At 39.6% G+C, this 126957-nt stretch overlaps 2 protein-coding genes, 1 long non-coding RNA gene and 3 other non-coding genes across 8 annotated transcripts; 3 read left to right on the top strand and 3 right to left on the bottom strand.

Annotated features, from left to right (window-relative positions):
- Positions 1 to 15932: 15932 nt before the first annotated feature.
- Positions 15933 to 19261, bottom strand: mrpl46 (mitochondrial ribosomal protein L46). Its single transcript, XM_029256310.1, has 4 exons — positions 18996 to 19261; positions 18034 to 18229; positions 17655 to 17825; positions 15933 to 16268 (listed from the first exon to the last, which is right to left on the bottom strand). The coding sequence occupies exons 1-4, from the start codon at positions 19257 to 19259 to the stop codon at positions 16021 to 16023; spliced, it is 879 nt and encodes a 292-aa protein (XP_029112143.1). The 5' UTR covers positions 19260 to 19261; the 3' UTR covers positions 15933 to 16020.
- Positions 19262 to 62465: 43204 nt separating this feature from the next.
- On the top strand, positions 62466 to 78848 carry kif7 (kinesin family member 7). 2 transcript variants are annotated; one of them, XM_018763153.2, is made up of 20 exons: positions 62466 to 62835; positions 63719 to 64129; positions 64579 to 64779; positions 65015 to 65402; positions 65522 to 66062; positions 66391 to 66534; positions 66621 to 66818; positions 66941 to 67128; positions 67462 to 67586; positions 67699 to 67848; positions 69029 to 69231; positions 69674 to 69871; positions 70063 to 70188; positions 70605 to 70694; positions 71878 to 72054; positions 72605 to 72820; positions 72900 to 73106; positions 73187 to 73385; positions 77743 to 77904; positions 78335 to 78848. In XM_018763153.2, exons 2-20 carry the CDS (start codon positions 63802 to 63804, stop codon positions 78691 to 78693), a joined length of 4200 nt encoding a protein of 1399 aa, XP_018618669.2. In that variant the 5' UTR covers positions 62466 to 62835; positions 63719 to 63801; the 3' UTR covers positions 78694 to 78848. The 2 variants fall into 2 exon arrangements, with proteins under 2 accessions (XP_018618669.2, XP_018618670.2); XM_018763154.2 differs by lacking the exon at positions 70605 to 70694 and having other exon boundaries at positions 62467 to 62835.
- Positions 78849 to 80031: 1183 nt separating this feature from the next.
- trnar-acg (transfer RNA arginine (anticodon ACG)) lies at positions 80032 to 80104 on the bottom strand. The gene has a single exon. It is a non-coding gene; the product is annotated as a tRNA-Arg (tRNA).
- A 2064-nt stretch (positions 80105 to 82168) lies between these two features.
- trnar-acg (transfer RNA arginine (anticodon ACG)) lies at positions 82169 to 82241 on the bottom strand. Its single transcript has one exon. It is a non-coding gene; the product is annotated as a tRNA-Arg (tRNA).
- Positions 82242 to 83794: 1553 nt separating this feature from the next.
- trnar-ucg (transfer RNA arginine (anticodon UCG)) lies at positions 83795 to 83867 on the top strand. Its single transcript has one exon. It is a non-coding gene; the product is annotated as a tRNA-Arg (tRNA).
- An 11546-nt stretch (positions 83868 to 95413) lies between these two features.
- Positions 95414 to 118225, top strand: LOC108941003 (uncharacterized). Of its 2 annotated transcripts, none has more exons than XR_001966602.2 (4): positions 95414 to 95625; positions 100238 to 100315; positions 101994 to 102425; positions 116694 to 118225. It is a non-coding gene; the product is annotated as an uncharacterized LOC108941003 (long non-coding RNA). The 2 variants fall into 2 exon arrangements; XR_003798005.1 differs by having other exon boundaries at positions 101994 to 102660.
- The last annotated feature ends 8732 nt before the right edge of the window (positions 118226 to 126957 follow it).

Below are 126957 nucleotides of genomic sequence, written 5' to 3'. Positions count from 1 at the left end.
TAAGACATTTTGCATGCATAATATGTAAAGGCCAGAACCTACTAAGAAACAATTTGGCTGATGAAGATATTGTCACAGTAAATGAAAACTGCTGCTTACTTCACATTCAATATTGATAATGTAACAAAGCTAATGTGTTGGTAAGGTGTGGGCCTCTCTCATTGGCTGAATAGCAGAAGATTCCCTCACACGTTCAGTATACTGTTTACTGTAAACACAGACAACACAGAGAGAAATAATGTTGCCAGCCATCTTCACAACAGTAAGTATCCGAAAGGTTCTTTGCATCAGATTCTATCGCACAACATATTTTAAATCTGGTCATTACACAAAAAAACCAAAAAAAAGAGAGAAAAATTAGTGTACAACAACCAAGCAAAAAACTTTACTAAAACATATTTTCTTAAACGCAAACCATTACCACGGATTAAACTTAATTAAATAAAGCGGTTAAAAATATAACATTTGCAGCAACGAGGCTAATTTATTTCCTCTTAATCCCTTTCTCAAATGAAGCTCATTACTGAGGAACTCCCCTTCACAAGTTCAAGTCCATTAGTAAATATGAATAAATAATTTAAATAATGTAATTCTCATTATGCTCACTTTTACTGTGGTTTGGTAAATGTATTTAACATTTGCATAATTCCTGATATAAACTGTTTAGACAGAGGTGAAACGAGGTGAAACAAAGGAGAATAATTTAATAAGACCACTGTTACTATGAAATATATTAACCTTCAAAATAAAAAAAAAATATTTCTCAGATAAAAGGCTCTTGATATTACTGAGGCTGTCTAGCAATCTCATAAAATTAATGTCCAGTAATTATCAGACCTCAATCAATAATAGGATTGTTTGGACAAACATGACATTATTGCTGAAGATTACCCATGTCATGGTACATTGCCTGCTGTCACACATATTCAAAAGTAATTTATCACTAATTTAACACAAAAAGATAAATGGCTCCTTTTTTATACTCAGAATACTTATCTACCAAGTAATGTATAACAAATTATTTTAAGATGAACAGTGAAAACTATTGGCCTAAATAACAGACTTAATATTTGGCCATATGTACTGTAAATTTTGCCTGAAGTTTTACCACTAGAGAAGCAAAACTAAACTATTAGTTGCGTCATTATGCACAACCTAGAGTGATCTATTTAGGATGCATAATAGTACCTTTCTTTTTGATATCTGGCCACTAGTCTATATCAAAAAGATAGGTTTGAATACCAGAGGCTTTTAGGCCTAATGGAAAAACAAATTGCCCTTTCAACAGACAACCATCTTTGAAGTTCACATCCAACTGATTGCATTTGCTTTTCACTACTGAATTTAGATATGCAAAAAAAAATTCCTTTATAGTTTTCGTAATATTATATTTAATACATTTTTATCAATTAAAAGCTGGGATTAACCTTTCTGACAAAAAAAAAAAAAAAAAATGAATGATGAGAATATACTGAAAGTGTGCAAAGTATCCACCTTAAAATGGAAAGTTAAGCTCACAAAATGATAATATGAGTACAACTGGACAACAATTTTGTCTTAATATAATCTTTTAATGATATGTAATCATACAGTTCTTAAATTCATTTAACATCCTTTCATATAATGGTGCCAAATGAAACAATCAATACGTTTCTTTACAGAAGCACAAAGCTCAGATTTCCTTGGAATTAAAAAGAAAAATCAAAAAGTGGTTGAAATATATAGAGAAGGACTTTGCGGTACAAATGGTAATCTACAATGGATGTTACACAAAGTTATAGCAGGACCATTGTACAGCACAAGTACTTAACCATTCTTCAGACAGCATATTAAACTTCAATAACCTGATTAATGTCTTTCATCTGAAATAGCTTTTCCCTGCCACACATCTAAAAAAAAAAAAAAAAAAAAAAAAAAAAAAATACTCCTGCCAGCTTGTCTTTATGTTCCTACCTGTCTGACCCTATGCCTGCATAAGACCTGAACAAAACAATCTCTCTGTTATAATAAATTGTCAGTATCTTTTGATCCACATGCTGTTTCTTACTCAGTTCAATTAAGTAGCAAACAAAAGAAGGGAAAAAGCCAACTGTAAAATTATCAGCTGTGCTGGTTGAAGAGAAAGGCCCGTATTCATCCTTTGTGCCTCACTTCCTGGTGTTTAGGTTGAGATAAGAACACAAGGCTCACCGCTGAACAATGACTCCCGTGGGGCCGCAGTCAGTGAATGGCTGACCGGGGCAGGGAGAGGCCTACCGCTGGTCAGGGCTCCCGTAACGGAAAGGCTTTCTCATTGCTTTGGTCAGCCGAAGCCTCGGTGGAAGCACGGGCCTTTCTCTGGCTGTAATCGAGCGCTCGTTGCTCCAGGTCCATCTGAGACCCAGCATGGTGGTGCCCGCATGCAACTCGCACCTCGCATCTGGAGGTCAGTGTTGTTACAGAGAAAAAGAGAGATCAGACTCAACATGCTCACCAGCGGCTTCCGTCCTTCCAGCTGGGGTTTGTGTACAGAGTAGTGCACAAACTAATGGATGCTTAATGATAATTCCTCCTGAACGCTGTTTCAGTTAATGAGTCCTATAAATGCACTTGTGCATAAATGTATGCGTGATTTATTTTTCAGTCTACTAGTACTGACTTTGTCTTAATAAAGAAGCTTTCGCTCTGAGAAAATGTTATTTACATTAAACCAAAATGCATAAAAGTTTATGTCTCTCTTTATTTGAAGGGCTCAGGTCCAGAACAATTTACAAGGCCTCCAAGGCAGAAAAGAAATAGAAATATCGAACTCGGCTGCAGGTATCATGCAAACAGCATACAGGTGGCATTCTGCAACGGCGCGAGTTACTTTATTACACCTGTGCTTATTAAATTAAGCATGGCAGTCACTCTTTATTTTATAAGGCAAACTGTGAGAGAAGTAATAAAGCCAACCTGATTCTCCCCAATTAGCTACCCTAGGAGAGATGTATGTTTTGAAACAAATCCAGAAGTTTTTCTGGGTAGGAGGACTGTAAAAAGATTAACGGCAAAAAAAAAAAAAAAAAGAAAAAGTGCTCGCCCAACAAGATCCAAAATACAAAATGAATGGAAAAACAAATTAAAACATAATATAGTATGCCTATGTAAGAAGATCAGGGCAGTGTGGTTTTAATCACAGATAATCCTGGGAACGTAAATAAATTATGAGCTTACGCATTACTCTCAAACTGCTAACTCACTGAGGCGGAGGACATCTGAAGAGAGCTGTCTTCCTATAGCCTCGCCGGCCTAGTGCCAGAAAACAGAGAACTCAAATGTGAATCACTAAAACACTTCTACTAACATATTGCGCAGCTTAAGGTTAGAAATACTATTTACTTTGATGTTTAATGACCCATAAAATGCTCAGGCAACTCTGTCATGCTAAAAAAAACACTATTAATTTTAAGCGGGTAAGTGAAGGTTTAAAAAGGAGATCTATTGTACTTTTATTTATCAAGCACGGCTTGCTTTTTCTTAATGATATGTCATCTTTAATGGCTCAATTGCTCAAAATGAGAGTAGGGTCTGTGACCGCAAAATAGGTAAGGCTCTCAATCACATGCACGCTTGCTTTTTTCCCCTAGGCAAGCTATATCTTTAGCAGAGAATGCAATATGTACTAAAAGTAATGTGCCTTCCTTTTATTAAAAGAGGTATAATTTCATACAATATCTGTGCTGTCATGGACTGTGCACAGTTTGAATTGACTGGTTAACAACGGCGCCCCGGAAACACTTGAACTGGATGTCCTCTTTTTTATCATCTTTTAATGTCTGGTGATTGATTTCGCCAATAAATTCTTCAAGCATATTTGCTGCAGGATGCAAAACACGACTATTGTGTTGGATTCTTGATGGCAGTTATGTTAGCCTGTCAGGAGGATTTACGGCATCTTCGGCGAAAACCGCCTTGCTTTCAACCGATTCAGAACAAATTATGGTCGTTTATGACGCTGCTAATGTGAAGAAAAATGTGCAAAACAAGTTCATTACATGGGGGTGTGGTGGCGCAGTGGGTTGGACCGCAGTCCTGCTCTCCGGTGGGTCTGGGGTTCGAGTCCCGCTTGGGGTGCCTTGCGACGGACTGGCGTCCCGTCCTGGGTGTGTCCCCTCCCCCTCCGGCCTTACGCCCTGTGTTACCGGGTAGGCTCCGGTTCCCTGCGACCCCGTATGGGACAAGCGGTTCTGAAACGTGAAAGTTCATTACATTTCCTCATTTAGCTGATGCTTTTCTCGAAAGTGGCTTACAGTGTGAAGCTACCTGCAAATATTTACCCATTTATACAGCTGGGTAATTTTTACTGGCACAACTTTGAGAGCAAGTACCCTGCTTAAAGGTACTACAGCAGGAGGTGGGATTTGAACTTAGACGCTCTGAGTCCAAAAGAAGGCGGTATAACCATAATGCTGCCTGCTGCCTCATATCAGTAAGCGGCATTTTAATATTTCCAATTTTATGTGAAGATACAGCAAATATTTGAAGAAAAAAAAAAAAAGATGTGTAATGGGACTTCAGCTGTGAACAAAAAAAAAATTAAAAATGAATTCCTTACATGGCCACATATTGTACAGAGTCTCAGAAAGAACCTGCCTCTGCACACAGGCTCCCCTGACCCTGGTGCGATCCAACGCAGACTTCAGTGATAAAATGGTAATGAGCAGCAGCGAAAGAAACACAACACACAGCGAGCGCTGTTAGCATGTGGGAGGCAGTGTTCCTAAACGGTAATCATCCCGGCGCACTGCTGTTTCCCAAAGGCTCTCCTCTGCCCATACCACAGCACAGCTTCGAACCTCAAGATAAAAGAGTGTAATCTGTTCCATTTTATCAGTACACGCGTTACCGCATTACGGTTACTGAAGGAGACAGCGTTTGTAATGCATTACCATTTCTTGTGGGATCCGCTGCAGTGACACTTGCGCGGTCGCATTTTCGCGTGAACGTTGCTTTTCTGTCAAATTCCGAAGAAGAGCATAATCGGCAGGAATGATCCCGCACCGCGTGCTTTCGGGAACGTAAGCGATAGGCAGGGCTGCGAAAGGGCACGGGGACATTCGGGAGGAACTGCGGCAGGTTTGGAGGGCTTCAGCGACTGCCGTGCGCAATTTTCCCACTTGCACTCGGTTGACTCTGCAACCCTACTAGGGCGCCCTATGGGGGAGCGAGGCGCAGCCCGTACAAAACAGCGGTCGCCACCAACAGGTGTCCATTTCACACGCCATTTATCCCCCTTGGCGAGGGCGTTGGGGCCCTGGCAGTCATCATTAGACATAATTTTTGTGTTCGTGTGATGCTTTCCAGGCTGTTCAAGCCTTTCCAGCGAGCAGCCCAAAGGTGCAGGAGGGGTGTCCCACAGATGGCGGAAGACGGCCACTCCAATGTATCATGGGGAAGGTGACACACAGCACAAACAACTAAATCCATCAAGGCTCCCCGTCAACACCAGCTGCAGGATTCACACTGGGAAAAAAAAATAGGGAGGCAAAGACCGCTGCAGCAATTACATTTGTCTCAACTACCGCGCTAATTTAAGTGACAATGTTAAACAAGAACTAGTTCGAGAGCGAAAGACGAGCAGCATTCACCGAAGAGATTAGTGGCAATGTGCAGAATTTGTAATGTACTTTACCAGATGTGTTCGGTGCATGTGGGAGCATTTCAAAAGCATTTTCGAAGTGATGACCCTGCTTTACCTATTACGGAAGGGATTCCCCTGTGAAATTCTTTGTTCTTAAATGTGTTGTCATATCCTATTCTATTACAGCTTCGTTCTTGTCTGAAGTTTTCAAAAGAGCAGCAGCCTCTTCTCTTTCCGTGCTGTCTAAAGCAGAGGCTGGTGTGTGGCTGATATGTTTACCGATGCACGCAGCTGATGCACCTTGGATATTTATATACTCACGCAAAGGGATATTTTACACCTCCATGGGGTGTTTTCTTGACAATCCAAAAAATTGTTTGAATTCTTCAATGGGCAATCATCAGCTGGGATCAGTCACATGTGATCATTTCAAATTCAGGGCACGCATATTTTGGAGAATAATATGCTTACAGTAAACAATATAAACAATATATAACAGTAACGTTCTGTCCATTAATTAATCGATTATTCAGGTCACGGTCCCCTTCTCATGTGTTTGCTGCTCTGTACGCTATGCCATTCTCCATCTCCATCTTATTTCTCCACTTGCCTGGCCTCGTCTTGTCGTCAGCTCTTCTCTCTCAATTCCGGAACGACATGTGTGCCATGTCCCTGTGCGCCTCCTCTGCCTACGGCAGTTAGATCCCATCCCAGAAATGGAAAAGCTGGAGCAAGTGGTAATTTGCTGAATAGCCCTTGCATACAGATCGTCCCCAGTGAGACCCTTCTGCTCCGCAGGGTTCCTTTGATTCTCCCCACAATCACCCGTGAGATCAGACATTTCCAGGGAGCCCAGTTTTTCAATGCTCAAAGGAGACAGATTTTCCCTGAGGTTATGCCATCCTACACAACAATGCGGGTTGCACTTGTAAGGTAACAGCCCTCAGCATGACAGCACAATCATTGCACTGGGACATCCATAAATGGCAAAATTAATTAGAGATACCGGGGCATATGTTTTTTGCATGCATACATTATGAAAATGGTGCGTTTCATAATACATGGACAATCCTCTAGCCGTGATGCACTGTCACACGTTGCTATGATGGCTGCAACTAAAATACAGTGAGCGTGGTCACGATGGATTTAATAGCTTATCATTCTTTCATTCTGACTTTCTTCTGGTGAGCAAAGAGAAAAATCTGTTTGCTCACTACGCACTAGATGGTCATATTCTATCAAACAGCTATGAATTCAAATATGCAACCCTAACCTAACCCATCTGCCCCCCTTCCATAATGCCTGCAGCAAGAGCAAAACGTGCCTTTCTTCCTCTAGGCCTGTTTCTGAAGTAACTACTCTTACTTGGTTGTTTTGGCTGATGCTTTTACCCAAAGCAACTTATAACATTCCCCATTTAAAAAGCTGCTTGTTGTTTAACGGAGCAATTCGGGTTAACTGTCTTGCTCAGGGGTACCACCGCAGGGCCCCTACAGGTTAGAACTGATTATTCTTAATCGCTATGCAACTTGCTGCCATTAATTTAAAAGGAAGGGTGCAGCACTTACTGGCTTTCTATGCCAAGGAGGGTCAGGTTAATATTGCTTTCTCTGGACACTTCAGTTGGGAGAGTAGAGTCAAATATCATGCGAACTTACCGTTGCCACTTCCTGCACTGAAACCATCCTTTAAAATATACATGCGCAAAATTTCTGGCAGGGATGGCGAAATCTAATTTTGAACAGACTGGAACACAGAGCTGAACAGCAGCAGTCTGAAAACAAAGTTAAAGATCCAGTCCAAAAAAGAAAAATCAATAAATAACATCCTGATAAGCTCTCAATTGAATTGCTGTGTTTCAGAATTATATAACGGCAGAGGAAATGGTTTCTTTAGCTGATGCCGGACTCCCACGGATCTCTATCTCTCTCACACACACACAAACACACACACACAGGAATACCTCCCACATACTCATGGACACATGTATTAGCCAGCTTCATTTTTTTGGAGTGGAGAGAAAAGCATAGAAGTATATATAGGATTACCTCCATATCCCATTCTCTAAAATGAGTTAATTGGGAAAACATACCTGTAAAGCAAACTAAAGACTACAATCGGTGTTTCCCACACCAAAAACATGCACATGCCAGCGACATTGATTCTTCTGGTTTCAGAACTCTTTTTTTTTATCCAGTTTATAGTCACATAAATCACAACACATCATTGCACACAGCTAAAAAAAACCTACTCAAAATAAAACAATATATATGGGTAGATAGCAAAATAAAAAAAGTGTAGATGCAGAACAACATGGGGTAATATGATTAAATGCAGAAATATTTGCTTAAAGGGCTACTAGTTCACTTATGGCAATGTCTCCTGCCTATTCCATTATTGTTGGGCTCTGCAACTGAAACTTTTTTGAGAGAGATGCAAACAAATATAATACTTACTCTGTCGCTGCACTCCCCCATTTACAACTTGCACTAGCTAGGCCACAAGCCCCCGGCTCGACATTAAATAATGAATTAAGCTGTCAGGAGACCCACTGTTTTTCAGCTTAGGGGGTCATTTAAATTTAATTTGAAAAAGAATTTTAGTTAAGATAGTGTCCGCTCAGCAAAAATGCACACCCTCCCCACCTGCACTCCACCTTTCCAATGTGTGAAGGCAGCCAAATGTCTATAAATGGACAAAGTGAATTAATAAACAGCAAGAAGGGAATGTGTATAAGCAATGCCGAACATTGGTTGCAGTAGTAGCCATGGCTTTCGTGTGAATTAAAACTCAGGGATGCGATAGGAACCGGAAGGCACTCTCAGTTCAAAAGAACACATTCTTCATCTTGCTTTGGGGTGAGAAGTTGCTCTAACGCTGCCAGCCACTGTTTTATGTGTAATTAGAATGTGCCGGAAAAAAAGAAAAAGGGACTTTTTGTGTATCCCTAGAGCAACATTCCCTTTTTTAAACCATAACAGGGTTATTGTTTTGTGTCAACAATACCCAAAGCTCGCTGCAAGTATCATAAAAGGACTAATTATTTTATTGTTAATCTGTAATCAAGCCATAAAAGTCAATAACCCTGTCCTCGGGTTTTTTTTCTTAGGTAAACCTTAAATCTTAGTATTTCAGACAAAGTTTTCCTTTATCGCACTGTAAAATCAAAAGTAGAAGGAAACAGCAGGAAACCTCAGCAGGGATATAGCACAGAAGTGTTATTTTTTGTGCTGTTTGAGCCCTAACATGCAAGTAATTCAACTGGCAGAAATGTCTAAGCTCTTTTCACACAGGCTCAAAGAGGGTTTTAGGCAGAAAGCAAGTCTGGTCCAGCCTTTGGGCTCGGTTAGAACACTGACCATGTACTCGCTCTGGATTCTAAGGGAAAAGGGGTCATTGACCTGCCAATGTAGAATATCAAGTGCAGAGGACGTCCCATAGCATACTGTAACAAAGTATAAAAGATGTCGACAAATTAGAGCCTGGTACTAACCTGATGGTTCTGCAGCACTTACCGTTGTAGAATGTTCCATTTTCTTTAAATCAAGGTCTTCTGATGCAGATGTGTTCATACTTTATAAGCATAAAAAAAATCATATTGTGGGTTAAAGGGAAAATTTGGGGAAGATATGAACTAAATTAAAAATAAACACCAAAGAAAACAAAAAAAAAAAAAAAAAAATTAGAACTGATGTATCGTAGCTCTCGGTATGACTTAGATTCACCATTTTATTTCTCAAACAACACTGTGTCTTGCCTTAATATATACAGTATTTAAAAGGCATGAAATTTTAATGCTGATTTTATTCCCACAGTTGGCGGGTTGGCCAGTTGGCAGGTGTCCTTCCAGGACTGACAGTCAGTCCATGATCACAAAAGAATTATTATGTAGTCATTTGCTCTTTTAATTCCACTTTATGGGAATTATAGTTTAAAAGCTCTCTACTGCCATCATGTTGTGCCACATGGTGTTCCTCATCAGTTTTAACATCTGCACTCACTGTGCCACAGCCATACATATAATGCAAAGCTTTTTCAAAGCCATTATTAATTTTGAAATCATTTACCATAAAATGGGAGCCCATGATGATCACAGTATTTAAAATAAAACATCAAGATGTGTTTCATCAGCAGGATGGCAGAGAGGTGCAGTATGTTGTCACAGAGCAGCTGGACCTCAGCTTGAATCCTGTTCTTGTGGATGCCCTCCCACAGACATGCGGTTTAGGCAGATGTGAGTCCTGGCATTCCATTCAGGACCGGTTCCACGCATGTCGTCTGGATAGGTTCAGGTTGGCTTAGAGCATTAAAAAACGAATAGATCTTCAGCCTGGCACAAACTTAAACTTTACACTTACATTTATTTTTTTCAGCGGTTACTTTTCACCAAAGCAGCCTACAACATTAAGGCACTTAGTTATTTACACATTTATGAAGCTGCGTAATTTTTACTGGAGCAATTCAAAGTACGTACCTTGCTAAAGGGTGTTAAAGCAGGAGGGAGGACTCAAATTTTTGTTTGTGGAGTGCAAGGCAAAAGTTTTACTCACTAAGATACCTGTTGCTCCTTATAATGGATAGATGGATGTATGGACGGCTGTGCCCACCCAAGTCATGCTCAGCTTCAAGCTACTACACCTGTGGCTTCCAAGGCAAAGACAGAACAGAAATGGTTTGCTAGGGCCTTTTTCCATGTACGTCAGGGGTGCAAAGATGGGGAAAAACATGTAAACTCCCTATACACAGAGTTGATCTTAAACCCCATTCCTTAATGGGGGAAAGGTAATGTTGACCTGGTTGTGTTACCTTACCTTCTATATTTATTGATTTAGCTGTAACTTTTCTCTAAAGTGATTTACAATGGGAATTTCCTTACAATAATCCAGCTACTTATACAGCAGGATATTTTTTGCTGGAGCCATTTAGCTCCTCTAAAGTTTATACATGTAAATGCAGAGACTCGAGTGGAACTTATTTATTTATAATAAGTTTGGCGAGAAGTATGTAATGTGTTATATAAGCACATCAAAAACAGGCTGGCAGTGTGCTCGTATTTCCCACTCCCAGTGGAACCAAGCCATCGGCCCATATAAAATCCCAATTTGCTGTCTGACAGTAAGCCACTCAGAGCGTCGCCAGGAAGGCATGCACACGGACTCCCTCCCTCTGTCAGCTCAGATTTACACAGCCCCTTCACACGAGTTTTAATATCTTATCTACTCAGCACCATGCCGCACACGCTTCATCCGTCCGTCCGTCATCCCGCAGGTGGAGTCGGATCATTAACAGCCCTACATAACAGAGCAATTTATAGAAAGCTCGATTTCCGGTAGAGCCATTTATAAAGGTCATCAACAAAAATATGTCAAACTTTGCCTTCCGTTTCCACAAACGTGTCTGATTTGTTAAGGAGAGCATGAGGTTATAGAAGGTGCTTGTTTATAAAGCATTTACTGTACATACCCAGCCATCCAATTTCAAAAACCACTAGTGCCGAGCAGGGTCACGGTGAACCGGAGCCTATCCCAGAAGCACTGAGCACAAGGCTGAGTCGGGGGTACAAACCGGACAGGACACCAGTCCATCACAGTACTGTACATATATCGAACAATATTTAATACTGATCACTTTAATACAGTCTGTTAATATAATTGCAGTTTTTTTGGTATATGCACATGCTTGGTAATAAAGTGCTATATGTAACCCGAGTATTTGTGCGGTTAGTTCAAAGTTGAGCTGCCTTTGCCATCACAATAAAAGATGCAATTACCTATTAAATTAAGACTGAAAGAGTCATGTATGTTGTTTAAAAACAAATTCATAAGGGTATGGTGAAGTAAAGCTGAATTTGTAACATTGTAGTAATGTTATAATATGGGACTGAGCGACTCACTCATGAAAGGGACAAGGAACTTGGTTGTCCAACTACAGCCTGCAATACACCTCAGAATGAAAATAAGTTTGACATACCTTTTGGAAATTGCTTTGCAATTACAGTAATAAATACAATTAGTCACTCTATCTGCTTTTATAAGAAACATGCATCAATCTACCCTGCTTTTTAATTGCTCTCAACAAGCTCCTGGTGCATCACACATGAGTAGATGTGTCTAATTATGCCGCGTTTCCCAGGTAACCTGCCACCTCACATTCAGACCGTCAGCTCTTGACATCATCGCTCTATGCCACTATGATGCTCTCATGCCTCCAGACCTTTTGTGTGCACATGTGCTCAGCTCAGAAGACCTAGACTTTTGACTAGTATCAACACTGAAAATCTGATACTACTCAGAGAGAAAAGGATAAGGAATTATTAAAAGAAAGAAAAGACTTAGATAAGTGAAAACCAGCTCACTGCAAGCCTGCCTCTGAGGTACTGTATTCTCTCAGTCGTGACTAATAGTGCCATTCTGTCTCCCCCCGCAACTGAAGTCCTCCTCTTCCCCTTTGATATGAGCCTTTGCCCGACGTTCTCTGTCATACGTTGTCTCGCTCACTGTCCGCTGTTTTGCACAGAACTTAATGAGCCTTAAGGTCTGCAAGCCATGTGCTATTGCAACCAGTTCAACACAGACCGCACTTCACACACTGTGAGCACATGAATTTCAGTCTAAAAATCACAGGATTATCAAATGGAGAGAAGAACTTTCAGGGGCATGTGGTCGGTACACTATTTGCGAAATGATCATGTACCTCACAAGGCTGTGGAAACGCAGATTCTAATAAAATTCTAACTACCAAATTAGCTCAGACAGGGGTTACACGTAGAGTATTTGTGACTTTCCATGCTCTATGCCACCTCACATCTACAGCAGCCCCAGAGCCCATAACACAGTGTGGGAGATGACTCTCTGAATCTGCATGTCATTGCTCCTTGGGCTTGTCCACATGACAAATCCCAGCATGAGTACCAGTGACTTAAAGTGACTGACACACACAGAGATATGCCACTGAGGTATGGAGTCAACCGGGGAAGCTGTACATCTGCCATCGGTTCAAGAGCACACCAGGAGGCAGGATGACTGAGCTGAGTCAGCCATGTAAACCCAGGGCAGCCTTTATGGGTCAACAGAACGGGCACATAATCTGTGTTTCTGAGAGGCTGTGTCACGGCCCGGCCTGCCCGGTTGTCACCCGCAAGAGCTCAAAGGCATTCCTGTCACTTAGCCTTTAGTGCGCACTCTGCCAAGAGCCCTGTGTTGAACTTTTTGCGGCTTCTTATGCCTGGGTGCCATCATACAAATTAACAAAAAAATGTCATTAATTTTCATTATGAATGAAACATTTTAAAAATCAGCAATTAATGTATGCCAATATTGTGTTGTCTTTAGCGTAAAGAAAACATTGTTTTCTTAATATCCTTAGCCTTTCTGTGGTTTTCTGGAATTTTAAAGATAGGAAAAACAAGTCTCTGCTATTTTATATTAAACCCACATTACATGAGTTATTGTACTTGACTGAGTGACTGGAATGTTAATGTGATATTACCTTTCCTGACCGTGCCAGGAAAAAAAATTGCTCTAAGAAATTACGGCCGCCAAAGTTATTGTATCTGGAATAATAAAGCTAGAAAATGAACATTGTTAATGAATGTTTAAATTAAATCCTATAAAGTTACTGTCCTGATACATAAATTACAGAGTTTGAAGTTAGGCCATGGACAAAGAAAGAGGTGAAAAGATTATACCAATACAACAGAAGACCTACACAGACTTTCCTAATTACTGAGCTTAAAACACATCCTTCTAAATACTGAAGTGCTGTAATAAAAATTCAAATTGTTAATCATTAAGCTTCAATGAAATGGCATTCAGTGCTGAAGTATTATCACTTCAGTGTTGACAGAAATTAGAATTCACTTTACAATACACAGAATAATGCAGTTGCATGACTATTAAACAATATATGTCCCAAGAAATGGTGGTAAGAGAATTACTTAAATTGCCTGGTATTATGTATGTATTTTTAGTTTAAATATAAGCACTCATACCACAAAACATAACAGTGGACACTAAGGACACTGGCTCGATTGTGAACAATGCTCATAGTCAAGCTTCTGAGGACCAAAGCATTTAAAATATATAATAATTTAACATAACTGAACCAATAGCATTCTGAGCTGCACTATAAGTTCAATGATTTTCATTTATGCAAAGTGATGTGACTAGGAATCATGATAATCTAGTCTTATTAGCAATGTCTTAATTATTCTTTTGATATGCTAAAAATTGAAAAGACTGCTAAAATACGGCTTTAACACTGCCGCTGAACACCCACAGTGCATAGCAAACAGATTTTTTGAAGCAGGTTTTCAGAGTAACGATGGGGCCTTGTAATTCGAGGAGCAAAGAGAATCAATTTGCCTTGCATAGCACTTCATAGAAACGTTGCCTTTCCTTTTTCATAACATAAAATGATCAGATTATGATACCAAGCAATGTACATTCAGCTGAGGAAGAAAGATGTGAACTTCTCGATATTAAAAGCTGCAGCTCCCCAACGAAACACATTTCAAAATGTAAGACAGATGGCATTTAGGTAGCAATAAGTAGAAAAAGAATCGGCAATAAAGGGAAGAAAATTAGCTACAATACTGAATGACTCATGGAATCCACTTTTAATAACATAACTAACATGCAATGTATTTAAATTGAAAATTGTTATGCTGCGGGAATTAAATTCACAAAAAAGTAAATAGAAAACTGAGTTTGACACTGATTTAATAATGTTGTTCTTTCTTACATATCTACATGTGTACCTAGGATTAAACCCAAGATTTTTTCTTTTTTTTTTTTTTAAATCAGTGCTGCTGTCCTCCATAGGACAGATCAAACAAACCACCTTACGTGAAGAACAGATGTACTCTTTACTTCTGATGCAGTCAACAGCAACAACCAGTACATCTGAAATGAAGGGTGGGGGGGAAATACTTATATCTTATTAACTTCAGTGATTTTCCCACCAGAGACATTGGTGACAATGAAGCAGAAATGGTGACTCAGATTTAAGTTGCATGATCAGTGGGGAACAGGGAACACAGCCTCTGAAGCAAATCACTCCATATTAACAGCTGGTAATGCCAGGAGTAAAGGCAGCTGTAGTTTAGGGTATTTTACAAGCATGTCAGAAAATGAGGAAACAAAACAGGACCAAAATTCAGAAGATATTTTATAATTCAAGGGACTTCAGTCACTCCGCTTCCACTAACCAGTTTTGCAGCTATGGCCATTGTAGTCTTATCATTGAACCATAAGGCATGATGCAAGGTATATTCTGGATGGGATGCCAATCCATCACAGGGCAACTACACACAGTACGTGCAATTTAGATTCATCAATTCAGCTAAAACACATCTTTGCCGTATGATAGGAAACCAGCACACATACAAATTTAACCCGACAACCAAACAAGACATGGTGTTCAAGGCCTCAGCTCAACCTGCTGTGCCACCATATCCATCCACTCAGTTAAGGTTGTTTCTATGACCTTAATATGTATAACAATCACTTGCCTAATAATGAAAAAATCTACAGCAGAGCTTATTAAAGGGAGGGGCTATTACCAACCAACCACCACAGAGTTAATTTCTGGAAGCATGAACTTTCATTCAACTAAAATTGAGCTTAAGGACAATTTCTTAGGGGTCTCTCAGATTTATAGAGAAAAGTCCAAACATCACTAAAGAGTTTTAATCCTCCGATTCTTTTCATATAATACCACGTTTCTAAAGAAACATCTAAACACTTTTAAAAAAATAAAAAAAACAATGCTTTACTATTGCTCCCCAGTGGTTAAGTGTGGAAAGCACAGAACACAAACAAAAATAAATCTTATAATTCTGAGGTGAAAAACCCAAAGAAAATAAGGCGACAACACCTTAAAAAAATATGCATTGAAACTGTATTTCCAATCTACACATTACAGGGTAACACTCTTTGACCCAGGCTGGCTGAATATGAAGTGTCATATTTCTGTGTTAAACATAATGGCTGCAATACAAACCTGCAGTCCTCACTCCTGCTAATGATAAATTTTGCATCCAATCAACAAACCGGAAAACTTGATGAAAATTAGAGAGTTTAAGACAAAAATCTTACCCCAAGCGTTTTTCTATCCATTTTAACATGGATACAATAATTTTACACTGTATAGTGTTGATACATTATTTAATAATGTGCAAATGAAACACCTGGATGTGTTTTACACAAAATTAAAAAGCAGTACCATTCCATAATCTGCATGATATTCCAGAAGAACAGGTGGTCAATAAAGTTGTTTCCAAGATGCTCACAAACCAAAGGAACCAATAAAGACGAGGCAAAAAAGCGATATTTTTACAACTGTATTGTTAGAATGAAAAGTAGGGCACCAGATGTCCATTCTTGTATCTTTGAGGTCTTGGGAAAAATTCCATTCCATTATATGTCAAAAACAAAACGGTTCACCTGTTTCAGGTAGGCAGGCCTAAGGTAATCCGAGAGTTCCTCCTTTCTTAGCCACATGAAGGCCCCCTCCTGAGTTTTTGAATGGTGGTCCTTTGACAGCAGCGCTTTGAAGAAAAATACCTTGGCACCGACACAGCTCTCTGTTCGGATGTCCTTGGGAAATTTATACTTATAAACTCCACATGGAACATTACCCAGGAATGTTGCCTTAAAGTCAGCACCTGCAATTAAATTGGCTTAGACATTAATCTTACATTGAGCAACAATGAGTTATAACAGGCACAATTTCTTTCTTTTAAAAACGAATTTTATTTTATAAGAACCTGCGCCAAAATTTTTGTCTGGTAAAAGGCAAACTGATAACCCTTCTGCTTTTATAATAGGTGCAGGCAGAACACTATCACAGGTATATTCAAGACACATTCAGTATGTCAGTTCATTCTGAGTTGTGTAGACAGACTGCAGCAAATTAATGTTAGACTGATGGGAGTTCACTTGCTTTGTCATTTTCCATTATTATTCTTACTATTTACACTAATATGTACTCTTACTTACCTGTTATGAATTCTTATTCATTACGCCTTTTATAAAATCGTGCCATTACATCTTTTTTGTGGTGGAACGCTATAGAGGTAATTTCTACCAGTAGCTATCAGGCTCTACAGTGAGTCCTCACACTGCCAGGGTGTGACCTCAATGACTGAGTGGCACTGACCTTTCTCTGTATCCTAACACATCCTGCACCACCTCATTTCACTCATCTCACTACATCCACTCTATCCTCTTATACATTTATATGTTTGTCTTTTTATAATCTTTTAGTAATTGCATTTAGTTTTCTACTTAATTATGTTCACTTTACCTAAGTATATAGGTACATACATGCTGTGTTTAACCATTAAGAGGTTTGCTGCTGCAACAAAAGCAAGAATTTCCCTCTGGGATGCACTTTAATTTTTATCTTTTCATTAATGAGTATATTACAGTGAACTGCATGCTCCCAGAAATTATGGAAAGAAAGCACCTCTAACTTGGTATCCCACTAGCAGTAATTGCAGGCTTAAAAAAAAGTCTTGGACATTTCTTGTTTTCAGGCACTAGCAAAATGGAAGATTTAGGGTGCATTAAAAAACAAAAAAATAAATGTGCAGAGGCACACGAGATGTACAAGACACAAAGGCACATCAACATCAGCATGTGCATACATATTTTGCATGTTTCTGCACATCAATGATGAACACCTGGTGAAATCCTGCAGAATAGCAATAAACCATATTTAAGCTTCCTTCTGCCTCATCAAATCGCCAAAGAACCATAAATTTTAAAAGTACTTATAAGATTCTCAACACCCCAAAGAATGCTTGCTGTATGTGTGTGTGTGTGTGTGTGTGTATATATATATATATATATATATATATATATATATACACACACACACACACACACACATACACACACACACACATAGAGTTAAGACTGTCTAGCAAACTGTAAAGCTTTGTGAAAGAAAGCTTCCTGGCCAAAAGAAAGAAAAACAATACATTCTACAAGTGGAGGGAGAGAGTTAAATGTGTGACTCAGTGAGGAGGGATGCAGGAGAGGGTTACCTGGCAGGGAGGCGAGAGCCCGTTCTGCTGTCTGACGAAGGGTTTCCCCAGCCTCCCACGGCTGCTGAGGCAGAAGCCACAGGTCCTCCTCACCCACGCGCTGCTTAGCCAGCAGCATGAGGTTGTCCGACAGGCAGCGATCCACACAGCTCAAGTTCTTCTCATCCATCTCTGAAAACACACCCAACTGAGCTTTCAGTTATAGTTTACTCATTCATTCCTCTACATTCCAAGCTGGCGACTACAACAGCGTTTACCGCACAAAAACACTACGTGTACTCTAGATATTTGCCGCATCAGAGGTACATTTTGAGCAAACAGCATCATACAAAGTATCAAGAATTTGTGGAAGAAAACAGGTGCCAAGTGAAATTCTAACCTTGAAACACTAAGGAAGTCCGGACCTTCTTCAGCCTCTGTTCCCAGGAGTCCTCCAGGTCTTCAGCTGTGATAATGTCCTGATGGGCAGAATCCTCTTCGTCCGAGTCGTAGTCATCCTTCTTGCGGCTCATACGTTCGGCCTCCTCCTGCAGCCTGAGCTCATGATCAGAGTACAGGCTGTTCTCCAGGTCGAGCTACAAATAAGATGCAGCAGGCGCCACGCTAGTTAGAGATACCGCTTTGCAATACCTTACGCGTCAGGACCGCTGCGGACCTCCACCAGAGTTTCCTCTGGCTTCGCCCTACCCAGGCATAACTCACCATCTTTCGGGTACCTTAAGGTTGTGAGCTCAAATCCTACCGCAAGTATAATACCGTTAAGTAATACACCCTGAAATGATAATGATGCAGTAAGAAAACTCTGCTGTATTAATAATTTGTTAAGATTAATAATGTTTTTTTCCCCCATTTAATTTATTAAACCACTTGTTCAATGAAATTGAAGGAGCAAGAGTCAGAACCTGTAAGTTTTCTGTAACACTTCAACAGCCAGAGAGAACCATAATTTTAAAAAAGCGCGGCAAATTACTACTAACTCCGGAAAGACACTGCATTACCTAATATTTATTACACATTTTACAATATTTATAATTTTAGCAGACGCCGAAGTTCTTCTCCGCGACAAAACTTCGTTAAGTTCAAGACTCAAGTACTAGCCCGCTGCGCTGCCTTCGCTTCGGATGCAAAACTCTACTAGTTACTACTAGTTCAACTACTAGTAGTAGTAGACAGTTTATTAACTTTTAACGAGGTAGTTGAATCATCATGCGGCGGTACTACGTACCGAATTCAATTTAAAATTGCTTTTTTTTTACTAAAAAATGACTCAGATCTGTGACTATGCTACCGGAGTAGAAGGAAGCACAGCTACACATTTACATTTACATATTTAAAACTCACCTGGTGCACGAGCTCCCCGAACCGCTCCTCGAGGGGGGTCGGTTTCTGGGACAGCACAGGTAACCTCTGCAGACACACGGCGCCGAACAGCTTCCAGCGGCTCGCCGCGCTTCCGGCCGCCGCCGCCGCGGGCAACAGCGCGGTCCAACTCGGAACACCGAGGGAAACACTCCGGTAATAGCAGGCATACGTCCCCGAATCCAGAGCACGTTCGAAAAGCCGCCGCAAAGGGCGAAGGAAGATCGTGCTCGAGGCGGCTGCCATTGTGTTCCCCCACAATTCCTCGCGCGAGAGCTACGTCATAGCTTTTCCTCAGACAGACATAAGGGAGGGTAGAACGAGGGGAAAAAAAAAAAAGGGGAGGGTAGAACGGAGTTCCATTGTTTTTTTTTCTTTTAAAATATTTCTAATCTATATTTTAGCCTGAATTAATGAGTAAAACGGTTGATGGTTAATGATTGATGATGGTTCATTATAATTTCGTTTTCGTGAAGCAAATAGCAGTATAATAATATTCCACACAGCTCTCGTCTCGCCTAAAAATCAAATTTACATAAAATTCCTGAAGAACAGACTGCTTTACGCAACGGCACGGTTTATGCTCGTGTAATGTTCTTTTCTGTATATGTAGTGTTAAAAATATGGTAAAAAAAAAAATACTCTGACTACACAAACAAACAGATCATGTGAACAGGCTGTTTGTTAGCTACATTCAATGATTCTGACCAGGGCAATGATATTTTGAAATTTAGTATTTCCAATGGGGAAACGGACAAATTTGTACACTTTCATTCACATAAAGTAAGAAAAAAACAACATATGAATCAAAATTAGCATGTCTTTATACTAAAGTTATACAAAAATGACCACAAAAGATTTGGAAATGAGTAGTTTTTCGAGATTTACGATTATACTGTAAATCACTTTCACGAATCAGCCCCCAAAATATAGTTTCCCATTATGTTTTTGTGAAATGCTTCTTGGTAGCGGCGTTCAAAGTCCTGGTGGAAGCACTTCCCTTGCTCCTCTGAATATGCTCCCATGTTCTCCTTAAATTTACCAAGATGAGCATCAAGGATACAGACTTTGAGGAACATCCTGCAGCCCATTTTGCCATAGTTCTTCACCAGAGTCTCAACCAGCTCCACATAGTTTTCAGCCTTGTGATTGTCCAGGAAGCCTGGAATCGCTGCGACAAAGCTGTCCCAAGCTGCTTTCTCCTTCTTAGTGAGCTTCTTGGGGAATTCCTTGCACTCCAGGATCTTCTTTATCTGTGGTTTGACAAGGACACCGACTTTGACCTTTGCCTCAAACAGCTTACGGAAGAAGTCCGGAAGGTTGAAGGCTGCAAACTCCTTATCTAGAGCTTTGACAAATTGCTTCATAAGGCCCAATTTTATGTGCAGTGGTGGCATCAACACCTTTCGGGGGTCCACCAATGGCTCCCACTTGGGCAATTTTATCAGGTGGAAAAAAAACATCTACAATTCATTTAAAAAAATGTAAAAAAGTTATTAACAATGCTTAACAATAACACCTTCATATTCCCCGTGACCCCGTATGGGACAAGCGGTTCTGAAAATGTGTGTGTGTGTGTGTGTGTATTTTAAAAATATTAGTAATAAAACTATTTCTTGGTTGTCTTTTGATGTAATTTTTCCATTCATTTATTATCAATTCATAATCAATTATCAACTACTCATCAATTCTCTGGATTTTTCTGATAATTTACATGCTTTGGACACATTGAAGAAACAGCTACACAGCTATTTTCTGCTGGGGGTAACCAGGTACAATGGAGGAAGTGGTGCTTTTAATGTCTGTGTCATTATCCTTGTAGCCTTTTTATATCTTAATGTGCTTTTAAGAAAGCTATTCTTTTAACCTCTTCTCTGACATCTTGTGTTTTAAACTTTGCCGTTCTCATTTTCCAGAAGCGCTTCAGCGGCAGGTATTCCAAACACTTTGTTGCTAAAAGACTCATTTTCAGCAGCAGGTGTGGAGTAGAGTGTGTATTTTATCTGTTATAAATGCTCCCTTTCCCCGTGTTCTTGGGAACCTTATTACACAAGAACAGTTTTGCAAACACAGTAAGAACAGGAAACATATGGAAACCCTGAAGCAAAGACTTAGCTGTTTTTAAAGACCACCCTTTTAATGTTTTAATTTTGTTTTTATCAAGCTGTTCTAATACCAGCTTGTAGGCCTATGTAGCATGAGAAATGTATGGCAACTGCGCTGCCCAGGGCTGACTTGTTTTCTCTGAAAAATACTGGTTCAGATAATGCACTACAGACCACTGGCTTTCTTTCATAAAAAATTTTGTTGCTCGCACTTTTTATGATTTGTTTCTTTCTTTGAACTGTTTTGTGCCGGTGTATAATGTAGCCTGAATGCCATGCAGTATACACCTTTACTGGGACTGAGTTGTTCATGTAAAAAACTCCAGAAAAACTGAAATAAAGTGTAACAAGGCCAGTACTCACTGTCATAACCACATGCTTTTTATTCAATGTAAACACAAAAGTGACAACATAGCACGACCGCGTTTCGGTCATGGGCTTCCTCAGCGTGTACAAACATTGGTAAGACAGACAAAAAACAAACAGAGAGAGTCGTGTGACAACAATTAAAGAGAACAGTGAAGATGATTGAACAAACTGCTGGTAGGAATGAAGACTAGTTTTACACTGGCGTCCATTACATTGCAGGGCACTGGGTTAGTAGCTACTCAAAATGGATGCTTGAGGTAACCTTTACAATCCATGTGAACTACCTAATGGAGACTAGAACAACAAAAAAATCATAGTGAAATAGCACAAAATAAAGTGGGAATGTGTGCATAAGAAAAAAGCTATGAAACACAAAAAATTAATTGTAACCCTCAGTGGCATATACGAAACAAAACACACACTGTCTGAAACCGCTTGTCCCAAGCGGGGTTGCCGCAAACGAGAGCCTAACCCGGCAACAGAGGACGCAAGGCTGAAGGGGGAGGGGACACACCCGGGACGGGACGCCAGTCCACTGCAAAGCACCCCAAGCAGTACTCACGCCCCAGGCCCACCAGAAAGCAGTGACCTGGCCAACCCTGCCGTGCCACCACGCCCCTGCACCCCCTTTGTAACGAGAAACAATACAACAGTAAAACACATATAGACAATGGAACTGTTTATTACAAAAAACAAGAAAAAGAGACATCCTCATTCGTTCCTAATGGTGATATTGTACTCTAGATTGTAATGTACCATGCCTGCCGTTGAAGGAAGCATCTGTCTCTGTCGCCCTCTTTTCAGTGCTTTTCAAAACTTGCCACTGGATGAAAGAATACAGGAGGAACAGTGACTGGCAGCCTTAAGTCAAATCTTTTTCTAACCATTGTGGAAGTAAAACAAACGCATAACGGGCAAGGAGGTCTTTCTACTGAATAACAGGCCCGTTGTATGAAAAAAAAACCGGCGATTCTACATTCATAAGCCGTTGAAGCGGTTTTTCGCTGTGTGGGATCTCAGTATCTCAGCTTAATGTAGGCTACTTTTCATTTCTTTTTCTTTGTTGCAACTTCACAGTAATCACAAAAATCAATTTTAGAAATTAACTGACAAATGAAGTATAGACCTACACATTCAAAAACTAGAAAAAATATTCAGTACTTTCACAGCACAAATTTTCTAAAGAAATCCATAGCGCAGAATTATGGGATGTCATAATACATGAATGTGGCTATTATCAGTCTAGATCCTGTGCGTGTGCATCAAAGGTTAAAACGTCATCGGCAGAGTTTAAGATGACTGAAAATAAGAACCTCTGTGAAAACATGTAATTGCACATGGCACTGCGTTACTTGGTAGGGATGCTCAGAGAATCACATCTGTACTTTTCAGTATTTACATTTAAATTTACATTTATTCATTTAGTAGATGCTTTTCTCCAAAGCAATGTACATTTCTGAGGTTTTTTTTTTTTTTTTGGAGCAGTACCACCTAGGACAATTTGGCAGATTTATTTTTGACAACGTATGAGTTCAAGACTTTTTGTGCAGCTGTGGGTTTGGGTGAGTGCTGAGCAACCTTATGGCTTTTCAGCAGAAGCTGTTTTGTGGTAATAGCACTAATAGTTCTGTACCTTGGTGGGGGGGGGGGGTCTGTACAACATGACAGCACTTTAATACTATTTGCCTTTCTATGGCAGTGTGTATTATAGATATCTCGTACAGAGGGCAGCTGAGTTCCAGTGATATTTTGGACCAACCTCCTCTATGGTGCTTTGTGGCCCTGGACCGAGCAGGTCAGACGTGAGCAAGGAGTACAGCAGGGGGCTCGGCACACTGCCCTGTGGGGGGCCCATGTTGAGGATCAGTGTAGAAGAGGTGGTGCTGCCAACCCGTCCATGCTGAGGTCTGCCAGTTAAGAAATCCAGAACTCGGTCATAGAGGGTAGTACTAAGACCCAGGTCCTATAGCCTGCTGATCACTTTTTTTGCCGCAACAGTGTTACATGCAAATCTGTTGTCTACAAACAGCACTCTAAGATAGCACTTATTGCCCAGGTGTGCCAGAATGGTGTAAAGGGAAATCGCATCCTGTGTGGACCAGTTGTGACAATATGCAAACTGAAGCCGGTCCAGACTGTCTGGAATACTGTCTCCCAGCACCAGCTTCTCAGCCTCGCAAGTTTTTAACTGCTTCTTGTCAGTGTGCCATTCCTTGTATTGCAGGGTTTATCCACAAGATAGCAGCATCGCCACAATATTGTTTCATTAAACTTTTTTTTGTGTATTGATCTTAACTTCACCTCTTGACTTGAGCCTTTGATGTCGGAAAACAAACACATTTCTGCATCTCTGTTTTTAAAAAAAATGCTAATTGAAATGGACAGCTCAACATATTTAACCATAATTTGATTATAATATCCTGTGGAGCAAATGATACCCCCTGCTATAAGCTGCCAATATGAATCTTTTGGTAAGAGTCACTCTGATGGACTGTTTTTGACATTTATATACCTGTATGGTCAAAAAAGGTTAATACATATCTGCTCTTTCTGCTTTCTTCAGTGAGCACAACAGGAAGATATCTGTTTTTTTCAGTTGTTTATGCCCATGAGTAGACGAAGCACAATTTCAAATACTGTGAAGTAAATGTGTTTGTTTCTTAATTGCAAGGTTTCATACCCCTCACTGTGTCAGTCAGATTTTTTAATATGATCAATGTGATTATTTAAACTAAGACACATGCCTTTTTTGTTTTCCTCTTTAGCATGGCAGGAATGCAGACTTTGTTCCAGATATGCAACTGAAAAAATGTGCTTTATATTCAAAATAATATGCCTGCTAATTTGAAAAAAAAAGCAGGTTGATTGTTGAATTCAAGGACACTGTACATATAGCTCTTTTTTTTTGTTTTTGCTGTGACCTCTTTTCTTCCAGTACAAGAAAACAATTTTTTAATACTCGAAATTCACTTTTCTTTATACTTTTGTCAATAACAGTTGCTTGCCCTCTCCTCTAGCCAGTTGACCGAGTGGGTAAAAGCAGGAGAAGGGCAGTCAGGTGTTCAGCCCGTTGTGAATTTCCTTAGCAGCCCATGTGACAGTCTGGCCTGCACCTGCATACTAAATCAAATATTTGAAGAAAGCGATCAGAATCACAGTTTCTCACTACTGGGGTCATGAATCATAGCACACCAACTGAAATGGCATTTGAGCATGTCAGACTGAATTTCTGTCCTCCTACCCGACTAGATTCAGCATTTCCATTTGTCCTTTATGTCTAATTGGCACCTTCTAATTTAGTAAGTGTTTCTCATTCTACCAGCACCATTTATGTACTCACAGATACACTCAGTCCACATACATACCCAAATCTACTAGCAGTCACACTGCATCTATTGATGATTAGTCTCAAGAGATAATAAGGCATTTCCACATTGGCATCATGATTTTGGTTCACAACACTATTTATAAGCAAAATTTAGATTAAAGTGTCTGCTGTATATCCATGAATTCAAATTAATTTGTGCATTTCCTTTTTTGTACTTTACTTGATGAGAAAGCTTGTTATGGGGATGCATTCAGGAGTGCAGATCCTCAGTTATCATATTTTTAGCTTGATTTCAGAAAACTTCCTCAGGACTCCCTGCTGCTGCAAAGTCGTGTGTGACCATGGCGGAAATGAAGTCAGAGCAAATGTGTAATGAAGCATGCAATGGTGTTGGGGGGGGGGGTTAGGAGTCAATTTCTCTAGCAACATATTTTTTGAAATTTGGAATTTCTCAAGGATTTTAACCTATGAAAAATGATATCCCTTAAGTACTGGTCACATCCACCAAAACTCGTCTTGTTTCGCAATGTTAGATATACATACACAGCACCTGTAAGAGATTGGGGTTTATTTCAATCCAGAAACATTTCAAGTCATATAAAAATATCCACGAATATCAGTGAATCAATATTAGCTGTAACAAAAAGTCAGACTTCTACAGGCTGCAGGGTAATCATAAAATTTTGACAGAGTACAAGCATGTCAGGCACAGAATAAGATGGGGAACTGGAACAAGAACATCTGCGCCAAATTCAAAAGAATGCAATGCACAGAGGGAGTGAAGCCATATTGCATTTCCCTTCAAAAACATTTGTGATTGTGCTCATTTCTAAAAGAAAGAAGTAACAACAGTTGGCTATTCATTCTCAGTATGTATAATATGTATTATACATGTGAGCTTTTTGAGCTTTTAAAAGTGAAACAGCAATGTTCTGTCTGTCTAGTGCCTTTGACTGTCTGCTATGCTTAGTGTACCATTCCAGAAATAATCAATGAAGCTTGATAAGAATGTTATTCTGGTTTAAATATTCAATCTTTTACAAATTTATAATTGTAAATACGGAACAGAAAATACGGTGTTATCAGAACAAGACTTTATTTATTTTTTAGAAGACTAAGTTGTATTCAGCAATTTTTGTCACTCAACAAAATTTGTTTCATTAATTGAATATTTTTCTTTTGGCTAACACTATTTTAACCCTATGGGGGCGCAGTGGCACAGTGGGTTGGACTGGGTCCTGCTCTCTGGTGGGTCTGGGGTTCGAGTCCCGCTTGGGGTGCCTTGCAGCGGACTGGCGTCCTGTCTGGGGTGTGTCCCCTCCCCCTCTGGCCTTATGCCCTGTGTTGCTGGGTAGGCTCTGGTTCCCTGAGACCCTGTATGGGACAAGTGGTTCAGAAAGTGTGTGTGTGTGTGTGTGTGTGTGTGTGTGTGTGTGTGTGTGTGTGTGTGTGTGCATTTTAACCCTTTTTTGTTATTTGTTTTTCTCCAAAGTACATTAGTGGAACTGGCCTAGGAAATCACTGCCATCGTTTAGAAAGAAGCAATACCATCCAGGCTTGGAAAACTGATGCTGACCGAGTCATATATACAGTATTGCCGTTAATGATTTCCTGGATCTTTACATCTGCTGTCATGTGGCTGTTCTAACTGTAACCCTTTATGAAACATTCAAATAAACTTAGCTATGCCACTGCACTTAACATCATAAACAATAACAGGGCAACAAGAGAACCAGTGTTCAGTTCCCTAGTGCACTTTGTCAAAGTATAAAGTATGCTGTGAAATGCTCCTGTAAAAAAAAATACTCAAATACAAATGGGTATATAATTATGAACAACTTAGTATGCAAACCTACTCTAATTTACCTTGGACAAATGTGTCAGCCAAATAAGGGTTAATATTAACTGTGCTTTCATTCACACTGGATGAAGGCTCAGTTGTTTCTTCACTTAAGTGTTGCATTTCTTTATTTGAAACATGAATTGTTATACAAGTTCCATTGCATAAATAAGAAAATTTTGAGAGTTAATAAGGTCAACACACTTACAGAAATAGGAGATGTTTATTCAGGGAAGTACATCAGAACACTTGGATATTGTATGATTATAAATGGAGTTGGAAAATTTAGGGAAGAAGAGATTTTAAGTAACAGTGAATGGGTTTACTGGGTCATGAAGCAATACAATTGTTTTAAATGCCTTCATTGAATTTAGTATTAATGTAACAGTAAACTCATCGTAAGATCTATAGCACGAATTGACTTGGTAATATATTCACAAGTACATCTGTAAACTGCATATGTGTGGAAACAATGTTCCTTTCATATTTAATTATACCGTTGTCATCTATGCAGTAACTCAAGTGCTTTGGCAATTGAAATGCTTTTATACAAGAAAGTCATTTTGCTGGGGTTTATACATTTATACTCCATTTCAGGATGAGGCTGTCAACTTCTGCTTATTAATTGATTTGAGTTTTGTATATTGCTGAAACTAAAGGTACAAGAAAGTACATCCTCAATTTAGCCAATACAGTGAGCAAGTGTTATTGTGTATTTAAAATTCTCATGAGTAGTGTCAATGTCATCCCTCAAGAACTGTTGTAAACCTGGAAGCCAGTAGTGATTAGTGAGCATGGTTACCTTTGAAGGCTTCACGCTCAGTCTTAAAGCCTGCTTTTTTTCATTATCTGAATATTCCTTGATCAGAAGACTTCCCTGGTCCACTTTTTTCCTTTCATTCCTGGTCACTTTTCCCTGTATTTTAAGTTACTTTCACATTCAGCATACTTTGCCTGTTCCAGATTCTTAGCTGCTTTCCAATTTGCTGGGTTCCTGCATCCTATTTCCTTCACTAACCCTCCCTGTACCTCATTGACTATGGCTTTCTTTGTGGTCCAGCAGTGTCCCCAACAAACATTTGCAGCAGTAGTCCTAGCTGTATCCAGGAAGCTCTCTCTCTTTGCTCTGTAAGCTCTGTTAAAGGATATTGTATACTATTATATCCGTCAACCAGACAGTGGAAAGTTTGGGATGATTTAATGCAGGATCATCATGGTAAAAAGTACAAGACTGACACTAACCATGAAAGTTGGAGATGTTGCACTGATTTAATTTTAGTTTAATCTGCAAGTCCATATACTTCAAGTCACAATAATATAAAGAAGGATGGCTTCATTCTATAAATTGTCTTCTGACCAGAATAGCATCCTAGTTTTACATTTTATAAATTGTGTTGTTAAATTCCTCAGAAATTTTGGAGAGATCTTGTAAATCAGAAAACCCATTATACTGAAGCTTTTATAACTTTCCTTTCAATCTTCTAAATTATTTGGGAAGAATAATTGCAGGATTTACATGAGGTTATGGCACAACATTTTTCTGTCAAATTGCAGTCTCCACAATGACCCCACCTGAAACAGGCTTTTTCTGGTTCATAGGAAATTACCATCTAACAGGTGGCAGAATATCACTCCAGAAGTAATACAAAATATCGCTAGAAATGAGACTTTTCCCCATCTTGTAAATCTTGTAAAAGGTTTTGATCTGTCCATGTAAAGCTCCTAGTCAACATGTCAGATATCTAACCTCCAGATTTGGACAAAATCTTTTGTTTTTCCTCAATATTGCAAATAAGAAACATAATCAAACACTATAAATAAACGGCTCCATTTAAGATTAGTGCCCTTTCTCTGGATTACATCAGGTGCTTCATTGCCATGACAACAGCAATTAGCAGGAACTCAGTTTCCATGCAGGCAGTGGATATAACTCTGCACGCTCAGTAGTCATAGCAACCAAGGTCAATTCAGCAGCACACATCTGCCTTCAAACTAGCCATGTTACAAAGCACACAGACGTTGTGAGGGGGGGTGATATGATCCAATACTGTGTTTGAGCCCAAGCATATGGTTAGCTCCCCATTAACCTCTTTGGGGGAATGACGAGGGACTGATTTGCTACGCAGCTATTCCTTGAGAAGAAAACCATTGTGTTAAAATATTTTTTATTTAAACAAATGTCTAGTCGCTAATACTCACGTTCAGATTTCACACAATATTCACATCATACATATTGATAAGAACATACCTAAGAAAACTGGTGTAATTAAGAGCATGTTCTGTATGTGTTCCCGAATTTCCTGCAGGTGTTTGACAAGCGTTTGAATGTGTTTGGTGAGCTTGTGTAACAAGAGACAAGGTAGTCCTTAATCCCAGAGCACCTGCTGTCCTTTCACAGGTAACCCCTGTTAGCCATCCTACTGCTGGAGGCACGGTGTCACTTAGCTACAGCTGCTCTGCGTTTAGAGCTTATCTGATGGAAAAGTACCTTACGTTCATGTATATTGGTTTAACAGAGAAAAATGAGGATTTGAGATTTTAGAGATTAATTCTTGTTTTGAAGCAGTGGTGTGTGGGAAGTTAAATGTATTTTCTCTTTCACATTACATACTTGATTTGTTTGATTTGCATGTTCAGAACGCATTAACTGCTTTTTTTCTGATGACAGTTGGTGATTTGGTATCATTAAAGCCATTCATTTTAAATTTGAATGCTTCTCTAGCAACTCTTTTTGCTCTTTTTTTGAGGAAGCAAACATATTATAACCACAGTATTTGAGAAAAGCTAAAATATTATTAAATTAAATGAAAGTTATAAAACAATCAATTTTAAAGATTAATGTCAATTCAGTAGACACAATATAACTTACAGTAGTGCAGTTCTGACAAAAAGTATGCATTTCAGAATGCTGGATTATTCTGAGTAGTTGAACAAGAAACATTAAGTTATAGTAGCAAGTGGAAGCTGCGATAGCAAGAAAGCAAAATAATAGTATTAGATAGAAACTAAAGTCTGATTTTATTTTCATCCTTGAAGTTTGATATAAAGACTACAGAATTAATAAAAACATCAAAAGACTCCACTGGCAATGATTACCTCCAACTACTTCATTTAAAATCTACTGTCCCCAATGTGAAAGAGCATAGCAGCATAAAATCAAATAAGGTATAAAATCATTCTGAAAATTTCAAATGACTGATGAAAAACATGAAAAGTTGTATTTAATAGGTTCTGAAAATAATATAGGAAGGAATTAGATGGATTTATGATAACACTTAAGTGTTGTCCAAAATTGAATCATATTTATTACCTTCAAAATCCTAAACAGCACTCCATTGGCAGTTAATTAACTATGAAAGCATGAGATACTGTTTTGAGGTTCCACATCTGAGAAAGGTTGGCAACAAGCAGGGTAATCATCTTTTCAGTGGCGTACTTTAATGAAATGATATTCATGTAGACAATACATCTTCTGCAAGTATGGGTGTCAGCACTTTTAGGAGAACTTGAGGAGGAAACATTCATAGGTAGCTGCCTCCCTGCTTCATCCATATTGAATTAGCTTCCTGGATGACATAGATAATCCCACATCCAAGGGGTAGCAATCCAACATCATTTGCAAATTGAAAGCCAAGAATAGGAACGCTGCGTTGTGTGAGGCGTAATTATCTGAAGTAAATAAAGCTTTAAGAAGCCTAATGATATTTTTAAAAGCTGCTTTTTCTTCCTGAATAGTCACACACATGCTGAAACCACTTATTCTAAGCAGGGATTGCAGTGAACCAGAGCTGAACCCAGCAACACAGGTTGCAAAGCTGTGGGGGAGGAGACACACCCTGCATGGGACACCAGTCCACTGCAAGGTGTCCCAAGCAAGACTCAAACCCCAGACCCACTACACAGTGGACTCCAGTCAAACCCACTGCACCACCATACCCCTTGAGTAGCCAACTCTGACATTATCTTTGGAAGCCATCTCAAAGATACAGTGCATCATGTCATATTTTGCCATATGCCCACCGAGTTTGTACAAGTACTAGTAATGAGCAATGAACGAAACAGGAAAAGGGATCATATATATTAAAAGAATTGGTCTTGTTAAGAAAGGCCTGACAACACAATGAGTTCACAGAAATGTTTGTCTGATGTTTCGTGAAATGAGGCCTTGAAAAACAATGTCAGCATGCAGCTGTTGTGGCTGATTTAAGGGCAGTGGTAGTCACATAGGCAGGACATATTTGTAGGGCAATGTAAGCTGCAAAAAACCTTTTGTTACCAAAGGAATGCACGAAAGCAGAAACCAAGAAATTTGATTGTGTATTTGGCACTGTTCACACACACACCAATCTTGTCCTGCATTCTCACAGTCAGTTGCTTGCAAGATGCTTGGTGCAGCAGTAGGAATGGTTCAGTTAGAGGCAGCTGGTCATCATTATCTGAAAATTGGCACAGTGCGGGTCGTAGGAGCTATCCATCAAGTGTTGACTTGCCCCATGCTGTGATTTTACCATCGATTGGCTGTACCTTCCAAAACCTCATCCAGTATCTTACCTTTTATACAAAAATATATACTTCTACAGGTGTGTTTCATTTGTTCTGTTATTTCAGAGCATTACTTAAAAATGAGTATATGTTAAATAGGTATAACTGTATGCTATGATCTTTCAGACAAATTCTTGGTTTCTGCTAACTATGTATGTGAAAAAATTCTAAGAATTCATTATTTTTCAACTGTATTCTTCAGGAAGAGAAATGTTAAAATATTTTAACTTTTCTACAACAAGATTAATTTCTTTAGAACAATCCTATTGTTTTTTTATGTTACAGATAGCCAGTAGGAGACACTACTTCCACTGCTACTGTATCAGTAGCATAGTAACAGTGTCTATGCTGTACTATTGTAGCATTATGACATGATTTAGTATCTATCATTCTTTGTCTTATTTACATTTAGCTATACAACAAGCTAAAAAAGAGTCAAAAGAGACTACCTTTTAGCCGACACCTTTGTTCTGCACATAGTTTTGTATACTATGTGGTACTCTACAGGTTTCTCATTTATTCAGATGTTAGTCTTACTGCAGTAGGTTACAGAAAGTACTTTGATCATTGGGGCAAGAGTAAGATCCAAACCAAAAACCTTTGAATTAGCAAATGACAGCCCTAAGCACAATGTCACTTGTCCATCTTGGTATATGCCAGCTAATTAAGAGACACACAGTCCAGTCCGAAGAAAAATTCTTTTTAGGGTTGACTTTACACTGATATTTAGAACTCCTCAAAGTTCTTAAAGGCATTCCTGAAACTCAATACACAGACTATGAGGTGGCCCAAGCATATCTCACACTTGCTGTGGGGGAACAACAGCAAAAATTGTTTTTGCATTGCAAAGTCTATAGGTCATTACAGTAAACTACCTCAACCACTGTCATCTTGAAACATCTTTAGGATCCTTCAGCATTTGTGGAAATCTTGAGAGATTACCAGCATGCCTCAGAAATGTGATTACAGTGAACTGTTGCTTGAAGGTCAGAGTTTCTGATGCTGGTCCAAGCTGAAAGTCTGGCTGTGCCTGCAGTCAAATGCAGTACTATCGGTCTCTGGCATCAGCTGTTATACCACATGGCCAACAGAGATTGATCCAGTTTTGGTTCCCAGGACAGAGTTTTCCTTTTCCCCCCAGGAACTGTGAGCTGGTAGACATTGATTCTAAGGCGAAGGGTAGAAAGGACCTTGATGGACAGCTCTTTACTGTCCATCCTTCCCAAAGCAAATTAATAACAACCAGCTGCTATCCCTTGAGGAAGAGATATTACTAGTTGGTCTGACACTTAGGAAGAGGAGAGACAAAGCAAGAGGACTTCCCTGTTATGGATTATTGAGTCATGGGTGGGTTTGGGTATTTAGGTTTGTAATGATTTCCCTTATTGGTACTAAAATTGGTATTTTGTTTGGTTTGTGTTTGTAATTTAAGTCATTTTTCATTTAGAAAGCTTTCTGTCCTGTTGTTTCTATCCTGTTCCTATAGCAATCTCAACTCCACAACTTTCCACATAGTCTTTATACTCTTTATTTACTTATACCATTCATTGTTCTCTCTGTGCAGCTGCTTTCCCCTCGGAATATATGTCTCCTCTGCAGAAATGCTGGACAGGCAAGCAGCACTGCAGCAGGGCAGGGACCAGTATTTCTTCCACCTTGCATTGCTACTGTCCAATGAAGCCATGTGTTGGCTGTGTTCAGCTTCTGGTGCATGTAGTCCACCTTATACTGAGGAAGTTTCAGGTGCTTCTTTCATTCTCTCTTCCATTTGTTAAGTGGTTCAGGCCATCGATGATGAATCCTTTCAATATAATGGAAAAACTGATGTCATGTTATTCATTTTTTTTCTTTGGAGAACATTTTTCATGTGTTTATAGACAAGACAGGAAACTGGTTTCTACAAATCTTTTGTTTCTTGTGTTACATGGCTTTTAAAATGGGTTGTTTGAGACTTGCCAGCGTAACATTTGACACACATGTATGTATATGCTCTTGTAACCTCCTTCCTGCCTCCCTTGCAAAACAAAACTACTTCCTGTGCCTTGGTGTGCTTTACTGAAGAGAGGCTCATGAGAGGTACCAAATGGAGCTCAAGTAGGCTCTGGCCTTCAGATTGAATGCCTGAAGAGCATTCCAATCTTTTAGCCCTCATCTCACCTCCATTTCAATAATGCATCACTGACAGCTGTTAAAAGCCTAAGCGAGGAGAAATATTGGAGTTGCATTTAAAACAACCACAACAAAAAACAACAGAAAAGAAGGCTCTCTTCTCAACCCTTCAGCTTGAGACAGATATTGGCATATTCTTCTACTCAACATTTTCTAAAGAGAAAAACATTATGGTCTGCGGTCATGTCTTCCTAAGGCTGATCGCATCCTAAAATGTATGTTGTACTTATCACACTAATGTTCTTTTCGTCTTATTTTTACTACATCTTTTTTCTATGTTCGCAACCTGCTATTACAGAAAATTACAACTTATATAATCTTCATACTTGGGGCAAGAATAATTGAATATAGACCTATTATCCTGCACTCAAAGCCAAGCATGCAAGCTTCTTCATGCTTTTTATGTTTTTTAAGTTTTATTTTCTGGTTTGAAACACATATATTCACAAAACATAATAATGGTTTCATAGCAGCATTTGACTTTAAGAATTACTTAGATTTTTATTAATTTTCATTACATTATTTCATTCCTGAGCAAATTTTGGGTTTGCTATAATGGACATTTTATTTTAAAAATTAAACAGTGGGCATTTGAAGTAATTTTTTTCCTAGACTGTAGGAGGCAAGTAAAAACCTTCAGAAAGGTCAGTGAGCTTCACCATGTTTCTCTTTTCTTATTTTTGCTCCACTTTTGTCACCAGACTCTGGTATTCTCCTATGCATTCTACGGAAAGTTAATTGTTTTCTTTATCCACTACAAGTGGCAAAATCTGGTGCAGGACAGCTATGGCAGTTCCAGGAGGTCAACAGGAGGCACTTATTGTATGCAGCAGCCAGCTGAGAAAACCTGGCAGCCATAAAACACAGTCTACAGAGTCAACACCCGCAATAAAATTTTCCAGATCTCCTGTCAAATCACCACAATCACCAAACAGCATGGCTCAGACTCTGACTACTTTCGATGCCGTATGGTAAAAGCTTCTTCTCAGCATCAGTGTCTTCACTTCCTGAAGCAATTCTTTGTCTTTGTACAGTTTTAATACCTTGGCTGTGATATGCTGGGTATGCTTAGTTCTGTCTGCCATCCATGCATCTGCTCAATATTCATTTTGAAAAGTATTTTAAGAATGAAGCAAACACCATCATATTACTGAGTCAAAGAGCATGATATTAGTGTACTCTGGGTGCTGGGATGGTCCAAAAATTTTCATTTAGTAACAGATTTCACTCTACAACACTAGGGAAGTGGATCTGAAACCTCCTCTGATCTCATAAGTATAAAAAATTTTTACATTTCTTTTCCAACATGGTAAAATTTTGTGCCTGTATTATATTAATTCATTCATAATTGATTCATATTAATTGTCAAAGAAATTTTGCTTTTCTGTCCTTTGTCTTGCAATTTACTCATTTCTCTTAACCTGTCAGTCACTGTAAGATTTGTTACAGTTATCTTTCCTCTTCATTATTGCTGTGCTAATCATCCTGTATCGTCTCTTTATCCTTCAATTTCTTGTCATAAACACAAACCTACTATCCCATCTGTACATTCTTAGTTCTCAAAAACTGTCGTCCTCTTCTTTTACTCTGTCGTGAGGAGATGAACAGCAAGTAAAATATTAAACGTGTACAATCTCAAACTATTAGCACAGATTTCAGACCAAAATGTAATAATAAACAAGGTCTCTGTTCAATGTTAAAAAGGTTATTTTATTATGAAAACCCTGTAGGGTACAGAATGACTTTACTGAAATTAAAAAATTAAATTTTGGCTCCCAGAAATCATTATGATAATACATGAGGTCCCATCTGTATATTTAAAAAAATAATAATTATGCCTGGTCTTTCTCCCAATCTTAGACATTCCTCAAGTCCTCACATAACAAGCTGCCATCTGACATCTAAAATGATTTTTTATGCGCTGTTCAGAATAATGTTTATCTAACCCCCTATTGGCATGATTAATGTAATTACTTCGATAATAATAAATACCTCAAATATTATTTAGACCAAGTATGGTTTTAGCTATTGTTTGTAGACCTTAACCATAATACTGCAGAGCAAATTTCCTTATGACTTTACTGTACTGTATTCATTTATGATAAGCCTCTAGGCATTCCCAGTACTACCCAGTATCCAGCATGCAACCGGCTGCCTGTTTGCTCTTAATAGGAAATCCTGCTGCTCAATGAGCAACACTTCTTAAAGTATAGCATGATTTTTAAAGTCCGTTGCCATGGAAGCTTTCAGTGGCAAACAAACAATGAGGAAAGACAGGGAAGAGAATCAGAGGAATGGAATCAGCCTAACACTTGTTGCTGCTTTTGTTCTCTCGTACTTATGTCTGTCTCTTCTGGAAGAACTTGGAAAAATAAAGTAGGGGGACTAATATGGTGATGCCTTTCTTTTGTAAATATGGGTATTACGTTCACTATTTCTTTTAGAAAAATAAGCTGTTATCATATGCATTGAAACAGCTGTGCTACAAAATTTCGTTAAAACCAACATAGTAGACCTTAATAGGGGGCTTCATACTTCCATATTGTGGTTGCCAATGTCAAAAGGATGACCTTAGTTTGCCATCAGAGGAGGCCGTAAATTACTTCAGTTAATGCTATTATTTAATAAGGTTATACTATAAATGAAATCCTCTCTGAATACTATTGATCTTACCCCTAATTATTCTTTAAGAAGCCTTATAATTCTCTGACAGATGACACATCAGTTATTGTAAAATGTTCCTTATTGGCTGGTGATTTTGTCATTACACTCAAAAGTGTCATTGTGAAACCTTTACTTTAATAGATCAAAAGAGATCCAACTGTCTTTAACAATTCCAAACCTATTTCTAAGCAAACCTTGTGTAAATGTTGTTAACTCAATGAGTATCTTATCTCAGATTATATTCTTGAGAAATTTCAATAATATTTTCTTAGCAATCATTGTGCTGAACCAGTTATAAATAACCTTTGACCACGTGGTGATGCAAGGAATGTCTCTTTTCTTCTCATATTTGAACTGAGTCTGGCCTTTGATGCAGTAGTTCACATAATTCTAATAAACTGGCTTTAAACTTCTAAAAATTTTTCTTCTAACAGACCTCTTTGTGATAGTGCTAAAATAATATCAGATATATTTTACAAATAGACTGCTTTATGTGGCCTCTTCTGTATGATTTTTTTTATCAACAGAAGACACAAGAATTTTTCATAGTTATAGTAATAATACATAATCTTTCCCCAGATGATTTAATTTGTATTTTTGCTATAAATTGCTAAAGCTGAGAGTTACGTTGCTTGGGAGAAAAGCGTCAGCTAAATGAATAAATGTAATGTAAATGTTTGAATTTCACAAATTTTTCTACAACTGATTCAAGACAATGCATAAGCAATATTTATTGTGAAGCAGGCAAACAGAACATTTTGGTTTTAATCCTTGTTTGTTTTCATCTATAGTATACTGTAGCATGAAGCTTCTGAAAATATCATGGAACTCTAAAGGGGTTAATAGCAATATTGAAGGGGTAACTTTTTACTGCCTAAGGAATATTGTTGAAGTAATGCCTTTTCTCTGACGACATGATTCAGAAAAACCAGAGCAGGCCTTTGTTACCAGCAGATTAGTTTGTATGCTCTTTCCAATGGTCTACCAAAAATAACTGAGCAGCTAGAGGTAGTGTGTAATGTGACAACTTGTGTCTGGTCACACTAAAAGAACAATTTTTCTTGTTTTAATGCTTTAAATGATTTAGCAGCCATATGTGTTACTAAATGACTCTGTATATGAGGACTGGGTCTCCAAATAAGTACACACACATACATACATACACACACTGGCTGAAGCTGCTTGTCCTGAGTGGGGTCGTGGCGAGCCGGAGCCTAACCCAGCGACGCAGGGCGTAAGGCTGGAGGGGGAGGGGACACACCAAGGACGTGATGCCAGTGTGCTGCAGGGCACCCCAAGCAAGACTCGAACCCCAGACCTGCCAGACAGTGGGACCCGCCCAAACCTGCTGCGCCATCATGCCCCCCCTCCAAATAAGTAATGAAGGTAAATTAGAAAAATTATTTTGGAAATATTTAGTTCTAGTCATCAAACATTCTTGCTGTGGAGACAGTTTTAGAAATAATACTTTTCACTTTTGTTGGACTGTTTATCTTATGTTGATTTTATTGAATTTACATAGCTTACAATGTGTAGTACTAATTACTGTTTACTTGCAAAGTTTATTATTATATTCAGAGTATTTTTATTTTCATTTTGATGCAAGAGTCTGCTGCTTTAAATTATTTTTAGTAATTTATGTGTAAATGCAAAGATATCTAAACAAGTGAACTGAATTTGAAAAATGTTATTTTATACCATAGGGGGGTGCGGTGGCGCAATGGGTTGGACCAGGTCCTGCTCTCCAGTGGGTCTGGGGTTCGAATCCCGCTTGGGGTGCCTTGCGGCGGACTGGCGTCCCGTCCTGGGTGTGTCCCCTCCCCCTCTGGCCTTACGCCCTGTTTTACCGGGTAGGCTCCGGTTCCCCGTGACCCCGTATGGGACAAGTGGTTCTGAAAATGTGTGTGTGTATATTTTATACCAACTAAAATTTGGCAGTTGATCCAAAATTGTTCCTTACTAGAACTTAAGTTTATTTCTTGCTAATTAACAGATGAATACAACTTCCTTTGTCCTTATTTGCAGTAAGAAATTCTGTTTGTAACTCAAAAATTACAATAAATCCTCAATTTTTCTGAAGTGCTGTACAAATCCTATCAAATGTCAAGTACAATCAAAATATACTGTATAAGTATGCTTTTTGTACTCTTCAATACATTTTGTATCCTGTTCTTTCACTAATCTGATACTATATCAAATATATATGCAAAACTAAACATGTGCAGTACAGTAAAACTGGTAAGAGCACAAATTGGCCTTTTAACTTCATTAACCAAAAAGTTTTTTTTTTTTTTCATGTTATGTCAAATCTTGGTGTAAAATTTCCTTATACAATTTCATTACTCAAGGTACAAAAGGTTTGTGGTCATCATAAAGAAGGATATTATTATCTATTATAGGTCTGAGATGCAAGAGCGAGAACACTTAGAGGAGTTTGCATGGCTTGAGGTTCTTCTCTACCAATGGATGCCTAACAGGAGAGCTCACTGAAATCTGTGCCATTTTGCTATTCTTGGCTGTCCTGTATTACACTACATTTCATATAATTTTGTGGCATTTCAACTTATAATTACATATTTAAGTCTAAAGTTTATCCCATAAGGGATGAACGACTAAGCATTTGTTGTTCATTTCAGAAATTTTACATGAATCCCATTATATATTCAGAAACAGGGGCTGACTTCTGAAAATCTGCTCATTTTGGCATTTTTTTGGGCAACACACATTTACTTTTTCCTTGAATTTTAGCTTTTAAGGAGCACTCAAGGGTGTTATAGAGGAGGGAGCAGGCCAATTGTGAGAGTTTCAGAGGGCACTGGGGATCCACGTTTGAGTCCAAGTCAATGGAGATGGAAAAGTAATTTGGAAAGAAATTATTTAGCCATTTCCAAGCTAATGCACACTGTTGAAAGCAGGCACAAAGAGGTCAAGTACTGAAAAGCAGCTAAGGCTGAATTACCCTCTTACCCCTTAAGAGGAAAGGTAAGGGGGCACAGTGGGAGCATTAACACTGCACATGTTGGTGCTAAAAAGTCTAGGTAGATCCAGTGGACTACCATTTCTGCTACTTCCTAATGTAGCAGGAAGGAAAATGATGTCCATTTTTCTGTTATTACTTCTTCTGAAAATGTAGGAAACATCACAAGCGCTATCACAAGTACTTGTCCATCCACAACAGTGAGGCCCTTTCCAACCCTTTTAAGTCAACAGGTTTTTGGTACAATATTGTGCCCTGGTAACCTGTGAACAACTAATTTTTAGCCATAATGCTAGATTCAGAATGTTGTTCTTCGTCTATGGTGGATAAGTCCTGACTTGCTGAACCTTTGGAAACAATTGTGTTTGATGTTTTACACCTGTTAAAGGTCATTAGCTGATGAGTACTACATAGAGAAGGGGCACCTTCTGCCAGGTGACTAGGACTCCTAGTGGTTTGGAATATTTATGAACAGATGCTCTCTGAACACAATGAATTACTTACAGCTTGCTTGAGCAAACAAAAATCATTCAGTGGAGGTTTGTGTAATCCTGATATGGACATCTGCTAATGTGATTTGTGTGAACTCCACTGCTCTTTTCAGTAGGGTAACAAAAACCTTATCACTCACAGTAAAGCCCTGTGGCACTGATTAAAACCATGGAAGGATATAAAAAAAAAAACAAAGCTCTCCTGCCACATGCGTATGGTAATGTGGTGATTTTAGCAGCACTTTACCATGACCACTTCTCTTGTGCATGTCTTTTTTTAATTGTGGGAGAATAACTTTTCCTTATTATCCAAGTGCATAACAAATATTTTCATGTTATGCGTGTAAAAGTCAATGCATTTGTGTCGGCTGCAGTACTAATTAAAGTTATCATTTTAATCATGATAAACAGAAATGAGCATGTATGCTTCTGAATTAAACCTCTGTTCCATGAAATGGGTCATTAATAGTTATATGACATTCATCATTGAAGGTATAGGTTGAAAATATTCAGCCATAGCTGCTTATCAAATGTTCAAAATCTTGTAGAATTTTTACTTTTTAAATGAAAACAGCATAAAATCTATTTCCAAGGAAAAGAGCGGGAACAGTCATGTTCACCATCTGACAAGTAAGTTCATGGCCCTGTATTTGACAGTAAAGAGGGCTGTGCAGCATCCCCTCTGACTACTGCTGATGCCACACAATTTTTCTGTGCACATCAAAAGAAATCAGGAAGGTCCCCCTGTGTGTGCCTGCAGAGGTGAAAACACACAAAAAAATGTCCTATAGCGAGATCTTCAAGATATCATTGTTTGAAGCCTCAAACCATTAAATGACCCTAGCCAGCGCATCACATTTAAAGGGAGAATGCTGAGACATTATTGAGTTTCACAGTATGCTACGCCACACTAACAAAGGCATGTCTCTATTTAAAAAGAGCCAGCAAGTACAGTCTCGACGGGGAAGATCCACATGTAGACATACACTCTTTGTCTACTGTCATACACACACAAACAAAAAATACTGTGATTGATCAAAAAAATCAAATCTCTCCGTGTCCAGGTGGATAATAGATGCGCACAGACAATGTACTTAAAAACAGCACATTTTATCGTAAAATATATGTCTTGAAGCTTCTGAAAATATCATGGAACTCTAAAATTACAGTGTTTTTACCTCTGACAATTATAAATGGTGGATATATGTTACAGCATTTTAAGCATAATATCCCAATTGGCTTTCCTGAGAATGCTTAGCAATTTCATCTCACTTCAGTTATTGCTGAATATTGTTATGGAAGGAGATGCTGACATTTGAAAATGGCTCTTTTACAAAACAGCTTAGAAAGGTGCTGAGTTCAAAAACAAACTTGAAGATTTGAACAAGAATATGTATGTACTTCAAAAGAACATGAAATGTACTTTTCTTCAGAAAAAGATGAAGCAACAAGAGTAAACTTCAGTTCTAGTAGAAGAATGTGTACTGCAGGATAGAATAATGTAACTTACTACTAGTACTATTAATGCTCTTAATATGACCTAGACTAACCATTAATTAGATTTTTTTAAATAATGGGCTGTATAAAATTATATTATAAAGGTTCATTATGAGAAAGTATTAAATACATACGTGACTAAATATGTATGGTACATAATCTGTTACACATTCTCACTATATATTTTACATATTGTGCTCAACATGTTCTGATTATCCAATTCAAGAATGTACTATTTTATTTAAATGCAAACTTTGAAAGACTGTGGCAGAAACATTCTGAGACTGTAAGACATAGTTTTCCCCTCAGTAAGTAAATTGCTTGATTTGATAATTAATATATACTGTAGGTATACATGATAATGCAAATTCCTAAAGGAAGGTGATGTGAAATGGAGAGGAGGGATGTATATCCAAATAAAATATAAATGACTGCATAGACTGATATTTCATTAAACAAGATGCATTTCTGCCTTTTGACTCAACAGCTGGTAGCAGAGTGGTTGTAATTAGGATCTAGTAATTCAGATAAACAAAAACAGACATATTTTTAAAGAGAAATATGCCATTGTGTAAAAGAATATTGCATACAGCACTTTTTCCTTCCACCCAAGTAACATGTTGATTTTTTACATTACACTGTCAGCATTTTGGCCTGGAAAAAATGTCAATATGGATTCAGTGCGAAAGTTCCTGGCAGAAATATTTTTAACTGATAACGGGGGGAAACAGGTAGTGTAATACCTTGGCCAGTTCCTTTGAAGTATAAAGCTTCCTAGTTTAAATTCCACCATGCTGTAGTACCCTTGATCATGGGTAAATTACAGTGAAGTCAGTTATCTAACATTACAAATGACTTTGAAGAATATCATTTAAATAAAGGTGAATAATGGTAAAAGCAGAATTTTAAAAATCTTCCTGATTATGTATAAGTACAGATGTAATACAGGATAAAGAATATTTCAAATCATTCATCTACGTGCTTGCAGTTTAAAATAGTGGTTTCAAATGTAGAACAGCTGATAACATGCAAATCATAAAATTGATGTATTCTACCTTCATAAATAGTGTGGGGCTGAAGATACAAGTTTTTATACCTTTTGTAACTTCACCTTTAATGCTTTTGCAGATCACTAGAGCTAAGCTTTAAGTTCACACTGTTCTCACAAAGAGGACTGACTAACTTACACCGAAAAGCCTGAAGAAACAGCCATGCAACTACAATTGTATGTCAATAAATAACACAGTAACAAATATATACACACATACACACACACACACACAATGTCGACAACCGCTTGTCCTGGTCGCGGCTAGCCGGAGCCTAACCCAGCAACACGGGGCGCAAGGCTGAAGGGGGAGGGGACACACCCTGGACGGGCTGCCATTCCGCTGCAAGTCACCCCAAGCAGGACTCGAACCCCAAACCCATCGTGCTCCTGTACCCCCCTCAAGAAATATATTTATTAATAAATAACAAATGTATTCATATTGAATTGACATGTCAAAAACCTCAATAAAGGTATCCCTTGTTATTAGAATCTAAACCATTCCTGAAAACTCATCACATAGCAAGTTTTTGGAATCCTATATCCCACTATTTTAAATGGGAAAAATAACAATGCGTTCAAAGCCCTAACTGATTTCCCAAAATATAGCTAAAACACTGAGACACATGTGTGATAGCCAACCAAGGATTTCAGGATCATATAAAACATTTTAAACACAAATTACCGAACTATTTAATACTTGAGCTCATCGGTGGGTAGCTGTATATTTGTGTGCAGCAGACAATGAATCATGTACAGAATCCTGACTGACTGTGAAGAACGTGTACTGCAATGTAAAATAAACTGAAACAATATGTTGAAGACACAGTGGATACAACTGATTACTCAAGCAACAGTATTAATACTTAGGCAACTAATACTAATAAGCAAACAAGGCATTATTAGGACCCACTTAGGTGAAAGATGACAGCAATAAGCGCAACAGGTTTCAACACGGATCCTGTTGTTGAAGCCGAGACACGAGTGCAGGGTTCGCTACGTCCTCGCGCCCTGACTCGCGCTCAGCTTTAATGTTTCCCCGGTATCCCGTTTTCATCTTTTTTCGGATGCGTTATAGCGAGTTTTCTACTCAGATCGTGAATTTTGGGTATGCATTTTTTTCGAGTCGTATAGCGATTGGATAGTGAAAGTTCGGATAGCGAGGGCCACTTTTTTTCTACTGAACGCGGATAATTTTATGTTGAATGTGTGTGTGTCATCAGCTCAAACTTATATATGATGCATGTCTGAAGCCCTCTCTTAGTTTTATCAGTAACGTATTCAACTATGTTTTCTACTGTATGTACCCTTGGACTCTGCTGATGTATTTTCCCGAAGGGCCTCTGCTGGAAGCGGCGTTTGATGACGTCATGGGCGCCCCTGAAAGTGACACGCCGCTTATGGGACCGCTCTGGGCTTTGAATGGCAAAAACCCTCCTCAGCCAGCACTGAAAATGTGCTCACGTCTACTCTATACATCTCTTCCGAGGGCACCAAACAGCAAGAATGTGAAACTTCTTTATGTGTGTGTTTGTGCTCCTCGTAATGCGAAAGAGTAAGATATTAGGGAAACGCGTGTGTGTGTGAAATAGAGAAAGAGCGAGGGAAGGAGGAGGGACAGAGAGACAAGGAAGGAAGGAGAGAGAGAGAGCCGTGCGCATCCGTCATGTGATCGTAGCTGGTGTGTCATCCGAACACCGTGGTCTCTCCCAAACCACATAAGACCATTTGTCAGCAGAACGTCGGATAAACATCGGACGTGCGAACTAGTAAGAGCTGCGAACCACGGCTGAAACGGAGCGAGCTGCAGGGTAAGACTCACATGAAGCCTGTCATACACGCGTAGGGAGGGCAAATTGAAATGCTTTTGTCAAATCATGTTTTTTCTTTGTTGTCAGGGTTTTTTTTTTTTTTTTTTTTTTTTGCAAAGAGATGTTTTTTTTGTATGATTTTACAATGCACCGCCGTCTCTTCTAAAAGACAAAAACTGTAACCTACATAGCAATAGTGGAGATACCGCGAATGTCGGAAGTTGAGAGAGAGGTGCAACAGGTAGAATCATGTGCACTTGTGAAAATTCTGCAAATCCACTCCTAACTCCTCTGTTTTGTTTAACCTGTTTCATACTGCATGAAGGGTGTTAATCGTGCTACTTAGAATATACAATGCAGACAGATTTTACAGAATTAATTAGCGCATGTATATATTAATATATTAATGGAACATGCGTGTATTACGCGCATAGGGAGGGCAAATGCTTGTCAAAATGTTATCCAGTTTCTGCATTTTGTGAAGTACAGGCTGTTTAAAATAGATTGTGTAGCATCCCACACAACACCGTGACTGAAAATGGCACTCTATGTAGTAAAAAAATCATTACTGTTCCTTTAATGTATATAATCATTTGACTCCAGTAGTTATCTTTCAAAATAATCCCTCGGCACTTTCCTCGTCTGTCTATTTTAGCTCGCTGTCTCAGTATGAATTATTTGATGCCTGTGGAGCGTGTGCGGAGTTTATCCATTCAGTTCAGCGTGTTTTCTGTGTAAGATCGGACGTCGGGCTCATTGAACATCATTCGCCGGGCGGCGCTTTGCGCGGCGATGCGCGGAGATTAACGCATCTCGTTTTCACATAATACCCGAAGCTGCATCTCTTCACGCAAGATCATGGTTTTAGTTCTGTCTTGTCTCACGCTCTCCGAGGTCTGAATAATTAAAACGGCGGATCTTGTATAATGTTTGAATCTCTCTCTCTCTCTCTCTCTCTCTCTCTCTCTCACGCACACACACACCTCTAGTAGAGAAATATTCAGACTTAAATTCCAATGGAAACAACATGTGAAGATAAACAAAAACATACAGCTTGTGCGATAATTTGTAAAAAGAGTATATATGCCGCGTCAGATAACATAATATGACGTCTTTGTTTACTAAAGATGTTGCAGTCTCGTTTTTGCAATTAATACCGGGAGCTCCATCATCATGAACGTGCAGACAGACTAGGCTGTGAAAAATGTCATCATCTTACTTATGTATTTTTATTCCTAAAAGGAGGCCAGCCGTAGAATATACAGAATATCTCCATTGGTCAACTGAGTGATAAATTAATTTTCTTTTCTGCTGTGGACCAAAGGGAAAGGCTGCTCATGACATGTTTGATTCAGTAGGGCTGGAACCGGCAGCACAGGTTGCAACTAAACTGCGATGGCATCATCACTGCTTGGACTCAGCCCACGAAAATGCTGAAAAATAATGTAGCGCATTTTGGAAATGTTTACAGTGTATTCTAATAGCAGTGAACAGTATCTCTGTGCTGGTGCCCTTGTCAAACAGCAGGCCCTACGAGAGGAGCACACGCACAAACACACATATATACACTCAAACATCAAATTGTGTGTGTGTGTGTGTGTGAGAGAGAGAGAGAGAGAGAGAGAGAGAAAGAGGGAATGTAACTGTTTTTATAGTAATGGTTGTAAGAAAAAAGATTTGTAAAAAAACAAAAGCAGCAACACACACAGGAGGAGGAGAATTCAGCTTCTCCAGTTTTAAGACGCTTATCTTCAGATGTGGAAATAACATAGAGGATTTAGATACAGCTCAATCTAATATCGTAAGCAAACGTCTTAAGAAAACCATTAAAAGGTAGCATAACACATTGGGTGCGGAGTCACAGAGGAACGTGAGCCTTGAAAGCACCTTGATGAACCTTATAAACACACTGAAGCCCTTCGCCCATCTGCTCTGCCCATCGACGTCTGAACAGCAAGAGCTGAAGTTCCATTCAACCTTTCATTTCTATTTTTTATCAAGACAAAAATAAAAATAACAGAAATGTGTGTTATACACTCACTCAGACGGAAAGCGATTTCTGCAGGAAAAAAGTCGAAAATGATGGACTTATTTAAGTTGTGCTCTATCGCTGATCTGTATGAGCTTCTCCCTCAGTGCTGTACAGCTGAAGATGAAGTACACACACTTATGCATTCATGGAGGCAGAGTTTAACTTATTATCATAGTAATTGTTGTAAGATTAAAAAAAAAAAATTATTGTAAAAACAAAACAAATGCACCAAAATTTACGTAGGTGCTCACGTTTAATATTGAGGAGTCCGAAACTTTTTTATTTTGGCTGAGTGATGTGCGGTGTATTTATTTAGTATACTGTTGTTTACAAACCATGCACATTTTTACTTTCACATTCGTTTTCTCTTGAACATTTACTTGGGTATTTATAAATGTACCCCAGTATGTGGTAATGATATATTTTAGGTGTTTAGATTAGGATTAGTAAATTAAGGCCCCAAGAGTACAGCTTGTAACTGTCTGCTGTTGTTGAAAACACATTTTTAAAGGAAAGTGTGTTGAAACCATGATTTTGGTGGGACTGGTATTATGATTACTCCAGCTGCTGTTTGGAAACACCACATTAAATATATATTTGGAAAATATTTTTTAGCATATCCTGTACATTACAGGAAAAAATTAAGAAGAAAGGTTTTGTTTGTTTTTTTTTTTTTTTTTTTTCTTTAAATAAAGACAATATAGAAGAACTTTAGTCTTTAGGCACAGCACTGGATGTGTGTGATGTGGTAAACACCGTTCTGTGCTGAGGACAGGTAACATTAAATCATAATTTTTCTGGACTTGCCTTTGTTGTCTGTTGTACCAAGATAACACACTTTCATTCCTATTACTGTCCATCAGCATCTCCTAAATATGATAGATATCAAATTGAAAAGTTTGGGTGAATTTCACATTAAATACAATGTCTGCTGAACAAAATTCATAAAGGTATGGAGCACCTATTCAGTGATGATGTTTTTATACATATACACAGCTGTTAAAGATAGCGCAGCAATCTGTTCGAAGATGTTCTTAGCACTTAAATTCATTTATTTTGTTCTGCTGGTTTGTATTTCCAGCCATAAAGGCTTCAGGTACAGGATGTTTCATTTGTAGAAGGCCATCAAAGTTTTTAAATAAGACAAAAAGTCACCCCATTCTTTCATGTACTCAAAACTTATGTTGGTAACTTTGGTAAATTTTGTTCTAATTCAACTCAACGGCTTATCAAAAATTGTAGTAGAAAAGTATTTGCCCCGAACATCAGTTAAATATATGTGAGTCGTCAGTGCCTGGAAATAATAACAAAAAGTATGCATAAGTAAAACACAAGATTGTTGGTTTATGCATGCAAAAACATGACAACATAAGAAGTGGCTGTTAGGGAGCAAATCCTGTCAGAGACACTGTCGTCTGTAAGAGAATATAAAAACAAAAAGGATGACAATAAATAAGTACAGTATGTATATATTTATTTATGTCTCTATCACTCTCTGTTTACAGTTCTTTCTAATATTATTTTAAGAACTATATATACAGCTATAGATAACTGTATAACATATATGCATGATATATAAGATCTTTCGATCTATATATAGTATACTGTATGTATGTGTATTTATACGTATTATATATTATATATAACCATTATGACTAATGATTTCTCTTTATCTCTGTTGATGTTACTGAAATAACATTTCGGGTCATTTTTGGTCTAAAACAGACAATACTGTTTTTCCTTTTTCCTTTCAGCATTTCTCAGAACTTGTGCACCCGAAACAGCTTTAGAAAGAATTTTTCTTTACTTTTCAAAGACAAAACAGTGTGAAAAGTAAGAATAATGGTGACATTACATACATGGCAATTAGACTCTTTGTGTCCTATAAATGGATGCTTCCTGTTACCGTTCCTGTTTAGCTGATGGATCGGTTTAGGCAGACAGGGTGTTACAGAGGCAGTGAGATTACTTATTAACATGGGGAAATGTAATCAGAAATTGTTGTGCAAATGAGGAGGTACATATGAAGTCTGCTTTCTGAAAGGGGAGTCATTTTGAGCAGGTGTTCAAACAAGTAGATATGTGCACGAATTGAAGTGATGTGATTAAATACAGTTTTGTTACAGCTTTATATTGTTTGGTGCCTATGGTACATTCATCACAGTGAGAAATGCTAGATAGGAGGAGTGTTGACTTTTCTACATTTGCCCTCTGAAAAAAACACCTTGCAGAATTCACTAATGTCCCTGTGTTCACCAAAGAAGACAGCACTTGCCAACCAAATCTACACTAATTCATATTCAGAGTAACAGATTTAGTACAACATTTCTGTAATATCAATCTGTGAATTTCATTTAAAACCTCAATGTTGAAATGTTGCACAAAGATGCTCGTTTTTGTCCAGTTCGCTAAACTGATTTGAAACGACACAAGCCCTGCGCTGTAATTTCAGCTAAGATTTTGGAAATAATCAGTGTAAACTGTTTAATGTACCTAGGAATCAAAGAGGTTGCAGTTTCTATGAAAACTGTACATTTATTCAGACGCCTGGGGTCGTAACACCCAGATAGTAGCTACTTATGGCGAATGGCAAGTTTAATTGTAATTACTCTGTTTCCCTGCCGCTGGTCCTCTGGCGTCTTACTGTATAAATTTTTAACCATTCCTAAACTCCATTGACTGGAATCTTCGCGCAAAGACCATTCTGACCTGGATGGCATATCAGTTAACGTCAAATAATGACCAAGTGTGAGTAATAGATGGGCATTTGGAGATATTTGAAGTACAGTCAGCCAGCGGCAAGGCACTGATGGGGCCCCTGAACCCAGTTTGACCCTGGATATTAAGAGAATGCAATCACTATATTTCTCTTGGCTATTCAGTGAAGCAGATGGGTGGATCTTGTGCATGCAAAAAATGTATACTGAGTGTGTGTGTGTACTTCTAAAAATGGTTCCTAAAGACTTCATGTGTAAGGTTTTCCAGGAACCTGTACTGCAGTTTAAGATAATTCTGCTATGGTTTTCATCAAGGATTTCCTACCCTGTCAGTCTTTTTTTTTAAGTATTTGTCTTCCAATTGACAAATTCATGGAGAAAACCATTTATTTAGCATATAACTAATTTCTCCCTTTATACCAAAACTAAGTGTCATTTAACATGTAATTTTTCACAACAGTTTATTTTTTTTAATTTAGAATCATTATTTTGACCCAGGAAAAGAACTGTGTAAGTTCTAATAAGCAGAACAACATCCTTCACTTCCTCTCTCTGATGGTAAGTGGTGAGTGTTGAGAAGTAATTGGATTTAAACATTCTCAGTATGAAAAACGGTAAAAAAACAGTAACATAATGAGGAGCTAGATGGTACTGCAAAATATGTTACAACACATTAGAAAGCATTTTCCCATTATATGTTTATTCATTAATGTAATATAGATAACATATACATATGTAACTACAAATATGTCTTCAAAGATCATTTTTTAACATACTGAAGAATTCCTAAGACTACACCGAAGCAGTGTCTGATTTTCTGTCATTTAGACAGTACCTTAGCAGTTGTAAACCTGAATTGCAAAGAAAGAAAGGAATAAAAATGACTGCCATTTTGGCAGCACAAAGAGCTGGATGACTGAGAGACACATGTTCACTATTATTAACTAATCTCATCTATTCCTTTTATATGCAATGGTTCACACTAAAATGACTACAGCTGGCAAGAATATCTTAAACACAACAGAAGAAAATGTTTGTGTGGCTTTTTGCAGCTGCTAAACTCTCAGCAATCTGAAAGAGCAACAAATGAGGCCCATTTTAAGATTAAAATTACCGCACGTAATGGATTTTTCAACAATAAAAGCTGTAATTTTTTTTAAAAAAGACATGTCAATAATAGTGTAATGGAAATTCAGATTTTGGCACATTGATTTTGGAGTGGTCAGCGCTGCTGAATTTAAATTAAATTACAGAGGCACTTAAGCAGGCTCAGTAGCACTTGTCTGGTGTCTTGCAGTTTGTCCGTGTTTTTCAAGGTCTGTCACATCAACAGAAACAAGAACCTTAAATATCAAGCTTGATCCTCCAATATTTTTTAGTTACAGCATTTTAAGTGTACTTATCAACATACAATGTCTCATATACTGTATTTCATCATTTTTTTTTGTTTGTGTTCCATGGATGGGGATATATAATACCTTAGTAAACATATTTAGAATCACTGTTCTCCTTATTGCATTTTTACATTTTAATCTTCTCAGTTGACTTCATACAGTGGTATTGTATTCAAACGATCGTGTTCCTGGTTGCTTTGGTTCCCAAAACGGAGAAAATAGCCTGTAAAGGCTGAACAGGTGTGGTCTCCAGGTGCTTTCTCCTGGCTGCTATGGCTTTTGTTCAAGTCATCAGAGGCACAGAAAAGTACCGATGAAGCTGACAAGAAGCAAAACAGTTCAACTGGCCATCATGTAGCAAGACAAGCTGCTTTGTGCACTGAGAGCATCAGCAGTGCAGCTGGCCAGGTGGGGAAGGTGGAAAATGAATGAAAGCCAGGTGGATGAAATGTTCTGCACTCTCCACACTTACATCTGTCTCCGCACTATCTCCACACCTCCCCCTGTCCCATGTGCTCAATCCTTCAGAGGACACAACTGCAGCAAGAGGTTGCAGCATTTATAAGAAACATTACAGATGTGAGATCTTCCACGTAGCTTTCTATTTGTACACTTGGATACCTGGAGCTGCTGCTGCTGTCTAATCACAAGGAATCAGGTCAGTGGTCACTATGGTCTACCTTCTTTAAACACTCCATCTGCACACAGAGGAAAGTTACATGTTGTTACTGTAGTTTTATTTAAATGATGCATCTTTATCATCTTCCTTTTTCTAGTCACATCTTTTCCACCTTTTGTATTTTCCTTGATTTATTGTCTATTTTCATAAATGGGATGTTGCTCCACAAGGTGATTTACACAGTTACAACTAAGGAAATAGATGTTTGGAAGAAGTGCAGTGGATTAATCAGATTTCTATTGACCCAAACTGGTTTAATTTAATTTTACTTATTAATAACATAAAATGTGTAATGTCTGGGTATGCTGCCTTCCTATATTGAATTTGATGAACACCTGTCACCTAAACACCTGTCAGGGGAACCGAGATCAAATCAAAGCTAATGGGGGGGAAAAAAGGAATTGCATATGTTCTATATTTATATTGTTTTGCAGTAATGGATGGATGGAAGTACCACCAAGTCAAGTCATAGCAACCTCTTGCATGGTTTCCAAGGCAAAGGGGGAACGGAAGTGGTTTGCCGGTGCCTTGCTCTGTTAATGTCTGAGGGTGGAAACAGAGGGAGAAACATGCGAATTCACCACACTATGAGCTTTACTCAAAGCCATACTAACTCAAACCCATATCAAGCAGCTCAGGGGCTGCAAGGTGTTCTATTTTAAACAATCAGAATTATTTTAACTTTAAAATTCATATGGTTTTAGTGGAAAACAGTTAAGGGATTGATTAGTTTCTTGAAATGTGTTAAAAAAAAAAAAAAAACTGGGTAAAAAAATGTAGCCAATGAAGAGCTTGCAAGACGAGAGCGTCTTCAGCTCAAAACTGACAATATGTGTTCCTTGCCTACGGTCACAAGAAGAATTAGTTACTTACTAGTATAGTATATGGGTAAAGGGCTCAGTGGAAGTCTTACTGTGGTACAGAAATCAGTGTGGTGAAGGACAAAAGTCCTCCCACATGTCCCTATGCTTTGTGCAAAAAAGGAAATGAATTCCAGTTCCACACAGGGCTCCCAAGAGGCAACATGTTTAGGTAATTAAGTGCTGTGTCACTCAGGCCCACTTAAGGCAATTACCACAAACCATATACACTCACTTCTTCCAATTACTGAAAATGTTTCTGCTTTGGTGATGGACTGACTAATTTAAACAGTACAAAACAATACAATCGTGTCATATAGTTCTACAATATAACTGACTCAGTCAGAAGAAGATTTGGTTTCTTCTAAGACAATGAAGATTAATTCTATTAAGCCTATCACAGAGTCTGAGAATGTATTTTTTCTACTAAAATGTAACAGTAAAAACTATTGTACAATTGTACACTTCTTATTGTCTGATTAGAATTGTATTACTGCTTAGAATTAATTTCTGTTTTTCTAATGAAGTACTTCTCAGAATTTCTTTAAGTCACTTGCAGGGTATGAACAGGGTATAAAAGTAGCAAGGGACAGATCTGGAACACCTCCAGTTCAGCCTACTTTCCCCTGACATACCATCTTATTCCCCATCAGAATTTAATGGGGTATCACCCAGGGCAGATCTAACCAGCAGTACCTTGTTTCCTTCCTGGGGGAGAGCAGTAGAGCAGTCTCCACAGTCCCTAGAAGTAACACTCTTAATAAGCTCCACACCTCAGGGGAGACAAAAGTAATGAACTGAAAGGTGAACGAAGAGCCATTGAAGTTATACCTGCCATGTTCCCCACAGGACAGCCCATTTGATGAGAAAGTAGTCGAATCTAAATGAGAGGGCAGTGAACTGTCATAAAGGCATGATTTTACTGGAAAAAGGTACTGATTTAAAACTGGTTGCATTCTTATTCTCTGTGTACTCTATTAACAACAATACAAAATTGGCAGGTAACTATTCATGAGTATTTATGACATATTGCCTGTATTTCCATTTTAATGCTTGCATTCAGCTGTTTTGAAGTTCAATAAATTGTAAATTAATCAAAATTCACTATGCTCTTATCCAGCATTCCATGCATCTCTTCCATGTTCTACCGTTCAGGCTACAGTTTCAGTCAGAATTATGATATTAACTGATTTTTAACAGAAGTTCAGCAGTTTTGGAATATTCTCGGTAGTCTGTAGAAGGTTGGGGTAATTTGTCTGGCATCGCGTGACAATTCCACCACAGCAGTGAGACCGCTGTGGACTGAACAGTGACAGATACTGTATGCTGTCCTGAAGCTGTGTGCGCAGTGTGTAGCAGTCTGTGGCGGTGCACAGGAAACAATCACTTTGCCAAGGAGTACAGCAGAAGAACTTTTCTTCACTCTTTCTTCAAGGGAGGGGAATAGAAGATATTGCTGGTTGGCAAAGGTTAACGTGCGGTAGAACTGTAATGAATTAAAAACAAATCATCCATCTACTGTATTGATTATCAATAATGTCATGTCCAATGCAGGCTGAAGAAGAAATAAAAACAAAATGTATATTTTTTCATAGATATTTTAGATGATTAGGTGATATTACAGTGTAATGCTGGTGCTCTCTTTGACTGCACTCACACTATACTTTTCAAAAACATTTTAATATAATATGTCTTCGGGGGGCACGGTGGCATAGTGGGTTGGACCAGGTTCTGCTCTCCGGTGGGTCTGGGGTTCGAGTCCCGCTTGGGGTGCCTTGCGATGGACTGGTGTCCCATCCTGAGTGTGTGTCCCCCCTCCGGCCTTATGCCCTGTGTTGCCGGGTTAGGCTCCGTGACCCCATATGGGACAAGCGGTTCAGAAAGTGTGTGTGTGTGTGTGTGTGTGTGTGTGTGTATATAATATGTCATAATAGTGGTGGTTGAGAAGTTGACATTCCTGCCAGTACATACAGTACATTTTCAAATTCATTGTCACATGAATAGAAGTAAAATCATAAAAATGCCAGACAGTTCATGTGGTTCAAAAATGCCACATGTATCATTCCTCACTGTACTGTTATTTTTTTCTACAAATCTAGTGCAGCTGTGATCAGGAACACCTGTAACTTACACATAAAGTAAGTCAAGTAGGTAACGCTGCCTAACTCGCTAGGTGGAAAATATTGTTATGCAAGACAATGGTATTGCGAAGTTAGTCGGTGATGACTTTTCCGATGAATCATTAGGTTGGTGACGAAATTTCAGGGGATGAAAGGCTGAAAACCGAACCCAAGCAGTGCATGACTGGTGTGTTGCTTCAGCTGTAGCCTGATGTCTTAAAAAGTTTAGTTTAATTTAGTTTAGTCAGGAAGCGTTATTTTCCGCACATCCCACAATACTGCCAAAACAATACAGTGGTTTATCATTCATGCAGAATGAATTTACAGCTTCTTTTTTTTTTCAAAAAATGGATTACCTTGTTCTTTTATTAGTGCTTTGGTGGTGAGTAGGTACTGCAGTACTTAAACCTGTCGGTCCAGAGTCTGAATCTTCCTCCTGTTGTAGTACCCTTGATTAAGGGATACTTACCCTGAATTACTCCAGTAACGATGCGTAAATGGGTGCTTAATTGTTATAAGCTTGTTGTAGTACATTGTTGCTTTGGTCAAGTGCATCAGCTAAATGAATGTTATTAATGAAGAATTTTGTCCATGTATGAATTAAAAGTTAGCAGTTATGTAATATATATATTTTGCTTAGCTAGTCGATAGTTTTGATTGCAGTTAGAATAATATGTATTCCAGGTTGAAGAATTAATGCTGTCTGTATGTGTGTGGAAGTGCCAGCCAGTCAAATCCGCTCCTTGGCGACCGCTTGTGTGGTTTTCTAGGCACGGGAGGAATAGAAGTGGTCTAATGCTATCAGTACACTTTCACAAAAACCTGCTTTGCTCACGTGTCAGTCGCTGCAAACAAATAAAATATAACAGATAGCATCATATAGTAAACAAACATTGTCTAAATTTTTAAGAACAAAAAGTACTAAAGTAATTAACATGAATTCACATTCAAATGTATTTATTCAGATGCTTTTCTCAGATACAACATACAATTAAACCAAGATGTTACTGGATTTTAATTAGCTTTTTTGTACTCACTGCTAATAGTGTTAAGTTCTGTAACTCAAATATAGTAATATACTGATAATTTTTGTCTATACAGAGCACTAAAGTATTTATTTCAAAAATGCATTACGACAGAATGACATTTCTCTATTAGTACTTAAAGGAAAATAACAGAACGGAACTGGCACAGTTCACAGCAACAGAAAAGCATAATACTGAGAATTTTAAAAGCCCTTTACATAGATAATAACAACATAAGGTTACAGTATTTAGCAGGAATGGTAATGTAATGCTACATAAGAAGCTTCACTAGGGTTACCAGACGTTGCAGTATTCATCTGAAATTTCATACAGTTCAAATTTTAACTTTTGTAGCAAACGAAAGACACGTGAGTCAACCACATATTTGTTGCTTCCGGTGTGGTCCTTAGAAATAAAATTAATTTCCTAGCCCAATACGTAACAATAAGCAACATATGGTCCATAACTATATTAAAAACACGATTCAACTTGTGGTTTAGCATAGTTTAATGCAGAGAAAGAAAATCAAACCTTTTTTAAAAAAAAAAAAGATCTTTTGAGTAGCTGAATGAGCACAATTCCAATAAGTTTGTGTCCTCTCACATTTCCGGAATAAATGTATCAAGTGCCCAAAGTGACCTTATATTTAAAACACAGCTGAGATATCAAGGGAAATAACCTATGAAGACTTGCTGGAGTAAGGTAAATTCTTCAAAGGAACTTCAAGTATTTAGTCAAGGCTTCTCACCTGAAGTCAATACATGTCGGAATAAAAAAAATAAAAATGTCTTTTGAAAAAGTATGGTACAGGTAGCATATTACTTCTAATTTTAAATGGAGAAAAAGTATTTTATTCGAGCTTATTGTCCCCTCACGGGATGAAATCTGAAGTAATACATGAAATTAATAAGTAAATGGCAACGAAGAAACTAATTAGCCCTAGCTTCAGAGAAGAGAATGGTCCTGTCAGTCAATGTACAATACTCTCCAGGACAATGCATGACCAACTGTTGCTTCTTCTTTGTGTGCGGCAACTGAGGCAGTGCCTTATACAAAATAAATGTGTAATGTAACCTGAACTTGGCCCTATCACACAGTCTAAGCAACTTTCATTCTTGCCATTTTTATTAAGAAGTTCAGAAGGCAGTGGCGTTTTTTCAAGTAAAATCCACCTGAAATCCTGTAGTAAGTACAGATTTTCAAACCAACATCTATAACTAAAAATCGGATGTTTTTTATTGTTCAATTGCTGTTTTAATTAGAACATTGATGAGCAGATGCATGTATTATTTTAGCATTAATTTTAAGATTAAAAGCCTCTCAAGCTTTTAACTCTCCTTGTGAAAAGAATGTACACTTGAGTTGCTGTTGGAGTGCGAGTGCTTGAATCTATAGGTGCTCAGATGCTGCCTGCACACTGAGAGGTTATTAATTCCGTGGTGCATTTTATTCTCAGTTCAGAGAGGTCTGGCAATTAGGAACCCGGATCGTGCTGAGCAAGGCAGTCGCTTACTGCAGTTCACACTCCAGACTGCCTGCATCAGAGCTCCACGGGACTGCGAAGGCACTGATCAGCAGCCCACCAGACCTGTTATATTTGTTCATCACTTTCACTCATGGAAGAAATTTTTACATTTTAAATTAATCAAGTAGCAACCCAGCCAGTGTAAACTCAGCAATGGTGTGTTTCATTCCATCTTCACGTCTTAAACTGACTGAACTTGTTTTGCTTGACCGAAATATTAAATGAAATATCTAAATTTGTTAGATCACCCAATGTTGCTAGAAAGAACTAGACCTTTCGAGGATGCATTGTGATCGTGAGTCATTACAAGCGTTGCTAACATTCGTGTCATACAGTAACTTCAGGATGACCTTGAAAATACAAATGCAATGTAACAGTTCTGAAGAAGTGAAACATGCTAATTAGGTGCGTAGTTTCATTTAGAGAATTACTGAGAAGTCAAAGTGGTGCAGAAATTATTTTAATTACCCTTATCCGTTCATTATGCTTCTCGATCTGACATTCATTTCTGTTTCTGGTGAAAAGCTTTAAGTATTTTATGTTATAGTTCTTCCTACATTTAGCTTCTTCTGTTATTTTTAGCCTGTGTTATTCATCGAGTGAACTGTGACATGGGAAAGGTATTGGAAATGTTTTACAGGGGCACCACCGTCTCATTCACCCATTTTATGAAAATGAAATGCCAGATATTAAATCACCTGTTATCTTCCAGTTTTATAGGGCTGAGAGCAGCTGGGGAAATGAAGACATGTCTGAAAGACACTGGAAATAAAACTAGATGGATTTTGGTAAGAAAGATGTGCTCTGAGGTCACCTGATGGCAAGTCCGCTCGAGCAATGGGTTACGGTGTTATCAGCAACTTCTTGGATGATGACTCTTGATTTTAAAAAGAACAGTAAGGCTGTATTCCTGACTGCTTTGTTATGTATTGTTTATTAATTATTATTTTTAAAATACCCTGTACCAAATAGTACCATACTGAGGCACTGAAATTTAATGGCATATTGACATATAGTATGATTTTGATTAGTCCCCTTAATCTAAATAGATGTGTATTGTGTATATTTTTTATATTAACATTTAAACTTAAGTGTCTAATTTAAAAACATATTCTCTATTATAAGTAGCAATTTGCATGTTTGTATGCACTATTAAAACAGTCAGCTGCATGTGCAATTCTATAAGCCAGGGTAGACAGAACAAAGGACTGTAAATCTCCAGCTAAAACACAAGACACATTTACAGCTTTCTGGGTTCATAGGTTTGCTTCTCTCTAAATCAGACTTATGCATGACCGTCTTTAAAATCCCATTGCAGGTGTTTCATAAATTTTTACAGTGTATGTGTCCCATCTGCCACAACAATAAAGCTTTGTGTTTCACTCCTGTGATGAATTGTTAGAGATTAAGATTGTGTACTCTTCAAAATAGTGATTTTATTTAAAAAATACTATGTGTGAACTCTTGAATCCAAGATACACAGAAAAACTGTCTCTAGTTTCCCAGGTATTCAAGGTATACCTCCAGCCAAGGACCAGTAACAAGTCTAAAAAAATACATCTAATACTAAAGCATTTCCTGCCTGAGGTATATACTGATTGTACTGCATGAAAAAAAGTTTTTACTGACTGATTAAAAGTACTTCTAAAATATGGAGATTGGTCCTGGGCTTTGTGGAAGACTAGTGATTTTGTTGTTCTAAATACAGCTCCATGACAACAAGTCATAGTCTACCTCAATGACCAGAACCTGCTCACCAAATTATGTAGAATTTTTCTAGGATACACCTGCTATGAACCAAGAAGAGCACTTCTTTCAAGTTATCCGCATTATTTGACTTTACTGTTGATAACAAAATTGCATTGTATGGAACATGTATGGAATTTACCACTCCTTTTTCTCACCTCTGTACATGTGAACCATGTGTTTCTGTAATAAATGTAGCAGAATAACATTCATCTAGGGAAAAATTCAACATGAACCTAATCTTTTAGCATTTTATTCTGGTGTGCATTACACATAATGGGTTTCATTGTAACTGTGTGTATTTTGTACAACCTAACAAGTTTTTCACTGAGAAGAACAACTCTTCGTGTCATGTTGCTTCAGTTTGCATACTTACATTTTAGATTTTACAGAACTGTGTTTAATGCTTTATTTATGAAAACCAATATGTATCTCTATCTAATGGCACAGGAAACAGACAAACAAGAGTTCTTATTGCCTTACCTTTTCAATAAATCATCAAATAACAACCCAACTTGTCCATACATTTAATGCAGTAGTGCTTATAAGTTACTGCTTTCAGCAATCTGTTGCCTTTGTACAAAAGCTGAGGCAGATAGAATAAACACTTAAAAACCCAAAGATACAAAGAGCTGTCTGTTAAGTATTGTATTTTTGTGTGAAATCAGATGAAGAAAACACGTTCAATAATACCTTACAGTTAATCCAAATGTAACAGAGATTTTCCACCTCTCCCAGTTTTGTACAGTTTAAAAGTTAGAAATAGGTGTAGAGTTACAGACTCATGGGCTAATTAAAGTATTCTGAAATGGCTTTTCCATTACTATGAATATGCATTACAAAAAGTGAATGATAACAGTGGGTGTTCCCTCCAACTCTTACAGAATGGTGTAGGATGTTTCCATGGACACCACCATGGCAACCAGCCACTGCCTAGAGTAAGTGTAGACCAGCCTCTGTGATTTTATGTGGCCTTGAGGGTCACTGTCGACAATACTTAACAGCCCTTTTATCATGCAAAAATTCTTTGTTGATGGGGGATTAAAAATGCATTAGCAAAGTAAAAAAAAAAATAGCACGTCAGACATATGTTTATTGAACCTTTATATGGTAGCAGCTGGGCCAGAGTGGACACCCTTATAAACAGCACATATTGCTTATTTCCTCCTTTGTGTTTTATGTGCTGTGTGTGTGCTGCACTGCTATTAAGGCTGCAGGGCTAAAGGCAGTGCAATCATCTAATTACTATTCACTAGTTTGTTTCCTTTAGTTTTTTGTATTTGGCATAATATTTGGTAGATTGTGCGTGTGTTGGAATAGACATAGTTTTATTTTTTACAGAATGGATATCTAATTTAAATTGTGGAAGGCTGGGCTCCCATGTGGTAAATTTATATCCAAGGGACTGACCTACCACTGGAAGCCACTGTTTTGGGGGGCTAAACCAAAGCTGGTGTTCAGCTACCAAGTGGTGTCAGTGTTGTGCCAGTAAATAAAAGCTTGTTCTGAAGATGACTGGCAGTGGCTCCGTTTCCTTGTCCAGGTCCAAATGCACCCATAATACACTGGTGTCAGAGTAGGATGGACTGTGGCACATCAGCTGGCTCATCTGAGATCTACGAAGACCACCTGTCAGATGGGAAAGGTGCAAGCAAGGAACAACAAATGTCTGACCCTGAGCATCTCACTGCACTCTATAGAGACCATGGTCCCCTGAAGACATCCAGAGGCCATCAGTAGAAGATTCAACTGGAGCATCTCATCCCCCCACCAAGAGGTACACTATCATGTAGTCTGGCTACCATGCAGTGAATCAAGGATGTTGAAGTCTGCATAGTTGGGCTCCGCATCATACCTAATCATTGGCAGTGAATATCCACCTTGCATATGCCATAAAGCAACAATGCCCATGTTCTCCAGGAATTGCTGCAACAAGTAGATCAACTTAAGGGAGCATAAACAGCCAGTGCCTTTGCTGGGGAAAGGCCCCAGTCAGCTTTTAAAGTTCAACACTACGATGGACACGGCAGCTATGTTTTTCAAGTCAACAGGGCTGACAGTGACGCCTCATTTACGTACCGGACCACTTTACCGGAGAGAGATGCACTCTACCATCATTCTCCTTGGTCTGTTCTGCCCTGCTTTGGCAAGGTGACCTCCAGGATCAGCCTGAGGGTGCAGATACATACTGGAACAAATGGTGGCAAGAAAAGCTAGTACCCTTTTCAGCCAGCATTTTAATTCTGGTCCACTAAGCCTATCCTGAGCTACCACCTATTTCTTAATTTAACCACCTGATACAAACACAGATCCTAGATGCATTTTTGCAAAAACTGTTGGCGCAGTCACTCAACAGGTCCACTTGACTTTTCCATGATGATTTCAGGATAACCTGCTGCAGGCTAAAGAACTAAACTTTATGTTTTGTGACTATATTGTGGCAGAGGCATCCCAGTGGTTGTCTGTGCTGCTGATGAGCTGGAAGGGGGTGAACAGTTAGGACCATCCCCAACACCAGTAAAGTAGTCTGAGTGGGACATGAGCAGGGCGGCTTCCGAATCACCTTTGCGGTTGAAGGATGGTCAATTAATGCCTAAATGGGAACAGGCTTCACAATGAGTCTTTTATGATTTCTGACTTTCAGGCATGTTAAGAACTGACAACAATCACACAAATCCAAAAAACCTACACGTTGACACAGTGATTGCATAGACAGCCCAGGTGCTTGGTAGCCAAACTCTCTCTCTTCATGTTGGGACTTCTATCTAATGCCCTTCTGCTTGGATGACATTACAAATTACCACACCGTAGGTCTTGAAACACTTACCAAATCCGGGGCAGTCACTGACACCGTGCAGTTCTGATTCCATCCTAGCAGTTTTCGAACTAGGGACACGAAGAAGGATACAATGCAACCCAGTCCACCAAAATGGACTTTTCACCTCACAAGAATCCTCCACCATGATTCCAAAATGCACACATACAGAAGTACACCTGCCAAGAAACAAGTTGTAAATACACCATCTGAAGAATGCAGAGGTAGGCCCAGTACTCTGTTGGATTTAATAGGGGTGTTAACCCTACTAAACATAACACAATTCCCCCCACTTCCTGGCTGTCAAGCACCTTCTTGCCCAGTTGCCCAAACAGTAAACGAAGCGAGGTAGGTGTGCTGTTGCTGCTGTGTCCGAGTGGTGTCATTGTTGCTAATAAAGGCTTGTTCCAAACATGTCTGGCAGTGGCTCTGTTTCCTTGCTTATTCCCAAAAGTGCCCATGCTACATATTACAATAACGTATGAATAAATGACTGACATTAATATGATTGTTGCCATGTCTCAATAGCAAAATAGCTTCACTATGTAATGTCAATATCTACCGCCAAATAAACTGCATTAGTCCAAAATAATACAGCAGCAGGAGGTTTCATTTTGAATAAATGCCTTCTGAAAGTTTCCAGCTGATGAGCATGCAGTAGAACTGTGCATGGTGACTCTACTAACAGCAAATCTGTATATAATGCAAAAGTGTTGTCAACATTCATAAATTAAGATTTTTTATAAGTATCTGAGTTCATTACATTAAACATATTTAGGATTTCATAATTCCTGGGGTGAGAAATTATCTTATACAGGTACATTTTACATCTGAAATATTACAAATGTGCTAAACCACTACTAGTGTAGACATTTCATGATACAATAAGCCTCTTAGATATTCAAATGTAATTAGTAAATGTTTAACCTCAAGCCAGAAACACAGAGGCATGAATTAAACCAAGTTTCAGAAACCAAGACTAACCTAGTTTTAAGAACAACGCCACAGTATATTTTTAGGGTTTCAGTACTAAATTTAAAATTAAACGAAATTTCAGTACTATGTTATAGTATTATATTTCATATCATTTATTGACTGCATTCTGAGATTTACAGTTGACGTGAAACAAATCAACACATGAATTGTATTCTAGGTCCCAGCTAATTAGTATAGGATGATATGTTGCACAAATAAAGCTGCCTCATTTGATTTGTAGTTACTCCTTCCTGGATGAGACTTACTTTAAGTGAATTGTGTCAAAAATAAGATTTAAAGTATTTTCACTGGCTAACTCATGTCAGAAACTGAGGACTCGAAATTAAAATAAGTTTTAGAACAAAGACCTGTGTCTCTCATTAGAAACAGGACTTGACTATGGTCATTGTGGTCAGATTTCTAGGTGACCAAACATATAATATCGTTACGAGGCAAGGCTCCATTTGATTCTTTTATACCAACGAATGAAATACGAAAGAGCAGTGTTCCAGTTTGTATTGAGTATCACTTGGCTGTGTTTTCTGCTCGGCGGCTCACACACAGAGACAGACACTGAAACCGCTTGCCCCAAGCGGGGTCGCGGCGAACCGGAGCCTGGCCCGGCAACTCAGGGCGTAAGGCTGAAGGGGGAGGGGACACACCCAGGACGGGACGCCAGTCCGTCACAAGGCACCCCAAGCGGGACTTGAACCGCAGACCTGCTGGAGAGCAGAACCCAGCCCAAACCCGCAGCGCTCCCGAAACCCCTCTCGACCACTCGGCGCTTCCAAAAGCAATAGAGTGTACAGGCGCGCGCGCCCGCTACGTCCGCTTCCCGAGCGCTGCGGTTGGACGTGCCTTAACAAAGCGACGGGGATCCTCATTTTGAACAGGCATCTGGGAAGGCGACTAAGGGGCATCTTCGACACCCCCTCCGTCGGGTCCAGTTCGGCTGCAGACTATCTGACGAAGCGTAAACTTGAGGAAAAGTTGTTCTTTAGAAACATATACGAAATGTACAGTAAAGCTCGGAGGCCTTTTTTTTTTTTGTAAAGTGTAAATAAGAGTGCGGGACCGAAGTGCTGCTCCGCCGGTAAGGGCGCTAATCTCCGACACAGCGCGTTCAACAACTGTGTGTTGCGCCCCTCCGCATTGTTCCAGTCCGTCTTTAGCCTGACGCAGAGGGCTCGCGCTCCGTCTCTCGTGCGCTTCGTACTCGCTCTCCCAGCCCTGGAAGTTCGCGCTATCAGAATGCAAGAAATAGCTTCCTTACACTTACAGTAACCGCCGTGGTTTGATGGCTAGGCTGCTAAGTAAGTTTAAGGTTACAGGCTCACCGAGTCGGAGTGGGGGCCATGGAAAGTTTACTCTAACGCACGAGTTTCAAAATGGTTACTTCATGGTGCAGCTTAAGTTTATTTTTCCAGTAAACTTGCATGATTGATAATTAAAACGCTGTTACAAGTCTTCGCTTATATAACATACTTAGACAAGACACTGCTGCAGTGACACATGCAGTGACTGCAAAATTGCTATAATACTAGTGTCTGCTTCTTAGGTAACTAACTTCCGAACTTGGGTGTTATTGATATCGGAGTTTGATGCCTATTGTCGGATGATTAGCCAAAAACATTTTAAAGTAACGAGTTATTTTTTGCTCCGTTTACATAAAATCACATTTTTTTTCCCCTCCCAAGCTGTGCACATCTGTATTTACATTCGTAAGACATACTGCCACCTACTGGACACCTTTAAACATGTCAAGTTTAGAGCGGTTGTTCCTCTTGCAAATTAAGGCTATATATAATAATAGTTTTTTCCTTTAATTGACACCTTTAATCATGGAGACTTGCAATAGGTTTACGCAAGAAGCCAAATAGCAATGATTTATTCGTTTAAACACCTGTTTGGTCTCTCTGAACAAGACTGGTGTTGTGTGCGTTTGTTGTAATGACTTTTGTTTTATTCATGCGCAGTGAAGAATCCCTACAGTCCTAAAATGGCACTAAGTGAACAACCAGACCCATAGGTGTGTCGGAGGCTTCTCGCTGGCTCACCTATGTCTCCGAAAGTGCCGGTGCAGAGCAGGGCTGAGGATACCGCCGTGCAAGTGGCCGTTAGAGTTCGGCCTCTGCTGCCCAAGGAGCTTCTTCACAGCCATGAAAGCTGCATCACTGCTGACCCGGAGCAGAAGAGGGTCACGCTTGGCCATGACCACCACTTCCACTGTGACTTTGTGTTTGAAGAGAATAGCAGCCAGGAGGAAGTGTACTCTGCCTGCGTTCAGCCGCTCATTGAGGCCTTCTTCCAGGGCTTCAACGCCACCGTCTTTGCATATGGACAGACGGGCTCTGGCAAGACGTACACCGTTGGAGAGTCTAATATCTGTAAGTGTCTTCTTCCACTTGCATTTATTTATTTAGCATGCACTTTTCTCCAAAATTATGTACTGCTCAGAGTAGAACAGATTTCAGCACATAAGGGTGAAGCACAACCTTCTGCGATTTTTATGGCCTTCAGTGTCACTTTTCAGCATTGCTGTGCAAACTGGAAGTTATTTAAAGAAATTTTAAGGCTGCAGTATTGTAAGGATGCTGTATTTCCTTGATGGTTTTTGTGTCTGTCTGAGTGAAAATTGACATCTCTTGTGGGGGACTTAATAATTAATCAGCTAAGTGTCAGCTCCCAGCAAAGACGCAAGGGCAAAATCAGGAGAAGACACTCGCTCTACACTAAAGCCAACGGCACTTCCCACAGTGCAGCTGCCACTGCTCAGCAGCGTTGTAATCCAGGGTGTGTGGGAGGCAGTGATTAACACATGTGCGTTTGGCTGCAGCCTCCTTCCGAGATGATGAGCAGGGCATCATCCCGCGGGCTGTGGCAGAGGTTTTCAAGCTGCTGGATGAGAATGACCTCACTGACTTCTCAGTCAGAGTCTCCTACTTGGAGGTGTACAAGGAAGATTTCAGAGACCTGCTGGAGGTGGAGACGGCGAGTAAAGACATCCACATCCGGGAGGATGACAAGGGCAATGTTGGTAAGGCACATGTTCCTATTTTGTTTTTGCACAAATTAATGTAATTTGTCATTACAAATGCTTTTTAATGACAAATTACATTGCAAATCATTTTGCAATGCTTTGTTTCAAAGCACTATTTTCAAAATTGAGGAATTTTGATTGAGGGTTGAGGAGTTTTAATCAACATGGAGTGATGGAACATTGGAGCAAAGTCCCAGAACTTACCAACATGTTTGTATGTATCTATGTTCAGTGTTGTGTGGCGTGAAGGAGTGTGAAGTTGAGGGTCTGGATGAGGTTCTCAGCCTTTTGGAGATGGGAAACACAGCCCGACACAGAGGTGCCACACAGATGAACCCCTGCTCAAGCCGCTCGCACACCATCTTCACCATGCACATGGAACAGCGGCGTGGCAGTTCCAAGGCCTCAAGCGCTCAACCCCACCTTATCACCAGCAAGTTCCACTTTGTAGACTTGGCTGGGTCAGAGCGTATCCTTAAGACTGGTAATACTGGAGAGCGGCTCAAGGAGAGTATCCAGATCAACAGTGGGCTCTTGGCCCTGGGCAACGTTATCGGGGCCCTCGGAGACCCCAAAAGGAGAGGCACATACATCCCATACAGGGACTCTAAAATCACAAGGTAAACATTTAATGCATTTTGAACTGCTGCCAGCTCTGGAACTGACATAAATAATAAAGTTACTGGCTTGTTACTGTCTGCTTGCAGCTGATGTGGAATTCATAATTTTGTTTATTTAGGATCCTCAAAGACTCACTGGGTGGGAATGCCAAAACACTAATGGTCGCCTGCATTAGCCCCTCTTCCTCAGATTTCGATGAGAGCCTCAACACACTGAATTATGCCAAGCGAGCCCGGAATATCCACAACCGGGCTACAGTGAATTGCCAGGGGGAAGTTGACCGCACAGAGGGGCTGGAGATGCAAATTAGGGCCCTACGGCGAGCCCTGGAAAACCGACACAGGTCAGAGACACGAATCATTGCCCGGCAAGATCCTGAGCGGAAGCCAAGGGCTGCTGGGACTGAGCTTGCCAGGCTACAGGTGGAAAGCGCCCACTACCGGCGTTGCACAGACAGTGCCTACAGACTGCTGATGGAGCTACAGGGGGAGGGGGTACTCAGCACTGCCCAGGCACTACGTGTGAAGGAATGGTTGTGTGCTGTGGAGGAGGAGCGCAGTGAACTGACCACCGCCTCTGGCCTGGACAGTGGCATCGAGAGCACATCCACTGAGGAGAGCACAGCACATAGCAAAGGGAGGGTGCCCACTAAGAACCAGGTAGCTCAGCAGGGCATACATCCTGGACATTTATCATTCTTTTTTCATACAGCTGACACTTTTCTGTAAAGCAGCTTAGAATATTAGGTTTGTGCACTAAGCTATTTATCGTGATTTTCCCAGTTGTACTGTTGGGTCATTTTTACCAGAACAATTTAGGGTAAGTACATTGACCAAGAGAAGTATAGCAGGAGCAAGCATTCCTAGTCTTTGGCTGCAAGGTGATGCTTTGACCACTAACCTTATTGCATTTAAGTTGTATTTCCTCTCAGTCAGTTATAATATTGGCTGTTGGGAGTTCGCTGATGAAGTGCTGTGTGTACTACAGGCACCTGAACATGGGAGTGAGGAGTGGGAAAGGGATCGCGAAGTCAGCGTTGCACAGCTGCAGGCTCGAGTTCAGCAGTTGGAGAGAGAGAACACAGACTTCCTGGCTGCTCTGGAGGATGCCATGGAGCAATACAAACAGCAGGTTTGGACACTCATTGTTTTTGTATCAAGAAAGCTTCAGACAGGAACAGGCTTTGTAGTGTGCTGATTCTGGTGGTTTGTCCTCAGAGTGATAAGCTTCAAGAGCAGCAGGATGTTATAGTGGAGTTGTACAGCTTCATGGCACACCCAGGGCAGCTGGAGCTGGTGCACCTGAAACCCAGGCCACACACCGCCCCCATGAACTCCATCCGTCCCCCAGCTGTTGGTGTGGGTCACTGTGTGCTCTACCCCGGTGGAGATGGCAAAAGAAGCTCTTCAAAAAAGGTACACATCTGCATGAAAAACACTGTGAGATTGATGTCAGATTTTTCTTTCTTGAATTTTGAATTACGCACCATTTGCGTGTCAGATTTCCAAGGTGCCTGTCATATTTTCTGCAATCTCAGATTGGCCCAGCTTACTATGTGGAAAAGGGATTTTGTGGGCATCAACTTCAGGAAGAGCGTGCACACCTAAGGCCAGGAAGCAGAAACTCATTTCGGGACCGAGAACCTCCAGGACAGAGTGAGGTGGAGGATGATAATGAAGAGGAGCGGGAAGACACTTGCATCAGACTGGGTCGTGATGGGCAGAGGTACGGATAGCATTTCTGCAACTATAACGTTTGTGTTCCATCCACTCACTAAACCCATGCAAACTCTACGCAGACTGAGCTAGATTCAAACCCATGTCTGAATTCTCAGCCTAGAGATGTGTGCTACCATCAATCCTGTCTACCATGCCACCCTATCCTTACTCGCATTATAGTGTTGTTTAATTTCTGACTTTTTACCAGACAGAATCCAAAATAGAAAAATCCTATTTTTGCAATATAATCTGTGTTTGCAACGTAAATGTGTCGGTTCCAGGTCTCAGTTCAGTTGCATTATTTCGTGGACTGGTGATTTTTTTTTTTTTTTTTTAACAGACGCAACTTCACATGGATGATGAGAGAGATGCAGTGTGTGGGTTTAGCAGGACGGATGAAGGGCCATCTGTCACTGGTGCTGGAGAAGGACCATTTTCTACAGTCATCCTGTCACAAGCGTACATGTGAGTCCAGTACTGCAGCTAACCTTCCGCTAGACTTCTTGTGAGTAAAAGCCAAACTTTTTTGTAAAGCATAATTAACATTTATCATGCTGGCGACTGTCATTCTGTTCAGCCGTCTGCAGTGGTCGAAGGAGCTCACAGCAGGACTCCCTTGGTGGCCCATGCTCTGACTGGGGGCTCATCCAAGCACAGCAGAAGATCCGGGAATTGTCCATCAACATCCGAATGAAAGAGGAGCTCATCAAAGAGCTGGTGAAGACAGGTTAGAGTGTGTGTAATGCCTACTACCTTCAGCACTTAATCGGTGGGTAAAGTGCTGTTAATTATTGTAATATGAAAATGATGGCTGGTAGGCATGCTAGTTGTCACCCTGAAGAACTCAATGTAATGTATTGTTTCTCAGTATTATATGCCATATGAATTATATCTGAGACCCTAGGTGTTCATTCCTGCTCCTGGAGGACCACCTTGTCTGCAGCATTCACCCCTCTGTTTTACATATCAATATTGTTGAAGAAATTTATTTTTAATGTAACCAATCTAGTGCTTCAGTGTTCAGGGCCATGAATGAAGTTCTAGCACACTAGGTCCTTATTTTGCCAACAATACAGTTAAGAATTTTCAAAGATATAAAATTTCAATCCAGTTGATATATTTTTAATTGCATTTCCTTCACTGAGAAAATGATTAACACATCATCTGTATTCATGCCAGCCAGCTGATCTCAGTAAAACACTCAAGCAGAATACGGGTGTGGGATAAAATTATTTCAGCTCAGTTCCAAAATGTTTAAATTTTGCATTTAGTGTTCATGGATGTTGGCGACTAGTTAAAACGTGAGCACTGGATGTTTGTGAGATGAATCATCAGCAGCTGGCAAGAAGCAGGAATAGAAAAAGTATTATTTTCAGTCACTTAATGCAACTCAAAGTTAAGAAAATATTGAAATCTTATAAATCTAGCTACTTTACATGCTGCAAACTACACGTTGAGCAGGATAGGGGCCACAGATCTCAGCAGGAGTCTGACAAGATCATAAGATGCGCTGATGCAGCACCAAACTGGGACTGCTGGCCACTTTGACACCTGTTATATTCCAAGAAGCTCCTGCTCGCATCTAACTAATGACATTGTTAAGGCTCAGACTGAACTGTAGCACTCAACATGGGATTACACTGAGTGACTTTGCTGGTCTGTTTTGAGTCCAGGCTGTGACATTTTAACAGCTCATTATAGTTAGATTGACAGAGAGACTTAATTGAGTTCAGGGAATTTAACATAGTTATTTCTTTAAAAAAGTGGGAATTGAATGGAGTTGGCAAATCATGCAGAGATATTCACTGCATAATTATAATGTCAGTGTTTGTCCAACCCCAGGCATGGACAACAAAATCTTGGCATAAACAAACCTCCAGAACTGATTGCTTGCAATGTTGCTGCAGGGAAGGAGGCTCAGGTTATGAACCGGCAATATAGCCGGAAGATATCTGAGCTGGAGGGAGAGGCAGAACAAGCAAGGGCTGAGCTCACCGAGGCACAGAGACAGCTACAAGACCTGGAGGTACAGGAGACCCGTAACCCAGATGATAAGTCCAAGGCCCAAGAGTGCCGCAGGAAGATTGCAGCTGCACAGAGCAAAGTGCAGGTCAGTCCCCAAGGCTGCCCTCCAGCCTAATAGCAAGCTGGACTCACTATTCGTTTCCCTGTGGGTGCAGTGTGTTGGCGTAACTTTATTAACACGTCCAACCGACTGCATTATTTAACATCCCCAAACCACACATATACTTCCAGCTGCATTTGAATACAGATTGAAGTATAGTACAAGACATAAAATAAAAAGACCACAAGAGTTTTCCTGCAAAACTATGGTGAAGGCAGCATTCAGTTTGAGAGAAATTTAAAATAATGTACAGGTTTCTCAATGGAGATTTTTTTTTTTTCTTTTTTAAAAAAAAAAAAAAAACAACCAATGGACTTTTCTAGTACCCTGTGGTGCAAGTACAATTAATGCCCATTTTCAAGCTGGCAACCCTTCTCACATTACTGTTGGCGCTGTGCAGTAATGGTAGTGTGGGCGATCCGGGCAGGTCCTCAAGCAGAAGCAGAGGGACACGGCAAAGCTGGCCTCCCTGTCTGCACAGACTGAGCGCCGTGTGCAGGACCTAGAGAGGAACGTGCAGAACATGCGTCAGCAGCAGGACCTGCTCCAGCGCCGCCTACGCCAGGAAAGCCAGCAGAAGCGACGGCTAGAGAGTGAGATGCAGAAGGAGAAGAACCGAGTCAGAGTAAGTGCAGGCATCATTGTATGACATTGATGACGATCTGTGTAGTCCCCAGAGCACTATAAAAGCTTTACTCAGCAAGTAGAAAATATAGAAGCCAGTTTCATTTTTAACGAAGTGATGGATAAATGATATGTTTGTTTCCCCTAAACTGCAATTTGTGTATATTGAGCATGCCTTCCTCTTGCTGACAGGAGCTGGAGGAAATGAATGAGCAACAGCAGAAGATCCTGAGGATCAAGACCGAGGAGATTGCCGCATTCCAGAAGAAGAGGCGCAGTGGAAGCAATGGCTCTGTCGTTTCATTGGAGGAGCAGCAGGCAAGAATTGGCAGTTAAAGCCAAACAAAAATTGGCTTAAGCAGATTTTTTCATTCTTGGGTTAAGTCAGCCTAAGATATAGTGTCCATGTATAATAATATAAAACTTATTATTAAGAAAGTACAGTTACAGCCTCTTCCCTACTATGACCTATGCGACAAACGGCCGAAAAAAACTGTATACATTTTAAAAAAATAGAGAAAATATATGTAAATATAAAAATTACGTTTGATCATACGTCCGCCAGTGCTAACAGCTGCGTGCATACGATAGTGACCATCAGACAATATCCCAGCATTGTGTACATCACAGCATCTCTCTCAGTTCTCGCTCTCAGTTGCCATTTGGTAAGCGCACATTGTTCAAGTAACGAATTTTCATGCTGGATTAAACCATTATTGTATTAAACCCCAAAGAAGATGACGAGCAAGAGGAAAAACCCATCCCCTACTGATAGGTCTGGCAAGAAGCCGAGGAAGACTCTCGATTTGGAATTGAAAATGAAGGTAATCAACTGATAAGAAGGAGACAAATTCAATGTTACCTTTACGCTTTTATATTTCCACAAAATACTTTAAAATGATGAAATAAAAACTAAAGAATGGTAAATATACTACTGTATTGTGGTGAAATCATAAAAAGACTAAGGTAAAACATAAACCAGAGAATTTAATAAACCATAGTGTTTTAAAAAAAACTGTAAATTCATAAATGTGGTTAAATAAAATGAGAATCACGATTATACTTGTATAACGTAAATAAAAATTATGAAATATGAACTAATGAGTCTTAAAAGGTTAAAAAAAACCTACAGGATTATATAAAATATCAGTTAATTAAGCTGATTAATACAAAACAAGATAATCATGATAGAAATTGAGTAGGATAAAAGTGTCACGGAGAACAGAGGACACGGAAGAGGCTGGACCCAAGTGCCGGATTGTTTATTCAGAACTAAGGGATTAGACTTGTTCTCATGGTCGGTTGATTGGTGAACTGGGCAGAGATAAGGATCAGAAGTCATGGCCAGGGCACAAGGCGAATGGTCGTTATCGCAGAGACATGGAACAGGACATGGGGAAGCAAGGCGAGGTAGGTTGGAGAGTGCAGACGGGATGGTTGTCTCAAATGAGATTTCGCAATTGGGAAGAGGCTGAGAAGTGTCTTCTATAGCTGAGTGCTCCAGTTGAAGCCAGGTGCTTAATCGGAGCCAGGTGCTGCTGATTGACGTGCAGGCGTCGTCATGACAAAATGTTGTACAGGTATACGACTTTTACATACCATGGTAACCTATGTCTGATTTAGGTCCATTTCGAGATATGACCGACCGGTTGCTCAGAATGAAATTCGGGCATATATTGGGGAATGGCTGTATAGAGTTGTTTCCTGTAAATGTGCTTGCAAGCACTGGTTTCTCGGTGATACTTAATATAAGAAGTCCTTGAGAAGCCATTCATAAAATTTGAATCGCTCATTATACGACCTTTGAATACATGATGCACTGCATATGAAGGTACGTGAAATAGTAAAATCTAAAGACAACTTCATTAAGTGTGTTACCTGGCAATGGAACTGTTGACAGACATTTATGAATGTTAATATGCCTATTATGGAGGCCTAATAGTAGGGACATTTAACCAAGGACCTGTAGTCATGTCGTAAGAATAAGCACTTGTATTGTGTGAGTAGAAAATCGAGGAGCAGAAGCGGTGGCTTGATGAGGAGATGGAGAAGGTTCTGGAGCAACGAAGGGGCCTGGAGGACCTGGAAGGTGAGCTAACAAAGCGGGAGGAAATCCTGGCCAAGAAAGAAGCATTACTCCAGGAGAGAAGTGGTCTGGAAAACAAGAGGCTTCTCTCTAGTCAGGTGAGCTTCTCTACCTAATCCTAGTACAAGTATTAGTTTCTGAGATAACATAACGTTGATCTTCAGACAAGAGGAAGTGGTTTGGAATTAGTCATTTGTGTATTTTTTGAGTGTTGCTTGTTATTTATTGTTATTAGCAGTACACATTGTTTTGTGCAGTATTTCTATTGTTTTTGTTCATGCTCTGTGGAGAAGCATTCAAGATGAATTTCATGATATTTGTACACAGTACTTGTACCTATGGCCATAAACTTGAAACTTGAAGTAGGAGAATGTGTGTTTCTATGTGGATAAAAACCACATTCTAAAATATGTGCATATCCACTTGGACATAACTGCTTAGCAGTTCATTTCCATATTGAGTCATTTTGTGGGTTTTAATTCTTCTCTACTGAATGTCTCACATCCAGCTCCATTTCATTTGTTTGATGTTCCAGAACAGTAACCTGACTAAAATCAAGTCTCGTACCTCTATATAATAGCATTAGTGACTTGGTCGACGCATGTCTGGTGACCCAGATGTAGTTCTCCATCTCCATTCTTTTCATAGGCCCTGAGTAAAGACTTGGTGCTGCTGTCTGGTCGCATCGAGACCTTGGAGCGCGAACTCAGCGAAAGGAATGGTCAGCTTCGTACTAGCAGTGCCCAGGATTCCCAGCAGCTGCGCCAGGAGATCTCTAACCTGCGCCTGGAAAAGGACCAACTATTGAAGCAGAGGACAGAGCTGGATGAAAAGTTGCGACAGGGCAACCTCCTCTCCCCTGAGGTAGTACTTGGTGTTGGCACCAGACTTTTTGGATTCAGCCAGTTTTTTAGCTGTTTAAAGCTCTGCTGTTCTTTTTCAGGAGGAGCGTACCCTGTTCCAGCTGGATGAAGCCATTGAGGCCCTGGATGCAGCAATTGAATACAAGAATGAGGCTATCACCCAGCGGCAGAGGCAACTACGTGCTTCTGCTAGCATGCTGTCCCAGTGGGAGATGAACCTGATGGCCAAACTCAGCTACCTCTCAGCGTCCGAGACCCGAGCCCTGCTCTGTAAATACTTTGATAAGGTCAGCTCACAGTTGCTGTTCTGCCTTTGGGGGGGGATCCCAAGTCCAGAAAAGGCATGTAACGATGGCATGTGTCACAGGTAGTGTCTCTGCGTGAAGAGGAGCGCAGGCTACAGGTCGCCCTGGCAGAGCTTGAAATGCGGGCGGAGGAACAGCAGCAGCTTGTCCTCTGGCTTGAGGCAGCACTGGAACGGCAGCAGCTGGACACTGACCGACGCCTCACACAGCAGCAGAAGGAGCATGAGAGGAACGTGCAGCTCCTGCTACAGCAGTGCCGAGGTAGGCCACATGCTGACGGCTCATGCACAGAGAGACACAGCAAACAGTCTCAAGTCAAGTTTATTGTTGTGTATGTAGTACAGATGTATGTCGCACAGTAAACTTCAAAATTCACCTCTTTCGGACTCACTGCTCCCTTGAGCTCGTTAAGTACATAAGCGTTTGTGCTTAATTTTTTCAGAAGAAATAGCTGAATAATAGTAAACCTGTGTGCAGCTACTCGTGTGATGTATACTGATTCATATGGTGGAATGTGACAAACTGACTGCTCTACAATCATTTTTCTGCATCCAAATCTCTCCTTCCGTTGACGTAATCCACTTTGTATTTTCCCCTGTGATGTTCATTGCTTTGGAGGAAACATCTGCTAGATGAATGAATTTAAAATTCTTGCTTTGCATGTCTCCTGCAAATTGTAAAAGCTTTAAGTACAAAATAGGCAGTACATACATGCAGTAAAGGCCACCAATAAATATGCAGTAACACAAACATTATATACAGTGTGAAGACAATGTAAACAAACAAATCAGGTCAAGTCTTTTTATGCTGCTGTAGGTGTGAGTGGGTGTGACATTTGGTTTGAGTAGAAGCCATCTTATGATACATGCGCTACTAATTCTGTACCTCCTGTCAGAGGGAAGGTGAGAGAAAAGTGCCTGAGCACTTCAGTAATACTGCCTGTGTTTCTAAGGCAGCATATGTTATAGATTTCTTGTACAGAGAGCAGCTGCATTCCAGTAATATTCTAGGCCAATCTCACCTTCCTCTATAGTGCTTTGTGGTCCTGGCTGAGCAGATGCCATACCAGGATGTGATTTAGTTGGTCAGGATGAACTCCACTGGGTACCTGTAAAAGTTGGTGAGCAGAGATGGCAATATTGGGACTTTCCTCAGATGTCTGCAGCGACTAAACATTTCTGCTTTTTAGCAGATTTCTGGTTTTCTCTTCACCACCTGAGGGGCGCAGTGGTGCAGCAGGCTTGGCTGGGTCCTGCTCTCTGGTGGGTCTGGGGTTCAAGTCCTGCTTGTGGTGCCTTGTGACGGAGCATCCTGTCCTGGGTGTGTCCCCTCCCCCTCCAGCCTTACACCCTGTGTTGCCGGGTTAGGCTCCAGCTCGCCACGATCCCGCTTGGGACAAGTGGCTTCAGCAAATGTCTGTCTGTCTGTCTGTCTGTCTTCCTTCACCATCTGGGTCATTTTGGAAATCAGTATGAACCTGTGGAGAACATTTAGAGGGTGGCGTGCATGCGTGCGTGTGTAATATATATACAGGGATAGTCAGAACTGGGAAAAGCACATGAAAAGATCTAAGATGCCTGTGTTTGACAATCGAATGACAAACGTATAGACACGTCACTCTTGTACAGAGACCGGTTTGTAATGTCACGAGATCCAAGACACCCAAGCACTGGAATATTTTGTGTTCTGTAATTGAGTAGTCCAGCCATTGCAGTAGCAACCCAGACAATGGAGAGCCATAGTGAGTTCATGCTTGACTTTCTCTTCCCGCTGCAAGAATTTTAGATCGTAAAGATGGTATGCAAGTGAAAGAAACTGATATGACAAAAAAAAATCCAATGGGATTGTTACTACTCGATCTAACCAGTCAAGATAGCAGATGACAATAGAAGCGTGGACTGTGCACTGGGGTGAGTGCATTTGCAAGATTGACATGTCAGGGAAAGTTCTTTGGAACTTTTGCAAAGTTACGCTTCTTGTGGTGTGAAGGCGTTAGACGGTCAGGTGGGCGGCAGTAAATGCTGCAAGAATTTCAAAACCAGAATGATGAACTATACTTTTCCTGGTGCAATTTCAAGTCGGTCTATGTATGGAATCCATCCCAGTTCAGTTTCAGCTATTGCTGGTTTCTATGACCTATTTCACCTATGCAAACTGTTTTTGAACAGTTTTGAGTACAATTTTGGAGAAATTTGTCCTAGAAATTCTCAACAGATAAGTGCCTGAAATAGACCCAGATTGCACCTCAGGGCTTTTGAGATTCAAAATTTTCCTGGGAGAGCATGCCCCCAGACCCCCTCCCCCCCCCTCCCAGCACTGCTGCAACTTTCAGTTTTTTTTTCATGTCTGCACTTTTGTTCTTTTGTATCAGGAATTAAAGGTATCGGTGAGCCTTCTTGATGATGCCCCATGTATTTTGCACCCGCTTCAGATTCTTGCTGATGGTGACTCCTAAAATCTGAAATCTGCTGACCCTCTCCATAGCATCCCCAATGTAGGTGGGAATGTGGTCTGCTCTTTCATCGTAAAATCCAAGACCAACTTCTTGGTTTTGCTGGCAGTAAGAGAGAGGTTGTTGTCCAGGTACCACTGTGCCGGAAGCAGATCTCCTCTCTGAGTGCAGTCTCATCATTGTTTGTGATGAGGCCTGTAATGGTGGTGTCAGCAAATTTAATGGAGTTTGAGCTGTGTCTGGCCCCACAGTCATAAGTGAGCAAGGAGTACAGCAGGGGGCTCGGCACACTGCCCTGTGGGGGGCCCATGTTGAGGATCAGTGTAGAAGAGGTGGTGCTGCCAACCCGTCCATGCTGAGGTCTGCCAGTTAAGAAATCCAGAACTCGGTCATAGAGGGTAGTACTGAGACCCAGGTCCTATAGCCTGCTGATCACTTTTTTTGCCACAACAATGTTACATGGAAATCTGTTGTCTACAAACAGCACTCTAACATAGCACTTATTGCCCAGGTGTGCCAGAATGGTGTAAAGGGAAATCGCATCCTGTGTGGACCAGTTGTGACAATATGCAAATTGAAGCCGGTCCAAACTGTCTGGAATATCGTCTCCCAGCACCAGCCAAAGAACTTTTTCACTATTCGACTGAGTGCCACCCATTGTATAGTCACCTTTGTCTTCTTTGCACAGTGATGATTGTTGTGCTTTTTGAAGCAGATGGGGAGGTCTGTGAACTCTTTCAATGAGGTGTTAAAGATATCTGTAAAAATGTCCGCTAACTGATCACAGCGGGTTTATAAAATGCCCCCCGAGATTCCACTGGACCAGATGTTTTTACATCATCCACAATGACGGAAGAGGGTGTTTAACTTGGTGCTAAGGAGTCTTGTGGTACTGGCATGTGCAGGGCTTTTTGTTACCACAGTCAGAGTTGGATTGGAAGGTGTTATGTTTGACAGAGAAAAGGTGGATGCAATCCAATGAGGTTTTTGGTTTACAGGCTGAATATCTGGAGACCCTGTGAAATTCTTGTGTATCAGGAGTGCTACTGAATTATTCATTTTCCAACTCTTCCAGATACTGATGTTTAGCAACTTTGATCACCTCTCTGGCCTTGTACCTTGTTTCTAATGTTTGCAAGTCACCGAACTGAAATACGTTACTGTGAGCCTTCAGTAACGTACAGATGTTGCCGGTGATCCATGATTTCTTATTAGGAAGTGAATGGATTGTTTTTGTGAGCAGCCATCTGTGCATTTTTTAACATTCATACACCACATTGTTCACCATAAAGCATACACCTTCTCTGCCTTTCCCTGACGATAGTCCTGTCCATACAGTAGTTTGAAAGACTGTTTAGCTGGATCCACATGTTAGGGTTGACATGTTAGCCATGTTTCTATAAAGCAGAAGACCTAGCAGCTCCTCACCTCCTTTTGTGATGCCTATCTTTTGCTGATATCATATAGTTTGTTGTCCAGAAACTCAATGTTGGCCAGAAAAATGCTTGGTAATGAAGGTCGGTGGCTGTGGAGTCTTGTCATCACGTTGATGCCTCCTTTGTGTCCCAGTTCCTTGGCTTCCTTTCTGGTTGTTTGCAGTTGAGTCATGCTAGCAGTGTGGATTGTGGATTTCCAGTGTGGTATCAGCATTGTATTAAATCAACAGAACTTATGTCCCAAATACTCACACTGATGTTTAAAAGCAGCTGATGGTCATAAGTAATATCCATGGTACTAGACTGCACACATAATGGAAATAAGATTATGCACAAAAAACACATAACTGTGCCAAGAATGATATACAATGCATTGACAGCCTTTTGCGCCGTTACTATTTAAGTCACATCTGCTCCGGTTGTTAGTTAAGCATAAAAATCAGAAGACTGGAGTGTGTTGTACTGGTGCTCATGATGTCCTGTTTCCTGACACGGAGCACCTCCTGCTGCTCCATGTTGATGGAGATTGTGGGGGCAGAACAACATCCACATTCTCACCTCCCACTTACACACCCGGTCCATGACATTGCTGCTTTCAGTGAAATTCCAGAAACAAAAGCCAACAGTCATATAAATTGCATAAATATATCTTAGCCTCAATGCAGAATTTCAGTCTTAGAGTTCAAATCCATACATGCGCTCTGTTCAGCTTTTACTGTTCTTGTGGTAGATCAAATGGACGAGGGCCTGGCTGGCAGACTGCGGCAGTACGACAGCTGGATCCACAGTCTGCGCAAGGAGCTGAACCACTACAAGTATGCTAATCAGGAGCTGAGCAATAAACTGCGGGAGATGGCGGGGCATCTCAGTCAGCCTGTGGAACAGGGCAAAGGTAAAGGCAAACCTGTTTCTTTACCATTTTTCCTGGACGTGAAATTGTGGTTGATCTGCCCTAAGAGTCTCATTTTTTTCCTCAAAATATTAATCTGCTGCAACGTGCCCCTAATCTCCCCAGTTTTGATGAGTTATACTCTAATTTCCTATTTTGGCTTTATCATTTTACCCCAGTATTTTATTGACATTATTATTTTATTCATTTATTTATTTCCAGTGAAGCGACAATGTTAGGTTACTTACAATGATTTACTTGTTTTACAGCTGAGTTTTTACTGGCAGTATGGTAGAATCAAGATTCCTGCCACAATCACACTGACCCTCCTGATGTCTTACTGACATACCTGTAGTATTTTAAATTTGTCTTCAAAACTTAGAATAATTACTGACATATCTGAATGTGTGCCTGAATCTCCATTGTGGTTCAGTTTTAAGCTGTGAGGAGGGAGCTGCCCACAGCATGGAAAGGCTGGAAAACAGAGGGACTGAGACTGCAGCAGAGGACAAGAAGGAAATGCGCGAGCTGGTGCACGCCCCCCTGCCTCCCACCTGGAGGCGCTCCTCCCTCCCCACAGAGGACCAGCATGGCATGGAGGAGTTGCGACTGCGTGCTGCCTGTGAGCTCCCTGCGAACAGAGTGCTTCAACCAAGCGTGGGCCCAGGGCACAAGAGTGGAGCCCCTCTGTCACTGACCAAACCACGGCGAGAACTGCGCAGATCGAGCCTGAACACTGGGCCTCTTCTCTCCAATGCTGTGATGATTGATGTTAGAAAAAATCCTGTTTAAATGCAGGACCCCATGTCCCCTCTTTTACATTGTACTTAGTATATATGTTGTATAAAAAAGACAGGTTTTGTCAATTATGTAATTATTTGTTATTACACAAGTTTATATGTAATACAATTTAAAAATGTTACTCTGTAATAGCTGTTCTGCTTCTGTGTTTTTTTTTTTTTTTTTTTTTTTATACTATAAATGAAAAATGTGCAATGTGTCACAAACTGTTAAGGTCACCAGAGATGTCAGTTATAGTTTTATTTAAATAAATCTGCCCTCACACCCCTGCACTGGTAGTTGTATTTGCTGTTTTTGTATTGCATAGGTTTCAACATTTTGTCATTAAATCTTGTTTACCTTGAAAGAAAGCATATTAATGCATCTTATATTGTGTGTTTTAACTTCATTTATCAAATGGTTTTTAATGAAATGTTGGCCTGAAATATTATATACAGGTCCTTTCCATTTGGAAGAGACTGTAACTACCCTGTTTGGCTCCAGCCTGGTATCAGTGTGCAGAGATTCAAAGGTGGCTTGTGACCCATGACCTCCTTTCTGTCTGTCAGTAATTTTTAATGGAACAGACACCAATACTGATGTAATATTAAATCTGTGTCAAGACTAATAATTTTAACATTCTCCTTGTGCTTTAAGTATCATTCAACAAGAGTTATAAAGGATTAGGGGGGTGTGGTGGCACAGTGGGTTTGGTTAGGGCCTGCTCTTGGGTTGGTCTGGGGTTCAAGTCCTGCTTGGGGTGCCTTGTGATGGACTGTCATCCTGTCCTGGGTGTGTCCCCTCCCCCTCCGGCCTTACGCCCTGTGTTGCCGGGTTAGGCTCCGGTTTGCCGCAACCCTGCTCGGGGCAAGCTGCTTCAGACAGTGTGTGTCTGGATGATTATGTGACCTGATTGGAAACTTTTCTCCTGGTTTGTCCTTAACTGGAAGAGTGCATGCAATGCATCCGTATTAATATTTATTGCAATCAACAGGTTGCTGTATGTGATGATAATGTTCATGTCCGTGAAATGTGTCATTGACCAAAAAGGAACAGATATGCAGATAGAGGACATGAGAGGTGTAGTACGCTGGGTACAGGGGAAAGGCTCCGGGTCCTTCCTCAGCCACATGCCCTCACACTCCAGGTGAACCGTCACAAATTAGTATCCATGTCGTTTTCTTTCCATGCGGGCAAATGTCTTCAGGCAGATTTATTCAGCCCTCAAACCGTATCAGATGAACCTTCTCATCACTATTGTTTTTACGGCGAATCGAGAGACATTTTGGCTTGATGTTACATAAATATAATGTAAGCGTGAAGTCATTGGTGTGTTGGTTTTAAAAGCGACGAGCCAGCCAGGAGTCGAACCTGGAATCTTCTGATCCGTAGTCAGACGCGTTATCCATTGCGCCACTGGCCCGCGCGCTACGGTAGCTCCTCCTCTCTCAGCAGAGTTCTGACGTGATGCTAACACTCTTTGTGCTGCCATTGTTTTTCTTTCCGGCGTATTAATCCGACGTGTTATAATATCTTGAAAATAGTTCGAAACTGTAACGTGTGCTTAGTGTGTATAAAACTATATCTATAGGTTGTAGCCTGTGTGCAGGTTCTAGCTAAACTAAAACTGGTGGAGTGAAACGGACACAAAACTGAAATACGTTGTGCCTGGTGTCCTTCGCTTCGGTAACGCAACTTACTCGAAGATGATTTTTTTCAAAGCATTTTATGGGGATATTAAATTACTTAAAATAATTAGCATGACTAGCAACTTGTGTACTAAAAAAACGACGAGGTTTTCTTACTTTTCCAAAGAAATGTAATGAAGACAAAGTCTCTCAGGACCTTTTAGTTGATGTGCACTGCCCTCTGCCGGCGAACTTTGGTGGCGCAATAAAACGATAGGCAGCACCCAGCGCTGTGTTAATGAACGCTCGAGTTACGAGTTTTCGGACATACGAACATGTTCAACTTTGTGTATACCTGAGTTTTCACGCAAAGTCATTAGATGGTAGCAAAACACACCAAGCTTAGGAACGTGGGACTCTAGCTGGCTTCCCCAGATTTTACAGTTTAGTCGAGAGTTTGCGATCAGTAACAAGATGGTGAAAGTTGGACGTGTTTATGAGATATATATCAGTAAGCCGTTGACAGTGCTCATAAATGTAGGGCGCTTTGTACTGTAAATTTAGTCCTGGGCGCAGATGGGTGAACTGCACTGTATTTTCTCTATGGTGTTATCTCAAGATGCGTCAATCCTGTTGTGAAGAATTTCAGGCTGGCACCAAATGTGTTTTATAAGTACTATTTCTTGTGTGCATTTCACAGCTATTAGTCACCTTGTGTTGGACGCTGAAGTTACACATTATCTTGAATCTACTGATGACATCAGTATGGCGACAGTTACAGTAATTAACTGAAATGCATAGGCTACTGCACTTGCACCAAACATTTAATAATTATACTGGCCCATCAATATGCTCACAGCTCATTTAAAAGTCTTCGTTAGACAATAGTTCTTCATCTATAACAAACTGGTAGAAAGTTGATTCATAACAGTAGGTACTAGTAAATAAATTATTCTTGTTCAGTAGTGGTGCTTGAGACAGGAAGTGTGACATAAGATATTTGGTCACTGTGACATTGGGTCTGGGCTCCCACTTCTCAGGTAGCTTTTTACATCCACATTCTCCTTTGGTGACCAAGAGAACCTGGACCCTTACCTCAGTGTGGTGACCCTTGATTTTCTTGTTGAACAGGTCTGGCTGATGCTGTAGACTAGCAGCAGTACTGGCCTGGACAATGTTTGGGACTTCCTCTAAATAGACCCTCATCTTCATCATATACTTTTCAATATCCAAAATGTCTATGTCTCTCTGTACACTGTGGAACAAAACATGCGCTGGCAATCTGGGGATTTTCCCCAAAACATGACGTAAGACTGCAAGTCAAAGTTTGTTGCATCTCTTCTTTGTTCTTGTTAGTAGTGCTCAGTGGATCTTTTCACTTTCAACATTACATTTCTTCATTTCTATATCTATATTCTGTACAGTATTCCATACAACTTCTCAGTTTTCTTCCTCTCTTTAAGGATTTTAAGAAACATGTTTCTGTAGCCGTCTCACTTTGATGGCTTCCTACCACATGTCCCAAAGAAGATGACTTACGGCCGTTGAGCATCATGCTCCTGTTTATTTTGAAGCTCCCTAAGTAAAAACCCAGGTAAAGTATTTTCACTTGACTCAGTAACTGCTACATGCTTAGAAAGGCAGAAGATCACTTGATGCTTCTTTCCCTAGTTCCACTCTATATGACCATCACACACAGTCAACACATCACTACAGGCAAGTGAACAACACACCAAATCGGGTGTTCCACACCCTGTAAGCTTGCACTGAGTTTGAAAGCATCTTGAAATCTAAACAAATCTTTGTATTCTAAGTATAATGTAAGCGTGAAGTCATTGGTGTGTTGGTTTTAAAAGTGACGAGCCAGCCAGGAGTCGAACCTAGAATCTTCTGATCCGTAGTCAGATGCGTTATCCATTGCGCCACTGGCCCATATAGGGCCATGGTGCCTCCTCTCTCAGTAGAGTCTTAACGTGAGGCTAACACTGTGCTGCCATTGTTTTTGTCCAGTGTATTAATCCGACGTGTTATAATATCTCAAAAACAGTTCAAAACTGTAACGTGTGCTTACTGTGTATAAAACTATATCTATAGGTAGTAGCCAGTGTGCAGGTTCTAGGTTGGTGGGACTGTGAAATAGACACAACAAAACTGGAATCCCTTTGTTACCGGTGTCCATGCTTAGACAAGCCAAAAGATCACTTGATGCTTCTCTCCCTAGTTCCACTCTAGATGACCATCACATACAGTCAACACATCCCTACAGGCAAGTAAACAATATACCAAATTGAGTGTTCCACACCCTGTCAACTTGCATTGCATTTGAAAGCATCTTTAAATCTTCTAGATCTGTTCTGCCTCTTCCAACAAGGTTCTACAGGGCTCTGTTACAAAGCTCTCACTGACATAGTTATGGACACAGGGCTGTCTATTGAAGGCATCTGCATCCACATTTTTGTTGCTGGATACTGACATTTTATTACACAAAAGTGGTCACCCATCTCTGTTCACAATCATCAGACTTTAGTGTGGTTAAGCTGTAAATGCACCTACTCGAGTGATGAACATTGGTGCATCAAGTGGAAAGTAACAAACTAGGTTTACTTAAGAATCACATGTCTGCAACTATGTCTCTCTCTTTCTCCTAATGTAATACACAAATTTGTATTTTCGCTGAGAAGTACGTTGCTTTGGGGAAAAGCGTCTGATAAATGAATAAATGTAAGTTAATAGTTTTTTTGTCTATCTGCATGATTAAGGTGTGCTCTTTCAAACTGTGTTCGCAACTGACACAAAATATGCAAGGTAGTTACACTGAGCAGGAGGGAAAGCGCTGAAAAAATATAGATTTTTTCTCTTGTAACATAGCAGTCAATACAAAGTTTTGTAAAGCTGGAACAGCTGTGAATACATGACAGTGTCCAGAAATAACTGGTCTTCTGCTGGCATGATCTAACTCAATGATCTGTCATCAGTCCTTTTACTGTGAGTTTTTTAAACTTGCTGGGATCCATAGCTGCTCCCTTTTATCCACAGCATGTTTGAAGAATTTCACATTGTTACTTACTGGTTGGCTCAATGGCCTGGGTATTTAAGGCATAACACTAAACCTGGACTCTAGAATCATGGAGAAATATGTTGAAAAGTTGTTGCCTTTTCCTTATATCTACACGCGTTTATGTTTGGAGAAGACCTTCCCTCGTGGTCTGTTGCCATGGACAGCAAGTTCTAAGGGTTGTGTGATGGCAAGGAGTGTAATCTTAGTCACATTCAAGATGCACCCACATGCCTCCATTCATGTTCTAAAAGCTTGAGAGCCTTCCAGACTCTCCTAAATTGAATCAAACTGAAAGATTATTTCTGTTTTTCTTATTCATTTTTTTTGGTCTGATTACTTTTTGCAGACAGTCCAATCTAGCATTTTCACTCTGAAAAACTGTTCAAATATATGAAATGATCAACCCAAGAACGTCTTAACGAATCAAGGCCACGTGGCCTAATGGATAAGGCGTCTGACTTCGGATCAGAAGATTGCAGGTTCGAGTCCTGCCGTGGTCGCTTTCTTTCATTTTATTTTAAATACATTATATAGCCGGTATCAAAGTTTCCTTTCCCATCACTGCGCACGCCACACCCAGTAGTCGGTTGTTTCTGTTCTCCCCTACTTGTGACATTTTTAAGAAAAACACGTTTTAAATTGAACTGCCATTGTGATTCTGTACGACGATCAACCTATAGAGGGCAGTGCAGTACAGAAAATGATGTCCATAGCAACGGAAAGGAAACTAATTATTCTGCACTCAAGACTTAAATTTGTTCCCTAGGTAAAAACACATTAACCCAGTTAACCCTGTCCTGAAAACAAAGTAGCGAAAAACCGGATAATAAAATTACTTATTCCATTATTTCTCGGGGAGAAATTCCAAACTGTTTCAAGACCATTCCAAATTTACATTTGTCTTATTGTAAGCATACATATTTGACACATTACTCCTCTAAACTCGTTAACTTAAGATTCATTTCCGTAATCACTGGCCGTGGATTTTTCAGTGTCTAGCGCGGCCGCTCTGTCACTTTCGTCAACCGCTTGTTAGGGTGGCGACGGTCTCGAGCCTCTCCTGGGACACCTTGTGCAGGAAGCAATAGGCAGTGTTTTAAAAGCGGGGGGTACGGTGGCACAGTGAAGAGCGCTGCTGTCTCACAGTCCTCGGGTGGTGTGACAGGACGTGACTTGGATCCCCACTCAGTCTGTATGGAGCTTGCACCAAGTTCTTCATTTGTCTGCGTGGGCTTCCTGCTGGTGCTCCGGTTTCCTCCCACAGTCCGAGAAGACATGCTGTTTAGGTGGGTTGGTAACTAACTAAGTCACCCATACCAGTATGTGAGTGACCCAGAGAGTATATAATTTCACTGATGTAGCACATATTTCACCGATGTGCACCTGAGTAACTCATTCTAAGCAGTGTATCTAGCAGCGCAAGTCACCTGAATAGGTGTGTGGGCTGATAGCACTACATAGTCACTATCACTAAGTAGAATGATAGCGTTCATTGTGAACATTCAAGTGAACATACTTGGCAATAAAGCTCGTTCTGATTCTGATTCATTCATGGAAGTCGTTCTGGAGAAAAGCGTCTGCTAAATGAAGTAACGTAAAACAGGCTTTAATTCTTTCTGCGTTAGATAACGTGCAGTGAATCAGAGCAGCTTTTGCGAACGACAAAGCACAGACTAAAAATACAGCGTACAGAAATTCTTTTCTTTTCACTGCGTTTCCTTAGCTCCGGGCACGCGCCTCTGGCACGTGGAAGTGACGTAGCCTGCATCAGTGGCACGTGTGAATGAAATGTCAGCTACACTTTTGTATATTTGGGAAAAATGCTGGACCAAATCTAGGTGATGTCACATGATTTTATGGATATATGGTGATCGTGAATAGTACTGCAAAATAAAAACATTGCTAAAGACTGCGCATTTAAAATTTATAGCCATATTTTGAACATTACAGCTAATGTACTACAAGATGAAACGTGATTGGTCATTAGACCTCATCGAATCTGTTTGTATATATCTAGTCCACGTTGGTGGTACAACCCCAAATCAAATGCAAGGAGGTTGCCTCGTAGATGATAATGTGATAATGATAAATGCAAGTAAGTATTTGAGACATTCACTGTATTTCCTTGCATTTCTCTTTTTCTATTATAATTTAATTACCGCATTGCAAATCTTCCGTGCGGCCTCATCTAAAAGGACAGAAGGCTTACATCATTTAAAATGGATTCTCAGACTTTACATCTTGAACTAAATTAGAAAGGTGACACTTTAATAAGGAAAACGTGCCACAACGATAGTTTTCTGTAGGCTAATACTGGAATGGAAAAGTCATGAAGCCCATGGAGAATGTTAATGTTGAAAAGTAGCTGCTAAGGGACCGTCTGTTGAAAGGTCTGCGTTGATTTAGGTGTGGCGGAAAATGATAGAAATCCTCAAGTTAAAAAGCCTTGCTACCAAACGGACATATATAACTTATCGGTAATGTGGGTCATGTTTCTCTCTATTTGAAATCTTTTCAAACACATTGATAGTGGTTAAGGACGACAGGCATGAAATTTGATGTTTCCCGTTTACAGAACAGTAATATAGTTCCCGTACTATACAACTACTACTGCAGCATAATAATAATAATAATAATAATAATAATAATAATAATAATAAGGTGTATTCATTGTAAATAATGTATGTTCCTCGGTTACTTTTAAGATTTACAAACCTCTGTGGGAGCAGAAAAAAATAAATGAGTGTTATTGAGTACTTATCTGTTTTTATTGCAAACATGATTATCCAGTTTTAATTATTTTACCAGAGTTCTGGCAATAGCCTATGTTATGCATAATGAGTGGAAATCTTATTTTACATACATTAAAATACGTACTTAATTTGTACAAATAAAAGCTGTAAGTGTTATGTACCAGCGACAGTTGAGGTTAAAGACTATTTATGACTACTGTTTCATTGTGTCATTTGTAGTATAGTTACACCTCATATATTGAAATGTATGAAAAACAGTGCACTCTACTTTTAATTTTACCAAACGCAGTTACCTGGCATCAGGTATTATCATCATGCGTCAATCATTAGCCGCCAGAGTTTGAATAGTTATGAAAAAAGAATATCTAAATTACTGAAATAAATTTTCCGACGTATTGTATGAATTTTGTATGTTCCCAATTGTTCCTTATCACTCGATTACCTTACGTTTACATTTTACACTGTTTTTTTTTACAGTTTACGCTTTTCTCCAAAACCACTTACAGTGCTAAGCTCCTTACAATGATTTACGCATTTATACTGCAGGGTATTATTTTAGGTTTAAGTTATTTTTGAAAGTTTATTAAATGAAGGTAATAAAATGACACGACATAAACCACAGCTGCTCAGTGGAATTAGACAGAAGGAAACATGATTTCGGACACACCTTTGAGACCTGAACGCTGCAGGTTCGACTTCTACTTTTTTTAGTCGCTTCGTTTACCAGGGTAATCTAAGCAAGGCTGTTCCAATGAAATGTTCCCTTTAAACGGGTAAAAGTGCAAGTAGCTGCACATTACCCAGTCCGAAATGGAATTTTAGTCCAGACAAATTCGTTTTCCTGGGGTAAACGTGAAATATTCTTATTTCGTTATTTATTAATCATATTTTTATTAGAAGCTCTGTGAAGCTACAGTTCTCCAATCTCTAGATATTCCAAGAATCCAGGATTTAGATGTATCGATTTACTAATTGGTCGCCTAATTTCTCCCTCACATTGATATAGCCAGGTAGGTTACAGCAAACACCTTCTTCAGATCCCTAACCAAGTTTAGTGCAAAGTGAAGCTGGAAGTGGTTTGCAGCCCTGCCTGTAAAACTGCCCAAATTATACTTCAGCTTTTAATTATCGTGCGCATCAAACTGTAGAACCTCACTGATCAAGGTTCTTACCCTCAACAACTGCTCACGTGAAAAATGCTTCTGCATAAACAGGTAAATCATTGATGATTGTGAAGGTGTTTTGTAAAATTGCAAGTCGCCTTAGGTAAATTAATCATTATGTAATACTAGTTTTCTCCGAGATGGACGTCGCTTTGGCACCTGCTAAATTAATAAATGTAAATGTAAATATAAATGTAAGGAAACTGTTCACAAATGGGAATCTTGAGCGGCGAAGCGTTTTGCAGGCTTACGCGTCCTTTGCTTTGTCGGAAACTATGAAACATCACAGGAACAATATGAGTTAGTCTATATTATGAGGTCATTTCGAGTTGCCTTCGGCATTTTGCCAGAATTGCCAGTCACGGATATGTCAGTCAGTTGTTACCATGTTTCTTGTCCTTCCAAGGCATCAATATCTTAAGGCTTACATGGGAAGTGAGCAGTACACTTAACATTTAAATCGTGGCAGTATTATTGTCCTTACATTTTAAACGCAAACCAGAGTACAATTAAATTGAATGGTTGGAGACCCAATAATACCTGACGATTTGTTACGTCACTGCAAAACATGACGTTAACACAGAAAAGGGACGCTGGCTGTCGCAACTCAAACTCATATGTAAGAGTCTTAATAAAATTGCATTAATATCATTGCCAGTATTTTGTAAATGTTGTAGGTTTATCTGTTTGATATGACGTTAATATACGCGGAATGAACAGCTACAAAACGTACGGCGTGTCGTAAAACAGTTATAATGAAGGAAACCACTAGGGGTCAGGATTGTCAAAGAAAATGTTGGGTGCCGATTCACTGCTGTTTCGTGGTAAGGAGAATCCCAAAATAAATTCCACGGGGTCATAAAATATGACTTTTTCCAATTATGTATTCCGCTTGTTTTTAATAAAGACAGCCCCTCTGAAGCGTGTAGATTTTTCTTAAAAGGTTTACATTTTCATTTAGGGAACAGAAAGCATGCAAAGCAACGTCAGAAACGTTCTCCCGCATCCCTTTACACTACGAATTCTTCTCATTTTACATTTGTCTGTGAGGCTTAATCGCTGTTTTCCAATAGCTTCATCAAGTAAGGTCGGTGTAATAGCAACATTATGCACAAATAAATTAATGAACTAAGGCATCTTTCCCTTTTCTCTGACTTTATTAATACATTTTCACATTTGAAATTCTACAGATATACTGCATAAAACGTTTAGAGCGATGTATATTTTGTAAAGATGGTCATTTAAAAACACGAATAGATAGTTTAGTCTATACAAAGAGCTGAGTTAACAAGCTTGCAACGTGTACAACAATAGAGGCACGAGGAAATAATTTAACCCCAAATAGCCTTTGGTGAATTGAGAGACTGGACATCCATTGAAGACGGCCACTTAATACAAATAACAAAACCTTAAGGGCAAAGGTTAAGGACCGACCCTTTCTTTGTCAGTGCTGAAGATGTCCTGTCCTGCTTGTAATCGTAGTGTCCCTATTACAATTTGCATGTCATCCCTTAAAAATCATGCGTGCTGCTTTTGCGATGTTTTTAATCTTTTTCTTTAATTTAAACATGATTCTTGACGACGTTAATTTTGGAAAACAGAGTAATACCTAAAAAGCAAATACTTGTCAATTTTATTTTCCGTGATTTATGTCTCAATAATAATAATAATAATAATACACTATTTAGCGTCTTCTCCTTTAGATGAGAATCTGGTATGTGCAATTAAACAGCCTACATCAAAATAAGTGGTGTTGACATAGGGGGTAAACAATAAAAAAAGGTTGGCCTAAAAAACAACACTCAAAAGAATCACAAAAAAATGTTTATAAGACTAATGTATTTAAGTTTTATCGCTTTTTATTCTTAACAATCTACATTAATTTCTTAGCAACCCACATTTCACATTAAGCATCGAGGGTATTAAAACGCGCGACTACGGCAGGCTTATTTATAGGAATGACGACACAGTACTGAAGTTCAATCCGTATGTGAAGTAATTCAAATAATATTAATTTGCGTATTAGTGACACTAATACACTGCTTTGTAACACAATTATAACTTACAGTATGTCGGCCTACAGGTGCAATTAGCAGGTGACATGCAGTCCAAAGGGAAAGGCGACAGTTCTCTACAAAAACCACATCTCTTGGGCCTCTGAGAAAGACATGATTCTCATCGCGGATCATCTTCGAATACAAAGTGGTTTATCTGCCGTCGTTGCCCTTGCAAGCACCATTGTTCGATCTAGAAAACAGAACAAATAGTTGAAAAGGCCATGATGAAAGCAAACTAATGAAAACGGGACAAAATTAATATTAATAATAATAATAATAATAATAATAATAATAATAATAATAATAATAATAATAACTCACATATAAAGTCGCCATGACATGACCAAGACTATGATGTCATTGTAGCAAATCCACCTTCTAGGACTTCCTCTATGCCAAAGAAAGTCACATTTGATCACAATCGTTTCTAAATAATAATAATAATAATAATTTAGAAAACAAGGTCAAGACTTCAGACTTCGATAAACCCTGCATTTCAACAGGGTTTATTACTGTAGGAGCGTAGCAGTAACAATGAGCTTTCTCTCTTAGTGAGAACAACAGAGGCTTATTTAAAGCAGCCCCAGAATTAGGATGTACTTAGATTGCAGGACACGTTCGCGGACTGTGACGGTATTGAAAAGTAAAGACAAACAGTGAAAGAGAAGGGCTTTTTTCCTCTTTATGGGCTGGTGAGAAAAGTTCAAACTGAAAGTTAGATTGACGTTCTTATTTCAACGTCATTGGACCACATGTAATTCAGTGTCCTGCGTAAGGAAGGATGCAGAGGAGCACAACACACTCGCGATCAATCAATGCGATTTAATTATTACCGACTGAAAAATGGATGGACGGATGGATGGATGTCCGGGTCCAAGTCAAAATTTTAAACTGTTTTATTACTAAACTGTGACGTAGAACATTATATAGATATACGCTTAAAACACGGCAACGTTAAAAAGACCAATTCACAGCATGTCCACAGTCCACTTGCAGGCTTTGTCAAACACGCTGATCCATTTGTTTCTTGTACTCTGATACGTTCGTTTATAATTACTCCCTGCTGGAATAACATTGCGCAAACTACTCAAATTAAAACCGGCTACGCATTTGAGAGTCGAGTTATAATTTGCTACCAAATTCAGCACCAGCCCAGTTCACGCATGAACACCCACACACACTTTTACGAGCGCAAATGCAGGTAGGTACACGCGCTGTGCGTCTCGCGCTGTACGTGGTCATGTGTCACGCGTCATGCGACACCAATGGGACGGAGCTGATGACCTGTTGTCCTTCAGCACCTAGAGGGATCTGATGTTCTGACCTCTCCCAAGGGCTGTGGGAATACAAAAAATGTTAATCCCACTTTACCGTCACGGTGGTTGCTGCAAAATCCACTGAGGGTGAAGATGCAGCAATTACGCAGCTATTATCATAAATTGTCATTTGACACAATTGTGCGAATGTAAAATATTTCAGACGTTTAAATCGGAAAGACACAGCTATCTTTATTCTACCTTTAGGCTCCCGAAGGATTTTCCTCATTATTAATAGCTGTGTTGGCAATAATGGAAATTATAATTCAATATTGTTTAAACACGTGCTTGCGTCCTGTGATATGGAATATAAAAATGCAGCACGTCTGATTCGCTTGCTCGTTGTTGTGTGTGTTTCTCTCACTGTGTGTGTATGTGCTGCTGTGCTGATGATGCTGATGGTGTGTGATGTACAAAAAGGCCTGCTCATAGCTCCCTTTTCACACAACAGGGATACGGGCTGTTTCTCTGTTCATTAATATTGCTAAAGACATTTAGATACGGAGAAGCACATGATGATACTAAAACAAGTTTCCAGCTGATAAAAATATATTCGAAAATCTGTACCAAGCGGGCGATCACTCACGTTTTCTCATTACTTTATTCGAAACCCTGAACTGAACCCATTGAGCTTATATTTGCTATGTATACAGAGAAATGTACAATTCACTATTTGTATTATTTTGTATCATAACCATCGATTTTGTTAAGCGATTTAAATATCTTAATTTTACAATGTATTCCTTTAAACAGCTTGATATTTTAGTGCGGCAACACCACTCCAGGAAAGACACATATCTCATGTCCGTCTGCAAATATTGTACATTTCAGTAATTATCCCCAGACATACTAGTTTAAGTGTAAAGTGGAGTAAGAAAGCCCTGCACATGAGCATGGGGTCTCAATTCCCCTCGGCCACACACACGCGCAAGCATATTCACACACACACACACACGCGCGCCCTCGCGCGCGCCCTCGCGCGCGCACGCAACTCTGTTTCCTCGCACGTCTGTGATTGGTCAGTCCGCCGCCTGCTGCCTCGGTGACGTCACTGCAGACGGGAGCTGTCAGAAGGGGAAGCTCTCGGAGAGACTAGAGGCTCGGAGGATAGCGAAAGAAACGGATGGATCGAGAAAATGATACCGACCATCATGGATTCGGGCAAGGGATAGAGCGAAAATGACTGCATGGCTGCCAGAACCTGACACAGGGGGGTGAGAAAAAAGCGACTCTCAGATTTGGTAATGGAAAAATAGAAGGATCGCCTAAAAGAAACAAGATATCCCCATCTTGGAAATAAAATACCAACACAAAATGGACTGCCGAGAACAGAGCTGAGGATTCACCTGTTTAAAATCTGTGCGTTTTGCCTGCTTGTCTCTGTGCCTTTGCCGAATGTGCCCCCAGGTTTTGGTGCTAGTTCGTGGTTCACGTTGAAAAGCCGATTATTTTGACTTTTTTTTTTTTTTTTTTTTTTTTTTTTTTTTTCTCCTCCAATGACCAGTTTCTCGAGGTGTCTCACTTTACCGTTCCCGCACTGGAACCTTTTCCTGACACCCCGCACCGCAGATGCTCCTCAGTGTGGAACAATTCCCACCACAATTATAAAAGTAAGGACGTGTGTTTAATGGTGAATATAACGACTTCGGTGTTTTACGCTCTTTCTTTGCTGTTTTAACAATGACACATGCAGCCTTAGAGGAATATTTATTTGGTAATAATGTTTACTGGAAATCGTCGTTACGTGAGCAGTTTCTGTTGAGCGGAATTCCAGATCAGTAGCGTTGAGAATCAATGGGCTGGTGGTGTGAGAAACGTTGTCATTGTGGTCCCGCGATGTGTTTCTCGCGCACGACTGGCCGCTGGAGTTGACCCCGCAGCCCCAGAGGAGGCCGTGTTCAATGGCAGTCTTCACATTCACAGTCGGCGGTTCAATTCCACGGTCAAGTCCAAGAACCGAGGAGAATAGGGATGTAAATCACCTCCCCAAACACTCCTAATAGGAGAAGTGAAGCGTTTACCTTCCCACTAGAGCAATTCTTTACCCATTCTGTCCGGATCCTATTACTATTGTTTTTTTTTTTTTTCTTTTTTTTTTTTCTTTGTTTTGTTTTAAAGAAACTAGCATTGACGGAAGTACATTATGTGGAATAAAGTATTTCTTTAAAAACTACGAAATGTAGTTTCTTAAGAAAAGTCGTGGGTGAATTTCACAATATGCACAATTCAGAACGTGCTTCGGTCCGATTATTCGCGTTTATTTATATTTTTATAGGTCATTTACCTATCTGCTCTTTGCAATAGAACGCCAGCTGAATATTATGTACAGGCTGCGTAAAAATATGAGTGTTGATATATGTGTGTGTTTTTTTTGTTTTTTTTTTTTTTAAATATACCACCAGTTTATATTTTATGATGTGTCTGTATAGGCCTGATTTATGCTGAGCACATGAACATTTGAATGTAGAACTCGACTGCGTGTGTAACGACTCTGGAAACGATACGTGATACGAAAGTATAAAAATATAAAAATCACACTTATATGGTACAATACAGAATAGATCACAGCGGAAAGTGAAAAGTGTTTTTTTTTTTTTAATTGTAATCAAGTTTTGCTTGTGTTTACTTTTACTCAATTACTGCCATTTAAAAAACAGATTGTAAAATTAACTTCGGTAATAGCATAGTATGGCCGTAGCACTTTTAATGATATTCCTTTTGAAACTCTTCAAACGACAGATTAAAATGAAACGCTGTGCACAAAAGACATGGAAAGATCTTCCAGTGAACTGTGTTTGGCCTACAGAAATCAGTGCCAGACATCTTTCATTAATTTACATTAATGACTCTAATAGTGATCATCGGACTTCATCGAAACTCTGTACTTGCATCTTTACACACTTCCCTTCCATCAGTAAGTAAACAGTTCTTTTAATGACGAGTGACTAATTTATCAATTAACAATTAAGAGAACAAAAAACTGTAATGCAAATGTTAGTGCAGGTAATCCGAAGACGGCCCCCCCTAATTAAGTCGTGTGACGTCAGACGTTGTGTCATGGAAACGCGGGTTCATCAGAGGGTTACTCTAAATTAAACACCGGCATAAAAATCACCACGTAATTATACTGACTGCAAAGTTACAGTGAAAGGAGAAGTCCCTCGTTAAGTATTTATGTCTTTTGTTCATTGCTTAGGCTGTCCTATGGTGATCTGCAAACGAGGAAGGAAAAATTTAGACATCCTTTTCATGTTTAAGCAATCAATAATAAATAATACCAACAATTAATAATCACTTTTTACGTAAAATGATTGTAATGAAGTTACAGGCCTAATTTTTCAGTACAAATGTGTAAATTTAAAAACAACATGCAATTATTTGTTACCTTGCATTTTAATTGTGCCGGAATATGTAGTAGTAACAACTTGAACTTCAAGATTACTTTGTGTTTCTATCAGATTTTAGCCTTGAAAATATATTTCACAGACCTATCAGGAAAACAGTATTTCTTTATGCAAGTACCGTGGACATGGAAGGAGGTGTTTTGAATTCATATTCGTGACATTACTGAAAGAACAATGTGCATCTATTAAAAAGTAGACTAATATGAATGAAACAGTATAGGTGGGGTTTTACACTGTATGCCCAGTTGTTCAGTACCATATTATACAAAATCAGCCGTATTTTCTCAGAAACCAAGATTAAGCAAAGACTCTGTGTTTTACTATAATACAAATACATAGTCACACATTTTAAAAAAATGAAATGGGCAATAATAAGGAAAACGCTGCCTGACAAAATAAAGAAATAACAAAATATTTTAAATTACACTTAATAGTTGTTCGCAAAATTATTTCCCCCCCCCCTGCATATTTCCTTTGTCATATGTCTAGTGCCGCCTTAGTCTAGATATATCTGACAGCATAAATTTCATGTTCTGACATGTTTTGCGTTATGTTTTCCGATTTCTGCATTTTACTGTTGCAAATGTAACATAATGAACAGTACAGAACAGTAGCAGCAGAGAAAAGTTTGTATTGCTGGCGCTAATTATTTTGCCAGTGATGTTATTAATATAATTCTTGTGGTTACATGATTAGAGTTCCAGAACATTTCGAGACACAGTGGGCTTTATTATAGGCATTGCGCTGGGCTCCCTTCCACTTCTCTCGGAACCTCGGCTCACTTAACCCCGCAAATTCTATCACGCGATTATACCGCTCGCGTTGTTTTTGTTTGCTCTCTCTCTTCATTTATCTTTGTTTTTCTACTTAAGGTTCAAGATGCAGATGTTGTACATGGTACATGCATGTGGGAGCAGTGAGAAGCGGGGCAACGAGGTGCGATTTGAATGCAGGCCTTGTGTCGGGACATTTCTGTGATGTCACCAGGCGTGGATTTATTTTAATAAGAATGGACGGTGACAGAGAGAGCCCTTTTCCCAGCCCCTGATATACTCCGGCACACGGTTTGCATGCAAATAGGACCCCCCCCCCCCAACCCCCATTGTCAACCCCCCCCCCACCACCCCCCACCGGCTCCCTCAAGTTAAGACCCTTCCAGCGTCTATGAACGGCCTAACTTTGAACCTGCAGCACCGGTGATAACTCGTTAAAAATATATTTCATATATAATTCATACCGGAAATATCTGCTGTTCTTTTTCTTTGTGGTTACAGGTGGAAACCCGATCAGGCGAGCAACACTTTTTTTTTTTTTTTTTTTTATATAATTATTTTTCGTCTTTTTGGTGAAAGGGAGTCCGTTGCTATCTTTGGTTATCTAGCTGTATGAGTGTTAATCAGCCGTCATAAAGCTAGATAACCGAAAGTAGAAATGTCTTCCGAGCCCTGCGCTTCTCTCGAGGTGGAATCAAGACACAATATGATCGGATGGCGCTTTGGAAATAAAAGAAATAACCGCGAACAGCTGACAAGCCACACAGCCACCTGCTTCACCCACATTCGCAGGTAAGGTGTAAAGATAATTCTATACACTTATGCCTTAAAGAAAGACATTACATTTTGCTGGGTGACTTTCACACTTTTCAGACAAACGGCATAATTGATTTGCAAACTAAATGTAACACTACAGTAAACTGGTTACGCGCGTGGCACCGAAAATCTGTCAGAGTAACTCTTCTTTAAAGGAGTTTTTGCGTTTTGCTAATCATGTTGTTTTAAATCATGGTAAAGAGGGAAACAAACATACTACTGTGCTCACTTTTCGTGATAAATTCGAACACTGACTTCCCAAGGTTTAAGAAACAATTTCAAGTTTATATATTTAATTAACGGAAGCGTACGGATACATTTACACAGTCAGTGGGATTTTATTTTATGACAAGGTTCACACGGCTAAGAGGTCGATTTGGTAATAAATTTTTCATGATTGCGGGGCTTTGGCTTTAATGAGATGAAATTGAAGTAACGTCTGATGCTAATAAGTGGGTGTGTGGAATTCAACAAGGTCACACCCACTGTAACTATTTTCGGTTGTTTATGCACATTTCCCAGTAGAGCGCTCGATTTGGTTAAGGTCACGTTTTGCATAGCGGTTTATACAAAAATACACATCTGAAACATTTCACTGACAGTGGACTTCAAAATAAACAAGCAGGCCAATACAACACAACAGGCCTCCAGAACAGACTGACTACGCAGACACTGGAAATGAAACGTTGCGACGCGTGTATCAGTTTAAATGTATGTTTAAAAAGGTATTTAACGCGGTGGTATTACTACTGACCACGCAAAAATGTAGCGGATACATCAGTGTCACATAATCTTTGGGTTTCTTACAATTAGTCATTCTCCTTTATAATAGTTAACACACTGAGAACACACTTTGCATTAAATCATGAGTTGCGTGACGTGAGGACATGATCTGTATCGTCTGAAAGGGAATCCTACAAGATACCAGTGTAAATTAGTGAGGTGGCACGCGGTGAATGTGACTCCCCCCCCCCCCCCCCCCACGTGACTCACGATTGGCATTACTGTGATTTTATTGGGTTGGTGTGACGTCACGTATCGAACAGCCTGATGGCACACCCGTGTTATTGTCTCATTCGTTTCAGGATGTACGTTTCAAGATGGCATTTAACGTCCTTGTACGTTTTCAGTCACTGTATTTGGGTGGGATTAGTTTGTTTTTTTTTTTTTTCGGGTTCCATAATCTCTCCAGACTGACCTCATTGGGAGCTGTCCATTGAGCTCCCTCCAAAACATGGTGCTGAATATTAAACAGATTGCCTCCTGGGTCGAGTGCTCGCTCTCTCGTTTCTATTCAGCACCATTTTTGCCTAGACGCTGCATTGAAATTGTAAAATGACAGCACGTAAGGCCTCTGTTGCCATGCAGTGACTATGTACTTAATTGTGATTTCCCTACTGGAGCAGTGTGTGTTCCTTATTCACTGCTGTCTTGCTAATTACTTGCATTGTGCGCTTGTATTACATGATATGCGGCATGCAGTATTATTTAGTCTTATTATTAGCAATATACAGTACACAGTGTAACGCTACTGTGTCCTTCCTTCTAAAGCCACAACCGCACGTAAAGAAACACACAGAAAAAGTAATTGCTGGAATGCCAGGTAAAGGGCGGCTCTCCATCTCCTCTGTCTTCAGCAAAATGTACACGTGCCCATACACACATGCATGACCATGTAATTTATTTTATGAAAAGTACTAATCCAAATATACACACTGAAAAGTGGCTTTCCATCTCATAACGTGTAAGTCCTTTTGGTGAGAAGTGCAAGCTAAGTGAATGAATGTAAAAAGATATGTAAATCTCTGTTCGGTTACAGGTAGAAAGAGAACCCTTCAGATACCCATCGACACACTGGCATAAATGACAAATCAGAATTTTTGAAAAACAATTAACTTTAAGGCAAACATACATGACACACACACACACAAAGTACTGAATGAGGGGGTGTTTATTTAAGGACAGGATACTTGAATAGTCCCATGGGCCACTTTTTAGAATTTTAGAATTAAAAGACCATGTCCTTTTAAAAGATTCAACAAGTCTGTTAGAACAGAGCACTATATATAATTCCCATGAGATGAAAAACACTTCAGTTGTCTATAGTTCTTCAAGATGTTTAATTTATTCTTTAATTTATCCAAGTAAGCTTTGGAATTGTGTCCCTTAAGCATAGTTTAATGCATTGTGTTTGGCTTCTAATAACTAGCCCAAAAGATTTGAGTACCTCACTGTGCACTTTTTTTTTCTGCATGGTCCTTCACACTTGCTATAGCTGACACTCAGAAAGCAACTCCAATAGCTGAGTTTGGAGTACCCTAACCGGAGGTGAATTTTCATTCATCCCAGAGCTACTTGCAGCAATAGAACCTACAGTGGCGCTCAAAGGTTGGTGTGTTGCTCAATGGCTGGAACAGGGTCTGGGCTAATTGGTTTGGTTCAATGAGGGATGCTGAATTTGTGAAAAGTCTCAGACAGGTTTTCCCACGATTAGGCCGAACTCTTCTTCAGAGTTGCATGAGACCATTAAATGAACACTGGTCAGTCTCACGACAAGCTTTTTTTTGGGAAATGTTTTTATTGCTTATTACATGGTTGATTAATCATCCCTGGTTATAGAATAAATTATCAAATTATGGGATTATGCATGTATATATTTAGTATGACCTCTTTAAAAAAAAAAAATTTGTTTGCGGTTTTTTGCCATCAGCTGCCACACTACCACTCTCAGTGTATCAGTGTGAAGTTGACCTTCTCCAGTGTACTTTATAAACATGAACAAATGTGCATTTTTGAACGGAAGTTTGGAGAGTTGTTTGCTTTAGTGATTAGTTTAAACATGTAAAACTAATATTTTATTAACACATGGAAGCATTTCTTTTACAAGAAAAATACTGCATTCAATAATTGGTGTTACTTAATAACCCAGTGTTACCATAACTGTAGCCACTGTAAAATATTACATTAGTCGATGCTGTTCAACTTTCTAATTTGTGCTGACCCTAAAGTGAACCCACCTAATTGTTTGACCTTTCATTGTTGTATTATGGATGTAATGGTCTTATTGTTAAAGGTGGGGCAAATCCATTTCATTGGTTATATAGCATGGAAACAACAGAGTGTTGTACCATCACATCCCCCACATCCTAGTCTTCAGTGGATTATAATAGCTTAAGTACAGCCAAGACAGCTGCTAGAACAATTCTCAGATGTTTGATTGAGAACTACAGTAACAGAACAGATAAATCTGTTAACATTCTTTGTTGTAACATGCAGTGAAGGCCCTTGATATGTCAAAATAGGAAGAACAGATAGACTGTAGTATGTTTCAATGGACAAAACTACAAATAGGCCTTAAAAGTAGTGAGTTCCAATAGGAATGAATTTTGAAGTATTATTAAGTGGGTTAACATTTGGTATGTCTGCCTTTGGAACAAAAGTAAAGAAACAGCAGAGTGGGATTAAAAATAAGTGTGCAAGGATCACAGCAGAACCTTCTTCATCCTTTTGTGTAACTGCTTGTGATAATGTTATCGTGCCTTGAAAAATGGGCACTTTTTATTATCATTTTTAGCCTGGCAACTACTAAATCTTTGCAAAAAAGAAAATTAAATCGGAACAGGTAATGATACACCATCTTCAAGTTTTTGGTAGTGAACAGAACAGATTGAAGCTATATAATGTTTCCCAGTGGCAATAAGCAGAACTGGCAGACAATTCATACACAAAAGGCAACAAAACTTTAACCAAAGATATTGCGTGGTGAATAGTTTGAAGACAGGGAGAGTACAGCGGGACTGTAAGGATAAAGAACATTAGGGTAAAACATGCAGAACAATAGAGTGGCCACTAAAATACAAAGAGGAAGCCACAACAGGTAAAAATCAGACATTTTCAGCATTTACAAGCACCCTCCCCGTTTGCTCGACAGCATTCATTTTCTTCTCGTGAATACCATTTAATGAGAGAGGTGTCCGAGGTAGGCAGGGTGAGCATCCCACTGATCGCTCACGTGGTATGAGGCGACATGTCTGTGAATATTAATTGAGGAGACTGATGGACAGCGCACATGGCACCATTGTTTCTGCTTCCTGCAAAGAGCTGCTGGCTGACATGTCATAATGCCGCTCATGTAGAGGCCAGCATCATACAGTCATCCACAGAAATGGCAGCTATTCACTTAGAGTCATGAATTTGGCAACTATTATCCTCAAAGTAAATTTCTGGTAAATCATGAAACAAAGGTTTTGGAACAAATGAGCTTTTGTAAATGTAGTCGGTACCCTTCACTGTTCTATAGTACATTGGGCTGAAAATATGTTTAAAATGATAAAGTAGGGTCGGCTGACAACAGTTTGCGTGTAAAAGGGCAGCATCAATATGGGGAGCATGACCACTAGCCTTTTGATATAACCCTCATGGTCTGTGAGTAATATGGAGACTTTCTCAGCATACTTCCTTCACTCTGTAACATTCTTAAGAATGTAAAGCTTGGTATTACTAGATAAATTTCTACTGTTATTACAATTCCAATGCAAACAAAGAAAAAAAAAACACAGCATAATGAAATTATTTTTATATTGCTTAGGACAGATCCAGTGCCTTCATTCCTGAAATGGCTTTTGAGAAGTCTACTGCTCCATAAAGAATAACCCTTTAAGACCAGGTAAGGAAATGGCAGAGCAAATATTTTATTTTTCAGTTTAACGGTCGTCCGTACAAATGATACAGCAGCGTGAGAAAACCGTGTCATGACAGTGGTAAAATGGTAACAAAAGATAAAAATAAAAGGGGGGGGGGGGTTTAAAACAAAATTGGAAAGATTAACAATATGATGGACACGTCTCATGAATAGGAGGGGCAAGAAGTATAACTAGCTTTCTAATTAAATAAGCAGAGACTAGATTTTGACAGATATGTGTGTGTGATAGGAGGTGCCCTTTGTTCCCTGGGCACCTCACTTAATATGCTGTTCTTCAGTAGCGCCCTGGAAGCTGGCATAATATGAAGACATATACCGCCTTCTGGATCTTTTTGCTGGTGGCAGCGTGACCCAGATCTAGGCCGGCTCTGTGCTGCTGCAGGCAGGCTCAGATTCCGTCTCCAGCTTTGTACTTGCATACCAAAAGGCAAAAGATGAAACTGCTGAAACTGCAGCGTCTGCCTCAGCGACTTTTCCCGCTCAGAACTTATTCTGTTTACAAAGCGGCTGTCTCCTTTTTATCTCATTTAGGGTTTTTGTTTTTTTTTTCTTTTTTTTTTTTTTACATGTCCAGCTCATTCCATTTTTAGAAACATTCTCCCACCAACGGCGGAGGGGCAGCTTGCTTGCTAATTTTTGGACTTGCGTACACAATTCGGGCATTTTGGACTATGGTGGATACCAAAGAACATTGTGGCAACATTACAATAGTTTTTTTTTTTTTTTTTTAATTTAACGAGGAAGCAAATAATCACCATCGCTGCTAAACATTCCTAATCTTTTAATGGGACTGGAAGTCTTGAAATTGAAGAAAAAAATTAAATCCTGGATAAATTTCTCTTTTCTCATGAAAGAACGTGTGGACACCGCAGGTAGCGTTCATATTTTACAGTTATTAATGGTAAAAAGAGGTGGGGTCTGGTGTGCTAATAAGTAAATGAAGAACGCATTTGCAGATGCAATTACAGTATTTATTTATGTAAATGCAGCAATAACCCTATAAAGAAGCCATTCTCAAAATTACTGGAAAAAACATGGAGGCATATCACTGAAAATTCGAAGATACGATCATTGATAAGTAAACAGTTATTTTTAGTTTTTACACCACGAGCGAATGAGTTATTCTGTGTTATCGGTTTTTATTATGAAGCGGTCTTAATTGCTTTGCTCTTTGAACATTATCAGTAAAACTGACAGCATCTGGTTATTAATTGCAAGCAACATTTCCATCAGCCCACCAACCCGGCGGAGCTGTTGCTTCCATTTTTGATGGTCTGCCTAATCATACGCCATGATGAACTGGGTGGACTGAAAAAGCGTTCTTTGTTTAACAGCAGCATTGCGAAATGAACCAGATATCCTGCTAGACTGTGGTCACGTGAATCGTTTACAGTCAAATCAGCACAGCTCCTTCTAATCCCATGCAATCCATTAAGATTTCTATTAAAAGCCTTATCCAGAAAAATGTAGTTGCGCTGTTTGTGTGTAGTGCCATAATTTCATGTGGAATACAAAGGAATTACAGTTATCCTATCCCTACACTTTTTCCAAAGAAACAGATTATATAGTAGTTGCCATGGCATCAGCTTGGCAATGATAAAAGGGTTCTGATTTACTGCTTTATTTTCTCGTTTCCCCACAGCGACTGCCCGCTATTCCCACCATGTCTTGATGGCAGGAAAAAAAATGGCATAATCGTCAAAAAAAAAAAGAAAAGAGGGAGAGAATGGTGAACCCATATCCCCCTCTCTTTAGCCCCCCACCCCTGGGAGCCTTTAATGCCATCTGTGCCCTCCTTAAAAAATAAATTAAAAAAACACATACACACAAGAAAAGCAAGAGACTTCCACCCGGTGCCAACGGGGACAAAGGAGCTGCCAGTCGTCGTGGTCCCCCCACCCCCACCCCCACCCCCACCCCCACCCTGCCAGACACCGGGGAACAGGATGACTGAGTGTGGGTGTGCTCAGGAAGCCATCTTGATGGGAAATCTCACTGCTGCTGCTGCTGCTGCCGCTGCTGCCGCCGCTGCTGCTGCTGCTAAATGCTCCTAAAATGGCTGTGTGGGCATGAGGTGGGTTGCATCCTTGCCTTCTTTCAGCACTGGCTTTTTCCATCTCTCTCACATTGTGCCTTCTTCTCCCCTTTGTTTTTGTTCTCTCGAATTTTGTCCCTGCTTTCTTTCGTTAATTACCACGGTGGGTTTTGGGGAAATTCTAATTAAACTAAGGAGAACGGGCGACACGAAGACCTGCTGCGACCCCAATTGTTTCCCCCCGTTCAACACACGACCGTTCCTCCTTTATTCTGTACGTATCTGTCAGAACTTGGAATTTATTATTACTGGTCTTTATCGCTCTTGCCCCTATATCTCAACAGATTTATTTTATCCCAAAACTACAACCCTCGTGTGTGTCACGACCTTGCCTCTAACATGCAGTAAGACACGCATACACACAAACAAGACACTTCGTTCCTTCATGCAGATTAGAAGAGCCTTAAAACAAGTCCACAGAGACTGCATACTTTTAAAAACCTATCAAGGATGGTTCTTTTTAAATGCACGACTTTGAGAAAGATCTGCATAATTTGCAAATCAAATGCAGAGCTGTTCTGGTGTTTTTTTAGGCCCAGTAAGAAAAACTACTGCGTTTTCTTTGGATATCACTAAACGCTGCCAATTTACCATCGCTGCTTTCATTTGCGGCACACGACTTGTTTTCTATTTAAAGTTACGTTAAATACCGTTTACTCAAAGTATGAAATGCAACAATGTTGCAAAAAGCTTTTAGAAGACTGACTGACAACATGGAATTACAGTCAGATTACAAATCATTTAAGTAAATGCTGGAGAATTGATTTTTTTATTAGTCAGGCATGTGTTCAAAACATATTTATGTTTGATTTCCAAAAGATTAACAAGGAGAGCAGGTGTATCAAGCAGGGACAGTGTTCCCCCAGCGTTCAAGCAAGTCTGTATATAAATCCATTGAGTATTACTGCTGTTTTTTCGGTCTGCCAAATTATAACACTTTTGCTTCTCTGTCTTTAGCTGAATGAACTTCATGAAGTAAGGTGTGATGTCATTTGAACAAAAGTTCATCATTGCAGACATCCACAGACCTTTTAATTGCTGTAGCTGTGTATGAGCTTTTATTGGCCTTTACTGTGCGTCGGGTTTCATTCAGGAACCTGTTATAGTCAATGTTGCATTTTTAAATTATTGTCACTACAGAATGTCTTTTGCTCACACCATGTTAAAATGAACACCGTGAAAATGAAATCGATCACCTCTTGATAAAAGGTTGAAATGAAATGAAGGAGAACTTTTGTTTCATTTTGAATATTGCTGCTGGAATAGCTCTTTAATGTTTTGGTTTTCACTAAATCAAAACTTATTTTCAAGGGTTAAAGTCGGAGGGCAAAAGAGTACCGTAATTTTGTTCTTGTTGCTGATGTCATTGACACTAAAATTGTTTCTAATTGCAAGATTAGTATCCCTTTTACTTTCTATTTAGTGTTAAGGTTGTGATTTCAGCTTGATAATTCAGGCAGACAGTGTCCAGTTTACATTATTCAGGTGTGACATTACATTGCAGTCTACCATTCTCCATTTTAATATGGGCTGTGCTTTCCTTGGCTCACTTTGTTGGCTCACCTCTCATTTGCTGCACATTTCCTTCACAGTAATGTAACAGGATCAGAGTCTCCTTGAATTAATGCCTGGCACTTAGCAGTGCAGAGAAACTGAGGTGTATGAGGAGAGGTCTGTTTAAGCTAAGGATACATTATAAAGGGTACTGTATGTCCTGTGAACCTTCACCAATTAAAAGCCCGGGGATTAATGAAAAATCTATTACAATTACAGCACTTTCAGGATTATGATGGAACAGTTAATTGGAGCTCATTGCCTCCCTGTGATTGCCTCCCTGTCATTGTTTCATTAATAGACAAAAGCCTGTATGATATACTACATGGAGAGGTTGTGTAAAGGGAAATAAATATAAACAAATCTTTAATGTCAGATGTAATACTTGACATAGCATCCGAATATTTTGCTTATATGACAAGCGCAAGCCATTATCATGTGTGAGGAATCAGCATACAGTAGATGAATGCATGAATAAATGAACGAATGAATGCGCCACACCTCTAGATCAGCTGTAACGCTTCATATAGGAATTCACCCCGCTAGAAATTTCAGAAAATGAATTGCATACTTACAGGTCGTGGAACCATGTCAGCTTATTTAGAAATTCGATCCCCAAAAGCAACCGACGAGAAAAAAAAAAAAAAAAAAAAAAAAAAAAAAAAGAAATTTAAAAAATTAAACCGGTTTAATAACATCTTCCTAAAACATTAGAGAGCCCCCATAATTGTGTTTGCAGAATAAATACTCTTTTACACGAAAAAAACTACAGCAATATTGGTTTATTACCGTCATTTAAGAAGAAATGTTTAAAAAAGAAACCCGTTTTGTGTATGCATGATCTCACAGATATTACAAGTGAAATACATGTGAGACAATAAAGCAGCGGCCGCTGTTAATGAATGAGAGCAGCGCGGCTCCTCTTATTAACATAATTGCATTGAAACGAGAGGAGAGGGCAGAGCCGACAGTTAAAGACACAGCAGCACCTTCCCGCGTGCGGCACGCGCCGCATTCTCCCGCACCTCTGCAGCTGCGGGCTTCCAGGCACCGCAAGGCTTCCTTCGTACGGGGTTGTAGAGTACGGCTTTATACAGGTTCTCTGGACGTGTCCCGTCAAAACCCTAAAAACAGCCCTCCCTACATTGTTATGCATTGCAGCGATACGATTAATAACATGATGATGGCATTTCACTTTTATTAAAATATGCATTTTTTTTCCGGGCCTGGTTAATTCATCTCGCTGCGCAATCAATGCACCTAACGCACATTGTAAATTTTTTACAAAATTTTAGAACATTTTCAAACAGCTCAGCACTGATTTTTATTTGTCAAAATCACGGGGAAATTGACTGAGAATGAATGAACACAGCCGGTAAAACTCTCCAAGAAAATCCACTGTGTGTTAAACTTCCGAACCGAATGCATGATGATATGAAATAAAAAAAAGAGCGAAAATGAACAAGAGTAAGCCGTCAGCAGAAGGTTATGAAAAAATTACTGTAACATTTTCAGCCCTGCGTCGGCCCGTCATAATGTTTAAATGGGCAAAATCAGATGAATTCATATTTGCATCACAAAATGTTACGAGGTTTACAGCAGGAGCAAAGGTAAATTTATTCACAGTATAATCTCATATTTCGGGCAAGAGACATGGTAGTAGTAAAGACCATGTAAGAAGGAAAAATACTGTACAGTAGTGTAACAAGCGCACAAGACGTTGTCAGGGAGGCTCAAGGTGCGCGTACAGGGCGCCATAGAAAGAGAGCGGAATAATTTAAGTTTGCTGTTCCTTTAATGGGCAACAGTCACTTTAATTAGAGAGATTTGTTCTCGTGGAGGGGGGCGTGGCCTGTGCGCTGCTTTGCATCTCATCTCATCTCCTCTCCTCTCCTCTCCTCTCGCCGGGCCTGAGAGGAGAAGCACACGGCAGGAGCGCAACTGCTCTGTAATGCAGCCAGACAAGAATACAGTACTTGAAAACCAAGTGTGTGTGTATCTGCGTGCTTGCTACTGTTTGTATTTGTGTGTGTGTGTGTGTGTGTGTGTGTGTGTGTGTGTGTGTGTGTGTGTGTATGATTCTGTCTCGTGTGTGTGTGTCTGTCTCTGCGTATGAGATGGAGAGGAAAAGAGCGCTCTCTTGCTCTTGCCATGATTTTGTGCGGTGCTGTATCTGCAAATTAACGCCTTGTAAATCATGAATGCGCTTTCGTTGTCCGTTAAGCCCATAGTTCATTTTGTAAAATTAAAAGAAAAAAAAAGAATGGAGATGTGCAGCGAATCAAATTTAAAAGCGACCTTTTCGATGAGTCGCAGGTGGTGTTTTGGTGCACGTATATAAATATACAGTAGACATGCATTGCATAGATCACGTATTTAATATTTAATTAAGCCCACAGCGAGAGGTCTTTGTACAACATTTTTTATAAAAGCCACCCAGTGAGGATGGAGAAACGCTCATTCATTTTAACCATCATGTGTTGCGGCCCTGCAAAATGTGCAGGTGTGCAGTGGAAGCTCTTCTTCATTTCCCTGCCACACCACCACACAGCTGGAGTGTGTGTGCGACTTTGTCCTTGACTCCTAACGGCACTGCTCTAGTTTTTTTCCCCTTCTTTCTTTTTTTCCTTTCTTTCTTGAAATTGTTGGTTTCAAGAGGCACAGAACCAATACTGATCATCAGAATTCAGATTCGCATACATAGCTGCATTCGCATGATTTTACTGTTGCCAGGTTGCTGTGATACAGCAGCATTTTCGCAGTGATTTAAAACACCTGGTTTCCTATTTTTCTCTCTGTTTTCAAAAGGAATTATTTATTTTTAAAACTTGCCCAGTCAACACTGAAAATGTTATTAGGAAATAGCTGTTGGAATCTACTCGTCAATCATAAACTTGTTCAGGTTGCCTCCAGAAAAAAAATATATAGTGTTATAGTTGGGATAATTTTTTGTTAGCTTTTCATCTTTAAATAGTCCATGAGACATAAAATAAAAGAGGCCATAATTATTTGTTTATCCTTTTCAACAACAAGACTCAACAGCAACTGGGATCAGGTATAGGTCAAAATTATCGCTTTATTGCATACTGAATGCATTCTATAGGCTCTGGTATTGCTTTTGTCAGCAGTAGGTGTGTTGTAATGTGTCTGCTGAGATAACAGGATATATTTCTGACATAATGCACAGAGACCACAGAAACACTGCTTTCAAGGCATCCAAATCCTGAACATCTTGCTTGCTGTGTCATATATCAGCAGCTTGCACTCAACTAAGAACATGTACCTGTTGTTAACTGACATGCTCTAGCTGCACGGTAATAGAAGATATGTGTTAGAATAAGAGGAAACGATGATATAAAGGTAGTTTTATTTTAAAGCAAACAGTTGGACAATCTGACATCTGGATTTTTTTTCGCAGGTATGGATACAGTGCTTTGTAGGTGGATGGTTTTCCTGCTTATTAGTCCCTATCAAAAGTCTGTTGAGTTACATATAACTGGTGGAAATCTGGAGAAAGGAAAGGTGGTGATTTGGCAAAACTGTTAGTAAGAGTGAGAGAAGATCTTAATTAAGTTTAATTCTGTTCTTAGTGAAGAGGGACTGAACTTTGACCGTAAGAGAAGAGGCAAAACTGAAGTGACAGGCACAGAAGCGCAATTCTATCATTAACTTGTACGTTTTTTCTAAATTGCGAACAGCAGGACAAACATAGCTTAAACAGCATCTGAAGTGACAAATAAATATCTACACTAAATCTTTTTCTGTTTCTTTGTCCTTGGAATTTGCCGGTACCCAAAAAACAAAAAAAAAAAAAATGAAATGTGATCTTCCACTTTCAGGGCGAAGTGTGCAGCTGTAGCCTCTATGTTAGTAAACAGTTGAGGGTGTTCACATTATTATTCTGCACCCCTCGCTCCGCTCCACAATGGCTGTATTGTGAGGGGAGCACTCGCCGAGGGTCCGCAACCTCTTCTTTCCCACCATTGTCTGTGTCGGTACTCCACGGAGGGGGCACGCAGTGTAAAAGACGTCCCAGACTAGACACAGCCAGATGCCTAAATTAGTGTAAAGGCCCTGAGAGTGTCCCAAGGACAAGAAGGTCTTTGTTTTCCAGTGAACGTGTGTGTCGCTGTGCGTTGTAGCAAGTATCTGTAGGCCATATCTGTGTTAATTAGTTTCTTTCGTTCTCCTTGCATGTCTGATGAGGTGGTAGGTGCTAGGCAGCACTCTAACTTCTGAACGCGTTGAATTTAAATATTCAAGTACGTTGTTCAGATGTAGCTATTTTCTGGTTTTTGTTTGACTGCAGTTATTTGTAATTCCAAGAAATGAGTCTATTTTTTTTTTTTTTTTACATTTTGGGCGGATGCATTTGTTATGTGTACTTTGAATGAAAGTACTATTTGATTTTAATGTAATTTATATATATATATATATCAGTGTGAATGTTTATCACAGGTAAACAAAAAGACCACACACCATGCCACTATATGTGTCGCAGCAGCGAATTGCGTAATTAAATACAGTACCTTTATGTTGCATTAGCCCCACAAAAGCTGGGAGCAGCAAGTAAGAAAACAAAGAATGCATGTGAATTCATTTTAATGGCAGACAGCAGTATTTCACAACAGAAAGGGGGAAACAACTTGAAACTAATGCATGTAAAAGCCTGAATAACAGAGCGAGAGGCGTGGCAAAACATTACCGCACAGAAAGAGCATTGGGAAGAGCAGGAAAGAGAGCAGGAGAGAGGGAGAGATGACATTTTAGAAAAAGAGACGCCATGTTTGAACAGAAGGAGCTCTAATTCGTAGAACTGCAGCGATAGGCAAGGCAAAACAATAACTAATATTTGAATATACCTACATTGCGGGGTCAGCCTGCTAATTTATTCATAGATTATGTCTGCAGCTACACACATGCATGTCTGTGTGTGAGGCACTCAAAGGGGAGGAATATGAGGGGTGTGTGCATGGGGTGGGGGTGTTACTGTCTGAGACTGTTTCAATGTGGCTGATGCTGCAGCTGGTGTGATGATAGCAGAGGGTCTAGAGAATGGGTGCATATGTCTGGTGAATTCTGTATGAATGGATTTTGACATCCAGCGTCATGCTGTAAAAGGGGTTTAGACAAAATAATATTTTTCCGTCCTTTTTCAGCTGACTTTGAGCAACGATTACGCGCAAACCTTCCACAGGGAGCATGAGCATCACCCTGTGGTCCGTTCACATGGCTGAGCCTACGGTGACCCTCTTGATATCACACATTTTTCAGTGTATTTCACAGTAAATCTGTCTAGTGGGACAAATGGCTCTTGTGCACAATCTCTCATCGACTGGTGTGGAGATCTGAAAAGCACAGGCAGATAGGAAAGTAAAGAAACTAACACGTAGTTTTTTTTAGTTGTCTCGAGGCGGTAAGCTATCCGGTAAAGCTGTGGACTTGCGCCGGGTCTTCGGGAACGGCGAAACGCACCCGTGTATGAACACGCAGGGCTCGCTGTGACTGAGGTTTGTGGCGAAACTGCAGCCGATCAACTCGCTCTGTCTTCAGCGTAGTGCTGCCATGGCTTATGTAACTTCACTGTGTGCATTTAAATGATCCGGAGTTCATTTCAAATTTACGGCGCTACGCATAAGTGCGGCTCTTCAACGCTACAGACATAGCGATACTTTGTGCCTGTTTGTTTTTCCAATACTATTAGGCTCTTATTTAATTATTTGTATGAAATGGCTAGCTAATCATTGAATTCAATATTTTTTATGGTAGATGTTTTCTTTTTACTATTTATGACAGTATTTGTTCTGGGAAGTGTAGACATACTGTGCAAAAATGTTAGTATTTTCTGAACCTTTTTTTTAATGAATAGCGAAACAATAGTAAAATAACCGTTATACTGTAAAACAACATTTCGTAACAAATGTGTATATTTTTCATTCGGTTTCATCCCGCTGATACAAATGACTTACAAGGATCAGTACTGTTGATAATGTTAATACTGTACATCACTCCTTCTTTTTCCTAAATCAGAGCCATGCTCCAAAGAAAAAATTTCCTCGAGAATCAGTGCTGTGCTTAGCAGGTGGATAAAGAGCTGTCCCAGTGATCTATTTTTAAACAGTTCTTTCAGATCAGAGACCATATGACTAGGAAATATGCTATGTCCTTGATTATAAGGCGTCATATTTATTTTTGTGTTGCTAAACACTATAGAAAGCAGCACTGAACCGGATGCATGAAAGGGAGAACAGATTGAAACATTGGAGTGCTGCTGAGCACAATGAACAAAGAGGCCGCCTAATCAGAACCATGCCTTCTCCCAGCTCGCACTGGCTGGAGTGAATCACTGGGCTTGTTAAACACAAGAGAAGTTAACAAAGATGGAACCACAAGACCCCCTTTCTGGGGTTTGTTTAAAGAGGGCTGCATTCGCTTGTGTCGCGATCTCCTCTCCCCCCATGCGGATACCTCAGCTGCAGATCCCATCTTAATCTGAGGATAAACGCGATTATCCCGAGAAGGGTTGTTCTCAGCTTTGTAGCGGCAACAGGGGAGCTTTTAGGTCGCTCTTTGCTGGCTGAGCGGCCATGAAAAGCCAGGAATCGGGATTCTCGGGCACAGCCCGGGCAAAGATCTCCTGAAGTAGGGCGAGCGAGATGGTGGGGAGCAGCAGAGTACGGCCGCGCCTCCTGGCACCTCCAAAAAGGGCTCAGAGAGGCCAAGCTGCAGACAGTGCTCCATCATTTTGTCTACATCATGCCCTACTCCGAGCTTTCTCTCTGCACTTTTACTCATGTGCTTCTGAACAAATGCATTTATTTTATAGGTTCTTTCCTTCTGTTGACTTACACGTTTTGGAAATAACACGGAATTAACAGGCAAAATGAGGGCAATGCCTCAATAAGCTCGAAGAGCTTTCAAACACAGCCGCAAATTCTAGTTCATTTGACAGGCGCCGTCTCCATTTAATGTGGACAACTGAACATTAATAGTCTTATGAGATTAAATTCTCTATCGGTTGTATTAATCGGGTTTATTGACACAACAGTTCTTTGCTCACTGTTCCTGTTATCTTTAGACACTTTGATTCAACCTCTTCGCACTAGAGGTCATTTTTTTGACTTCCTCTTATTTTTAAACAAGGTTTACAATGAAATGTCTTCACACTTCCCCCTGTTCTTGCTTTAACCTTAATTTAGATACCATGGTGTCTAAATTTAGAACGTGAAACCCTGAGAAGTAAAATTGTCACCATATTTTAAGACAATACATTTTTCTGACGCTAGTAGGAATCCAGTTGTGTTAACATAAATTAAGCTTTGATCACAATATCTTGGAGAAATTCCAGCATAGGTCAAAGCTCACGAGGTGTGACTAATGTAAGCATGCACCAGTCTAATCTGCTACAAAGCCTTTACTAAAAGTCTTAACATAAAAAAGTTTTCCTATCACACATATCAGGAATAAGTGAGAATTAAATGTGCCTTGAATCAATGTATTTTTAGGGGAGGAGCCAGAGGAAATCTTTACATGATCTGATTTTTGCGCATATTTTTATTTGTAATATACACTCTTTCTAAGGCCTATTTAAGGATTAATTAGCTATTTTCTTTGCACGTGAGCCTGCTTTTCCTAAGGGCTGTTAATGAAAGATATTTCAGTAATCTGCCTTGAATCTGACAGAAATTCTTTTAGGTGTTACTTTGCGCCAAAGGAATGAAGGTTATTGGTGACCTATGACATTTAATACATTCTAAAAGGCGCAAATAAATTTACTACCAATTACTATTTCATGTCAGGATGTGAGAAGTGGCTGAATGATTGATGTTTAAGTCTTGGAAAGGATAGGGAGTACTAAAATTAAACAAAAGAGCGTGTCTCTGATGCTATGACAGGCACTTCAGATCACTTGAATTTTCTTTATTGGCATACATTCAGACTGTAGTCATAAATTGTGGTCATATAGATTTCAAGAAGATGCATGTTTTCATCACGTGCTACAAACATGTCCCCTAATACAGAATGGATTTTAATTGGCATCGTGTATTGACTATCAGGTTCTTTTGAATTTTTAAATTACTTTTTAAAATTTTCTGAGAATACGTGTATGTGCATGTTCAATAGATGATAAAATAAATAATGATACACGGGTAAACAGTGTATATCTGGAAAAGTTAATAGTTTATTACTGACATGAACTTTCTTTGCTCTATCATCAATTAGTCTTTCTCGCTTACAAATGCCTCCTGTAATGTTATCAATATTTTGAGGTAATGCAAACCCAAAAACATCATGTTTTGCAGAACACACATTTTTTTCTAATATCTTTTATCCAAATATCACATTCCAAGCCAGTTTTGCAGATCAAATACATATCTCATTTGCAGTCATGCACACATACAATAAATGCGCAGTATAGGTGGGAATATATCCAGCACCTGCGGAATCAAATGCTCATCTTCTTAAATGAAAGCCAATGACCCCACATGCTTACAGTTTTACCTCAAACTATATTTGGCAAACTGTTAGACAGAACAATCACTAAAAACAGTGCTCAAAATAGAAATGCTTAAAAAAACAGATTTAAAATGTAAAAAAATTATGTGTAAAATCAAGACAGGAACAGCAATCTTGGGGTGTAGGAGGAAGAGGTTCATGGGAGTAATTGTATAGCTTTGGGAGGCAGTGGGCATGCAAGAAAGATTTTCTGCTGTTGCACTCTAATGGAAAACATTAGTTGTGGATGAAGATCTGTAGTCTGATAGCAAGCCGAAACTTGGTGGTGGTGGCATTGCTATTTATATTATAGTACGGTATACTCAGTGCTCTACATAACTGCATTCATTTAATTTTAATGAGTTTAAAAACTGTAAAACTTATTCACGAATAACACAATTAAATTTATTTATTTAATGACAACATTTAATTAAGTACGTGTACAGTAATTATAGTTTCTGTTATCACCGGTGTCAACTGGACTTTTAGGTAGACGGAACATGCAGTCATGATTTTCTCTGTTGTATTGCTACTACTCAGTTGGTCATTTTGGGTATTTCTTTAAAGACTAAGACAACTTTTTATTACACGACACTAACTGGGCCACGCTTTCCTTCATGGGTTGTTGCTTTGGAAGGTCATACGCAGCAGAGTATTGAGGTTTGTGAACATTTCTAAAAACGTTGACACTTCTTCGAGAATTATGTTTAAACAATTAAGAAAAAATGCAGTAGATGGACAAATGCTCTTTAACAGCACATCCAGGTTTTGAAAGCATATCTTCCCACCTATCCTTTTGTGCTGTTGTGTCTGCTTTAAATTACTTTAAAAGCTTCAGACTGCATGTCAAGTTCAAGTTCACCGCAGTCAGACCGTCTGGTCACCCTGTAGTTAGATTTGGTACTTCTTCATCTGCCCTTGTTTTACGAGCCTGCCCAGCACCCCCCTCTTGTTGTCACCCTGGCTGGCTGGGAGCGCCCTTTTGCCCCGTGGTGTTGCTAGGGGAGAGGGGCGGGCTGGCTCAGCAATGTGCTGGTGAAAAGGCCGGCCTGTCAAAGTGTCTGGAAGAAGTCAGGCTGTTCTCCCTGCAGCTGGGCACAAGCACACAGTATGCAGCTCGGAGCCTGGGAATGTCAGCTCTCAGGGAACACTTCATATTCATCAAATGCCCCCTCCCTCACCATGACTTCAGTAAACAGGTCCCCTCGCACCCCGGGCTTACACTGACCGAACCACTCCCCGCTCCCCACCCCCCAAAGTCCACTTTCAGGCAGGAACAATGTGTCTGATGGGCTCTTTTTAGACTCACCAAGCACCTCTAGATCCCTTAGTACTTGTGGGCCCCCGTTACCCCCCTCAGCCACCCCCTTCCTCCGTCGCTCCCTACCTCCCACTGTCTTCTAGCCTAATTCATTCTCCTTTCTGGCTACATTAGCCCTTGACAGTTCACCACAGAATACTGCTGTAGACTTTGAAGAGAGCTGTACAAGCACATTTTTTAACGCAGACTTGTTAACGTAACACGGACTCTCCGTGACACATTATATAAAATCTTCATGATTTAAAAAAACATTCTTTCTCGTGTAGAGCACCATTAGCAGTTACAGCAAATACAGACCACCTCTGCCTTGGACCTGAGCCAGATTAGTGTGGTTTTCACTCTTTATGCAAACTGAATGGACTGTAATAATGCTAAAGAGTTTGTCTGGGGCTGGAGGGAGATGTTTTTATTGTCTGTGTCTACCGCTCTGTGTTTACGTGTTTGTATACTTGATTAGATAGCCATGCCGGGAAATTTTTCAAAATAGTAAAGAAAAGACACGAGCAAAGACTTCTTTTTTTTAAAAAAAAAAAAAAAATTACCCAGCTTTTAAATAGAAAAACCAGAAGTAAAAAGACTTTTTTGTTACCATTTTTCATATGTTTTAGGAGTTTTGTTGAGATAGATTTCGGAATAATTTATTGCTTTGAAGAGTGAGTCAGTTATAGGTAAACAAATGTGTGTGAGAGTGCGTGTGTTTGTCAGCCTGTCTGTCTGTCTGTTTGTCTGTGTGCGTATGTGTGTTTGAGGTCTCATTCAAGTTTGAGGTCTGGGGAAGACTATGAAGAATAAAAAAGCTCATTTGCATAAGCTGCATGCTGTCTGAGGGCTTGGGGGTTGGAGCAATAAAGAAAAAAGATATCAGGGACCATAAAAGAAAGAGAAAGAAATTCTGCATTGTGGAGACAGAAAGAGAGGGGGTTTGAATGAAGGAGAGGGTGAAAATTGACGGTGAAAGAGTCTTGCCAAGTCCCCTGGAGGGATTAAATTGTCCAGAAACCTCTCTATATATAATTTGGTGAAATTGGTAATGGTACAAGTACACTGGACTAGTACATGAATACCAAATTCGAAGCAACTGGAGATCTTTATTAGCTGATGAACCAGTAAAATAAAGAATGCAACATCAAAGTCACTTTTTCAAGGTTCTTTCAGAACTTAAATATACTGTCCATTCAAATCCATTTCCAGACTGAATTATTTGACAGGGATGTTAAGTAAAAACGTCGTTTTAGTCATTTTGACCTCTGGTCAAAAACCTTACAATAACTTTTGACTTTTGAAATGCTGGGGTGTACTTTGTGTCAGTTTCTGAGGTCTGAAGAAATTTTAAGAAGACAGCAAAATCTTGTTTCTGATGGATTTAAATTACAAAGTAAAACATCTTTTAACATGACCATTTGTTGTGCTTTCTACAATCACATCCTGGGTGTAATACGTTGAAACACGACTTTTAATACATGCTACTTAATTAAAGGCGTATGACCACCCCTTAGACGACAACCAAGGGCAGACTGGTCACACTAAAAACGACTTGATTATGTCTGGAAAGTAATCTGTGATATACTGTGTCAGCTCCCCCACTCCCCACCCCCCACATGTGCCTAGTGTCTCCAGCTGCCCCACCCAGTGTGTCTGGGCACTTGGCTGTGAGAAAGCTCGCTAAAGCCATCTAGAATAAATGGGAGCAGATGGTTAGGGTGCCGGATTTTTTCTAGACGTGAGGGGAGTTACAAATGGCCATGGCAATGTGGAGACATTTGGGGATGAGGAGGGGGGCTGCTGTCTTGTCCTTCCTTGAATTTTAATTCCCTTTTAATTTGTGCCTGTTCCTGCACATGGGAGGCAACATGGAGCTGAGGCTGATGGGCTGACTTGTGAAGGCAGTAGATGCTGCTGAGCTGAGGAATTGATGGATTGAAGTCAGGGAAGGCAGGGGAGAAGTACAGCTGGCTGCTCAGGTCACACTTTGTGTTGCAAAGCATGGTTTCCTGCTCTCTACTTTAACACAGATGGTATTGCGTGAATTTGTATGTTTCTGCTTCTGTATGCATTATCTGTGCATGTCTGTCTTTGTGTTCTCCATGAACACTAAGCTCCTTTTATTTAAGGAATCTCACTAAGGTCTGACAGCATTGCACATGTATCTGGGCTGCAGACCTTAACCAGATATATGTAGTATTTTAGCTCTCATAGGTGGTGCAGTAAGTCAATGACAGTGAAGATGAGCACACTTTCGAGGAAAAAAGCTAAACTAAAATAAAATATCAATGTTGTAGTGATAGTCACAGAAACATTTTTTTTTACAAAATGTCTGGAAAAAAGCTGATACCTTTTAAGCCGAACCCACATAATACCTACTCATGTATATTTCACATATTAAATACTGATGACATCTATACATAATATATTTTAAAACCGAAGGATTAATTGTGCTGGTTTCAGTGGGGTTAAAGCATTTGCTGAAAACCAAGTTATTAAAAGAGCCATTTTGTTGTACAGTTTGCTGAAGGGTTTCCATAAGTAGCGGAAACCACCAATATAAACAGCATATAAAATTATTGTCCTCGTAAGATTTGAACATTCAAGGTTCTGAATATTTTTTTTTTTACTGGCTGTTTTACGGTATTGGGAAATAAATAAATTCAACTGAATATTTAGGACATTATGTAGCATTGTCAAGAGAATGTGAAAATAATACAGTAGTCTTGTGCAAAAGCAAATCTTGATGTCTTATAATCACAAACCATAGCAGGATGTAAGATTTATTGTGAACTTCATTGACATGCATTGGAAGATGTTAGTGGTTGCTGTTGCCAAAGACTTCAAGGAAACAGTGGTGATTCTTATCCAGTTTCTCCTTTTTGTCACTTTAGGTCTGCCCAAGGACTGAGGATGCTGCTGTTATCCAGGAGGGTGAGCAGCTTGCTGGATTGGATGAGCTGCAAAAGCTATCATTTAACCACTGTAAGCAGACCAGAACATCTCTGAAGACCAGGATGGACTGGCACTGTGGAATCTCAACTCGTGATATGAGAAATATTCGATGACCGTGGCATTCTATAAAGCTGCTGGGACTGCCTGCAACACATAAACAGAAATCTTTACTTCTGAGAGACAAGCACCACTGAGGACTTTACAGGTTTATTTGTGTCTTCAACTGACACGATTCCCTGTGGAAACTGAAGCCCAACAGTCAGCTCTGTCTGTCACTTCCTGAGTGTGTCACAGTTCTATAAATAAACAGCTGGTGATGTAGGACACCGGGACTCTGGCTCCTTGTCCGGCACAGATAATAAACACCATCTAGTCTTAAAATGGTCCTGTTGCAATCAGAAAAATTCATGTGCATGATTATGAAAATCTGTGTGATTTTTGTGGCGCTGAACTGGCATTTCTACTAGTTCATTAACTCACACAGTGTGTGCATGCTCTTCAGTGTATCACAGTCTACGAACTTTTGATGTGTAAACTGGAATTTGTCTGAAAAATCTTAAAAGAAGTTTAAATCTTTTTTGGTCAACTTATATTGCTGTCTATAATATAATGGGAAGTCCTGTGCAAATATGAGATATGGTATGCTCCTCCTTTGCGTTATAATACAAAGCGTAAGTTGTGCATGAAAATGATTACTTTTAAATGACATTAAAAGTTTTTAGTCACAAACAGATGTTGTTCACAATTATACTGCCAGTACTGATACAAAATAGCCTCATATTAAATAAAATTGACAATAACTTTATTTTCTTGTCTTCATAATTCTGTTTACTTGTATTCCTTTATTATGAGGTTCTCTCAAACCCGAGAATGCAAGGGAGTTACTTTAAATCGAAAAGCACTGATGTTGTAACCCTATAGACTACTAGCTGCTCATGTTCGAAGTCCAGAGCTACATCATCCTATAATCTGCCTTTCAGTGTCCCGGATACTGGAGATGCCAGTAACAATAGAACAATATTAGCAGTTTCAGTGTTTCACATGAAGACCTTATAGGCTGAAACATACTTTGAACTGTGTATGATATAGACTGTGTATACTATGTAAGTGTGACTCAGAGCTACGTTAGTCGCCTTGTCGTTACATTTTATTCCCTTCTGTGGACAAGCTGTGTTTGCAATAGATTCTATACACAATTCTATACATAAAGTTTGGTAGTAAAAATGTTATCACTTGACTGTTAGTACTATTTAAGTGTTATTTTTACTGTTAGAAATATTATTTCTTTCTCAAGCTACTCCTAAGGTTCAATATTTAGTTCTGAGTACATTTGGAAATAGAATATGCCCTGTCTCAGTTGTGTGCAATTTCAAGTTCCAATTTGAAACAACAACATAAATATCTGTTTCTGATGACATACTGAAAATAAATTTTCAACATTAACAGAATTTATTCACTGTTTCACTGAGAATACTGCTCCAATATCTTTTCCTTCAACACCTTTAAGGTTAATGTGTCCAGTACACTTCGGAAACCTAAGGAATCATCTGAGAAGTTATCTAAATGCTAACAATATGAAGTAAATACTCCAAAGTGTCTTGTTCAGAACTTTCCAAAGTGCCAGTAAAACAGGGTAAGATGTCATAGACATTCGTTTTCTTTAAATGTTCTTTAACATGACAGTTTGTGAATATCGTCGACCCGTTACTCTGATATTAAAGGCACTAAACTTGTTCAAACATTGAATTACAGTAGAGTCAAACAGAAACAATTAAGTGTAAACCCAAAACCACTGGCTTAGGCAACTGCAGAATTTTTCAGTTGAGCTCTAATTTTCATTAATTAAAATAAATACCAACTTGTCACTCACTTGGCTTTGAAGTCTAAACATACATAGAAAATTACTTTGGTTGTGGTTGATAATGTTCACTTAAATGTTTTATTGTTAGCATTTAGATAACTTCTTAGATGATTCCTTAGGTTTCCGAAGTGTACTGGACACATTAACCTTAAACATATAAATATGTTTTTAATTAACAGCTACAGATAAAAGGTTATCAATAAAAACACTGCACTGGCTTTAATAAATTCCTCCATTATTTCACTTAGTTGTACATTGCTGTGGCAATTGACCAAAAATGTATATGTATTCCTTTTTTAAATAATGTTAATTCTCACAAGTGGTATTTACAATTATTGAGAAAATGAATGCAGTTTATTGTTTTAGTATGAACACCTTTTCAAATAAACTACTCTATATGTCAAGAGGAGTTACGTTGGCTCTTCAATTTCAATACTCATGCCCCTCATGATCAACTAAACATGAAAGTAACAATTTCTTCCATAATCCCCCACCAGTATAACACTGTACAACTCTTCACCAGCTAGTGACACAGGTGAGACAGCACTTGGATTCTAAGACTCAGGTAATACCCTAGTATCTGATTGCACAAGCAGACATTAACAAGAGCCTGCAGAGAAGCATGTCCATCTACTCTAAGTAGTTTCATAAGCCTTAGGGAAGAATGAAAAAGTTAATGAATGATAAGCATAATGAAACAAGTGGGAATCTGAACAAAATAGACTGGATGAACACCACACAAAGAAAGAAATTAATTATTGCAGGACAACAACAAGCATATCCTCGCAGTGGAAATCAGCATTGCTAAGTCAGCGCTGTCTCAGACTGCGTTTGGTTTAAGTCCCTTAAGAATGATTTAAAACAGCGCTTTTTAATTTATGGATTGAAGAGCGAGTAATATTTGCGCGCTGTATTTAGGTCACAAACATTTACATACATTAACATTTGAACATTTTTATAAGGCTGCTAGATACTCTATTTCGTTTTACAATGAGTTACCTTAAACAAACAAACACAAGTTAAGAAGATGAAATCATTACATTTATTCGCTATGCTGTTGTTTTAGGACCGAGTGGGAATACCGGGGGGGGGGGGGGGATAAAGTGGAAATACGAGAAGATTTAGTGAAAAGATTTTTTGGCTTTAAGCAGATGTCCATTGAAATGCGCGAGAAAGACTTGATTCTGCAGCCTCGCGCCCAGCTGCCATTAGTTTTAATTAACCATTCAATGGCGGCGCGAGGAGAAGGAAGAGCGACGTGGGCAGAATCTCGTCTGCACCCCACGCCACGAGAAAGAAACAGCCGCCACCAAGGGGCTTCTGCTGGCTGGACTGCGAAGGAATTTAAAACACAGCGTCAAACCTGCCCATGTAATAATAAAAAATATGGCTTGCAAAAATACAGAGGAACAAACAAAAGTGCTTTAATTAATATTAATATAGCACATTTGGTGTTCTTGAGAGGGAGTTTTTGGCGTGTTTTAGTTAGGCAGATGATGAGACAAGTCGTCGCCTAAAGATGGACACTGACTGACATTTCCAGATATAGTTGTATGAAACTACAATTGAACTGACTAGCTTTTTTCTATGTATTATGTCCAACCTTACGAAGTACAACTTTCTTTTCATTTCCGTTCGGGTATGAATCTATAATACATGCACCCATATGAAACGAAAGCCAGGAGGAAGAGAAAAAAATGGCACAGATTAAGGAGAAAGTCGTGTCGATGGGTTAGGAAGGCTTGCTTGTCACAGCGTATTTTTTTTTAGCCGTGTCCACATGTCCAAACTGTTCGCAGTGAGTGTGTCTCTGCGGGTCCAACTGGCTCCCATTACAGACGCTTTTGTTTTGCATTAACAATCGCTCTCTTTATCCCGCGGTGCTGTGCTCTTGGCATCGTTCTGCTTGTCTGACTCGAAACTTCACTCCCCCCCAGACTCGTTCTGTCGCGTCAAAAAACAGCTAAATTGTCCCGTTCCACAAACACCTCGTCAAAGTGGCGCAAAAGCGCCGGCCGAACCACCCGAGGCAGCGCGAGACGCGCCACAGACGCAGAGCCGAGGCGAGGGAGCAGCTCGGAGCAGCTCGGAGCGGAAGCGGGACTCACTCGGGGTGGGCTCGTGCACAGCATATATGCATACATTCGATTCGTGTACTGCACATCATCATCATCATCATCATCATGTGTGAGGGAAAAGGATGGAATTTAAAATCTGCCTCTAAGTTTGCTTCGTCTCACTTGCTGCTGCAAGTTGCACCACTTGACTCCACCATGGACAGCAGTGAGGTAGGAAAACTCTCACACCTCAGTTTCTCACTGCGTTCGTGCGCGCGCGCGTGTGTGTGTGTGTGTGACTGTGAGACCGACCTGCTCGGTTACGGCGACCTCTCTTCCTTCGCGTGCCCTCAGTCGACCTCCTATCAGGGGGTACTTTCTCTCCTACGTAACGTCTGCGTGCAGTGTCGCGCGAGCCAGAGGTCACTGGCGTTGATTTAACGTTGAATGTCACACTTGACCCGAGACAGGGCTCCGGCGGAATAGCCAGTGCCACAATAACTCGGCACATTGAATGGACTCTCAGTTAAATACCACCGTCAAGTTCAATCAATGAGCCCCCGTTTCTCTCTCGCTGCCTTTGAAATGGACAGACGCGTTAAGTTGAACCTCGGGACAGAGGAGGAGGAGGAGGAGGAGGACACTCTGACTGTCCGGTCGGAATTCCGGCTTCTTCAGAAGTGTGTTGGTCACAGCTGGAGAGCGCGAATGAGTGAAAGGTGCGGTTTTTTGAGAACAGAGATGCTTCCGCAGCTGACCACTGCTGCGGTCAGGAGCAGTCGGGGGGAATCACTCATTCAATAATTCATACAGGTCCTACTGGCATTGAAATCAAAGAAGTTATTTGTCAGGCTGTGTGTCAAACATTGGGATGATTATGGATCCGCGTGAAGGAACCCGTTACACCGCTTCACTCTTCCAGTGTAAATATAATCCAGCGGTGTCGTAAGGAAATAAAATGAATTATATGTAAACTACTTTGCATTTTCGCAGTTTAATTGGCTATTGTAATCAAGGATTTGTCGATATTCTAGCGTCGTTCAAAATCAAATACAACAAAGCCTGACAAAGGGGTTAATATGAAACCTAACTGACACGTTATTGTAAATATATGCATTTTTTTAAATTAGTCACTCTTCCTAGTTTCCCCAGGTGACTGGGACAAATGGAAAATAATAACAAATAAACATAATAGCACGCGTTTTGAAGATGTTTTATTCTGTAAATGCGTTGTTGTCTTAAAATGTAGAAGTGGATTGAAGGGGGTGTTTCTTTGGGATTTTTATGGTAGCTCATTTCTGACTGCAAGCATCACATATATATAATATATACATGATTTTTAGAAGTGCAGAAAACCTGAGCAAAGCATCCATGAACTGAACGGCTTCCTCCTGAGCTATTGCAGCTACACGTGGTGTATCGTTACAAACCACTATCGACGATGCAGCCTGCAGGTCCATAACGAACTACACGGCGTCTGATGCCAAGACACACACGCGTATAATCTTGGGTTGTGTGTCGCGCGCTTACTGGCACACAATCGACCGCGTGCGCGCGCACGAACAGACGCGCGATCTTGGGGCGCAAACCAAGTCACGTTTATTAGGGCAGGCTCGCTGTCTGGTCCGGATCCGATCGTCCGGTATAGTTGTTAGTACGAATTTTATTCTACACATGTGTTTGCTCTCCTAGATTTTTGTTTTGGACACCAGTCTGCGTGCCGATTCCCGACTTAATAAGAGTGTTAATGTTTTTTTTCACTGCATATTCTCTCTTTAACAAGTCGTTTAATCGGTTCTGGGACTAAAGTGCTAACTATATATCATCCGTTTTACTGTTTGAGGATTTTTATGTATGTCCTGAAGTCCTGAGTTTCAGGACCCTTAAGAACAATAATTTATAGAAGGTACCAATAGGACGTCGGAAGCAAAGCTAAGGCCCCGCCTTCTTTTCGTTGGGCTCATTTTCATGAATGAAAAATATAACTGTCTTGTCTTTCACCTCAGGTTATGAACGCGGTGAATGCTGAGGTGTCTTTTATATATCGAAATATATATGGTAATATTAACAGTGTTTTTTTCTGGTTATTTAGTTCAAATCACTGGAATTCTCTTTGGGAAACATACCATCACATTCATGGCGTTTACCAAAAAGGATTTTAAAAAGTAGCCAAATGCAGGACTTTTTCCTTTTGCGATTACTTGTCGTCCTTGATTTTGACTGAAACACTCTTGAGCAATAAGCAAGTAAACAGACAAACAATGGTCTGAGAAATATAAACTAAGTGTACATGGTGACTGTTCTTTCAAGTAGTTCTGTAGAATTTTGAGAGTGAAGAGGGCTGATGGCCAGTGAATAATAGTTATAAATTTAAGGCTTAAACCATTTAAAACTCATTTTAAAGGTTTAAAGGAAATTTATTTAGGAATTGATTTAGAATTTAAAATTTAAAATTGATACATAAATTTGAAAAAAATCACAGAGAACATGGATGATTAGAATTTTGGTAATATATTGATACTGCATCCTTCAGGCAACAAAGTAGCTAAATCTCTTCAGTGCAGTTCTTTAAGTAGGCGTCGCTCTTCAAGCTGATCCCTGACAAATTGCATTGTGCAATACATTCATCTTTGGTCAGGGTATTTGTCTGGTAATTTCTAGATAGCACTACCTTTGCCTTGTGGACATTGAGAGTAAATGAGTAAATGTGGGCACTTAAGCCATTCTCGTGTCCACTTCTGATCTCCCAGGAAACACAATGAATTGGGTGCTCTGACCAGACCGAGGGTGAGCAGGTCATGACCTGCCCTTGGGAGAGGGACCTTTCCACAGGGCACTAGACAGGCACGTGTTGGTGGAAGTACCATTTCCTCTTCTCACGATTACCCATCAGAATGCTTTGCCACACTCTGAATGAGACAAAGGAACAGCAACACCACGGGATTGCACAAAGTCAGGGCTTCTCAACCTGACACATCCTAGTCACTTGTTTGCAGTCAAACATTTACAACTTATTCGCTCTGCATTGGGTAGTCTACAACAAATTCTTACTCAACAATTTCATTTTTATTCAAAGGTTTTGTTGAAATACATATCACATAGAAATATTGATACATTATGAAAAGTATATGTGCTATCTTTCCAGCTACAAGGAAAATATCTTTGTCATGTAAACAGTGTGTTTGCTGAGTGTTGAAAATACCTACACAGTCTGTACAGAATTCTGTGTTTGCATGTCACTGGGCGAATGGGTAGTGTAGATACTTGAGCTGCTGTCTCTAGGCTCTGAGAGTGTGGATCCAAAGCCCGCCTTATGCTGTAACACCCTTGTGCAAGGTTCTTACCCTAAATTCCTCCAGTAGAAGTTACTAAGCTTTATAAATGGGTAAATCATTGTTAGTAGACTAATACTCTAAGTTGCTTTGGAGAAAAATATCAACTGTATGAAAAAACAAGCTTCTTTCTATAGGGAGAAAAAAGATTTGGTATGTCATGCCCTTTTGTCTTCTTAGTTCCACAAAAAGGAAAAAAATACAAAATGCTGGTCTTTAGTCCTTCAAATGACATAATAAAACATTCACAATGTTTGTTTAAACAGATTATAATTTTGGTTTAATATCATTTATATATATCTTGTATCTATTAATTAAATTGAAAATGACTTTTGGATTAGTTTAGCTTTAAACAACAAAACACTGCCTTCTATTTGAAATAAAAGCCAAATTTGTACATTTAAAACCCTGTGATGATTTGTATCTTATCTAGATGGTATTGTTGGTTACTATAAAAAGAAAGCTGTACATTCTCGTAAAATATGAATAAAGTAAAATGACACTCAAAATGTTAGAGACCTGTTGGCAGTTTTGAATGGACACAAGCCAATACTCTTGACAGTCCCTTGAGGACAATATATAGAAGTGATTATGTTCCAAGGTCAAAGGGGAAGCACAAGGTTAAAGTGGGCTGCCCAGTTATTCCCAAATGGCCAATGGGACAAAATAGGCTGAATGTCGTTTACACTTGTGTAAATCAGTGGTCAGTGCTATGGTGTGTGTGTGTGTGTGTGTGTGTGTGTGTGTGTGTGTGTATCTGTGTGTGTCTGTGTATATGATGTATATATGTATATTTTACAGGTAACTCAGGACTAATCATAGAAATGCTTTCTATGTCTTGCAGAGAACTGAAATGTAATCTGAATGCGTACCCAAAATACTGACAATGATAGCAGCACAAAAAATGTTAGAGGGTTTAACCTAATGATTTAATGCACCATTTTATTTGTCAGTTTAATGCTTCTTATATATAACATGGCCTTTTTTCTGGATTGTAGTACACACATTTTGCAGGTCCTTAAAAAGTGTATCATCCTGTTTGCCTGCCCTCTGTAGTAGGTCTTAGAAATGAACAAATGCATATCTAAGCCACTCAGTGGTATTCACGGTCCAGTCATGGAGGAAACAGGAATCTCCAAGAGACACAGTCAGACGTACGAAGAGCATAGAGCTCAGCCCGTTCACTAGTGGCTGGCTGCAGGTGTTCGGTCACATGATGATGGCTGATCATTTATATGAATTCATTTATTCTATGAAGATTTTCTGCTTGTCATAAGGAGATAAATAGGTCCTTTTGTGCTATGCATCAGTCAAGGTCCACATACTTACAAACACAGAGAAATTAATCTTCAGAATAGCAGTAGGAGAACAATGCCACTTTTTAGAAGTAATGTTACACTGTGTAAATAAATAAAATACTTGCCATTATCATTTCTTCTGTGCACATTTCTGTAATTTTAAAGCCTTGCCTGGCTTCATGCTATCGAAGCAAAATGTGGACAACACCAAAACACTGTCAGATACATGTAATACATCTAATGAATGTAAACATAGCACATGTAAAAAATGTAAACAGTGGTATTTTAAATAAAAATTTCTGTAGGTGGCAGAAAATTGCATTTTGTAAAGCAGATCTTTAGTAGCCTAATCATTTGAATTGATTGTGATTTGGATTTGATTAAAATGATTGCTCTATATATATGTGTCTGTGTGTAACCCTGACAATGTCTCATACAAATAGACGTAGTTTTCAAACTGTATTTGACAAAGTTTTCTTGTCTGATTAAGGTACAGAATAAGTTAGTGATCTACACATTTATGCATATGGCGTTCACTCATCAGTAAACGGCATTTGATGGTGTAATACTGTTACAGTGCTGCTTATATTAATATAATAAATCACAACGGTTGAAGAAAGATGTTACACAAACCTTAATGTTTTCCAACACTATAAATATTTAATTCAGTTCTTCATGCCATAAATGTACATAGTTTAAAACTTGTACAAAAATATATTGTATACATGTTCCTAGATGTTTGTTTAGATCAATATGTTTTTATAACGTGGATAAAGGAAACAAATAATTATCATAAAATATATGTATTTTAAATCATGAAGTCTGGTTACGGCCCTCAAACTTCATATCATATAAATCACATAATTTAAGCAATACTTTTAGTGCATGGAGAAAATTTAGATGACTCCATTTCAGAGGTTGAGGAGTCTAGACATAATATATCATGCCAAGATAAATTCTAAACCTTTTGCATGGCTCCTTCAGTACAGCCACAGCAACAAGACAGTGAAGAAGTCATTGATTCAGCTCTCCTTTTGCGAAGTTTAGGTTACTGAAAATGATTAAATAAACCCTGATTATCTTTTATCACCACACCCTTAGTGTTTATGCCTTATTACCCAGCTGTATAAATGAGTAAAATATTGTTGGTAGCTTAACACTGTATGATTCTTTGGATAAAAGCATCAACTAAATTAATACGTGTACATTTAAATGTAATTATTAATATTTCCAGTACTACAAATTTAAATGTTAATGAAATCTTCTGTTTGCTGCGCTGTGTATAGCCAGTGCTTCCAATTTCTGGATTTTTTTTTTGTGATGTACTAATTTGATGGCACCCAGACCAATTGAAAAATACTGTAACGAAAAAACATGCCGGCTTAAATTTTTAGGTAAGTTGAGAGGAAAACCTGCAGCAGTTGGATTTAGTCAAGCCCTATACCTTGATATGAAAACATAATCGTGTACCTCACAAACTGCAAACATGGGGAAAAAAGGGCACACAGAAGAACCGAGGACTTATTTTGCAGGCATCATTATGGTAGCTCATTGAATTAAAAGCAGGCAGACTGCAATTAGCTATAGAGCAGCCCTTCCTTCCAAACAGAGGGGCTCGGATTATTGCCGAATCATTTATATCTTCCAAACCAGTA

Source organism: Scleropages formosus, chromosome 11 (genome assembly GCF_900964775.1).
Source record: "Scleropages formosus chromosome 11, fSclFor1.1, whole genome shotgun sequence".
Classification (NCBI taxonomy): domain Eukaryota; kingdom Metazoa; phylum Chordata; class Actinopteri; order Osteoglossiformes; family Osteoglossidae; genus Scleropages; species Scleropages formosus.
This window is presented reverse-complemented; position numbering and strand designations above follow the sequence as displayed.

Bases quoted from the DNA above. Each gene is read 5' to 3' on its own strand.
- mrpl46 (XM_029256310.1), bottom strand. From the start codon at position 19,259: ATGGCAGCCGCCTCGAGCACGATCTTCCTTCGCCCTTTGCGGCGGCTT. The intron at 18,230-18,995 runs GTGAGTTTTAAA...TCTTATTTGTAG, and splicing joins TCGGGGAGCTCGTGCACCAG to CTCGACCTGGAGAACAGCCT. The intron at 17,826-18,033 runs GTTAGAATTTCA...GTGTGTTTTCAG, and splicing joins GACTTCCTTAGTGTTTCAAG to AGATGGATGAGAAGAACTTG.
- kif7 (XM_018763153.2), top strand. From the start codon at position 63,802: ATGTCTCCGAAAGTGCCGGTGCAGAGCAGGGCTGAGGATACCGCCGTG. The intron at 72,821-72,899 runs GTAGTACTTGGT...GTTCTTTTTCAG, and splicing joins GCAACCTCCTCTCCCCTGAG to GAGGAGCGTACCCTGTTCCA. The intron at 73,386-77,742 runs GTAGGCCACATG...TTCTTGTGGTAG, and splicing joins CCTGCTACAGCAGTGCCGAG to ATCAAATGGACGAGGGCCTG.